General features: G+C 43.6%; 2 protein-coding genes across 2 annotated transcripts; one reads left to right on the top strand and one right to left on the bottom strand.

Annotated features, from left to right (window-relative positions):
* Window positions 1-9,312: 9,312 nt before the first annotated feature.
* On the bottom strand, window positions 9,313-120,490 carry arap2 (ArfGAP with RhoGAP domain, ankyrin repeat and PH domain 2). The gene is made up of 32 exons (XM_070993119.1): window positions 119,592-120,490; window positions 118,351-118,433; window positions 114,535-114,611; window positions 114,148-114,212; window positions 113,235-113,597; window positions 112,369-112,438; window positions 104,147-104,267; window positions 95,282-95,475; window positions 86,247-86,353; window positions 78,522-78,721; window positions 72,390-72,475; window positions 71,983-72,165; window positions 65,941-66,115; window positions 55,436-55,561; window positions 47,079-47,223; window positions 40,702-40,804; window positions 39,856-40,054; window positions 32,765-32,828; window positions 32,080-32,243; window positions 31,169-31,381; window positions 30,777-30,882; window positions 28,681-28,828; window positions 26,144-26,221; window positions 22,252-22,326; window positions 21,380-21,497; window positions 18,642-18,770; window positions 17,725-17,861; window positions 16,659-16,741; window positions 13,985-14,020; window positions 12,787-12,850; window positions 10,799-10,912; window positions 9,313-10,029 (listed from the first exon to the last, which is right to left on the bottom strand). The coding sequence occupies exons 1-32, from the start codon at window positions 120,428-120,430 to the stop codon at window positions 9,670-9,672; spliced, it is 5,025 nt and encodes a 1,674-aa protein (XP_070849220.1). The 5' UTR covers window positions 120,431-120,490; the 3' UTR covers window positions 9,313-9,669.
* A 5,056-nt stretch (window positions 120,491-125,546) lies between these two features.
* Window positions 125,547-135,645, top strand: dthd1 (death domain containing 1). Its single transcript, XM_070993626.1, has 10 exons — window positions 125,547-126,003; window positions 126,283-126,766; window positions 127,427-127,757; window positions 128,681-128,860; window positions 129,386-129,648; window positions 129,883-130,038; window positions 133,273-133,562; window positions 134,679-134,920; window positions 135,016-135,073; window positions 135,302-135,645. The coding sequence occupies exons 1-10, from the start codon at window positions 125,547-125,549 to the stop codon at window positions 135,643-135,645; spliced, it is 2,805 nt and encodes a 934-aa protein (XP_070849727.1).
* Window positions 135,646-144,179: the final 8,534 nt, after the last annotated feature.

The following is a 144,179-nucleotide window of genomic DNA, read 5'->3' on the forward strand; positions in this document are numbered from 1 at the left end:
ATTTTTGATGCGGCCGCGTTGTGCTTCATTATGCATGCCATATTGAACCAAACCGATAGGTAATCAAGCTGAATCAAATATTTATTGGGACCCATTTTGCTGGAGGCCACAGATTGACCCCAGTCAAAGCAACAGGGACATATCAAAGCTAACAAATCTGGTGAGCGTAAAGATTTAGTGCAGCCTGGAAACATGCATTCAGAGCTAAGGGCTTAGTCGGTGCCCACAGTCATGAGACAATGCAGTGCAAATGGCGGTGATTTAATAATGTTTACAACTGTTCTCGAGTCTGAAAAGGTGGTTCTGTCACTACCTTTTCCGCCTGAGAAAGTCATTCCCCTTTTAGCAACTCTTTGCATCTCCTAGCAACAGTGTAAATATCACTGTGTGGATTTCTCTTCTGCGGTGCTGCATTTTCTAACAATGGTGCCGTTGTGAAATCCAACAGGCTTTCTCTCTTACTTTTGCCCAAGATCTGTAATACAGATGTTCTCAGGTCGGACGAGTCAAGGAAGGTGTCTTTCTGCCAAATGAGTCTGTGGTGGGTTGAAAAAGAGAAGAAGAACAGTTGATGTGTGTGAGCTGGAACGACTCTATCATCACTACCTTTCTTTTCATCCGTCCCTTCTGTCTCTTTCCTCCTCTAACTATGTCTCGCTAGGGCACTTGCCCCTCACACTTGGTGTATCTGGATCTTTTTTATATCCTCTAGTCGACCACATGCACATAAAATAAGCCACGCACACACACCATTTTGCAGCACCATGGGGCTGAAAGAGGCTGAAAGCGGTTTCTATCAGAGCAGCTTCGTCTTTCAGGTGCTAATTAGCAGTCACTGTTGTTCTTCTGCTAATCAGAAATCTCACAAACCAATGACGGTCATTATCTCGCCATCAGGAAAAACGGCCAGCCTGGCTCGGGGAAGATGCAGAGAGATGTGTGTGTGTGTGCGTGTGTGTACTTGCATGTTATGTGATATGTGTTATGATAGAGTTCACAGCCTTATCAAATAAAGTGTCAAGATTGGATCTTTTTCAATCATTTGCATATAGAGGAGCTTAATATCAATTATAAGATGGGATTGTATGATTGTTTCTTCCTCTGGCTAATTACACCTTCAGACTTTCCGTCACGTTGTGCTGAAAAAAAGCTTTGAGGCGAGCTACACCGTGCGCAAAGAAGTGCTGAAAACGATGAGGTTCAAAGGGTTAAACAACGCTGAATGCAGTTTGAAATTAAAAAACGGCATTTAAATGATCCAGTGGCCTCCGACAGCCAAAAAGAACAAGCTTGCATTGAATGAAATGTAAATTGAGTCACTCAGGCCACGAGCTTGAAGAAGGAATTCTAAAAATAAAGCAAGAACAATATGTCTAAGTAATAAATCTGTTCTTGGGTGTTTTTTATGCTTTTATGTAAGATGAACAGACTGATAAGTGCACATACACTGCACCAATTTTAACGCTCAATAGCCATTAAATAGTGGGGAAATAGAGAATGCTCGAATAAATAAACGCTAACACCACGGCAGATGAGTCATTAAATGTCATTAATCTAAGCTAAACTGCAATATATACCCAAAGTTCGCTAACATTAGCTAACATAAGCAAGGATTTAGCAGTAAAACCACCAAAAACATATTTCATGTGAGTTCAACTTCTCATTTCTGAGAAAAAAATCAGTTGTTTCTGAAAAGTTACAGGGCGGCACTCTAAAGAAATAAGACGACGAAACCATTTCTGAGAAGTGGCTGCTGTGCCCACAACTGTCATTTAAGGAAACATGGTGAATGTTAAAATGTTGTGTAACAGTAGCTCAACTAGAGGAAGGTCTTAAAGTCAGGGAACATTGTCATTTATGTCACTTTCGCAGCAATGCCTGTCTGATAAGTCTGTTTGTCATTAGTCTGTCAAAAGTCCCACTTTAAGTCAGCAACCCAAGAAATTCACTTACTCCAACGCTACATATGTAATTACCTATTGTGCATTCATGTGCCTGTCCTGACAATTTGACACATCAAAGACTGAAAAGCGACTGAGAAGATTACAAAAGAAAGTGAACGCATACAATCTCCGTATAGACTGTTTGTTACTGATGCTGTGCTGTTGCAATGATTTTCTGAATAAGCCAAATAATCAGGGCCAGTGTTCATATTGACTCGCTAATACCACCAAATTAGTCTTATGCAATAATGATGAGATATCAGAACTCTTTGACTGCTGGCTTGGAGCGTGTATATAGACAGTATGTCAGATATTAAGTGGACCAAACACCAGCCAAGGACACCTAAACTTCAAAGGACAGCTCCTCCGCCACTCTATAGAAACTCTATGCATCTTTAACAAGCAAATGTTTAAATCTCTTCCAGTTTGCCACTTCTGCACCCCCCCCTCCTAAAAGACCAAACAATCTAGGGATGAAGGTTACTGTGGATGGACTGGATTCTAGATTAGAAGGGGATAAATAAATAATGGACTCAGAATGAGGCAACAAATTATGCTTGTCTGCCCAATTCAAATCAATGGCGTCCAATCTATATTTGTGTCCTTGGGATGGTGTGGTTTGGAGAGCTGGGGGGCATGATGGTGCACAACAAATCGCTGACTGTCTTATGTGGTGTGCTGCTGGTCACTCCAGGGAACTGGCTGCCTGCTTTAATAGGGTGGTCAAGGTCCCACACACGAGCAGAAAGCCAATACATGGACTCTGGATGCAGGGGTCAGGAGATCATATGGCATTATCCCTCTCTGGCTAATACCCTTTCTTTTCTGCTATGTTAAATGCTCAGGTATACATTCTTGCCATTTCCATTAGTCACATTTTTCTCCCTTATTTCCCCTCACCTTGTTCCTCTTCCGCTGCTTACGCCGGCCCATTCTTTGACTTGCTTCCTGGATAGTGAAGTAAGGCATCCCATTGGACGCCGGTATGCAGAGGTCGGCTCGGCCTCGCTTCTCATTCCACCTCTGGAGTGGATTACTAAATGGAAATGACCGCAGGGCTCGCAGGTCCACCCTGATCAACTCACAGCTCCTTCCCTTTCGCTCTGGTTGTCTCAGACCTGCTCTGCTTCTGAAAGTGAAGCCTCACCAAGTCCCAAAGACCCTCATACACAGCTTGCCAGCCTCTGGTTGTTTGAATCCACCAGCTGTGGTTGCATCAATATTAGAAACTCCTCCACTGCAGTGCACCATGTTCACAGTGAAGAGGCAGCATTTCTATGTGCGGAGACGAAACCTCAGGATTTATTTTTCATTTTAAAGGGTTGCTCCAGAGATTTATTATTGCATGTCAAAAAAGCACAACAGCCAAGCTCTGCGAAAGACCGGATCTGAAATTCCCCAGGATGCAACTTGATTGAACTGTTTCTGCTTAACAAACGCCCACATCTTTCAAACTCCACGCCAACAGTTTGTAACACGGCCTTTATGTTCAAAATTCAATGTTCAAGTCTCCCAAGCCAAGATAACCCTGATGACACCACAAGGCTAATTTTCCCGGAGTTTCCCTCCAGAGCCGCAGATGATTTTATACATCGGTTTTCACAGGCTGCGCAGTCCTCCTCCGTGATGAGTAAACTTATCTTGCATGCTTCATGCTTGAAATTGGTAGTCTGGCTCCAGACACATTTCACATCTTGATTCATTGGGATTTTTCAGACATTCAAATAGGTCTGGTGGTGACAGAAAAACAATCAGGCAAGTCAGAGCATTGGCGGGAGGATTAAGAGGGGGGCAGCTACAGCATAAACTGACACAAACATTGCAAAAAAACCAAAAAAAACATTGCGAACAAAGCAGGTGGAAATGAACGCATTTCTACTTTTTTATTCCAATTGTCACAAACTTGAGTAAAACTTCACTTCAGGAGGACAGAGAAGCTAACACGGCCATGAATAACAACAAAATGTGGTTGAGGACTCTCAGCATAGTTTTTTGTTTCTTCTCTCTGTTGTTGGTTCATGGTTACCATGGTGACAAGTCCCACCCCATCTAAAACATGACTGGTCGCCTGAAAAGGAGCGATGACACCAGAAACCCCAACTCTTAAAAGGGGGAAGCTACTGCAAATGTGAAAAAAAGTTACATAAAGCTTTTTGTGTCTCAAAAGGGGGCTGCATGAAATGTGTTAAGTTGCCTCAAGTGATGTCACAAGAGTCAGGGTTAGCTGGGGCTGAAGACTTAAAGTTTGCAAATCAAAGGAATGTGGAGTTAGAAAGAAGTGAGTTTACCAGACCTCTGCAGCCCCTTCCTCGTCTCTGCTTCAGGCTAGCAGCTACTAGCATAACACACCTAAATCTCCAACTGAACTGTCAGCGTCGGGCTACACTGCGGGACAACAGGTTGTTTGAAGTCACGTGACATTAAATATTTGGTACTCGATATAAGCTCCTCATGGTTTCTCGGTTTGATGGATTCGAGCAGTAAACAATGCAAAACAAAGGCATTTTGAGTGTGTGTTATCCTGCTTCCTATGCAGAAAATTACTTCCTGCCCTCCATCTGCAGTTTGCGGCACAAAAAAAGAGTGTCAGTGCAAACAACCAACTGGGGAAAGGGAATGAGCTTCAGTGGAAGGACAGCGAGATTACCACCCAAACAAATGCAGCGCTATCACCAGGGTGACCTCGTCCATCTGGCACCATTCCCACAATCGCAGTAATGTAAAAATATGAAAATGATCTACAGCCTTTTTCTCCCACAATGTTTAATTGGAATGTTTAACATTCCCTTCTTTATTAGCTCTGTGGCGACTCGCTCCCTCCCTCAACCGAGGGGAGAAAAAAAACTGATTGAGGTTTTAAAGACTCAATCCCAGTTGAATTGCAATTGCAGAGGCTTTTAATTAGATAAAGCTTGGCTGGTTTGAACATATACTTTACAGCCGTGTCAGGCTAAAAGGGTCCATGTGTCGTAAATATCACCCCAGACATTAATAGAATTGAGATTAGAGGGCAGAATGTGTGGATCAGCGTAAAACAGCAGCCAGCAGTGGGACAACTTCATGCAGTGAGCTATTTATAGCTGTTAAAATGGACGGCTCCATTAATATAAGGCTTACCCTTTCTGGAAATGTAAATCACCGGGGCCATGGCTCGACGTGCATGTTATACAGCTGCAGTATGTCAGAGTTAACAGTACCGTCTCTCTGATTTACAGTGGCCTGGGATAAAGCAAAGAAGATTACTTCAGTTTGGTGTGCTATCCTCACGGACATCTGGTGTGTTTTAAGTCAATATGCTATCGTAGCAATCATTCCTCTCTATCTCTAAAAATGACTAATCAGATAAGGCATATGGCTTAAAAGGATAGAGATTTTAATTGCACACTTGTTTCACAAACTCAGTGCTTCTCAGCAGACTGAAATATAGATGTCTAAAGTGGAATTAGTGCCATGTTGAGACCTGTCACTCATCCACCCTCTTTCTTTTCTGCCCTTGACGTTCATATTATTCACAGATGGAGACAAAGGCAGCCAACACCAAAGATGGGGGGAGACGGGGGGAGATCAGATCACAGCCTCAGTGGACACTTCCACAAGGCTAAGGGCTGATCAATAACCTCCACATTTCAAAACTGCATCGGATTAAGTCCAACATGTCTTGTTTTTAAAAGCCACAGGCTCCGGGTTTAATTGAGAAGCATCTCACGTCGAATCAGAGGGCTCATGTCTGTTCTTTTGAAATAACTTGTCATTTTCTCTCTCTTTCTCGAGCACATCGGCTCACTCCTTTCCTCTCTAATCCCCCTCCCCTCCCTCTTGCTGTCATCACCGTCTGTGTGAACACTGCACACAGCTCAGGTACTCCTGCTACTGTACACCTCTGCACGCATGTACTGTATGACTCAGAGCACACAGCGAGCCAGCGGCGGAAGGAACCTTCAGACGAGTACATCAGTATTATCACCATGAAGTGAAGGACCGCACTGTACCTGAGTGTTTAGCTTCATGCAGCCTTTATATTTCTGTTCAAATACCTGCTGCTCCAAATGGATTTTTTTTTTTTTGCACAATTACAGGCATTCATCCCTCTACAATACGCAGATCAATTAGCGGTCTCTTCAGCAAGTCTGCATTGAATGTATTCACATTATTGCTGTCGTATAAACTAATGCAGATGATATAAATATATAAATACAGTATTTAAATATGTGTGTGTGTGTGTGTGTGTGTGTGTATGGCTCATCAAGTACAAAAAGTACATGCTAATTCTTCAAAATGGCCTTTTTTCAGAGTTAGATTATTGTGATATGTATATTAGTGGATTATGACTAAAGCAAATGCATTAACATGTAAGCACTTTGTTTACTGGTCATTAGTGACGAGTTAATCTAATCCCCGGTGAACACATTAAGGACGTACACCTGCACAGTACAATCTACTGCGATTCAATACAACTATGGCATAAAATCTACTTTTATGAGGTTCATAGTGTTGAGTCATTTGAACTTTACTGTATTGCAAACCATGGGATTGCACAGGTGTACCTAATGAAGTGGCCAATGGGTGCAGTGGAAGATACTTCAGGTAGGTACTTCAAATATCGTAAGTAAAAAGACTTGTTCTTGTTATTTGCAACATGATTCGACTGACAATACTGAGCTACCGTATGAAGCATTTTACTGTTTCCACTGGCCAAGGTGAAGCTGGTTTTAAGTACTTAATGTAAGGTTTGGTATGTTAGTCCAGTGGTTCCCAACCCAGGGGTCAGACCCCTCCAAAGGGCCACAAGCTAAATCTGAGCGGTCGTAAGATGATGGAGTAGGACAGAAGGAAAACACTAAACTAACTTGACAATGCTTTTCTGAGGTTAGAGGGCACTGGTTTAACCTTCAACAATGTTTTGTATCTTACACGCTTATATTTTTAAGGTACTGTACAAAGCAACTCTTCGTGTCAAGGTGGAGTAAAAAGTACAGTATTTCTCTCTGATGTGTAGTGAAGTCAAAGGAAAGCATAAAATGCACTTGAATAAATGAACTTAGTTATTTTCCGCCAGTGTCGCCACGCAAGCTGCTGCTTGCTCAACAAAGTGATGTGTTCAAAGTCGGCACATATAATGACTTTGCAGAGCTTTTCACTGACCTCTCTTCCGCCATATGGTGACCTTCGAACACTATAGGCCTCGGAGGGATGGCAAAAATGCTGGGTTACACAGACGCAGAGGACAGCAGAGGTAAATGTACATGCAGACGACAGTCCAACGAAGGACGCAGATGATCGAGAGACGCCGTCAGTGCAGGTGCATCCAGGAGACGTGAAACGACAGCTTTGTGCAGGATTTTAAAGGGATTATTATCTTCACTGCTCTCAAGTGAGCTATAACATGACTTAAAATGAAACAGGCTTTTAATGCTTAGCAATATATACATAGTATATTATCACACATCAGAACAAAGAAGTTACAGAAAGGCTGCATGGAATGAAAACAACTCTCAACAGGCCAATTAAGTAGGAATGTATTCGTTTCTAGTCGTAATAAAGCTAATACAGGCGAGGGAAGAACACACATATTTGCACAGGTAGGTAAAGCCCTAATAAGAAATGCTCAGACCACAAATGTAGTAGCTTTATGATTAGAATATAAGGACATGAAACAAAGGACAAGCAGCTGGTGGATGAGGCATAATGAAAATAAAATGTTAATATGAATTTTTCATGGAGAGAACCTGTGTGACAATTGCAGACGTGTGCATTTTCCGACCGCTATACATTATTCAGCAAGCACGCGCGGCGACTTGAGACGGGGAGTTTATTCTAACATTTCACTTGAGTAAAAGCAGAATTTGATGAAATCTATGAATAAAATGATGATATAATTATACATGAATAAGCCAAAGATGGAAGACCTTCATGTTGAAATCCGCAACTGGGCTCGAGCTGCTCGAGCTCTTGAATCTTGCAGATATGTTCACAGAACACAACCGAGTGTACAGAAGGAAATCTATCCGATGAGATATAAAATCCCTGCGCAGATTTACCCGGTGCAAAAAAGCCCAAAAGACTGCATTATATAAACCTGCAGAGAGCAGATGCAATATTAAAATAGAAATAAAAGACAGAAAAAGAGCTCTTAGCAAATGAACAGAGAGAAAATCCAATCACGATGCATAATAAACCTGGAAGCAATAACGGCAATTATCATTAAACAACACTGATGTTTATCACTTTTTGGTTAACCACATTTCTATCACCATATAAGGTTGCTTCAATTCTCATATTATGTTAATGGCTGCGCTTCATGCATTATTTTATTTTCACCCAACGGTAATTATCTGATGGGTTTGTCTGTGTCTGTAGTTCCTTTGCTTTTAAAAGTATAAAACTGATTTTGTGTGTTTCTGTTACACACTCCACACCTCGACCGTCTCGACTGTTCCCACCATCTGCATACCTGTGGAAACACATTAAAGGTCATTTTTAGCCGGAGCGCTCGGCAAAAATAGACATTTTTCAGTTGCACTGCTCGAGACACGCTTCAAATTATTCTGCAATTGATCGGTTTTGTGTTGACAGTGAAAGTCAAAAATAAGCATTGAAGCATGCGTGCCCACGAGTCTTAATGGCACATTACATCTAATATATTCACTTAAATGCAGTTTGTGCTAAACTGCATTCAAAGCGGACATCTTCATCTTTCTGGGGGCCTGTCGACACCTGTGACAACTCGCTGTTCATTTTGAAATCTAAAGTCTCGCAGAACTTTGTGAGTCGTCTGCAAAAGAACAACAAAAACAAGCTAATATGCAACGTTTTTAGCTAATTCTGGTTAATGTCGAGCATACGTTATTTTGTTTTTGCTCATTGAAGATTAAACTCTTAATAGTGTAGTTAAAGTTCTTGCATTCTTTATTCATATATTTAAACTGTACATTAAAAAGACATTTGGTGGCAGCCAGTGCAAAGTTTAAAGTGGTGCGCCACAGAATTATATGCTTAAAAAGATGCGAATAAGCTAAACAGCTAACGGTTACAGTTAAAAAAATAATGGTGGATAACTGTTTAAAAAAAAGTATATAAAAATATATACTATAAATATATTGCATCTCGTGTATGAAAACATCTTTTAGCAGTTAATAGCAAAAACCTGCTCTTCTATTCTGAATTTGTGTATGTTGAATTCTGCGAAATGGCGGACCCCGCCACTAATAATTCATAATATAAGGGATGCCAAACTAAAGATTAACTTTACCATAATCTCAAAAGCCTCATATTATGAGGCTTAAAATGATCCCAGTACTTTCCAGGTGTCGTCTAAACAGCCTTTCCAAAGTACCCAGAAACTTAATGCATGAAGCAAGCACTTCTGGAAACTTCTGAGGGTTTGACAGCTGAACACATTTTCGTAACTCTGGGTTTGGAAGAGCGGCATATAAATCACGTTCTGTAGTGCTTGGGTCAGCGCCGTGTCCAGCTGAGGTCTGCATGACCTCCAGTGTCTCCTTGCACCTGTTTTCCACATCCCCTTGTGCGTCGGCATTCCTTTATACATACATGCAGGTTCAAAAGCAGTCGTCGGGCTGTGATCCCCTCATGAAAGCAACTTACTTTGGCTCCATCTGCATTGTGTGGTCTTTCTCAGTCAGTCTCCACATCTGTCTGTCTCTGCTCAGCCCTGCAGAGTGTGTCCTCCTGTTCAACGTACCTGCCTTCCTCCTGACCTCTCCTCTTACCCATCATCGCTCTTGGCAATGCGACCGGTCTTGCTCAGCACCGAGTTAAGTTCACTCAGCAGATTAGACGGCATAATACCCTCCCCACCTAGCGCAGGTCTCCTGCTGATGGTCTTACAGCCACTCTGATTGGGAACGGGTGAAGCCATGGGCTGCGAGTGTCTGGATGGTGACGGGGAAGGGAGGCGTTGAGGCTGGCAAGCATCCACAGAGGATCTTCTGTGTGGGACTTCTGGGGCCTTGAGCATGTCGATCGGCTTCAGGCAGTTGGCTGCTGTGGTCGTCTTGTGGTGGAGAGCGGCGTCCTTGGTGGGCCTTGGGTTGCCATCATCAAGAGAAATCCTCTTGTCTGTCAGCTGTGGGCAAATATTGCAGATTAAGATGAATTGCAATCGACTGAATTCATTTTTCATGTCAGGAGAGATCTTTGCACTAAAAAACGAAATTAAATCATTTACGAGCAGCGCTGGGTAATGACACATGACTGAACAAGCAATTTACTTAGTAATTAAAAATAGTAAATATTTTTTCAGTGATTACACTTTGAAACAAACATGTCAAACTCTACTTGTAAATGAACACAACTACACCTTATAAAGTCACTTCAACCTGAGTTCTAACATCACGACAACTGACTGAAATCAGAACGTCATCTCCGACTTGACTGTAGAAGTGCACACTTTGTCATTTCTCCCAGAGAACAAAAACATCCGAATCCAAAGAGGGATTCAAATACGTCCCTGTAATTCAAGTCTCCCCATGAATATTGTCAGCTCAGACTTATGTTGTTGTTCTGAGCGAACCATTTAAAGACAAGATGAGGCTGCACAGCGGCGCTTTGAGCCAAATGCTAACATCAGCATGCTAAAATGCTCACAGAGACAATGCTAAAACGCTGACGCTCAGCAAGCATAATGTTTACAAAATGTGTTAGCATTCTAACATTTGCTAATTATGACTAAACATGAGTGCAGCCGAGGTTGATGGGAAGGAAAGAATCGACCTATAATGATGGCTTAAACGCAGATATTCCCCTGGTACTAAATATAGCATCTTATGTTCGCTTTAGACACTTCACAGCCGAACAGAAACATCATAATTTGAATTTTGTCATCGATTTCTCACCTGTTTGTGGGCAGTGTGGATCTTACGGACATCAGTCACAGCTCCCCCTCTGGAGGATTTGTGATCTGCAGCTTCTTTTGAGTTCACGCTCTTTGAAAAGAGGTCTGAACCGTACTGAAAACACACAGCCAACAGCAGAAATTAGCAGAATGGAAAGAAAAAAAAAAAACATAGAAGATGCTTTAATGAGGATTATTATGTGGACAAAGGTAGTTCATGTCGTCTTTATTGTCTCTCTGAACCATGTGTGCTTTGGACGGGCACTGTTTGTACATGTCACAGTGACTTGAGGCGCAGCAGATGAGAAGGAACATGAAGCATCCAGGACTATTTCTTCATTTTTATTAACAATCTTTCATCACAAGGAAAAAGTAAATCACACAAGAAAAGGCAGAGCTGGTGTCAGAGTGCAGGATGTAGAGATATAAAGTGCTATTTTTGGCCGGACTAACACAAGCTTCTTTAAAAATGAGGAGAAGTCAGGAGGTGCTGCTCCTCTGTCCGACTGTGTTCTGATCCCCGGCTAAACTTTCTCTTTAACAATGTCACCTTTTGCATCACTGTGACCCCTGGACCTAAAGAACTGTCTCTCTTTAACAAATCCTCATTTCATCACTGCTAGGACCTGTCCTTGGACCTTTACGCACACCCCCAACCCTCCAACACTCACCGCCGCCATCCATTCCACCTCGCTTCAAAATTAGGTCCTCCATCCGTAGTTGCTATGGAAACTGTCGGAGCACAATGCTCGCTAACAGGTAAGAGAAAGGAAATCAAGAACACTGAAGTGCTCTCTGTCTACTTTCTCATCTACACTTTCTCTCTGCCCTTCCCACAAGTCCTGTGTCCTTCCCACAAGCCCCTGCGCTGGAAGCCGACAATCCTGATATTTAGCGGATTTGGGAGGAGAATCCTAATATTTTTAGCCGGCTCCAGTCTGCTATAGATTTAGTTGTTGCAGACCTAAGAGCTTCTGCAAAGAGCAGGGAAAAGTCACTGAGCCCGCTGAAATAAACACCTTGAAACAACAGACAAAAATTGGCTTCCCCTTTAGATCAATCTCTCCCTGACAGTGTTGCCCTTTTTGCTTGCGAACCCAAACTAAGACACTAAAAGGCTTTTACAGTAAGCACCTGTGATAAACAACACTGTGCTGCAGACGGGTTCCCATAAAGGAAGCCGAGCTGAGGGCTAATACTGATTAAATGCGTGGAGCATACAATAACAGAGCTGTGAAATTTCAAGCTATGGGTTAGATATTTCAGTTTAGGATGAGTGTGATGCTCAAGTTATTTTCATTTACTTGGAAATGAGCAGAAAATAGACACACGTGTTTAGTCTAATGAGGCTATTTCGCTAAGCAGTTAGGAATGAATGTGAGAGTGAAAAATAATGCAAAAATATGACACATCCGGAGCTGCTCTCCCTGTGTTTGCTTTGCCTTGCATTATTTATGTCATATGTGCTGTGTCAGCGACTGACAGCGACAACACTTAGCTGTATCTCGGGGCTAAGTACCACAATGTGATTGTTATGGTCGCCTTGACCTTATTCTCACAGCTTTTCCACATAAAATGATTTATGTTATTGCTGAGTGACCTCGAAAACTTTACAGTTCTTTCCCTGTTTATGTATTTCATCTGCCTAACAGCACAATGGAAATGGATGATTGGGGGAAATATGATTTATCATATCTCCTCGTTCTAAGATATGGATTGTAAAAGATGATTTATTCCAGGCCTGTAACCGAGTGTATTTTTCATCCGAATAAGGAAGGGAAAAGGCGGATGTGTCCGCAATGTGTATGTCACATTCACTGATATTTTTAGGCTGCAGCACAGCAGCTAAGAGTTGGAGAAAGGATGCGCATACTTCCTCCTGCACTCCCGAAGTCACTGAATGTTCTGCTCATTAAATTGGTTCATCAAGCTTTTGCATGGGTGCATTCCTCACTCTTGTTCGAATGTTCCCGTTGCATGTCATCTTACCTTCATCCTGATGATGTCTGTCACCCAGCTGACCTGCGCCTCCCTCTTCTCGCAGCAGAAATGCCTGAGGAGGGAAAGCTTGGTTACATCAGTTATTTTCACACTAATCTGAACCAGGTGACTGGATGCGGTGAGTCACAACCCTGGACACAGTGTTATTTCAGGCGACAGTTCATTGATCACTCTGAACAGACTTCAAGACATCTGTGCCACATGATAAACACGAAAAAACAAGTTAAAAAAACACTAAGAGTCTACAGCCATGCTAGGAGTTCGCTAGTTAGCTTGCTAACATTTGCTAATTTGCACTAAACACACATGCTAATACCTCACATAAATTAGATATTTTAGTCTGGACATAAGCAGTGGACTGACCAACCAACATAACCATCCTTAGAGACTTGTTGCTAGCATGTCTATTTGGTACAAATATGAGTAAGGCTGCATTCAGGCTAACAACAGTCTACAGATAGTAGTGCACTAAGGTGAGACTTAGCCACAGTGGTGCTTTGAGCTAAAGTCAGCATGCTAACATGCTCAAGATGACAATGAGATGTTTAACATTTACCATGCTCACTATCTGTTTTCTTTAGCTGGTAAGCATGGCAACATGTCCTAATTAGCACTAAAAACACATCAACACAAAGAACCAAAGTGGTGGACTGACCAAACTTCCTCATAGCTTAGTTGCTAACATGGCTAAAAAATAAAGCCCAGCATCCTCTTGTTCACTAAATTTCTTTTGACTGGTGTTGTTTCCTCAACAATTTTTGTCAGAAATATCCCCATCCTGCTCAAAAATGTCTTGTTCAAGTAACAATAAATTCACACTGATGTCAGAAATGCTATGAGAGTAGTTAGCTTTCATGTCAACTTAGAAGGCAGCTCTTTATGTGTGACAGCAGATAATGGTTTAGAAGGAAGCTACAAACAGAAATGACATAAAAAAGAGAAAATCAGTGAGTATTATTTCACTTCCTATGAGTGAACCAGGCAGCAGCCTCTCAGCATCACTAATACATTTTAACTGCACTGATGGCCTCATTGCTAATCCACTTCGATCATTACCGAGTGCTTAAACTTCAACTTTTTAACTCTGCGCCACTTGATTCTTTCCATTTTAGAGATATTCTAAGTTTAAAGGGTAAAAGTCAAGCTCATCAATTATTGAACCGGAGAATGTCTGCACGGCACTCACCATTGTTGTTTATCAGTGTAGACTGTGAAGCCCCAGCTGTTAAGACAAGGACACAGGTCACATTTTGAGATTTTGCTTCTGCAAAATGAAACTTGCAAGGTCCCAGACATCAACTTCATTTGAAGACAGAGGTTATAAACATGTTTTTGCCAAAGAACATGCAGAATTTTAAAGAATCCAAACCCGGACGCGATCAGCAATTCAAAAAACATACACATCTTGTTGAGACAGTTATTGTTAAAGATAGCAGGAAAACCTTTTCGTTCGAATTCAAAGAAGACAAATAAGTTCAGCATAAATGCTCGGTGCTGTGGAATTAATGTGGAATAATTAGATTAATCAGCGCAGCTCCAGCCCATATGTTTATGCATGGGCAGACCTCAGCATGCTCTTGGCCAAAGTGTATAATACACAGAGCATATGCGGCTCACCTATGTGCCTTAAAGCACATTTTGCCTGCAGATGCATCAGATATTGAATCTCTAAAATGTAGTCTGTGTCGAGTGGGAGAATTCTTGCATTGCAACATAAACAGAGTCTGCTATGTTAAGTGATCACATACGAATACGGTTAATTGTATGATGCTGCAAGCTGAATCAAGAGACTCTCCCACACAGCAAGCTTTCTGTATGCTTAATGGTGTCTACACACGCATGTATATATGTATGTTTCAGTGCGAATTAACCTGCACGGAGGCAGCAGAGGGTTAAAAGACCACCTTCCTGGAGAATACACCTTCCCTGAAACCCTTCACAGCTGTGGCTGAACAGGAGCATGGAAGAGGGGGAAGAACAAAGCGAAAGAGGGGGCAGAGATAGAGAGCCCGCAGCCTGGAGCACCACTCCTGTGAGTTAAGGCAGCCGATCCAACCCCACAGTAGGCCGCTCACAGACAGACCTCTGCCTAATGAGGTACTGGAGCGCTGCCTCTCCTAACCCTCTCACTATGACTCTCTCCGTTCTCCTCAGCACTTGGTCTTTATTTCTTTATTCACCGTATCGCTTCTCCCACAGCCCACTCAACAGTATATCTATGATAGCACGCTGTATCATTCTTTCCTTCTGTCCCTCTTTCCCCGTCTCTCTTCATCTCCCACTCCCTCTCTCTTATCCAGTTTTTCTCCCCTGAAGGACGGCGTAATGCAGACAATCGCTCGCCGGGCTCATTTTTCACGCTTCCCCGGACTCGAAATTCCGACATGGGGAAAATTATGAGGAATTATAATCGGGTAATGTGAAATATAGTGTTTGGCTCCTAAAAAAAAATCTCCTCTTTGTTTGACCAACAAGAACTGCTGAGGGTTTGGCATGTGTCATAAATTATAATAACGGCAGATCATTAAAATAAAACAGCGGCAGCAATGTTTTCTATCTGTGGAGGCAGAGTTTGATAATTTGTATTTGTTAAAACGCAATTACATTTAATCAATTTCGCTACAGTGAAAAATAAGATGGGGTCAGGAGTGGCTTGGCTATCTCCCGGTTTGGCGCAACTTTGAGGGAAGAGAAAGGGCGATATATCTTCCAGGGCAAACACACAAACTGTTGCTCGTGTGTACACGATTGAGGAAGAGTACACTTGAAAAGACAATAGCAGAGTGAAATAATCACTAGTTCATCTTAATAACACAGAAGGGTGGATTTGTTAAGAATGTGCAGCAGCTGTTTTGGCACTAATGAGTCACATTTGACCACATTCATTATGCAGCCACATCAAATTTTTGCCCTGGAAAAATTACAGTTTGGCTTAATGCATTATTTATTGCACCAGAAAATATGCAAGGAGGGAATAGAAATTTATACAAATGACCACTAAAACTGGGCCGTAAGTGTTGATTGACCGCTGTGGCAGAGGCAACCGTGTCTGTGATTTAGCGTCTGGGCGAAGCAGGTGTAGAATTTGTAGCGCTGTTGTTTTATTGGCGGAGGGAGAGGTACCCGGCGACTTCTTATCATCAACATTTCAATAATATCTGCATGACAATGAAAACCGCTGATGGAAACAAAGAATATTGCAGGAAATGAATAAATGCATATAAATGCCACTTTTACAGGAGCTTGAAATACAAACCCACGAGCTACAAGGCTGAATTTATACTGTTCCAGGTATTTTGCAGCTTATACCAGAGGCTCTCCTTTGTGCGTCTGAAGCAGCCAATCATATACTTACATCACATTGTTTTCATCCATTTACAGCAGTAATCTTGTCAAACAACAGACACAATCATGTTTTTTTTCCACAACTTTTTTTTTTAACATTTTTTGCTACATTTGAGCGTGAAAGCTTGACGCTGACCTTGGAAACAGCAGAAATATAAAAGCCACACACCGTGGTCTTCTTCAGTGGATGGAGGAATATGACAAAAGCTAATTTAGAGTAATGATTGCTTCTGTCAAAATGCTGCTTCCGTGCACGAGTTTTAAGCATTAAAATGTAAAAGAAACAACACAAATCTCCCTGATGACCTTCACGTTCAGCTGACAGCATATTATTTACCACATTTTTGTGGTAAGATGTTTGCAACTACATCATGTGCCCTGGTTTCTTTTTTTTCACTGACATGCAACTGAACGGTCATCTGGCCAGTTTTAGTACATCTGAGAATCCCTCTCTCATTCACATACATTGATATTTAGGATGGATTTAGGGTGTACAGTATGTGAGTGCAGTTTACCTGGTTGGAGGTTTGAGCTTTTTCTTCAGGCCCAGGTAGCATTTAACAGAGGAGAGCTGGATGGCTTTCTCTGCTTTAGTGCCCTGCAAGAGAGAGAGCCGCAAATATATGAATAATTTGAATGAATAAATGAATGAAAGGAAGGAAGGACGCCGATTAAACTCAGGCTAACTACATAAACCACCAAATAAAATGCCAACAAGCTGTCTGTGCAGCACCGCGACTCGACAATCAATCCTGATCATTACCAGCAAACCGCTTCTTCCAAGCAACAGAGAACAGAGTAGATGAGAACAAAGCGAGCAAAATCAAAGTTATAGCTTGTTCCCGACACCTACACACCACAACCCACCACTCATTCCCAGTTTCATGTGACACAATTTGTGCTAAATAAAGACCCGGCAATAATTGCAGAGGCCAAAGACTATCAATTAAATTGCAGGAATACTTTTAATTTCCTTTGCATTTACGCAGTAATTAGGCACATTCTTTGCAACCTGATATTTAGAAAAGCTTTCAGTGAAAGCACCCCTCCCCACACGCACCACCTCTCAGCATTTTCCCTCCCCCTGCACTCCTACCCCTGCTGCCAGAGCTACTGCACCTCCATCAATTATTAACACTTCTTCACACTCCTTTACGAATCCCATGTTTCAGACTGCAGAAATGTGCTGAGAAGAAAAGCCCTCCAGGGAACTCGGTCCTGCTGGTCCTTTCTGCAGCACACACTGTATTCTTCCTGTTTCCAAAGACAGTTGGAAGCCCGCTGCCATCGGTGGGTTTTATTTTCCCCCTTAATTCCGAGATGCGGATCCGAGAGACGGACATGTCGCCAGGGAGAGGCAGAGAGAGCTTGGGTGGAGTTCAGTCTCTTCGGCCGCAGTTATGCAAGCACCACTCACACGTTTTGGTTGTCTTGAGCAGTTCGATAACCTTTGAAAGTCCCTTGTGACACGAGGGCACTCTCCTGGCCTGATACTTTGTGTTTGCATGCAAAAACCCATGGGGGTAAGTGTTTACAGGAGATGTGAGAGCAGATTAAGCTGAAAATAAAAAGTGTACTTACTTTGATATCTCTGTAGAGCAGCAGCTTCTCTGCACGTAGGACAACGTATTTGTCCTGGAATTTGTGCCCCGACAGCAGTTTGGAGGATCCATCGTTGAACTTGAGATAGTCGCCTGTTGTAAACTGCTTCAGGTCTGCTGTAAAACACAACGAAATCTATTAAGGAAGCATCAACTAGTCCGTTTAATTATCATTTAGCTCGACAATGAGCTGTTTCCAGCTCTGTCTGTCTTCTGTTTGATATCATCGCACATTGAAATCGAGTATTTGCGATGGGATGAGCAACCTTCCCAACCTCCTTTATTCGATGTACCCACAGCCTGACAGATGATCTGAAGTGAACCTTCATCGACACCGCAGGTTATGTTCTAAATGTGATCATTCAAATTGATGTACTGAAGGTCATTTTACTCTGGTGCTGTAATCACATAAAAATGGACAGCTAAATAAACTTTCAGCTGTTTCTGTATGACTCTTGGCCAACTGTTTCACCCCGTTAGCCATTATCTTTAGCTAGCTAACGGTTACCAATTGAAACTGTTTAACCATCACTTTTAGCTAATTACTGCATCACTTTTACTGGTCTATTTCAACCATTTATCCTTTACTTTTAAGGTATTGTTTCAACGTCTCAGCTCTCTTGCTCAGTAATTTTCATGCAGTTTCAATCACACCACTTGACAGGTGCAGAGGTACTCCATGGGGTACACGTTGGTTGGAAATTACTGGTATAAACTAAACAATTCATTTTCAGATCTAGTTTTAATCAACAGATTAAAATGTAATGAAACAAACTGCTGAAGCACTGCAGTGAACAATAACGTAACCAGAACACATGCTAGCAAACAGCTGATGCAGACTGATTCAAGCTTATCTTTTCAACGGTTTTGTGCCGTCATTTTCATACAGTAGCCTACCTTTCCCATAAGTCACTGTTCTGGCCTCTGAAAACTTCTTTAGAACAAGAAAAGCAGAGCGAGGACAGTCCAAGCTACTCCACTCCAGCACCTGCTCAAGAATTTTCTCACTGTGGTGCAACGGCCGCTCTGTTGAAAAGAAACAGAGGATCAGAGGGAGACGCGTGATTGGCAGGTACTGCAAATCTGCTCGGAAACAGCAAGGGTCAAACAAAAACGGTCAGAAAAGTCAAACGCCAACAACGAAGAGGTTCTGTCTTCTGGTCTTAGGTGAACTGAAAATGTATGAAACAAAATCAAAAAACACATAACTCACATAAAATCCATGACTAATTCCAGTTAACCAAATCACAAAATTATGTTGTTGTTCTCCCCATTTTCATCACAGCGAAGTTTAAATTATCTCCTGCATATCAGGACCTGATTATAAAAACACACTCATGTGCAAAATAGGCCTATTATCGCTTCCTAATTGGTGAACAGGGTACATGCTATCAGCCAAAAAAAGTAGATAATTTGTGTACCACCGCCCCTGCTCTGATGCCTCCATCTCTTCACTCCCCTGTTTTTCATAACCAAAGGAGGTAAAAAGAGCCACAATAGCATAACTTATTCATAACAGTGGGCTTATCTCCTCTCTGGAATCTCTGCAGACCCAGGCCATGGAATTAGTTCCTCATTTCCCAACAAATATTAGCTCCCCTTTTCTGCCTATTGTCCTCGATAACAGTGTTTATCTGTAGCTATCCTCCAAAATGGCTAATTAACGCACTTTCCCTCCCTTCTTTATGGTTTTATGAGCAAAACCTGTCACGCTAACGCCTTCAAAATAGCTTGACTGTTTACTCTTCCACAGACATATTGTCTTGCCATGGAAAATATGCTGAACCGTCAGCAAATAAACTCAGTATTCAACACACCTTCATTTTTTAGAAGAGGACGCTGTGTCCTCTGTAACTTTGTGAGGAGGAAAACAAACATAAGAGCACGGTGTAAACTCTTAGTGAACTGATGAGAAGTGCACAGAGAACGCAAGCTAAGCAACTTTGCGACAAAGCTCAACTTTGACTCCCCCGCGCTCGCCGCTTCCCGGGGTATGATCAAATGCGGCTGTGCGAGGCCCGGCGCGCCATCAATGCATATTAATGCAAGATGAGGTGGGTCAGCTCCCTAGGTCAATCATGCAAGGAAGATGCAGGTAATTTACGACATATGACAGTAAAGATGATTAATTAATGTGCATATCATCAAATTGACGATGCTTAGCTAATTTCTCAGTGTGCTTCTGTGTTCACGGACACCGGTTCATTAGAGAAACAGCATAATCTTCTAATCATGAGGTCGTTGGATGAGAGGAAGTGTGATCTTTGTATATGCTCTGGATGAAAATAGCCTTTTAAATGGTGATGTGACGCATCAATCTCTAACTGGATATACTGTAGATGATAGTGGAGAGGTTAGAGCAAAGACTTTTATTACTAAGAGATGTGGGAGTTGACAGCACAGTAACCCTTATCAGATTTATGAATTAAAGCTCATATTTCACTCCAAAACTGTTCAAACTGCTCTATGGAAAACAGCTTCTTTCAGTTCTTATCATGCAACAGGTCCAACAGGGAACTGCAGCAACTAATGAAAAGAAATGTAGAAAGAAGAAATGTAGTTAAAATGAGCTGGGGTCTCTCAGAAGTGCATGTGTAATCGCAACTTACCTGTTGGAATAAAGGCCACAGTTGATCGTAAGTCAGATATATAGTCAATATAAATCAGAAAAACAATATATGTATGAAATTATGAAGATATCATAAACAGTGATGTGAAGAAAAAAACGACAGGATATAATGGCAAAGGCAATCATTTTCAGAGAAATCAGCATATAGAAACACAATCACATTTGTCAGGCCTTAATTCATCTTGCACTTCAATTAAAGAACAAATGACTTCTTGACCTTTGTGTCTAACAAAAACGAAAAATGCAGCATTCATCACCGAACCTCTGGTTGATTAAAATTAAATGCTTGTCTAATTTCTTAAAATTAATTCAAAGAAGTAGTAATTGGTGAAGGAGCTCGAGCGGTGCGAGCTAAAGGAAAACATGCTTCGGCTGCATCGTTGATTAGGCTGCCTCGCAGCGCAGAGAAGTTCTCTTCGTTAAAGTTAACTGAGGAGGCCCCTGACCGCATGTGAACCAGGCATGGTTCATGTCCAGCACCTTAACCCCAGGGCCTCCAGGCGTTGCAAAATAACCATGCTAAATAGGTGCCATGGTCGCCTAAAGGTGAGAGCCCCGGTTCGACAACCTTTGTTGCCGAACAACCTTTGTTGTCTTACCCTCCTTTTTTCCCCGACATTTCCTGTCTGCATCTCCACTACCACCACTGAATAAAGGCGAGAATAGGAAAAAATTGGCACCAGCAATGGAAGCAAACAGGAAATCCATTCGCCTGAAGTGGTGTTTCAAATGTTTTTGGCTTGTGATATTTCAAAATGAAGTACTTTATAGTACTGAACCTTAGCCGTTGATGATAACCTGCAAGCAGTACAACCAAAAAATGTCGGTGTGCTGAAGACTGACCCCTCAGATTCATCTTGTGACCCCATCATGTGTCAACATGTCTCTATTGAAATCTATCTGTATTTGTACTGTAGAGTACTGTAAAAATAACTAAAATAAAAGCTTGTGAACCACTGAGGTGAATTTTGACTGGTGATTGGAGGAGAACTTCAATCCTACGTACCTAATTCTCCATTCTCAATGACTTCAAAGGTGGTCCAGAGGTCTTCGCTGTTAAAGGTGACGTTTCTCATACTTAGAGCAGTTTCCGCGAGCTCCGGGGAACGCATGCAGGGAGAGACCTACCGCACATAACGAAGAGATAAATGCAAACCACGACAGATAAAAGAGAAACAATGGACACAAAGTGAGCACATTCTGCACATGAAAAGCTCAGATCACAAGCTCTCTGGATCGATATCACTGCCTTCAACCATCTCTCCCTATGAGGAGCAAATTCGATACTTAGCATGTAGCACTGCCTGTGCAGATGTCTGACTTGCAGCCATGCACTGATTAAATACTTGCTTCTTTTTCAAGTTATTAGGTGCACCTGAACAGAACCGAACAAAGCAAATGTGCTACTTTACTCAACAGAGAGAAAGTGGAGTATTGAAGCCAAAGCTGGTGCTGAGCAGTCCTCCTTAACCCCGTCCCCATTCTACCACCAACCTGTGACAGGAGTCCATAACCTACAGCAGCCGGCACGCCTTGTAAAATGCAATTACTCACACAATTAAATCAGACATTTCTTTGATTAGTTCGCTTTTGATTTATTTCAGTGGCGGTAATCCCATCAGGTTAAACCACAAATGTCTCAGCCCTATTCTATCAACCTCTCCACCTCTCATTCTCCCCACCCACAGCCCTCATTCCCTCTCCTGCTTCACCTGCCTTCATCCCACACTCCCCCCCCGGCCCCCTCCCGCTTTCTTATTTTACCTTAACACCTAAGGGAAAGCATGCATACACACAGACTCACATGCCCAACATGTCTGCTGGAAGCACAAATGCTCACATTTACACACACACATGCACACACACACACTCTTATACCTTGATTAAACAGCAGTTCTCCGGCTCTCTCTTTTCCAGGTACACCTCGAAGATCAAGTCCCCAGCTGGAGAGAACTGGGGAGGGAGAAAGAAAGGAAGAAAAAAAAAAAGTGAGACAGAGAGATCAGTTGAATTACAAAAACAATGCGGCTGGATTAATTGGCTTTTCTTCGGAATTCGTACTCCAGTGTGGCATGAATCTAAATGGAGAAAAGTGAGAGAAACGGTTAGAGGATTTGTGGAAACCAAAGGTCGTTTTCTGAGCTGGCGGCAAACTAAATCCTGGTAGCATTAAAACCTGGCTAAATAAAGAGAACAGGCGTGAGACAAACTTGTAAAGGTGGAAGCGTAGGGTGCATGTTTCACCTACACTAAAACTGAAACGCTCTCCGAAGGTGTTAACTTTAAGTGTGCTGTCGGTTTTAAAATGTTTTGAAGATGCACCAAGAAAAATATTCAGGGGTTATTACGGGAAAGGAAAAAACTTCAAAGCAAATGAACCCAGCAGAGATGCCAGGAGAGACGGATAGGTTCACTGTAACAGCCTTCTCTCTGTGTTTTATTAATAAAAGACGTGCCACGCTGCAGAAAAGGAAATATTTTAATCCGGTGTAAAACCTTCACAAATGGATGCTTTTCTGTCAATCAAATCTCAAATTTCTAGTTTCTATGAATTAGATAACTTATACTAAACGGACGAAATACACCATGAGTGCTTGAGTCTTTGTGGCAGCACTTTAAGTGAAACTGTCAATACATTTATTTGTTTTCTTGCTGAGAGAGAGGGTCTGTTAGTTAAGAAGCTATAGCCGGGAGGCGGTTGGCTTAGCCTAGCATCAAGACTGTCAGCAGTGGGAAACAGCTAGCTAACAGCTAATCTCTCCAAAGATAGTGATGCTTTATCATAACTGAGATAATCTTGCTGTTTGCCTGCTTCCAATCTTTACGTTAAGATAAGATAAATTAAGCTAAACTTGAGCTAATCACGCTGTTGGCCTGCTTCCAGTCTTTACGTTAAGATAAGCTAAATCAAGCTAAACTTAAGCTAATCACGTGTTTGCCTGCTTCTAGTCTTTATGTTAAGGTTAGCAAATTAAGCTAAACTCGAGCTAATCATGCTGTTTGCCTGCTTCCAGTCTTTACGTTAATGTTAGCTAACTTAAGACAAACATGAGCAAATCACTCTGTTCGCTCTCGCTTCGAGGCTTAACGTTATGGTAAGCGAAATTAAGCTAAGGCTAGGTTAATCACATCCTTGCTACAGCTCAGTGCGTAATGCAAAGACACCAGTGGTATCAATCCTCTTGTTAGAAAGCGAAACAACTAGCTATAGACAAAACTCATCCTTAGAAGAGACATTGAGAACAAAAGTAGTGCTATTGAAAAAGACAACTCAAAATAAATAAAGTTTGAAATTTTCACAAACAGCTCAATCAATAAAAGATGAAAGAGAAGATATTTCTTTTGACGAAACGCAGCCTATGTGAAATTAAAAGGAAGATTTTTAAGTGACCTTTCTGCCTGACATTCAGGAGGTCAAATTCCCAGTAATTGCTCTTGTCAGTACGAATCACGGCACCTTTCTCCATGTCTCTGAGCTGTAATCCTCTCTGCATCCAATTAAAAATGATTTTTTTGTTGGTGGTAAAAACCAGAAAAGTCAAGAAAGAGAGTGAAAATGTAGCTCTTTGAAGAGACGGGGTCATAGCTGAGGCACCAAATCCGGATTTCTGGCCAAGTGGAGTGATAATCCATCTCCAGAAAATGAACAACTAAGTGAGCAGGAAAAGGTTTCTTTTCCCTCGGCTATCTGGAAATTACAATTACTTTTCTTTTGTCATTTTAATGTGCAGGTGTACTGAGGTCCATTATTGGCTTGAACCGGTAGAACTATGGCACGATAAGAGGGAGGAACCCACTTCTGACTCCTGTGGCCCTAAAATAACATAGAAATACAGTCATTGGAACCAGTGGAGTGAAAGCTGTAATTGTATAAATGTCACACATGGATATGGGGCCATCGTGGTTTGCCAAGTACTCTTTTCCTCCATCCCCATCATTCTTGTGTGATGGGAAACAGACCAGGCACACTGTACAAACAAAGCACTTGTCAGGTGAAAAACAGGAAATAAAGATGATGACGACTTGCTGGAGCAGAAGCAGCTAAAGTACAACACAAAGAAGTGTTAGTTTCACAGCTGACGGGGAGATTTTTCAGCAACAAGTAAGAAAAACAGTAATGTTCTGTCTGAAATTAAGGCATTTCTAATCTTTACCAAAGTCACACTGTCTCTGCACTTGCCCTGGCTCTAAATGCAAGTATTGATTTTAAAGTGCCACTTCCAACTTACAAGCCGTGACACTGCCTTACAACTCATTATATCACTGATTTACTTACTCCCTCAGTCTAGCCATGCTATCCACTTGCACGGCGCGGGCCTCCTCGTCATTCTCTGACTTTAAATGGAAACAGATGAGGTCAGAACCTTCACCTGCAGGGCCCGAGCCCTCTGAGACGAGCTTCCTGTAAATGTCAAAAGCGCACATTGTCTGGGTATTGAAGTGCAAACCCAAGAGCCATTTGCTCAGCAACATCCTGTACCTTAACTCCTACCAGCACTTTGCTCTCGTGTCCATACTGTAGGCTGAGGAGTTCAATCTTAATCCTCATCTTGAACAAACCAGTGTCTGAAATGTGTGTTTTTAACCAATGGCAGTCTGTTGGTCCACCATTTCATCACCTTCTTCATGCCTGGTAACCTAAACCTAAAAAGCTACATTTACATCCAATAGCACTGAATAAAAAGCCACTTGTTTTTAAAGATAAGCTATATGAGCCTCAGCCACACAACACTATAAATAAACTGCATGCATACATAATCACTGTAAATGCAGCCTTTGGAAGTCTGTGGGTGGGAAATTACATTTTTACTAACTTTTTTAGAGCTCGAGTACGACAATTCAATGCGGTATTACCATTCTGCACAGCACGGATGAGCAAAATGGACATTTGAAGTCACAACTTTTCACCTTCACATCCCTTGAACTGCTCTGGAGGTTGTGTTCCCCTGCAGTCATCACTGTAAAAGCCATGTCCAATGATGAAGCCAGGGAGTGAAATGTTATCAGAACTGATGGAAATGATGGTCCATACAATGAAAACAAGATGAAAGGAAGCAAGTGCGTGAAAGGAGAAGATTAATGCAACGTTTCAACGACTGTAAGCAATGTTTAACTTTGCTAAAACGTTAAATCATCCATAAAATAAGCACATCCATTATCTCAACAGAGACATTTTCGCCATGCTGACTTGCAATTACGCTAAACGATTGTTTTTAATGAAGAGACTAGTAACTTTCCAGTTTCTCCACCAGCTCCAACCCTAACACCCTCACATTCGTGTCCATAACCAAAATGCTGCTCCACGTTTCACCTCAGACAGCTTTATAATAGCACTGGCTTTCCACTGAGTAACCCCCCTGCCCCACAGCAGCAGACATGTTCTGAAAGCCTATGGACAAGGCGCAGAGCAGAGAGGAGCGAGCATAAACAACTTATTTCAGATTTCGACAACAGCGGCGGCATGTGATTTAATTTTTTTCCCCAGTTATCTGAACCAAATGTTTTTCTCGGCTGAGGCATCCAGGCATAAAGTACCTGCCGTAAAGGTTAACAGGAACAAAGCCCCTTTTTCCTCACCCGCCTGCTCCCGCCTCCTCCGCCTTCCCCTTCCCGACCCCCCATCCCCTTCATTTTTTCCAGAAAAACAGGAAACTGGTTCAAATGAATCCCTGATTTGAGAGGCCCTGACGCACGCGGGCGAATTAATACACACACAAATAAACAGAACACCCGTCGGTGACTTCCATTTGGGTGCTGCAGGTCGGCTTACCGTGGTGTCCTTCTTGTCGTTCCAGCGTGTGATGAAACTATTCTCTCTCTCCATCTGTTGCACCCGGTCTTCATTGACCTGTTGGAAACATCACAAACACACGCACGCACATTCAAAGTCAGCCAACGAGAAACTTTCTGATCGCATAAGCCGCACTCGAGAAACGTTAAATTGGCTGATAGAATCATAAAGCCATTTTCGAAGGTAATATTAATTTCAGCACTCAAATACAATACATGGAAGACTAGATTAAACCAGAAAAAAGGTATTATGCGCTAAGTGTAGAATTGGGTCATTCAGTAACACTTCTAAAACTAATTTTGAAGAAAGAAGTTGGCTGTGAGTGTTTGACACAGCTCGGCGCCAAGTGAATACTCGTTCCTTTCACAAAGCTCTGTGTGGGAAATGATATTTTTTATTCCAACTTTTTTCTTTTTTAACATCATTATCATTTCCAGAGAACAATTTGCTTTGTTGGAGTTTTACGAATGGCAGAGAAGATTGGGGGGTGGGGGGGGGGGAAAAAAAAAACAAACTCACAAACTCATCGTGTGTGTGTTTAGGCCTGATAATGGGCCCCGTCGACGACATCCAGCACAGAACTGGCGCTTTAATTAGCGGGATGTCTCACTCCTTTTTTTTTTTTTTTCATGTCGCAGTGTGTGTATTCACTGCTATTGGGCTCATGATTGGTTGAGCTTAATGGCTATTTGTCATGCGAATGATGGCGTCCCGAACCGATTTGGAGTGAATGCTCCTCCTTTAACGTCAGAACAAGAGGGATCCAGGCGTTCTGCTGGGAATTAGCAGTCGCTCTCTGTTGCGTATCCCATAAACCAGGCAGCTCTCCAAGGGTAACATTGATCCCACACCCCCGCCCATCCGCACATCAGCGGAGTCAAGCCTATTGTGGAGATTTGGCAACAACAGTGCTGCTCCCCAGATGGTTGAAGTCAGAGAGTGTAAATAAAGTCATGCCTGCAGCTTGGTTTCGACATGCAATATGGTAATGTATGAATGCTTCAAATGTTGGGATTTTTTTTGCCATTGATCGGAGAGTCATCCTAAATCCAGCAGGCCAACGTCATTACGCTGCATGCACTACACCTTTCCTAAAGCTGCTGTAAGCAGAAATATCGAATGGATGGCCAGCAGGTCGCACTTGCTGTTTATAAAATAAAGCACATTTTCAGTTGCGGATGGTGGAGATACAATGTACTTCTAAAAAGATCACCTGATTTTTATTCAGGTGAGGGGTGGGGAATCCATCCATCCATCCATTGTCTATACTCGACTATCCCTTCTTGGGGTTGTAGCGGGGCTGGAGCCTATCCCAGCTGTCAACAGGCGAGAGGCGTGGTACACCCTGATCCAGTCGCCAGCCAATTGCAGACAGACAACCATTCACGCTCACACTCACACCTAAGGACAATTTTAGAGTCACCAATTAACCTAATGAGCATGTTTTTGGTCTGTGGGAGGAAGACCATGCAAACGTCACACAGAAAGGCCCCGCCCGACCCGGCGATCGAACCGGCGACCTTCTTGCTGTGAGGCACGCGCACTACCCGCTGCTCCACCGTGCCGCCCCAGGGGTGGGGAATGATTAGCAATAACAAAATAATATTTAATCAATCAGTTCGTCCACATTACTTCTCTTTTACACTCGTGTGCTGGAGAAAAGGAGACGCTTCTGTTTCTGCTCTTCAGGAGCTGATGGCAAATTCTCCGGTGTGGTTAACGTGTGAACTCAGCAGCAGCAACACACAGCACACAGCTAACGTCGCCATGACAACAGTGTCAACCGTAGGGAAATAAGCCACATTAAAACCACATTCATCCGGGGACGGGATCACAGCGAGCGATCTCCAGCAACACTGAATATTCAACTTCACTGGCAAATTATTGATCAATAGAAATGATTTTTCTTCAAAATAGCAAATGTTACACTTCATAATGTTTTGTGTGAAGTGCGGCAGGGGTCCTCAACTGCATTTGTCCAAGGGCCAGACTCTAAGTGGGCCGGAATTTAATACTAAATAATATTATTTTCATGAGTCTACATCAGTGTGAACTCCTCTTCAGCTGGCCACGTGATGCCTCTTCCATTGAATAGACGATCTTTGTGATTCTCCATGCGTTTCTGTTTCTGTAGAGCTGGTGAACTATTAATGAGGAGCTTTTTTTCAACACAAAACTCACAGTTCAACCACCGATGATTGATTCCTTACCTCAACAAGAAACTCCTCTTCAGGATCCAAGGAAGCAAACAAAAATACGCTGCGTGTGTGTATACATTATTAACTTTGAAGTTTTTGGTTTTAACTGATCTCTCACAAGGCGCCAACGTTTTTTTCTTCTTACCTTTAATAGAAATCGCTGTAGCGCACTTTGAACAGAGCTGTCGCAACTACTTGTTACTTGTTTGTCCTCTCTTATTTAAAAGAATTGCATATCAGGATCAATTTTTCATGTCGTATCGCTGAGCCAACAGTCAAATGGCAAAAAATAAATTCATTAGGACATTTTTGACTCACGCTGAAGAGTGTGACGTAGTTGTTGATGAGGTCATGGGCGACGCTGGTTTCCTGCGGCGTCTGTCCCCGAGTCTGGAACAAGCAGGAGGAGAAGACGGAGGCCAGTCTTTCACTCGGCATCTGGTTGAGGTGGGAACACTGCTGAATCCTGAATCACAGGAGGAGGCATGGTTAGAAATGTACCTGCACACACACATAGTTTAACGAAATCTTAAGTCTTCTCCAAACAAATCTGTATCGTTAACATAATGCGGTTAAATCTCAAGCATCCACGGCAGGTTTCGAGGGAACGACGTGCAGAGTGAGCAATGCTGAATGAGTGTATGAAATGCATCTCGAGCTAACAGGTTTGCAGCTTGTAATGCTGACACTGTGGATTGCACGCAGCGCTTAGTATTTCGTAGTTCGGCAGGTTAAAGGATTTCTACTAGCATCCTGTAATTTATTACTGCAAGCGTCCACACATAAAGCTGTGTCCACAGTATCCAACAGTGAACTCATCGACGTTATAAGTAAAACACTGAAAATGTACTCAAAATATAATATTCTGCAGCAAAAGAGGCTCTGAAAGCCACCACCAGCTCCACTCATGGACTTCAACTGCTGATTTAAGAATGAGCCGATCGATCTGTCTTTATTTGCAAAAATGCCAACGAATGGCGACAATATGGAATTGATTCATCAGTTTCATCACAAGGACACTGTTGCTTCAGTGACAAAAGCCTGCCACCACATCCCCTCCACATACTGTATCTCTGAAATCAGATGAGAAAGCATCGTTGGTCAGAAGACAAAAAACTACACACACACAACAAAAGGCCATTAGCAGAGCAGAGGGCTAATTAGCAGTTGACATATCGCCACCCGAGGCGACGCGGTGCAGGACCTTTGAGTCTAAGGACTTGTTACGTCTGTGATGCCGGGTGGGATCTGTGGAGCTACACCTGTTCTATCAGGACGGCAAAGACGCTACTTAAGAACGGATAAGTGCTTCTACAAAGTGTCAGATCAGGCTGACGAAGCACTGAATCACATTTAAGCAACAAGCAGAGGGAGGGATGAGATGAGTCTGACTCATTTAATGGATGTACAGGTGGTGGAAGATGTACTCAGATCCTTTTCAATGTAAATGTATAGAAGTATCATCAGCTAAATGTGCTTAATGTATCAACGTTTGTGTGGTTAAATGTCCCCGATGGTTATTATATATGACATTATTGGAGTTTCAGTACTGCCACACCAACACAAAAGCAGAATTTCTTTTAACTGCACCAATATAAATCACATTCGAGGTTTCTTTTTATCCAATCCAACGAACTTCTTTTCGGAGCATGGCGAACAATCCGCGGACATATCATCCTTTTTTGACAATGTGGAATTAGATTCCAGTGGAGGCTGTGCGGGATTGAAAAATGAAAAATGTATTGAAAGAAAATAAATGAAATCACTTCCAAAATTCCAAACATGTTTTGGTCAAATGAAAAATCCTGCTCGAAGCCATGTTCGTCAGTGCAGGAACTTTCAAAACAAACAGCACTCGCCTTCGCGTGGCTCGACCGACCCTCAGCTCCACGCCATTCAATTGAAAACGTAACAAAATAAATGATAATAATTCATCCCATGTCATGTCTCCGCATCCCAACAATATTTTTAATTACATATTTACATAAGCACGACGACAAAAAATGTAGCTTGAAATGTTAGACATCCAGTTAGGTTTCAAACAGTTATTTCAATGAGACCTTGTGAGAAGTTTAGAGGGAATTTCTCTTTTTGAATGAACTGCTGTGGCGGAGTTGTGGTATAACGTAGCAGAATACTCCATTAAAGTACCTCAAAAACTGCAGTTAAGTACAGTGCACGAGTACATGTGCCTGTGAGTTAGCTCATACTTGTCAGGTGAACTCGTTTTTTAGCTTGACCACCTGAAACCTCCTCCTGACAGTGACCTTCACCTTGAAATGGCCTCAATGGTACAAGCTTTAAATCTGTCTGCAGTTTGAGGCGTACGTGTGTGTGTGTGTGTGTGTGTGTGTGTGTGTGTGTGTGTGTGTGTGTGTGTGTGTGTGTGTGTGTGTGTGTGAGCTTGTGTATACCTGTACAGATGCTGCAGCAGAGCATCGAGGGTTGACCTGTTTATTTTTGGCAAACTCTCGATGAAAGCGGAGTACTTCTTTACTCTCTGCCTCTCGTCCTTCTCATCTACAAAGACCACACAGATGAGACGTGCTGTAAAAAATGCCAAATATAACAAAGAACAAACTGAGACGTGACCGTGGACACATAAAGGAAATGAGGGTTGTGCTCTTGGAATTATTATTTTCCTTCATGTGTGACAATGAAATCATTTCTCTCCTGTCCAAAGATCTTGAAAAATATGACATCACAGAGCACAGATGGAGCATATTACTAGAACCATGCCCCGTGTTGTGTGTATGTAGCACCGATAGCTTTAACTTTGGCAGATTTTTGCTAACACCTCACATACCCAGAGCTGACACCCAGTATGGATACAGCTCCTTGGACAGCAGTGCATCCTCTGCTTGGGATAAGAAGCTCTTCAGGGTGTCTGTGACGTCCTCCAGCTGGTGCTCCTTCTCCCTCAGCTTCACATTACGGGCATCCCGGGTGAACTCCTGCAGGAGCAGGGCCACTCTGCCAGGGTCCCCCGGCCTCTGGTACACCCCCTCCTGGCACAAACCTGGTGAGGGAGAGGTAGATGGGGGTTTGAAGTCTTAGACTTCAAGTTTGGCTCTTTACTTTCTGACTTCTGCATTTTATTTTGTCATATAGTCACTGTCTGGTGATAAATACCCTCTGATGTGTCGTTTCTGCAACAGTAATGAGAGGACATAGATTTCTATATAATGAAATACAATTATAGGGTAATAACCTGCCATATGCATGCTCAGTTGTGGGATTTAAAAATGTTACATAAGCACATTTGAATGTAAATTGCAGGTAGAATAAAACTGTCGCTGCAAGGTGTGTTAACCTTTCGTACCACTTTACAGCTTCAGTCAGAGTTAACTTTATGCCAATCCCTCATTACAGTGCACATCACTGACAGTGGCACTGTATAGGTCCCCTTTTTGCATTCATCACGCACTGATAAAACAACAGGCGCTGTGTAATATAGTTTTGTGCATCTACACTTTGCAAATGACTTTGGATCCCGGAGTCACACTGCAGAGAAAAGTCGGACTACATTTTCTACATTTCTAAAAGTGCGATGGGAAAATGTCACAGCATTCTCCGAGACAACATTAGAAAGCATGAAATTCTCCTCACGACGCAGCACACTGGATGAATCAGCTCCTCCAGGGGAAACCATAATAATACTCATGCAGAACCAATTTTTTAAAAACTTTTCTCCCCCGTAAATATGATGGAACTCACCATACTGAGTGACAAAGGCAATGCAACTGTCCACTATAATAGGGACGCCGTTTTTTGTCAGCTGTTGGTCGCTCAGCGCCTTTCCATCAGTGCCAGCAGCCAGCGTGATGGCAGAGTGCCACAGTGCAAAGTCCATCTTGTTGAAGCCATGGATGTAAACTGTTCTATTAAAGACAGAGCAGGGAAAAAGGAGTGAGGGCACAAAGATATAATTTCCAGTCACAATGTGGTGTTTCATATTTTAAGAGCAAAGATGTTCATGTACTTGGGAAAGAAAAAAAAAAAAAAAGCAGAGCTCAGTCATTAAATAAACAACCGGCAAGATTAAAGGAATCCAGAAGTGCTTTTACAGAACACACATCTACAAACAACCACCGGTTTCCCACGAGGTTTGATCAAAAACACACAAACGAAGAGCAATTAACGCGGTAAACACAAAGTGTTGCTGCATTGCTCGCAGAAGGAGCCTAAAACCGTTGGCTCGTGCTGCGCGGCATCTCACCTCGTGTGTGTAACTGACGCGGGCAGTCTTGCGAGGCTTTAATTACACAGTTACAGTTGGAAAAGTGCATTCGGACTAACAAGACAAATGCAAAATCAAAGCTAACGGCGTTGCATAATGCATGGTGTTGTATCACAAAAACGCTGCCAATTAGCAAACCTTTTTTTCCAAAGACTGACATACCTTCTGCCCTCCACCATCAGCAGGACTTGGATCTTTTCATCACCCTCCGTATGTGTGGAGACAGCTGGGGGGGGGACAAGGGCAACAAGTTAGAGGAAGTGCAGGCTCCAAAACTGCACACATTCAAAGAGCGACATGTTCTGCGCTTCTGCAAAGCGAACTGCTGGAAAAAGTTAAGGTTTGACATTTGCAGGTGTTCAACCTCTGTTCAAAGCACTTAGACGCTGTAGCCGTGAAACGTTGAAGTCGATGCATTCATTAGCCGTCGCTAAAAGGTGTCGGTTTTCTTAAGCAATCATTTCTATTGTGTCAAATAAAGCAGTGCACAATGTGTCTAGACGTATCTGACTAGTCTTTTCAAATGTACATACAGTGGAAAGAGGAATGAGGGAACAGCACATCCGGTTGGAGGTAATTGCTTTTCCTCGTTGATGTGGATATAATTTTTGTGTCACACATGCACTCAAGGTAGTTTAAAGACTCGTCAGTGGTCATCTAGCTTTACATAAGGTTAGTCTAAATGCAACCAAATGAGACTGCACCGAGGGGAGTATTTAGTGTTCAGGTAGCATTTCCTGCCGTTCTTCATCTGCACAATCAATCCTAAAACTAACAGCGCAAGGACACAGAGCGACAGGGCTAAGGGACACAGAAGCTCTGTCGTAATCTTTTCTGTGGGTTCAAACAGCTGCTTGGATCAAGGCAACAATCACACACACAACACAAAAAAGATATGAGGCTCTGCCGCTGAGTCACAAATCTCCTAGCAACAACATTTGGCACTTTCATCACACTCAAGTTCCCACTGGTTGTGCTCAAATAATGGATGTCTAAAAAAAATAGGAGAAAAGAGAAGAATATGGACTTTATCTAATTAAAACACTGACTTTTGGAAAGCTCTCTAACCAGCTGTCTGTACAAGTAATTTCTTAATAATGCAGTATTTTCTCACGGTGCACACAAACATCACGCTCTTCTTTAAAGGTTATTTACTGAGGATTCATGGGAACACTTTGACGTTTTGGGAAATACACTTAAGAGTTAAATGAGAAGACTGACAGGATGTCTGGATGGTAAAAAAGCTACAACCAACAGCCAGTTAGCTTAGTTTAAACTACAAAGTGCTGTTTTACGCTTCAGTTTTATAGTTAAAAGACCTTTTATTCCAGATTATGCTAAGCTAACGCAGCTTCGTATCTACCATACAGACACAGGAATAGTGTCGGTGCTCTTCCACAATGTGGAGCTATTCTTTTAATCCTGGACTCCCAGTGGTATGAAAATGGAAGAAATGCTATCTGTGGACAGTCTGAAACGGGTAATTTCACAATCGTGACATCACCAAGAAAAGGACCAACTTTCCATTTCCTCTCTCAAATACCACAATCTTACTGAGCAAACACATCGATTATCAGCAGCAACCGGAAATCTAATTTAATTGTTGGCACAGGAAAGAGGATTGGTGAAAAATATTGCATACAGCAGTCTTATTTTGGCGAACACATCCTTTGTTCAGGCCTTTGTATGTTCAGCAAAACAACAAAAACAATTAATCCCCAAAAGTCTCTCTTCACAAACAATTTGCTTTTTATTTTCTTTGGCAGATTTTCAAGGGCACAGTATTTCATTCAGATCCCAACAACACGAGAAGAAAGGAGAGAACTTCAGAGATTGATATTGACTTGAGAGAGGTTTATTAACAGCGTTATCAGGTAAATGCAAAACACTTGTCATCGTCGTCGGAACAAACACACAGCAATCCTCTTTTATCCATCTTACAGCTCAGTGGGAAACTATTTATTACTTAATATGTTTGTGTGATAAGGAACTAAGTCTGCGGCCTTGTTCTCTCCATTAATTTACACTGGCTGCCCTGTAAGAGATTTTCATGCTGTTTTTCCTCTAAACATCAAGGTGATTTAAGTTGCCGGAGAACATTTTCAGCAGGAGTATTAACTGCTGTTTATTTTTACAGGTATTGTACAATAACCTCGTAATATTACAAGCCCTGCTGTCCACGTTTGCAAAGATACTTCAGCACCAGCTCCTCTGGATTAAACCAAGTCTACAGTGAACCCAAGTGGCTGTTAGTATGGATGGGAAGAAGAAGAAGAAGAAGAAGAAGAAGAAGAAGAAGAAGAAGAAGAAGAAGAAGAAGAAGAAGAAGAAGCTGACCGTGGTGCTCCAGGACCCAGTTCCTTGTTGTCACCATTGGTCAAGTGGTGATCTTCTTGCATGTTTTTAATGGGGGTATATTTTATGGAGGATACCCCAGGTGAGCACGGGGAGAACATGCAAACTCCACACAGAAAGGCCCTTTTTCCTCGAGCAGCAGGCACCAAAGGCATGGTGGAGGACACGCCCCCCAGCGCCCACAGCGCCCGAGGTGGGAATCGAACCCGGGACCCTCTAGCTGTGAGGCGACAGTGTCACCACTGTCCACCGTGCCACCAGTTGAAGCAGTTGAGGGATCCCATGTTTCTTGCTGCGATAGAACTCCGCCTGCGATAAATTTGTTGATGTTCATTTTTTACCAAAAACGCAAAGATTTATGAAATGGATCCCTTTTTTGTTCTGACAAACCATTGAACGTCTGACAAACACCTTTTCTGTGTTCTCCTTTGTACAACCTTGGAGAAACTTTCTGAAATAACTGCTGACTTAAGCTAGTGATATATCTGACACTACATAGTATCAGCTGGTACAGTGAAAACTTTTTCAACCCACAAAAGAATCCTTAAAGCTGCCTTTTGGAGTTCTGTGTTAACAAACACAAACAAAAATTACGTTTACACTCAGTGTTACAGACCAAAATGCATTGAGGTTTATCTCTGAGCTGGTTTCAAAATCCTACACGCTCTTAGCTGCACCGGCCTGGTTTTATTAACTTTACTGTGCAGCTGCAGGCTGTTTCAATAGGTATTGTCATCTGATCAGAACTGGGTGGCGATCAGTTAACTTCCAATTGAACGCCGATCATCACGAGCAGTTCTTGCTCTTTCTGAACATGTTAGCTGTGATGGCTGCTGCATATCTTAAGACTTAAACGGACACACTGAAATCTGACTACTGAATATGCTGGACTGCAGTCGTGTGCTGATGCCAATCTTAATTTTTCTATGATTGAGCGGAGCAGTGGGATTAACTTTTTTTTTCTCTATTTAGCCACTGCCTTAAGAGAAATCCACTGAGAAAATTGCACCGAACGAGTTTAAAGTTAATGTGCTTATCTTGTTTGAAAGCCGTTCATTTCAGAAAGTTCTGGGTGGGAAGGCTGATTTTTGCACTGTGACAGGTTAATGATTATCCAACTGTATCTGTCATTTTCCCCTCTTTTTACTTTGGTTCTACTTATTTGTGCGGCAGAAATCTTGACACCAGACATCACAAAAAGATCAATCCTCTCTCATGCGCACAGCTGAGCCTCCAGGAAGCCTTTCTGAGAGGTAGTGCACTCTTGTTCTTTGGAGAAGAAACTTGTGAATTTATTTATTTATAAAGCACTTTCGGAAAACAAAGTCCTTAATAGCCAAGACAAATGAATACTGAACCCTTGAAAAGGATCAATAAAATAATTTGAACGATAACCTAAAGACAGAAAAAAACGTCCTAGCCGTCGGGTTGAGACAAACAGAAGAAAAGACAAACAAGGCAATTAAGGATAAAATTAATAACAGCTCTTTAATAGGTTTTAAGAAAAGATTTAAGGCACGAAATGATCAGAACTCTGCCAGCCTGGAGTCAGAAAAACCAGGATCGAGCTCGCAAGGATTTCTTGATGCACTTTAAAGGGCTGCAGGTTGGAAACATGTCGTGATTTTAATTGAAAAGTGTGTTTATTAAATCCCCTCGCTGCTACACAGGGGCACCTTTCATGTGGCGGTGTCACTGCAGAGAAAATAACAGTTAATCCCATGTCACAGACGGTGATTCCTAAAGGGATCCTTTCAGTGCTCCAGAACCTACCATCCCCTCACAAAACACAGTCCCTCCTGGCGCTGGCGGCTCCCCGGCTGTGACAAATATGGTTTGAGAAAGCCGGGAATAAAAATGAACACCGCCACAGTTCCTTACCCCGCCCAAGGTGAGAAGATGGGGCGGCACTTTGCGCGATTTGATCCACGTCGAGGGGTAAATGGATTAAAAAGATCCATTGATTCTCCCCCTCCTTCTGTTCGCACATCACACTGGTGCAATCGATCAATCTGCCAAAGTGTGTGTGAACTTCCACCGTGACTGGCTGCTTACCTCCACTGAGTATCCTTTAAATAACCGGCGTTCGCCAGGAATGTGGAGATATTGGCAACAATTCAGGTTAGAGGAGGGTGGAAAGACTGCGACATGCATGACACCATCACACTGTGAATGTTCTGGATTCTTATTCCACGCAAGGCTTTCTAAAATCATGTTTTCATGCTACATTTTCTGACAACAGCGGGCTATTTTATCTGATGCTCGCTTGACATTATGTAATATCGACCTTCACTGACCTCATATTAACATCTTCTCATAAACAGGTCTTCTCACTCTCCTCCAAAGCGGGAGTTTATAATGGAAGACGAAGCCAGCCAATTAGATCTGATGTCCGGGTAATGGTGTGAGAAGCTGATATGTCTTCTGATACCAGTTGCTAGCACGCATCCTCCAACATCCTTAAGTAGATATAAATGCAAGTGGTGGGAGGGCGTCATGGATTGGTAGCTTTATGGAGATTAGACAGTATATCAAAAGGGTTAGAGGGAATTTTAAACAGCCAGAAATCTCAGCAAATGCATCACTGAATTACTGCAGCTGACCACAAACGCCATCACCCATAAAGATGTATCGTCACTTTGGATTACTGTGTATTAAATAGCTCCATTGTTGAACCAGGGACTGTCCAATAGGGGTGCTGGAAGGTGATTTCTCTCTTTACAGACAGAAAGTTTGTCTTTTGAAGAGCCAAGTATGGGTGGTTTACATGACGGCTTATGAAAGGTGGTAACACTTTAGATGAACACCACATCTAAAGTGTATCATAGAGCAGTGGTTTTCAAAGTGGGGGCCGCCAGGGGGCGCTAGGGGGGGCTCAGAAAATTGAAGGAAGTTAAGAAAAAAAAGCAAAACATGTTAATAGTTAATAATATTCTTATGCTAAACAAATGTAATAATTATTGAATAGTGAACACACACAATTGAGAGAGGTTGGATTTCTTTTGTTCTGTTCTTGTCTGCCAACAGTTTGTTGAAAAGTTCATTATTCAGTGGGAATACAGTGTTGAAAACATGTTTGTTAATATTCTCATGCTAAACAAATGTAATACTTACTGAAAAGTGAATAAAAGTAAGAAAATCATTCTAAAAGTTGATGTTTCCCGACATATTTTGTAGCATTGTCGGTGGGTTTGCAAAGGGGGTCCCCGACCAGAAGCTAATGCTGTTTGGGGGGCCGTGGCATGGAAAAGTTTGGAACCCCTGTCATAGAGAATTATATATAATTCATACTAAGGACTCATGCAGTGTCATAAGTTATCATTGTACATGTGCAGTAGAGTCAAGTCTGTACTGATGCATCTATACGAACGCATGCTTCATCATAATGTTTCACTGGTGGTGGAAAGTGAAGCGTGATGCATTTTCATGCATTTAAAAAAAATATTTGCTTCATCGTAAGTGATTATTATGTAAGATGCCAAAATGCATAATTACAAGTTAAATTTGTCTGCTTTGGAAACGGAACCATTGTTTCCCCAATCACCGCCTCGGGGGTGGATTAGTCTCGCTAAGCCGTAAGCTAACTGGTGAGCCTAGTTAGCTTGCCTTGTGTTACTGTACAGATGTGCATGCGTTTGTTTATTTGGGTTTTTTTTTATTTCAGAAATTAGAGAATCAGACACCTCTATGCAGTTTGTAACACTTGTGCTATTTCCATCCTGGAGTAAAAGAGCTAAAATCCACCCGATGACTCTGACCCACACTGGTCAATTTCAGGGGTCCGACATGTTATTTTCCGGGGTGTCAACGCACCCATAACACACTATAAATGTTCTTCATAGAACATGTTGCTAGAACTCCTGGCAGACATACAGCTGTGGAGACTGGAATACTGCGACCTCAGGCTGAGGGCAGCGTATGAGTGATGTTTGTCCAGACTGTTTGAAGAGGTGGGCAGAGCCAGGTGGCATGAAGGCAATCATCTGTAGTGTTTATTGTGCAGTGAGTACAGGTGTCATTGTCTGTCAGTCTTTGTGTAGTTTTGTACTGAATGAATTGCAGTTTGGAGTTAGTGGACATTGACAGGATGTTGCTGCAGATGTGCGTCAAGGAGTTGACGTACATGGCAGCCATGGAGTAAGTGTTCCTTCTTTTTTCCACGAATGGGCTGATAGTGGTTTATTCTTTTATGTATATGTTCATGCAAGACTCGGCCACACCATTTTAGTTTCCCGAGCAGAATAACTGAGCTTCAGTGGAGCTGCCTTGATCACTCACACAGCACCGCGTTGGCCTGAATACAGATATTTCTGTCACACATTACATCTGAAAAAGTGGGGACCATAGGACGTACATTCGAGGACATTTAATTTGTCATAACAGCAGAGTGTTGCATTATGGGTTATTTACAGCCTGAATGTTCCGTCTTCACATCTGTTTATCGTATGGTTTTTAGAGTCATTTCGCTCTAAAGGGAGCCTCTTTACCTACAGGAGTTTCAGATGACTCATGTAATGCATGTTGCTGCCATGGAGAGTTAAAAAGGGTATAAAAAGCATCTCTCAAGAATCACGCGTCGAGCAGCCAAAAAAATTACCTCTGTCACAGGTTGCCAAGATGAAGAGAAAAAGACGTAAACAAGTCAGAGAAGAGCATTTTTGACTACGGCATCTGCACATTCAAATACGTGCAAAAGTAGCTTAAAATGCATTAAAAAGATAAAAACAGGGCCAATCCAGTCAATGATCAGTGCTGACCTTTGAGGGGTGAGAGTGATTTCAAAATGGAGGAACCGTGTCACACTGATTCTACAGGGGATGTAACTTAAGTGTAAGGACACATTACCTGGTTAACAGGCACCGCCACACACAGCGAGAAAGAATACAAATTCTGCTTACTGAGCTCCTGCAGCTGTTTGAGTTGAAGGACTTCCTCCTCTCCCTCCTGGTCTCCCGGGCTGAAGTGCAGGGCTGAGCCGTCCAGCACGAACCAGCCCGTCCTCCAGTGGTACAGGTCATGGCCCTCTTTGTAGTGCAGTCTGCCAATCAGCTCGCCGTCCCTCTGCACCAGTCCCTCGACTTTCGGCGGGACAAAGCACTGCGAGTCGCGCAGACGAACAGAGAGAGAGAGAGAGAGCAGGCTCACGAATGGAGAACTTTGACGTTTTAAAGTTTTTGCTGCGTCGCCTCAAAACAAAGAACGACACGAAAACAGAGCAGGCGCAGGCTGCTTCCTGCAGGGATAAACCTTTGCTCAGTTGCTGCTCCCTGCTCCTGAATTACTTTCCAACAACACATCCCTCCCTAGCGCTCGCTCGGCTCTCTCTGGCCATTGTTCTGTGAGTCAAATTGAAATATGGAGGAGGTGTGGAAGGCCTTTGGTGCAGATGGAGAGACATATGGACTGATGCAGCTATACCTCCCACTATCTGTGACTGGGTTGCCTGGGATTAAAGAGATAAAAAAGGGAATATGGGACATATTTATGGAGGGTGTTATTACAAGATCCTGTCAGCATGTGGGGGAAAAGATAGTAAGACCACTTGTCTTATTGAAAGGAGTACAGGCAGCATGGGGCGCTCTGAGGACAATGTGTGTGCTGCAAAGAAAATGAAAAAACCAGTGGATGGATGTGCTGCAGTTCCGCGGCACATTCGCAGTTTCTCCTTTAAGTGAAAAACAAACTTATAAAGAAGGTGTGTGTGTGTGTGTGTGAGAGTGAGTGCCATATGCAAAGTGTGTCACCTTTGTTAGCGCCTGGATCCAGTCATGCTGTGTTTCCTGTGTTTCAGCTCCGACAATCAGCACTCGCTCCGTCTGCAGGTACAGCTCCACGGTAAACACAGCCCTGCCGCAGACGCACAGCTCGCTGTTAGATATGTGGGGCGGGAAAATGTCCTCACAGCCACGCACACGCACAGGAAACAGGCAAAGAAACATCCAATTCTGCGTACATTTGCATTTTTCATTTCCAGTTAAAAACAAACATTTCTCACACACTCCCTGTCGAGTGGAAATCACATATCTCCAAATCTGGTGATTTTTGAATTTGAATTTTTCAGATAAACTGCAGGATGAAGTGCTCCTTTGTGCCTTGAGAAAATTCTCCAACTTTTTAAGCTCAATAAACTACTTAAAAACCCTCTTGGATTAGCTGGAATACGCATCGTCCCAAAGCTGAAAGCAGGCTGTTTCTCATAAAAAGCCCATCATTGAGAGATACGTGGTCCTCACAGGACAGCAACACTGCAAACACGCCGTGGTCTTACAGAATATGATGCATTGCTGCAGATTAACAGTAAATAAAGGAGCTAAAATTAGCTCAACCTTAATCATCTACAGCAGCAAAATGCAGCATGCACATGAAGGCAGCAGCAACATTAATCCAACAACATCACATTTATATAAAAGACTGAAAGGGACTATTTTACGGCACAATTAGCTGCTGATAACTCTGGCTTCGAATGCAGGACGCAAAGAACAGCAACCTTGCTGAAGGACATTAGAGGCCACCAGTCACTAGCTCATTTTTCTAACCTTCACGTGTTGTTTGTTGCCATATTATCTGAAACACCCAAACCGGGGTTAGTCGTATTTACTTCTTCTCTTCGAGTATTAAAAGCAATCTGTGTCCGCTTGAGCATCAGGCTGAGCTTTGATTTGCCTCAGCTGTCGATGAAGCACACGACTTCCCGCAACATAGATGAAACCAAGTGATGAAAATATGCATGTTGGTGCTGTTTGCTACTCATTTGCTTACCATTAAAAGTGAATTATGGTGATTAAGCTGTTGACAAGACACAGCCACAACAACCAAAAACAGTTTTAATAGATTTCCAGACTGCTGACTGCACTCAATCACACAATCACAATCTTTTTTTATCAGGTTTCAAACTGTCTTGTGTTGCGCCACATTTTGGGGACAAGTTTCCTCGTACACACATTTTTAACTTTAAAGCCACTACAAGGAACTTTCATTTTGTGTTGATTTTGGCGACCCCTGTGGACAAACGCGGTAGTGTTTCCACTGTTTTGGAACAGTGAACAGTGAGTGAGAGAATGACCTGACTGAATTTGAAGAGGGGTCGGGAGTACTTCTTGATTGTCGGGGTGTGATGCAGTCGACCTACATCTCAGCATTTCATGAATTCCTGGGAAGAAAACTCTCTGAAATTCTTATTTCTAAAGTTTAGACGATTATTTAAGACAGAAAAAACTCTCAGAGGATATCCACAGAGCCTTCACTCTCTCCTAAACAGCCTCGTCTTGAAAAATATGCAGTTTAAACAACCAAAGAGCCAATAGAACAAGGGCCCAAAGTCAGGAAGAAGACAACACCGAATTTGTCAAATTCATCAGTCGCTCATTTTACTCAAACTTCCTGCAGGTGCTGCTCTATTTTGGTTAATTGTACAGTTTATCAGTCAGTCTGTGCTGTTGTTGTTGTTATGCATTAATGCTGTATGAATTATCCACATGCCATCAGTTTACTCAGTGATGAAAGGGGCCAATTAAGGAATAAGGTCAGGAACCAGTGAGCTAATGCATCTATTAATAACTGTAATATGACGATGCTGACTTTGTTTTAAGCTTGTTTGTACAACTAAATTACAACTAAAGGATCTGGTGGCTGGGTGAAGCTAAAGTCATCTCTGTATGACATGCTAGTGAAGGTCTCATTTGTTTATGTGTTGAACTGTAAGCAGTTTAAGTCTCCTTGTAGTTGAAAGGAAAGGTCGTCACACCCATGAATGATCTCCCATCTGCTTGTAAATAAATATCTTTTTTTCTATTTTCATTAATTGTATTAACATCATTATGACTGAACCATGTATGTAGTTTATTCATTTGCAAAGAAAGTCCCTTTTTCTTAATGAACAGCAGCTTTGCCGACTGCCCGTTATATTGTAACGTAGTTCAGATATTCAGATTTGGCCTCGACACCGTTATGAATGTGCTTTCGCACAATGTGTGTCAGTCAGTCAGTGAGGAACAGTCACTCTGCTGGTATATGAATAAAAACGCCAAATATATAATCCTTCCTGCGCTCACACACTCATTCATCCACACACACTTGCAGGCAAAACCCTTGCTGTCGGAAGCAAAAAGGCAGCTATTAATCTTTGTTGGTCTTTCTCCTCCTGTCTCTCTCTCCCGCTCTCTGTCTGGGTCCAGAGGTTAGACTATCACTCTCTTAATGGTTTCAACACGCACTGCCAAGCGGTAGCTCCTTTCCCATCGCGGGCTCTAAATGCTGCGGCGATGGGTGTTTAAGGTGGCGTGTCGCGGGGGGTCACGGCAGCGCTGAGTCGCTCTCTTCTCACACGTGTCAGGGGAGCAGGCGAGACATGGGTGTTTGTGCGCCCTCGCCTGACCCCGCCACCTCCCCCTCCTCCTACTCTTCGCCGCCAGGTGTGCAGGCGCTTGTTAGAGGGGGTCCCAGGGGGAGAGCGAGGGAGGGGGTGGCGGAGGGGTGCGCCAATACGCTGGGCAAATGGTATCATGAAGAAAGGACAGAGGGAGAAGAGGGATAAGAGATGAACACTTGCATTATGAGCGTCCCAGAGGGAGGAAGTGGCTGGGGAGAGGAAACTATGTGTGCGTGCCATTTTAAATGGTTTGTGCCTCTCATGGATGAGATGCTTCACGCCTTCCTCCTGCTCCTCTTTCTTGTTTATTTTACACTCCTGCTCTCTCTTTTTGCATGATTACATGCACACAAGAACCCAGGTTATGACACTACTACTACTGTATCGTGCGTGCGTGCGTTTGTTTTGAATTCTACGATCTGATAACTTTATTAATCCACGGGGTGGAAGCCAGTTTGGTCAGCAATGCACAGGGACAAATAACGAAAGAGGCAAAAGTAACACTGACAAACAATTTAAGAAATATTCCAAGAGCACATCGGTGTAGCTCAGGAGCCGTCATTAAATAAAGTGACGCACCTAAAAACAAACGCAGGCAGTGTTCATGAAATAAAGCATAACCCAGACGAGAGCCACACAGCTGAAGTCTGATGTCTGAAGTGAAGACTCTTGGAAACACACTGCATGGGACATTTTGAAGCATTAAACCAGATTTCCTTTAATCTTTCCCTCCACTTTATGTATAATGATTACTGCAGAATACTGACAGCGCCCCGGTTGTTGCTTAAGTTGGTGTAAACACACTGTCTTTTAGCGATCACCCTCAGAAGGATGGATCTGATCACAGGCCGCACGCTGACAGAGGAAATGCAGTGAGGCGAATGTTTGCTTGCAGCGTGTGTCGGGCTGCAGCTAGCTAGTATTATTTTGCAGTCATTATAGATGAACCTGTCCGTTATTTGTCCACCAATCACGAAACCCAAGGCGATCATTTCTTTGTATTATTTCAGTTCACTCTCATGCAAGACAAAGAAAAGCAGATCTTCTTTTGCTTGAAAAACGACTTTAAATGATCAAAACATTATTTTCTGTGAAGTGACTAATTGATTAACTGACTAATTATTTCTGCCCTACTTGTGTGTGTATGTCGAGGAGTCGATTGTGCGAGTGTTGTTCCTTGTGCAACATGCTACAGTCTGCTGTTCATTTACTGTTATTACATAAAAAGGAACAAATAAGAGGTTTGCATCATTTACAACCGTGCAGACTTCTACAGTATAGACTCTCATTGTTGACAAGAGCACAATACAATCTCTGTGGATTTAATCCAGGCAAAGACAAATTATTGGGTCTGGAAAATTACAAGATTAAAGTGTTCAATTTAATTACAATACAGACGCTCGTGTGCTTATTGGAGTGTGCTGCCGTGAAAAAGTTCTGCCTGTGGTTGAGCGAAGTTTCCACTTTTCCTTGTGGAGGAGTCTATTGCACAAGATTCACCTGTACTTTAAACATGTGTAAAGTCTATATGCATTTCCGCAGCCTTTTATTTCTCCTTAAGGCTTTTGTGCGCTCTGAGAAAGCCTTAATTCCCCAGCCCTCATATATATATAACCCCACAAAGTTAGCGACAAAGCCCTTCTAAAAGACTTTAAAAACTTGAAGACGGTGTAGAAAGCAACTGACAGAGAGTGAAATGCTGCAAAAAAGACTGCAGAGCAAAACAGGGGAAGAGCAGGAGGGTTTGTTTCCAAGGTTTTCGGTTGAATTTGAAGGTCAGGATCGACTCTTGTCGAAACAGGAGGATGAGTCAAAAAAGTCCCTGGAAAACCTCAACTTATCACCAGCCAACACACTCCCTTTGCATTAATTCCTGAGGAGTGGGTTTGTAATATTCATACAACTCCAGCAGACGTATGTGTCGGGGCCGCGCTGTAATTCACGGTGTCCTCTGCCACGGTGAAATTACCCAAATGCTGTGTTTAATGGAAGCGACACCTACGGCCTCCTGTAGCGCGGCGATAGGCTGCTGGTGGGAGTGTGTCATCTGCATACGTTAATATTCATGAGCGCCAGACAGTCAAGAGGTGAGGCGTCCCTCGCTCCCTCCGCCGCGCAGGCATGCTGGGAACGCTGGAAGTTGCAGGAGCAAGAGGGAGCGAGGCAGGGTTTAATCTAGTGAAACGCACAGCCATTACGAGCGTTAGCGACGGAGAAATAATAGCCTTTCTGCGGGCGAAGCCGTGACCTGTAACTGGGATGTATGCGCGGAGCTAAAACCGGCGAAAGTTGCTTTGTGGCGCTCTTAGCGCCGCAACCTGTCGTGACGGCTTGTATGTGTCCAGCTCATTACAGAGGTCATAGTTTCAGCTGGCCAGATGTGTTTCTAACGGCTGTATAAATAACATTTACAAATAAAAGCATTCTTCCCTCTTCATAACATCTGCTGCTGTCATTAAGGACCTGGCTTATGCTTTAATCATAAGCCATTATCAGACTCCTCGCTCGGGAACTGCGGCGCACACACACACACACACACACACACACACACACACACACACACACACACACACACACACACACACACACACACACACACACGAACGCACGCCCAGCTCGACCCAATCGGAGCCGGGAGAGAGAGAGAGAGGGCGAGCAAGAAAGGATCGAGACATCTGTTTCTTCTTTGTGCTTCTGCAACACTTCCAGAGGAAATAAAGAAAAGTTTGTTGTCGGAGCAACTTTTTTTTTTACTGAATCATAATCTGAGAGAAGTGATGGGGGGAGGCGGCGCGGCGAAGGCAGTTAAAGCGGCGCCGCTCTCCCACATCTCCGCCAAAGTAAACAGCAAAATATAGCACTCATAAAGCCCTGATGGGTTCTGTTAAATTGAATAATGCTCAAGTTAAGATTATGCTAATGAGCCATATGACGAGGGAGAGAAACTATGCATGAGTCTGCGTTTACATGTGTGTGTGTGTGTTTACGTTCGACCAGGCTGAAGCGCCGTAATATATGAATTACATGTGCAGTAAATTGAAATTTAGCCAAACAGAAAATAAATCATTTAAAAGGTGTTTGGAGTGCGTGTGTGGCACGCGTGTCCTTAAAACAGGCTGAACAATCACATATAAATTATGATTTAGTGGAGGGGATGCAAATTAAGCCCTCAACATGGGTTTGACTGTATGTGTGTTTGTGTGTGTGTGTGTGTGTGTGTGTGTGTGTGTGTGTGTGTGTGTGTGTGTGTGTGTGAATGGGTTCTGCTTGAGTGTGTATGAGCGAATGTGAATGTGGGTGCAAATGAAGGCACTATAGCCCACCTGAAGTGCCGTGAATTATGTGTAAATTAGCCCTTAATGCACAGGATTTAATTTAGGATTTTTCCTATTTAGATTACCAATAATGTTATTTATTCATATTAATACTGAAACAAGCCGATTTCAGCGATTTTCAAGGTTTAGCCTCAGTTGTGGAAATCTATATCGAACCATTTGATCCTTTAAACGAGGGCTGTTCAAGCACATTTGCCCAAAGGCCAGAATGTTTTGAAGCAGATACTGTGGATGCTGGACTTTAAAATTAGCCCATTATTTTTTCATATTTTCACTTTCTTACAAAATTAATATCATTTATATTAGCCTATAACAGACTCCTAAAAACATGGAAAATCCATAATGATAACTAGATGCTGAACTCGAAAGTTGCCTCAAAAGTGTGTGTCTGAGAGTGTGTGCGTGCGTGCATTCATACCCGGCTCCAGTCATGGTCTCTGTGTTGCTGGCAGCCAGGCTAACCGCCTCGGTGATGTCCACCCTGCCGATGGCCGTCAGGCTTCGCTCGCTCTCATAGTAACTCAGGAAGCCGCCCTCCAGCGTGCACCAACGGCGCACCATGTCTGAAACGTGCACATGTAACAATGAACGTACAAAAATACACAGATACACGTGAGATCGACTACGTACAGTATTTACACATGCTGCATACAATTAACACACCTCTGCTGATCTTTGATTGACTGATTGAAGTTCAGTTGATTAAATTCAGCCATTCACAGTGAACCTCCTGGTGAATGTTTGTTTTTGATTTGATTGAGCAAGGCTGTGTAACTTTACTGAACAGCACACCTTGTGGCCACAAGTGGCAATTACAGTATAACAACACATGACATTTAGTTTTTCTCTTGATGACATCATTATAACGCAAACTAAATCAGAGCAAGAGGAAAGGGACTGAACCAGAAATGCATTACCTTGTCTATATCACGACACCAAGACTTAAATATTTGTATTTACCACCGGCATGATGCAAGGGCAAAGTACCTGAATGTGTCACTTATACAGCAGTATTCATTCGCTAACATTATCCACCAAAGGCTACTGGCTATACCAGACCAAAGATGACTGTAGCGGTAAAGCCAAAGCGCTTTAAGTCAACTTTTTACATTTCTGTCTCCCTTTAAGCTGCATGTAGTTAAGTTTCAGAGATTTGCAGCCTCCTTTAAAAAATGCAATATTGGGGAAACCTTTTGTAAACTGATCTGATGTTCATTTAAGACCATTTACAGCTCCTTTCCTGAGGCGCCCAGAATCCTCCTGTGCGTCTGCTGCCTCTATTGGATTACTGCTGTAGACTCATGCTTTTGCATACTGATAAAATTTAACAAATTGGCTATTGTTTGTAGAGTCAAAAAAAGAAATTAATTCGAGCCTGCAATGTTAGCAATTGGTTTGTGAACAATTAGCGCCACTCCAACCCTATTTAACACAGCTAAAGACTCTCCATAAGCTAAGACAGCGCCACCACGAAATCACTGAAAGGTTCGGAGATAAGACGCATTCAGCTTTCACACATGGATGAGTGCACGCTGTCACAGCCTCCATTTTTTATTCATCTTTTTGGTGCAGTTAACTCAAAAAACACCTTTTATTTGGAGTCAAACCAGGCAGACGTAAAGAGGTCAAACCGCCGGAAGATCCTTCCAGACGCTGGAGAACGTCCTTACTGTAATTAGCAAAATCAAACAACTCAACCAAGAAGTCTCAGCACAGAGCGACAAATACAAACACTGAACATCACCACTGCGCTCGGGTGACTTACGCAAGGAGAAAGTTCCTAATTTTTCCGTCCATTAGAGGACAAATACGTCGAGCGTGCAGCATGTGCGAGGGCACAGAATCACAGAGTTAAGAGACTCCGAGAGCCGAGCAGATTTCAATCAGCCGACATGATCTCAGTGGAAAAGCTGGAAAACACACAACATTGTCTTTCATGATTGTCTGACTGTGCGATTTACATAGCCAATGAGCATGAAGTTCATAAAAACATACCTAATTTTGGATTTTCAAAGTCACCGTGCCATCTGCTTTTTTGTTCCGCAACAAACACACACACACACACAAACAGCCCCCCGCCGCCGCCCCACTCCGCACCCTGTCGCTTGCGACTCCAAAGTTTCCACTGTATTCATCTCATGAATATGCTAATTATGCATTCCTCTGCCAACTGTGTGTGATGTTTCTGAAGGAACAGATATAGTTCCAATAAAAAAAGGAAGTGTCTACAACTGGCTGTTAAAAGAAAAAGGATGTGATAAGCATAGGAAAGGAGGATGTCAGTTTTGCTCTGTTCACCCTTGCGCCGCCTCTCTGTATGGCTCTTTCCGACTTTTTCTTTGTCTTTTCAGTCTCAAAAAAACAATTTGGACACGATTCTGCACGCGGCTTTAAAACTGCAAAACGACTAATGTCTTGTTGCCTGCTGTGGCATTTAAAAAATACCGTTCCTCTGACCCCACTCTGCTTCAAAAATGATTCCAGCAGCTGAAGAATCATCATCTCCATCTGAAGCCAACCGTTTTGTGCGTACGTGTGTGTGTGTGGGAGAGAGAGAGACTGACTCTGGTATTTAAAGTCATTACCAATCCGATCTATGTGACGGGACGCGCTGTTGTCTTGGTGACGGAAAAGATCGTAATGCACTTCACTCCCGTTGCAAATGTGTCCCTGTATTGCTCAGGTTTTTGCAGAAAATGTCATGTCCATCATTTCCCACCGGAGAGTAGTTAGGTTCTTGTTTGCGCTTTATTTCCCTGTAAATTTGCCTTCCCTCCCTCTCTTCCTTCCTCTAATAGGGCAATAACTGAATGGTTTCATTGGTGCCATCTGAAACACTCACACAATCATCTTCTTAAGGGCCACACTTGAATTCCTAACAAGTCAACCGCTATCATAAGCTGCTTGAAAGCTGTAATGTCACTGATTAGCCAGACATTTTGCTTTGAAAAGGTCCCTGTGGCTGCAGAGGTAATGAGGGGGGCTCAGGTTAAGTATGAGCTGATATTGATATGCTTTTTTTTAACATGTTGTTTTAATTGTTGTCTTAGTAAGCTGCTTATTAGTGTGCATGTTAGTCGGGTTAGCATTGGCTATTAAGATCATAATTCATGTACGGCTTCCGTACTTCGGAGCAATTAGCAGTAATTAAGCTGTTATTGAGGGAAAACTCTTTGTTAATGGTGGTGGTGGTCAATTATGGTCACAAAGGGCAGCTTCACAGCGTGCCTGCAGAGTCGCAGTCTTCCACTTTTCCAGTTGACAAGGTCACCGGCCATTAACAGACGCAATCGGCGATAGGGGATCACAAGGGGTCTTCAGCCATAAACGAGGAAAACCACTGCTCAAGACCAGTTGTTCCTATCTGGGGTCAAAATCTAAGACCCGAGATGATTGACATGATATGAAATGACAAAAACTAGATTCTTTGCAGTGACGAGGGCTCCCAGGAGCTTCGTTTTGAGGGTTCACGAGCCAGAACGTTTGGGACCCTCTGGTGAAGGGCATGTAAAATCCCAAAGGGTGTAAAAGTTGAAATATGCAAATGAGGGGACTCAAACGTCCTAATACATCAGAAATATTAATAGATCTCATTTTGATGTTGGCACGTGGCATCCGGATCTCTTCTCCTTGAGCGGACAACGGCTGAAAAAACCTTTTATCTAAGCTGTGCGAAAGGGGGAGAAAAAATGTTTTTAATTTCCTCTCAAGTCCAAGGAGAGAGACATTAAAAATCCCACTGCGAATCCGGGAAGCAAATTGCTACGGGATCCTGGGTCCAGACAGTGTGGACACATGAATGAGCTCACCACTCCACCAAGCAGTTTCTGAAGAATTATCCTAATAACAGCCAGCAGAGCCACAGGAGCAGATACCCACATGAGGCCTGAGCATGCTGTGGAAATAGAGGGTGTGTAAAGGATAGGGATTAAAAGGGAGGGGGGAGGCAAAGGGTGCTGGGAGACTATAAATGTTTGACAAAATGTAATTTCACATATAGTTATCTCTTCTGGGTTTGCATATAAGGGATTCAGTGGACTGAGGAGAAAACAGAAGAGGCTGTGATGACGGGAATTAGACATTTTCATGGAGGCCTGGAAGAATAGATCAAAGCGGGCAGACAGTTGTTCCGATACGAGCCAAGAAAAAACACTTACCGCTGGTGTGGCTGCCATTTCAGCGCCACGATGACTGCAGTGTACATGTGCAATCGCTGCAATGCTTTTTAATATATTTGTGTTGGAATTTGTGGCACGTGTTACGTCCTAACACAGCAGCCAATGTCTCTGGATCCCTTCAAGACATTCCACCAGGAAGCCGGCTCTCTAAGAAACCTGCACATCGCCGAATCACAAGCATCCCTCTTTGTTTGTAGTTCAGCGTCTCCTTAGCGGGTGGGGATACCACGAGCCTCTGCACAAGCACCAGCGCAATGGGGGGAACAATAGTGCTTGATTCACAATCAAGCAGCTGCGTCCGTTGCCAGCTGTTCTCCGCACACAGCAATGGCCCCCGCGGCCCAGCCGTTCTCCGCGGGAGTCCGCCAACCAGCCGCCAGAGACAACGCGAGCGGAAGCCAACCGTGGTACATGCCTCCACCAGCTAAATCGAGCCAATTAGCTCGTACGCCAAGACCGCTCCACGCGCGGCATTTTCCAGGCTAGAAGTGGAATTTCTTTTTTTTTTTCAGCTCCTCTCTCTCTCACTTCGGCGATTTGTAAAGTTTGCAAGTAGTATGCAAGATGAGCAAGATGAGACGGGCTGATGAGACTAATCCAGCCATCAATGTGGCAACTGAGCTGTCTTATTGTTCACTGACTCCAGAATAACATATTTACCCCAAAAAGTCTGACTGTGTCTCGAGCTTTATTTTCTGCGATCCTGCAGATTCACCCAATGTCCCCCTTAAACTTTTTATCGACACTGCACAGACACCCATTTCAGTATGCATGGAAAAAGCAGGCCGTGCCCCCTTCCTCTAAATCACCCTCTTCCCTCCCTCGCTCTCCCGCCTCTCCCCCCACCTCCCGCCAATCTTCTGCCTATCTCACCATCAGACTAAAATATCTGTGATGAAGACATCTGCTGGACAGCTTGTCAGGGGGCTGGAAATGGAAATCGAGAAACTGAAGGGATCTGAACGATCTGTCTGTGCCAGAATTACAGCCCACTTCATTACAGGGAGGAACGGACAGATATGGCATGAGATAAAGGAAAAAAAAACACTATCTGCCTTGTATTTCTGGTGTAAGCAACAGCAGTGCTCACTCATTTAGGGAAGCAGAGGCACAGTAATATGAGCAAAGATATTCTGAAAGCATATTAGATGAAGACAAACAGTTTAAATAGGCTTTGTGTGTTTCTCGGAAAATACAAACAGAAGAACATAAATGTGACTGCTTAGAAATCCCGGACATTTAACATCCGTTTAAAGCGACTTTCCTAACATGAGCCATAAAGAAAGGCTGGTTTATTATGAAAAACTTGACTCCAGCTTTGTAGACGCAAGTAGCCGAACGTTCATATGGGCTCAGATTTGTGTCCTCAATAAAACTGTTAACATAACTCTCCCTCCCTCCCCCTCCCTCCCCATACGCCACCTCCTCCCTCTCCTCTCTCTGGCAGTTGTGAGTTACTGGTAGAAAAAAAAAAGGGAGCGCAGCTGATGAGGAAAAGACAAAACTAATCAGAAATTAGGGGTGCCATTTTCCTGCTGCCACTCACCGGTTCAGACAGTAACTGCCTCTCCCTTTTCCTCCCAAGACCCTCGCAAGCACGCAGACGACTGCAGATGCACACGCAGCATGTACACACTCAGTAGCATGAGTCACTCTTCGGCCCGTGTAGGCGGAAGGGGGGCTTCATTTACGCTCGAATCAGCTGCGTAAACCTGATGTGGAGCAGCAAACGGCTAATAAAGTGGTGCCATGCTGCAGGATCAACCACCTAAACCATGATTTTGGCACAAATAAAACAAGGAATATTGTTTTTGCCGTCCTAATCTATATTCCCAGCAGCATCTTGACTGACTTTTTTTCTTGTCAAATGCTAAGTAGCGCAATATCTTATTTCATTACGGCGAACTGGCACAATGATCCCCCACGCCACCTCTGTCAAGGCCATTACCAGAATTGCTTGCCAAATTAATTTATGTCGTAGTCTGAATTTAGCTCAGTCGAAGCATGAAAGCCTATTGGAGTCGTCTCCAGACAAAAAAAAGAAAGAAAGAAAGAAAGAAAGAAAGAAAGAAAGAAAGAAAGAAAGAAAGAAAGAAAGAAAGAGGTGAAGTTTAAGATGCTGTGGCAGAGTGCTTTTATTAAGCCCTGAGCACAACCTATGAATTATTAAGAGCTTGGGTGTATCTATAGACCATCAAACCATTAGCCTGGGAGCGAAAGGCATCCTGGAGTACATTCAAAAATACCTCATCCCTCCATGCTCACAAAGTCCTGACAGCGCTTCCTCGTGATTGAAGAAGTTGGAACGCGTCGAGCTTTAAACCCAGCCCCCCTTGAATTTTTCAACAGCTGCAGTTAAAGCGCCATTAAGGCACAAAAGCCAAACTTGTACAGCCCTCCATAATAGATGAAATAACAAGGTGTTTATCAGGCCAAAATATTACGAGCACTTATCTGAGGGGAGACGACTCTGGAGCAGTGCAGCAGCTCTAAGTAGTGCAGGCTGCACAACAGTGACTAAAATGGACCTGGACAAAATGGACACCTGTAGCACCGGGACATCTCCAGCAGGAGCTCAGTGTACTATAGACGAAACAACAAACCGCACACCGTCAGGCCAAAGGGTTTTTATGAGCACAGCCAATCGTGCTCTTTCTCTCTGATTACTTCTGTAATCACACTGAAAAGACAAACGCTTACTAAAAGCTGCATGTAGCGCCTTTTTCAGCTCATTCTGGTTTTACTGCCCACAGCTCGACATTAAACAGGGTTATTTCTGTATGGAGAAAGCTGTTTTCAGCAAAAAAGGCTCTGCAGAACCCACTGACCACTACCTGACCAGCACCTGACAGACAAAGTTAGCAACGAGCTGTGGAAAACAAGTGAGCATTTAGCAACGAAACAGTCAGATATTTCACCAAAAAGCATAAACAAAACAGGCAGAATGACTCCAAATGAATGCCAACGTTGCTCTGTGTCGACGGTTTGCCGACACGACAGACACAACAACAAAAGATGTTAATATGTCAATGCTGTGCTTGAAGCTGATCCTGCTGCCCCCAAGTGGCCAAAAATTTGAATGCAGCTTTAAACTCCAGACAAGTGTTTCAGTGTTTGTTTTAAAGGTAACATTTGTTTAGATTTTTTTCCCAGCTGCTATCATGTCCCATTTTCACATTTTTTTCATCATTTCATCATGATTTGTTACTTTTTTGTTACTTTTTTAAACAGTTGTTGTATACACTCTGTGTTTGTCTCTATGTTTAATTGCAAATGCATCAAAATAATTTCCCAAATTGGGATCAATAAAGAAGCACTCTAAAGTCTATAAAAGGTTCAGCAATCTTTATAATACACGATTAAGTCTTTCTTCAAAATTAACAACTTCATGAGGTAGTAATATATTTATGATTATGTTTACAGCTCGTTTCTGCTGCCCCCAAGAGGCCAAGTAAGCAAATCCATCCAGGTTTAAAGGTTTTTTTAATTAGTTTGTGCGCTCAGATCTGGGAAGATGGTAACTGGTGGAAAAATATGAATATGAGAGATGGAGAAGATGGTAAGAAACCCAAGCTGGAAATCTTATTTTAAAAAAGGCTTATCTGATCGTCTGACCACTCATGTTTCTTGACTCATCAGATGATGTTGTGGAATATTATCACAACCACCAGAGATGACGGCCAACACCTATGAAATTAAGACCATCCATCCATCCATTTGTTTGAATAGGGAGAATTTCTATAGACACTGGTAGGAATTTCCCCCAACTCCACTAAGGGGCAATTTCCCAGACCTCAGCCCTGTTCATTAGCCAGCGTGTGCACCCACCAATGAGAGCAGAGCGTGTGTGAGGTGATGGAAATGGAGATGGATGTCTCGCCCAAGACGAAGTAGATTCAGCTCATTCAAGTGGCAGGTACCTGCAAGCTGTCGTCCCCCCCCCCCCCCCCCCCCCACCAGGACACCTTCTCCCCCTCCTATTTCTCCTCCATCCCCCACATTCTCCATCACACTCCTCCACCTTCCCAATAACCTCCTTCCCCAGGGGCAACATCCAAAGCTGGCTCCTTCTCCTAATTACCCATGGGCCCAAGAAACGCTCCAGCTGTTTGGAGAAGTGGGACCACTGCAGAGCAGGAGGTGCAGCAGCAGCTGAGGAGTCTGGGTGTGAAATGCGGCCTGATTAAAAGTTTTAAACTGCCTTGGAAGACAAAAGAAGGAGAATTCAGAAGTTTTTGGAGGTAGCATCTCTCAGGTGGATTCAGAAATTTTTTTTTAACCTGGCCCTAATTTACGTTGTGCTTCCGTGGAGCGTTCACGGCGGGGTCGTCCAAGAACATACTTCTGTCTGACAAGTATTCCCGGAGGGCCGACGCAGAACGCATTTGAAAGACAGATTCATTGATCGTTTTGACTGGACTGTTTGGTGTACGGATTAAACGATTGGCAGTTTGACAGCTGACAGACTGACACTGATTGATCGATCAGCGCTTAAGTGGAGTAGACCTCTGACAAACACGCAGTTTAAATTGCTTACAAATGGATTGATGGATTGATTGGCCTTGCCGGGGGTTTGCAAAGCGGCATTTAAGCTCACCGTCTCTTCCGCGGCGGTCCAGCGTCGCCTTGGAGGGGCCGGAGGAGATGTACAGGAAGCCATCCATGAAGAGGGAGGCGTCGGAGAGGGAGGTGTTCTCCGACCACTGCTCCAGTCTGGGGAAATCTGCAAGGGAGGGAGATGCAGCAGATGAGCAAGGAAATGGCTCTCTGCAGTGAATGTAATGGTGGTGTGTCACCATTTCACCTCCACCCGCAGCGACAATAGTTAAGTGCTAATTTAAAATACCATTTTTACCGTACTTGACCCCCAGTGAATCCCAGGATAGAATGAAAACCACATGTGACATTTTGATAGAATTTCTGAGCGATTCAGCGCTCCTCTTACACTTCCACATCTAAATAAGCCATTTAAAAATCCATTGGATAATCTGCAAAACGCTTTGTCAGACATCTGAAAACAGATCATTAACTCGTTAAAAATTGATGTTTTGGACGCACACGGTTTTCACAGGACAGCCACTAAAACACAGATCTATCTGTCTTTAACAGCTGTTTGCGTCCTCGTTAATTATTGTTGTGTGTATTTATTCTGTTTTAATTGTGCTCTCGACATCAGTGGAAATGGGGGCATGCCCTCAGTGATTGCCTGAGATTTAAATAAAGGTTGATTGAATGAATATGGAGATTCAAAATTAACTTTATTGCCACTCAGACTGTGCACAGGACAAACACACGGAATAATGGAATTATGCTGCATCCGGCTCATGAATGTCATAAAACAAGTAAATAATATAAATATACTATAAACAAACATGACAGGCGATGTTGTCACAGGATCACAATATTGATTAGTTATTTATGCCACAGTACGGCAATGTTCAGCAGAATGAAATGACAAAATAATCAGTTTGATGTCTTCCACTGTTTTGTTTTCACAGACAAAAACGTCTTTTGTTGGTTTGTAATGGAAAACAGCTCAGAGTCATTCATTTGGAAAACAAGTCTATGTAAAATTATAATGCAGTATCTTCATATCATCATGGTAAGATTCAACTGAGAGTATCTGATCATCACTCAAGGCAGGAAATTCATTGGGGGGGGCACACCGTTACGTCTGTGTGACTGCAGAAACATATCTCCATATTATCTGTCAGGCTTCTGTCGCGTGTCAATCATCTCACACTCGTGTCGCAAAACACTAAACAACAGGTTCAGATCTGGAACGTGGGAATGTTTCTCCTCGTCGCATAAAATATCCCAAAATTTGAAAAGATGGATCACGGCATGCTTCCCCATCGCTGAAGCGCCCTTAAGCAAGACACCGAATCCCCTCCGGCTTCTCGACTGCCGCGGTTGAACCTGATCTCTGACCTCCCCGTGCAGAGTATATCCCTGTGGGCATCAATGAAGCTGCACAGTATTATCTGTTTTCCCCACAAGCAGCATAAAACATGATTATACAAACTGCTGTTTATTTGGTCCTGACTTTGTCACATGGTTATTCTCTCCCAAAGTCAAAGATAAGGTGCTCTGAGAGCGTTTCAAACCTCCGCATACTGTATCTGTTAAAAATGAGTTTAACGCCCTGTCCTCTCCATCTTTGTCCATTTAAATTAGAAGCCTTCCTCCCTCATTTTTCCCCTTTTCTTCCATCCTCCCTCTCCTCGTCCTTTCTTGCGAGCTTTAAGAGCTCCCCACATCCAACCTTATCGTTCTCAAATTCAATTAGCTTCAATTCTGAGGTTCAATTTTCTGCCGGGGCCTTGGCAATATCTCACAGATTTTATCTTCAGTACCTCCAGCTCTCTCATCAAGCAAGGTAAAATAACTTTAATTGAAACCACTTTTAATTGAAGCGACATTTCCACCCTTTACTGACACCACCGGCGCTTCATCTCAGGGCCACAGAGAAAAAACAATCAGTTAATTTAAAAAGACGGCTTCTTCTGAATGTGTGGATTGTGTCAAAATAATTCATTGTGTTTGCATGCGCGTTATTAATCTTTGAACGACAGTGAAATACGACCAGTACAGTAACATTCCTCTAAAAAAAAATGAAGTGAAATGGATGTCGTACATCACATGTAAGCACCTAAATGAAACGCTGTTTGAAGCCTAATCTCGCCGATGATGACATGAAAGTAAAGCCCATTATGTTTAAAACGTCTGAGGACGTGCTTTTAAATCTTAAGTACATCTCTATAAATTGAAATATCTGTGAGTTCTTTGCTCACAGATCACAGGAGGCGTTACTTGACACACACTGTTGCACTCTGTGGTGCAGTGTTCATACTGTGGCAGCTATGCCTTTAATGTTGTGTTGTTGGGGCCATCGTGCACCATGCTGCCAACTGATGAACCACACTGCTTTATGGTCAAACTGTACTTTGAATAATACTGCTTTTATTTACATTTCCACAGCGTTCCAGTTGAGGTTATCATTTAAATTATGACATTTCTTCTTTGTCTCACACTCTCTGTACTTAATTAAATCAGGACTGTTAAAAGTTCCTCGTCCTAACAGTGAATTTGACTGATTTTCAGTGTAATGCACCTTATTACTGGAACAAACTGCTAAATTAATTGAAGTTAGAAACACTCCATCCTCGAAGCTGCTTAGAAATATCTTTGGAAGTACTTGTGAATGTTTTAATTTGCATCACTGTGTGTGGCGACTGCTCGGTGTGACTGAACTGTCGTGTTGTGATGCTGTAACTGTAATTGGTTCTCAGGTCTCTCTGATAAAATAGATCTTGAACAATTAAGACTTCCTGATTAAACAACTAAATAGACAATGGAGCTCCAACACGGTTGTTATCAGAGAATGGACTCCATTTGCAGCTCGGACTTGGGGTCGTACTGAAATCGCACACGCGGTGACTTGAGACTTGCCCTCGAAAGGCCTTGTAAAGAATGACTTGTGGGCATCTCTCGTTATTATAAGTAAGGGCTGCGAATGAAAAAACACCCAACAACCATCATCCACCATCAGTCTTGCTTGTAGCAAGTACAAATCAAGCTGACAACGACATCATATCTGGCATGATACAGTGGTTTTTTATGCACTGTAGCCATTTCTAACAAGTGCAACATATTTTTGAAGCGATGCCAAGGCTGCACAGCCAATCAGGGGCCGGGTGACAGAAAGCCTGGTCCGGTTTAGTTCACAACATCTGTAATCTAGCTTTGAATCTAACATGGAGAACGTGTCTGCCAATAGCAGTGTCGTAAATACATGGAATCTGACAGAATTTAATCAGCAAACTGCAGGGAAGTGGGCTTCGCGTGCACGCATCACGCGCACGCACGCACACAATTTCAACCACTCAGGTTGAAAGAATGTAAATAAGCCAGTGGCTTGATGCGATATCAGTTGTAACAAGGCTTTCTCTGTGAGCCTTCAAAACAGTCCCTCTGGGCCCCTAAAGCTGGACTCTGTTAAGATGGGACTGTGATGTCTTGTGGGGGCGGCAGTTGAGAAGTCTGGCCTGTGCTGATTGGCTCAGTCCCCAGTGAAGGGAGGTGACATGACAGAGTGCTCAATTAGCCATCTGGTCGCCCACGGCAACGGTCACAAAGTGGTCCCCGACAAGCAGTGGACAGTGGGGTAATCAGAGGCGGTCGCGCGCACACACATACACACAAAGACAATGAAGCCACACACAGCAAATGATAACACAAATGGCAACATATGCAAGTCAGCGAAAGATAAAACAAACAGGCCTGAAGACTGAATCTCCAAATATAAGAACAGTGTTTCTTCACATGATTTTAGGAATGAAACTTATTTATTTAGAGACATTTAGCCAGAGGACGCGCGCAAACAAACACTTTGTAGCCAAAAGCACTTCTCTTCAAAATTAAAACCATCCACAAACAGACACTCCGCCGGGAAAAAAACGCCTTAATTTAAGAAAAAAAAAACCCTCCAGCTGCTCGTGACCTCCTGACCCTCTAACAGTCGAGCCTACAGTTCGTGCATTGGTAAAAAATATATAAACAACATCAACAAGCACAGAAGAAGCTGGCAGAGCTCTGCAATGCCACGAACAACAGGGTGGAATGGAGACCCGAGATGAAACAGGGCCTCTGATTTAGTGTTTGTGCGTGTGTGCGTGTGTGCGTGTGTGTGTGTGTGTGTGTGTGTGTGTGTGTGTGCATCTTTTTATTATCCACACAGAGAGCCTGCTGGATAAATTTTTAATGTGCCGCGAGATTCAGAGATTCGAGGCGTCGGGGATGCTCGGGTGGCAACAATAAAACTTCTTTGCCTCCAAATCCGCGGTGTGTCATTTAAGAAGAAGCGAAATGATGTCAACAGTAAGAGGCATCGCTGTTAAGCTCGGTTTTACAGTACAATGGCCTCCAGGGTGGAGAGCCGCCATAAAACACAATTTACATGTTTACATTGCTCTGTTTACAGTTTAGGCATTAGCTGATGCTATTATCCACAGATTTACAGCGAGAGACCCGGCAGGGTTCACCGTCTTGCTGCAAGACAAACAAAGTTGTTCAGGGCAGAAATCAAAATCGCATCCTTAAAGTTTCTGTGTGTAGTTTTTTTATGAGTTCAGCATCTCACAGAGTTGTGATGGAGTAAGTTTTTGTTTGTAGTAAACAATCCCAGGGAAAAACGCCACTGGAATCACAAGCAGAGCCGCTTTAAAGCTGCACCGTTCAATATTTTGATATGAACAATGAGTTAAATGACAATGTTTAAAGTGACAAACCTCAGCTGCACTGGGCTTTTTAGCATCTTTTAGCTCATTGTTTTGATTTTCAGGCTCGCAACTTCACTTTTTTGTTTCATTGCTCCCATTAGCCTCGTTTTTTAGCATTGGAATCGGAGCTATTTTTAGCTTCAAAAGTCTGATAAACTCACTGTCTGCAACAGCAGATAAAGTTAGCATGTAGCTCGCAAACTCGCTAAATTGCCAGATATTTCCTTGAGGGGCAGGTGAAACAAAGCAGGGCTGGAAGGAGAGTGAGCTGGAAGGAGAGTGATCAAACTTTGTGGATTCAAAAAGCAAAAATGAATGCTGATGTTGCTCACCATAAAAAACCTTATAAGGCAATAATATGTCTGATATGATCTGTTTACAGCCTGCTGAAGTGACTCATCACTAAAATGATCTCTGACATTGGTTGGCGCATAGATGGTTGAGCATCTTTGCAATTACAAGCCACCGCTGAAGGTCAAACTAAAGCACATCTTCCAGTAACATGCATTTAACTACAGGTCACATGCTGCAACCAGCACAAGAGAGCTGACTTCTGAACATTAACCATTAAAAGACGGAACTAAACACAAAGCATTACTGATTAAATAGTAACTGCAGAGCTACTACTCTCATGCAGCAGATGCCAAATTAACTTCTCCAGCAAAGCACTGATGGGAACCACTGATCTAATATATTTTGTCATCAACTGAAATTTTCTGAAGGCTCTCAATGCATCACAGTGACTTGAAAAAGGAACTGGTAGGTTTAGTTTGTAAAAGCGGATGTATTCGTCTGTGTCAGCGTCCTGGTCGTGAGGATAAGTGGCAGGTGGAGCTCAGTTGATAATGTTGCGCACCTGCAGCATTTAGGAACCAATTACCAGCTTGTCTTTCCAGTCACACAGAGACCACTGGCACCAGCACAGAGAGTGACAAGTCCAAGGACTGAAACTTCTTTTTTGTGTTAATAAACTGCGCTCGTTGGCCAAACCGCTCCTCTGTGCGCTCCATTTAAGCCACAGATGTTGCAGCAACACTGGCAACGGCATCATTGCTCCATACCTGCTAAATTAGCCAGCAAGAGGTGCGAAATTGACACATATGGGGATTTATAACGCTCATTTTGGTGTTGGGAGAATTTACATTTACAGTTTTAGTCCGTCAGCAGATGCTTTCATCAAGAATGACTTCCAGTTTAGGGTAGAGGCTTTGAGTGGACGCTGATTACTGAGGGAATTTCAAACCCGCAACTGTCCACTTACAGATTTTGTTTCCTTAACCACCAAGGCAGCAATTTAACATTCAGTGATATCAGCACAGATCAAAGCACAGTATCCAGTGTCAGGACAGACACTGGTGACAGCCTGGTTCGACACGAGTTGTGCCAAACTAGATTATCTTGACTTTGGCAGTGAAATGTATCTTAAATTTGCCAAAAAAAAATGTTTTCTTCGACACTGTCTCTTTGCCACAGCGTGACAGCAAATGGAAAATCACTGATTCAAAAGATTCGAAACCTTTCTGGGCCTGCTGATAAAACCAAAACCTAGAAGGAGGACAATATACAACATACAGATTGCTCATGCTTTAATTTTCATTCATGTGGCCTGTGGAGCCTCTTGAGTGCAAGACATGGGAATATGCTGGACATAACAAATGATAAAGGAACCTAAAAATACACAAGAAACCTCCACAGTGGAAGCCTTTGACTACAAGGGATAGATCCATCATTGAAGCTGCCCTCTGGGGTGCCTAAAAAGCGAAGAGACACCACCTCCGAGAGCTGCCACCGGCTTTTTTTAAATGGAATCTGGAATGGAGATATGTAAATGAACATGCTCCTGCGGTATCCCAGGGTGCTTCGGGGCGAGCAGGTGTGGGCGGGAGAACGAGGTCCGTCGAGGCCCGCGTACACGAAGAGAGAAGGAGCTAATGAAGTGGCAATGCTCCGCCATGAGTGGATGTCCTGACGCCGGGGCTACAAATGAGCCACTGTGGAGGGAAGGGACGGTGGAGAGGTTCTGGGTACAGCAGGATGACAACTTTGTTTTGATGCGCCACATCCAGGGGAAATGGAGGGTTTTCCTAGATTCATTTTCACAAACCGGGAGCACGTTTCACGCCGTGAAGAGACGCAGCAGCTCTGTTTTCTTCACACTAAGAGATACTCCAATTTAGGCTTTAGTTGTTACGAGCGAGGATTGTTCCGGGTGTCTGACGATTGTTTATCGCTGGCTTATCCCAGCCTCTCACCAGGGGGATAATGAGTTTGGTGAAGAACCACGTTTGTCGTCATTTCATTCCGTATAGTGTCTGGTTTGCAGCGTCATGCATGCGGTGGTCGAAAGGCCTGCAGAGCAGCCTTGTTGTGGTGCTTTATGAGATATAATAAAGGGGAAAACACTGAGCATATAACGCCACGCCAGCAGACACAGCTGCAAGCAAATGAAAAACCTATATCTGCCCTTGTTGCATTGCATGTGTGCAGCCGCTGTCATGTTGTCAACTGTAACCACAGTTAGTTTTTAAAACTCCAAAACCACTCTGAACTCTGTCTCATCCTCCATATTGGCTGCTGTAAGGCCTCTTTTTATTCTCCTCTCTATCTTCCCTCTGTCAACACCATGCTACACAGTGGGGACGGTGTCATATGGGTATTGAATTGTTCCTGGTTTCTGCCAGACATAACGCTGCGCACAGCGGCTGAGAAAAAGTTCAATTTTTGTTTAATCAAATTTTTCACAAGTCTTTTTCTGCAAAACTCTGGGGGCTGCATGCAACAAAGACAATGCAGACGCGATGCTTTCCACAGCTTTGTGTGATGTGACAAAGTGTCCGGCAGCAGGAAAATGTCAAAGAGGGAGTTTGGACAGTGTTGTGTGCGGAGCTTTAATCTCTTCAGCCACCATAATGGTTTGTTTCTTCACTGTGCTTTGGCAAAATATATTTTTGGAGATATGTACTTTTATATTGTTTTAGGACCAGCTTTTGAAGCCCTGCTAAAAAGGCTGCCAGTGTTTCTAGGATCTAAGGACCTGCAGCGTCTGATCTTGGCCTTTTATCTTTAATCCTTGAGTCAAGGTGAACGTCGCGTCGCCTGTACGATCGTGTTGAAAGCACGCGTTTGACTGTGCTGTGACAGGTACTCTGCATTACCTTCAATAATATAATTATTTATTCACGTATGAGCACAGTATGGTCAAGGTAAGGAGGAGGTCACAATTATAATTTAAGAACAAGTGCATTAGTCCAACCCTTAACACTGTCTGTTCCTACTGATGAGATAAATCCTCAAAAATATCCTGTTCCCAAGATACCTGGTCACTATAGTTTCAGAAAACAGTACTACAGTACAGAGTATTGTTCATTACAGGTATAAGACAGGACTTATTGATCCCACACCAGCAAAATTTAGTAGAGTTGCACCCAATATCAGGCTTAAACCCACAACCCTTATATATGTTATAGGGTATATAACATTTGTGCAATACTTTTTGTGTTTGTCCTCTGACTTCTTGCACTCTTGTTGCTGCTGTAACATGTGAATTTCCCCCAGTGTGGGATAAAAAAAAGTCTATCTTATCTTAACCCTGAGATTAAGAGTCTCATGCTCTACCGACTGAGCTAGCCAGGCTATATAGAGCTAGAGGACTGAGACAAACCTCTGATTATGTTCAATGATAACATAAAAGACTTCTACAATACTCATACATGGAAATTGCAGTTTCAAGCTGCTAAAAAAAAACCCATCAATTATGGCAAACAAACAATGGTTAAAGAACGGCAGCTTAAACTCGAAAAAAATGAAAGTCAGCATTGATCGCTGCTGCTTCCTGCATTGGTATTAAACACAACTCAAATGTCAAACATGGAAGTGATTCCTGAGTATTTCCGGATCTGATAAAAGACTGCGGTTTTCAGTTTCACACATGTAACGATCTTCAGTATTTCACATGAACCAGACGCCATCGTTTGATGTGGCATGTGACCGTTATTAGGAGTAGCTTCCTTGTGGCCGTGTAGGGCCGACTTGCAAAGCTCTGCACTGACTCTTGTCCCCGAGGCGACATCTCCACTGCAGCCAAGGAACACTGTAAATCTGCCAGAGTGGCATCCGGCTTCCCGCTAACCTCCCTGACCTCGGTCCTCCTCGCCTGCAGTCGCTGGTCAGTTTAGTTGGACATCCATCTCCACAGGAAGAGTTTGGTTTGCTCCATATTTGTCTGTTTGTTAATGAAGCCCTACGACTTCCAGACACATAATGAGCACACAGGAACTGCCTGTTTGCTACACTTTTCAAATGGACAATACCATACGCGTGAATGTGTGTCTTCTCCCGCACCTCCAAGTAATGGCCATCACCATGGCGACCAGGTGACCCACGCTAGCAATTAGGAGTCCCTAACAGGCTCAGTGCCGGCGAGTGTGCACAGATGCAGTGCATACATTATGTAAAATACAGTCCCTGAGAAAGTCTCCCCGCGGCCCCGGCCGACGGCCCCTCTCGCTCCTTTAATCTAATACATTCCCATCATCAGCCCTGTGTGGAACCACACAAACAAAACACACCCGTCATGAGGAAGCCACAGAACACAGCACATCTGCGCCGTGCCTCCGACGCCAGTAACATGAGGTGGGTAATACAAAGGAGAGTTGGGCGAAAGTAGGAGAGAGAGAGACATAAAGAGAATAAGAGAGAGAGAGTTTTTTTTATTAAAACACTGGCTTCAAATTTGTGGGGTTTTCTGCCTTCGTTTCCTATTCATGGCAGTAAAAAAAAAAAAAAACAACCTCCCACTGTGCTTTTATAAACACGGAGGAACAGCGGTGAGTGAGAGTTTTAAACATGATTGGCCTGTTAAAGTATAAAGACAATGGGCTGAATATATGTGGCGCCGTCGGTTGTAAAAGTCCAACTCGCACGCCTCGTTTAAAGGCCTTCTCGCAGATTTATGCGAGTGTGTCAGCTCTTTTTTTATGCCTGACTCAGAGAATATATGAGTTATTCTGTTTCATAACTACTTTCTCTGGTCCAGCACCTCACCTGGGTTGAACACTGGCCATGGAAAAGTTTCTGGTATTCGAGCTTTTTCCCTTTGTTGTTAAATGAAAGAGTCTGGACAGTAATGGTGAAAGTCTGATTCTTTTTTGATCAGCTTTCCAAAACCATAAACATAAGAGCCAAGCTTGAATAAGCTGATTAAACAGAGAGTTTGTCCGCTCTAACTGCTAATGCTAGCATACCTGACTAACCTAGCTTACATTAGCAAGAGAGCATTACTTCCAAAGAGCATAGCTAACGACGTTCAAGCCTCAAATCCTTTTCCTTTTGTTAGACACTGTTTGAAAATATAAACTTTAAAGCATACCTCTGTGTGGCTGCTCCAAGTTCATCTTTAGGCATGTTAGAAGGAAATAACATGTTAATTGCATTGCATAGTCTTCTACATGGAGGGCTGAGGGTGCTACATCAGTCTTTTATATCACTGTGCAGCCGTCAAGTGCATATTTCAGAAGAGTTTTGGAGAATTATTATTTTAATATGAGTCAGCTGGAGGGATTAAAAAGCCAACTCATTGAGCTAGCTAGCTCAGCCAGCTAGCTACAGCTGATAAAATATGATGGCAACATTTGTCATTTCAGGCAACAAAAACTGGCGGTCACTGACCACAAAAGAAAACTTCTGTTTACTTCAGCGTGAAATCAGAGACCAACAGCTTTACATGAATCTCAAGTGGCAGATGTGCCAGATGATTGTAAACTGCAGGCGTGTTGTGCAGGAAGGGAAACAGTAACTGAAGGGGGCACCCGTGGTTGCTTACCAGAGAGCTTGTTCTGGTGCAGGAACTCCATCTGTAGCCTCTGTCCGGCGCGTTGGGCCAAGAGATACGGGGTGGAGACGGTCGGGTCCCCAGTGGCGCACATAACATCTGCCCCACTGAACACCAGCGCCATGGTCTGCAGCACATCAGGCAGCACCACAGCTGCACACAGCGCCTGTAAACACATAAAACAGGATGAAAGAGCGCATGAGGAGCTCCTCTGTAGTGAACACTCGCTCCGTCTGCTGCGGGTCTCACGAGGGCTCAACACCATTTATAAAGTTCTTCAATAATATACGTCCAGGATGATGCCTGATTTGTAATTTCAACATTTTTGGAGTCTTAAGGGTGATTTTTAGCAGTTGCTAACCTTATTCATGCAAGTCCATCTGTCACTTAACATTTCCTGGTGTGATAGGCTAATAAAGGCTGAATAACCGCAGTCACTGCTCATTACATTTCTAAGCAGCTGTCTACAGCTGGATTAATACCTTTAAAAATTTCACATAACCGACAATGAACCAGTGAAAATTCCTGGGAAAGCCAGTGTGGTCTCACTTCCTCGAGCATGAGCAGCAGCTTTGTGCTGCTCTGCGTGCGTCTGTGTGCATGGCAGGTTGATAGAGGACAAAGAGTCTATAAAGCGGCGTCAGAAAACCACATAAAGTTTAGAATTGAGTTTCGCCCGCTGATCTCAAAAGAGAAGTTAAAATAAGATCAAACTTTAATACTCCCTGTGGGAATCATTAAATCTCTAATCCCTGGGAAAAAAAGGAATATAGCAAATAAGAACAGGACAAATGGGCTATATTAAATATAATGAAACCAACAATTTCGGAGAAGAGAATTGTGGGAATCAAGGCATGAATAACAATGAGCTGAGCAAATAACAACAGCAGAGCATGCCGCTGCCGCTGCAAAGGGAAATACATGGAGCGAACATGCTGTATGAAAATACACCTAAAACATGCCGTGCAAAAAAATAAAAGCCGACATGCTAATTTAAAGAGACAAAGGGCGAACAGAGAAGGATCAGTTTGCCGTTTTTCCTGAGATTGAACTTAAACAATGTTAAGATTGGTTTGTATTGTGAAAAAGACAATTACATATTTAGTGTAAGGACACACACTTGTTTGTCTTAAGTGCTTTCAAGCAATGCTATAATTTGCATTTCACTCAACATGCAAGGTGTATTGAACTGCCAGATATAAAACATATAATGTATGTAATCTACATTAAAGTGCCCATAATCACACAATATGTTAGCACACACAACTTTGTGTTCACATACAGCATGATTACATTCTGCAGGAAGTACAAACAAGGTGCATGTATATAACCATTACCGCTGGATCAGTGTCAAGAGGAACCAAGAAGGTTTTGGTGAGTTTCATTTACTTGCTGTCGAGCTTGAATGAAGTGTGTTTCATAATGATAAATTCACAGTTTCTATAAATGGAGTCTGGTTAATTTGGCAAACGCACATTTCAGAGAAGAAGCATGTGATTAACGGCTTAAAATGGCTCTTACTTGTGCACAATATTTATCTGGACGATGTTTCACCTTATAGGTTGAACTGAGAGTTTTCTTACTTTTAGACTAGCTCAAAGTAAGTCGTAGTCTCAGTCGCAAATAAAATGAGCTTTTTGTGTAAAACAGGTAGGAGATAAAGATTAAAAAAGGGGAACTGAACCTGATTCTGGGTTTAACATTTTCTGCCATCTCACCCCGAATCCAACAAAAATTGAGTCAAAGAGGAGAAAGCCTGGGAGAGCTGAACAATCAAACTGACACCGAGAGATAAGAAGAAGAAAGAAATTCAATAGAGAGCCAAAGTTCTCTTCTCGAGAAATCTCTGTTTATATTTTTCTTACATTCCTATATTTTCTGTCTGTCTGTGCCTTAGCAGTGATCATTAGAAGAACTGCTGCTTAAGGCGCCTCTGCACTGGCTGCAGCAATCACCCGAGGACGCTGCCACGTAATCCTTAAACAAACCTTTGCTACTATAAATACATAACGCTGCATCCTTCTTTGAACAGCAACGGAAAGCCGTGCCTATGTACGAAATGTCTAGCCATGCAGACGCACTTTGTTAAAAGTATTCACCTGTTTCACGCGGTGAGCCGGCAAAGAGGAGCAAGATAAAAGACACAGAAGAATACAGTCTGACTGAGGAAAATATTTTCTCTCTCTGGCTGTCTCTTCCTATCAGTCCAGTCAATTGATGTGACATTGGGCACGATGACCCGCAACAAAGTGGATCAACAGAGGAGTCGAGTGGCAAATAGCGGAATTTCAACGAGCAACCTCTCCTTTCATCGGACTTGGACCGAGTCAGTAAGCTGCATCGATCTGCCACAAACAAGCAAGATCCGTCTGAAAGTGAGGCATGCCGAGGCTGCGCATATACACACAGACAAAGTACACACACACACACACATACACACACACACTAAGTACCTGTCAATATAACCTGCCCACCCACACAAAGGACCTGCACGGAGATAAGGATATTTAAGCATGTGCGTGTTCCAGGCACACATTCATTTATTTCTATCCGTGCAGCATCTCTGCAAAAACCGATTCATCTTTATCAACAGAAAACATGAAAAAAAAATGTATCATTAGTTTCTTCGCTCGCTGTCTTTGCCTTTCACACTCGCACACAAGGCGGGGTCAGATTATTGCAAAACAGTCCCATGCAACCTGGCCTTATTCTGTATCGTCTCTGGAAATGACCTTCCGTGTCATAGCAATTACCGCAGCCACTAGAGGGTTTATGTGATTCTGCGTGTGAGTGTGTGCGTAATGATATAAGAAGGTCCTCTGACACCCACCCCTCTCTAGGTCATGTGGCCTGCGGAGACTCCGTGGAGGTCACTGGGATATGAGCTTCTAATGGGGACCATGGGACTGGGAAACAGAGAGAGCGGGATAGAAAGAGGGCGTGAAATGACGACGCCGGACGAGGAGCGGAAACATCCGAGCAGAATGAGCGTGAATGGTTCAGATTATGTAAGAGACATATTGACGCGCTAAGGTATAAATCACCTGGCTGCCTTTTTCTTCTCATTTCATTACTCAAATTGACACTTTAAACGGTAATTTACTGCGTGTGTTGGGTGAGCTTCATGACCGCTGGGCCCATAAAACTTGTTAAAATGCCATCACATGATTTCAAAATTGCATGAATGTCAATGAGGAAAATTGCCAGTATTATTGTCTTTGTTCCAGAGAAGACTCCCAAAGGGACGGGTTTTATATAGTTTTTATTTTTTTGTATTCATACTTGTGTTACAGTAAGTAAGTGTGACACAGAACTGGAACAAGGCGTCCAATGAGATTAGACTCAGTGTCCTTGTTTATGTTAAAAATACTTTTTTTGTATTTTTTAAGGGGTTGCTTTTGATTTATTACTTTATGTTAAGATAAGTGGAACTGCTTTAAAGAGTTGTTTATTATTTAAACACACGTACACACATATATTGAGTCACGGCGTGTATAATTGCTCTACGACACACTGATCCCTATCAAATCTGTTGAGTCCATTTATAAAGGCAGACTAGACAGAGTGAACACAACCACCCACCTCCACCGTTCTCCTCTCTTCTTTCTCACTCTCTTTCTATCACGCGCACACGCACACACACACACACACACACACACACACACACACACACACACACACACACACACTTCTCCACTGGCCAAACCCCTGAAGGCAGCCACACACTCTGCGTCTGTCACACTTCCTCTCCTGCACCACCCTGTAAAATAGTCCCACCATAACAACAAATTCACACATCCTCAGTGGAGCGGCGCACATGTTCACACGCATGTACACACTCCCACACGCACACGCAAAAGAGAGCAAAGCCGCAATAAAACCAACCCAAGCGTTTCTGTTGTGGATCCTAATCCACTTTTCCACTTAGCTAGCTGGTGTATCTCTTCCTTACTATCCCCCCATCATTCCCTCTTTCTCTCTACATCTCCATCCTTCTCGTTCTACTCAGGAAAACAATACAAGGGGGCTGATCTGCGTAAATGCTGACGCAGGTGGAAACTTAGCCGTGTGGAGGCTCAGTGCTTTGTGCTTTTAAGACCCTAAAGAGGAAGCCAAGAAACAGGCCCTTTTTTCACTGGAGCAATAAACCCCAAACCACAAACTGGCAGAGATGGCCTTAGCCCCAACCTTAGGCCTGCGCTTGCGATCGATCCCCTTTGGCATTTTTAGGCCCATAGTGCTGCTTTACTGATGGTCAAAAGGTGAGGAAAATATGGTCTTTTCCAGGTTCACTGGATTTAGCAAATGGAGTATGCCACGTGTGATGTTTCTCAGAAGTACGAATCAAGCGATCATAGGTGCCCACCTATCATTGCATGGTCAGTGAGCTGCTGCGGCACTTTGCTCCAACCTTGACAGATAAATAAACATGGAACTAGAAACAGAAAGTCTTAGTTTCATGTATTGATGTTTTACTTACTGTACAGCAGCTAACCAGACCTGTAAACCCCCCATTATGACTGGGACTGTATTTTACCCTCACTTGCTGTCCTTCTGTTTACATATTTTCCTGTAAATCTCCCATATTTTCAATCTTTGGCTGTAAAGCTAACGGTAGGCATAACCTCCTATTCTGTTTTCCTCATTCCCCTCCAGTACAGCAGGGGGCAGTATGTAGAACATTAGCTGAAAGATCTATTTATAAGGAATCACTGACTGAAACAGCACCCAGCAAAATCTGTCAAAGTTAGGGTTAGACACCAGAAAATTTCCTGTATTTTCAAATTCCAGTAATCAGACATATGCAGCTAACTCACTAAGCAGCTAGCACGTTGTTTGTTGCTTGCCAATTTTATGCAAGCTACTAAAACTAGCAGGACATAACAGCTGAAGTACAGGATATCATAGCTTTAAGGCTAAAAGTACGGCTAGGAACAATATGACAGCAAAGTACAGCAAATCCAACTAAAGAAAGGCTGGTTGTTTATTGCTAGCTAATCGTATGCTAGCTAACACAGCTAGCTGGACACAACATTGCTAAACCAAAAATCACTGTCTCAAAATTTCATTGTCCGAATCACACCATACAGCTGAAGTACAGTATATCATAGCTTTTACAATTGACAGCTAATACATCTACAGATGTGTTGACTATTTGTTGCTAGTCAATGTTATGCTAGCTAACATAGCTAATCGAACACAGCACTTCTAACTTTGGATTACAGCTGAAGAACTTTAAAGCTAAAGTAGCCAATAGCATGCGAACAATGTTACAGCAATGGATTGCTTGTACATCTACAGATATGCTGGCTATTTGTAGCTAGCCAATTTTAAGAGAGGTAGTTGTATTTTTGGATACCTAAAAAACAAAACCCAACATGCTTTTCTAATGGTTCCCATGACAGCAGATCCTCTGACATTTCCAGTCAGGCCTGCACATTGAATGTTAAGCACTTACTGGATAAATCTAATGTATTCCACATATGAGATGCAGATGAACTTCCAGGCGGAGAGTTCAGCACTCAGAAAGAAAAAGAACTTCTGGCACAAGTTGACAGACTGATGTTGTCAGTGTGTACGAGACAACATCTAAAGACACAGTCAATGAAACACTAACCCTAACTTTAATGTCGAGGATAACTTGACAAAGCAGCGAGGGAGTTGGCGAGTTGTACATCTAATGTGCTTGAACCACATCTGCTCTGCTTGTTTACAGAGAAAAGCAGAGAAGACCCGCACCAGCACATACAGTATAATGTTGTAGGAAACAAGCAAACAAGTTCAGCATGTGGTTAGAAAAGTGCTTAGAGTGGGTTTAGAATCAAAGGCAAAGTATTTTTCTCCTCCCTACACAAATACTGGTCCAGAAGTGATACTCAGTGGCCTGTAAATAAAGAGATGAAGCTGGTGTGAGAATAAAAACAAACTAAAAAGCACCACCATGCTACCAGAAGAGAGGCTGAATACCTCAAATCATAGCTTCTATACCACCCGTTTTGAGGGTTTGAATTTCTGCTCTGCGGAAAGCTGTACCCTGTTGAGCTGCTCCAGGTCATCGATGCCCTCCAGGACCCTCCGGTACTTCCTCTCCCTGTACTTCCTGCGGATGAAGGTGGCACGCTGCTCTGCTGAAGCCCCACTGTAGAGTTCCTCCTCCAAGGGAAGATTAGCAGCCCAGAAGCTGTTAGCATCCTTGTTCCCCACCTCCAGGAAGAGCTGAGGGGTTAAGAAACATGGACAGGGGGACAAATACAGCTGAGAATCATTTCTATTAGTGGGATTTGACAGCTGCCAAGCCTCAAATCAGTGTATGGTTTGTCTTGTTGATTAGTCTTTCAGATGAAAGTGTCACGTTAAACCCTTTTGACAATACACTGGATGATTTCCAGTCAGAATTTATGTCAGTCTCACTCACAAGGAAAACATCACACAGTCCATACCTCCACCAGCGCATTACTCCAGATGCTGCTATCCAACTTCAAGCTCCGCACTTTGGAAATACTTGGGCCGAGGGAGCGGTGCTGGCCTGGTACAAGGACAGACAGTCGACAACACGAGTTCACAAACACACATACGCTCAGAAATTCATACAACCCTTGGGTTTGTACGACTCTCTCAATTAGATTTATTCAAAAGCACACGGCTACGCTTTCAGTTCCTGAAAAGTTCACATGAAAAACTAAAATTAAAAGCTGCACACTGTATATGCACAGAAATCTCCACAGTGTCTGAGCAAACACACACACCACATGTCAGCAATGGAGTAAACAATAAACAGGCAGTTACAAGACGGAGAAACGGAGCATGACTGGAAGCTCATTCTCTCACTCACAACAGACATATTTAGTCCCCTCAGCACTCCTAATTGGAAATGAAAGCACAGAACGAGGGCCATTAATTGCTAATGAATCATGAGTAATTCATTGTGTTTGTGGGTCGGCCTGTTTATTTGGGTGAACGAGAGGCTTCTGGGGTTGCTTATGGCCAAAGACAGAGCATACATGCATAATACATCTGGCAGAAGAGCGCTGTATGTGTGAATTATTGTCCTGTGTGTAAAGGCGGATAATTTTAGACTTAAAGTGATCTCATTACTGTCTTCTTTGCACAAGCAGAGCAGCTGTGAATGGAAATGTGTGGCCATGAGCTGTGAAAAGGCCGTCTTGACACAGATCTAGAAAGCACAGACACCAGAAAAAGAAAACTAACAAGGAATTTTGGACAACTAATAATAATACTCTTCCAATGTTACACACCCCACATAACTGATACAAAAGCACAGATTGGCTGCACCACCTTTCCGCAGTATGAAACACTTTCTTCAGATTATTTTAAAACTGTGAGCTCTTGAGTTGTAGTGCCTTTAATATGCAACACCAGGCCACTTTAATTGACTGGTCTAATTGCTCCCATATAGGATTGTGAATTTGATATGCCAGGCCATGTCCCATTGTGGTCAGGCTTGATGTGATGAAATGGTGAATGCATTAAGTACAAAGGACAGTCCCAGCTTTCCTGCCACAACAGTTCTGAACTCATATTCTTTTGTACATGATACAACAGCATTACACTGCTATACTACCTACATATTGTTTTCTATTTTTCAAGTTTTAAGTCCACGGCCACTTTTGTGTTATTTAGAATGAGCACCAATTACTCTAACTTTAGGTTTAATACAATTCAATTGAAAACATCCAAATATTTAATGTGATAATTTAAGTCAGTCTGTAGGTGCCATAAAGTCTGCATAGCTATGACAACATATACTGTGCAGTCTTATAATGTAGCTGAGTGGAAGCATGTATTGTATAAGATCAAGAGGACCAAGCAGTCAACCTTGTGGAACACCATACGGGACAAGCTGGAAATTTGAAACATGGAGAAAAGTAAGGAGGCATCACCAGTCTGGATGTTATGTACGATTGAACTCTTCATTTCTCAAATGAGTTGAACAAAAAACACGAAGTAAAAGAACCTGTTGGTTTAAAGTGATTCAGTAAAAAAAATCTGGGGGTTATTATCTTCCAACTCACCAACAATAACAATTTAATGCTTTTGTCCTTGCCGATCTGTTGTCAGTGACACTTTGTGTGTTTCAGCTGAGCCCTGTGATTACACATTGAAGGGTTTGCCTTCATCCACAAGGTTACTTCAAATATTTTGTGGAAAAAGTTCATGTTAAAATGTCAAGTGTGGATGCCTTAGTGTGGTCAGGCCCGTCTTAAAATCTGGTTTGTCCAAAGTCACACTGAAAAAAGAGGAAAAATCACCGTCTTTGAGACCAAATCCATCTTGACAAATAAATGCCAGAGAGCAAGATTTCACTTTTGCCTGTGAGTGCAAATACTTCACTCCGGGCGTCCGCTGAATAACTACGGCCACGCTTCATCCACTGAGCCACAAAGCACCACAGGACCATTTTCACTTATGTAAGGGTAATGAACCTGAAGAAAGTGTGCAATCGCACGTGCCACCGGGTGCACGGTGAGAGCCTCCAGTATAAATCGCCTGTTGTAAATGTCTTCAGCGTTCTGATGGAACCACAACAGCACACAAAAGGGCATTCCCATCACAGGGGCTCTCACAAAAAAAGTGCCCGACCCGCAAAGGATTTCAAGCCCAATTAAAAACTTTCCCTGCGACAGTTCACGGAGCACTTTTCCAGCCCCATGTACTCGTGTGCCATTTTCCCCTCACTCAGTGATGAGTCAGAGGGAAACAAAGAAAAGCAATGAGCGCTGCGTTTGTGGGTTGCCATGGCAACTGTTGCCAGCAGACGTGTCTGCGAGTTGCATCCTGGTTGAAAGGAGTTTACTGCAATTACATGTGTGGAGAGGGGCCTCTTGATCTTTGGAGTAATGTCATTTCCTCTGCTTGGTTGGATTGCATAGTGGGAGAAAGGGCAAAGAGAGGGAATGAAAGGAACAGAGTAGAAAGTGGGACAGCTTCGGCTCCTGGGAGGTAAAGTTACAGGTGAATGTGGGCTGGACCAGGGTCAGAATGAGGGTTTATGTCTTGGGTTAACTATTGAAGACAAACACCAACAGGAGTGGGACGAGGCTATCGTTAAAACTGCACGAGCATTCATATTCTTGCATGAACAATGGATCAAATATCAAAGGTGTCACTTGCAGTGTTGGGAAGCTATTTGGAAATTACATGAAGCTTCACAGCACTGAGGCTACTTCCAGAGGAATGTCGGAAGCTAAGCTACAGCGACATGGCAAAAGCACTTCACTACATCTAAGCTACTTCTTTAATCCTTCAATCCAAGTCAGAGCGATCTCAGCAATCAATAAAACAGTCAGTCAAACAGATCAGTTGCTAATTAAACAATGCGCTGTGCTCCCTGCTCCAAAACCAACATGGCAACACAAACAAACAAACAAAAAAAAAAACATGTGCTCCACATACTAACAAAAAGCAGGTGTTGACAGTGTGTGTATGTTCATCTATGTTTGTGTGTGTGTGCGTGGAACCTTTGCTTGCATGAGTATAATCAATTCAGACTCAAGCTCAGTTTGCAGGACAAACTGTTAACTCAAAATTTAATAACTCCACTCCACTGCAGATAAAGAATAACAATCCCAACTCCCTTTGGATCCATCCCTCGCCGTCTGCCATATTTCCATCAATTACACTCGAAGCAGAGACGGTGCAGCCCAAGGATTGGTTCATGATGTCCAGGTCACAGGGAAGTACTTATGTCGGCTACGTGTACGTCGATTGTGTGTCCAGAAACAGGACTCAAATTTAATGCTAATGTTGCTATAAGCCTGCCGAATGTGAAAATAGTTGTTCCAACAACTTTATGAAGTGACAACATATCAAGTTTAAACCTTGTTGCGTTGCCCCCAAGTGGCCAAAAAACCTAAACCTAAATTTTCACCAGAAAGTATCCAGATTATTTTAGAAAGCAGCTGATTATCCACAGTGCTGCTTCCTGCTGCAAGAAGACACCATAGTTTCAGCAAACAAGGTCCTCTTTTGACAAGAACGACTCACGTAATGAAAACTTTCTATTTGCGTTCCCACTTTCTAATAGAAAGGGAAGAGAAAAGCGGGAGAAAACACAAAGAAGCGGCTGATTAGGAATTAAAGTGACAAACGCACATGGTTATAGTGAAGAACGCCTGTGCTGCGAATAGTTTTTCTCACCCCGGTTTTTGGATGATTCTGTTTTTGATCAGATTCACAATAAACACAGATCATCTTGTTTTCATAAAACAGAAAATAATGGACCTTAACAGTCCTTCAAGTTTCCTCCGCAAACAAAGACAAAATATTAACAGTCTGCAGCTTCGCACTTTGATGTGCAGCTACAGACTATTAAAATTCATTCCGTCTTGGCACAAAAAGAGGAAAGCCAATGTGGGATCATTTTCACCATTAGCCTTCTCATTACTTCTTTCCTCTTTCTCTTGTTCAGCATTTCTCTTTATTGTCCATGACATGAGAGCGCTAATTAAAAGCGTGAACAGTCATTGGTATTCCAAATGGATCGTCACCTAATTTAAGGAGAGCACAGTGTGAGGACAGCTTCCTCGTTGCAGATATTCAACCTCTCTCTCCCAGCGTGTCGACAAAATGTAATATTAAACACCCCTGCAAATGAAATCATTTAAGGGTGTTTGAAAAGGGATGTTGGATATCTGATGCGTACCAATTACACGGGCTTTGCAGAGGTGAGGTGAAGAATCGCATTAAAACTTATGGCTCTGGGAGAAATCTCGGGGCCGGAGAAGATCTGGAGGGGGAAGGATGAGTGGATAGGAGCATGCAAGAGAGAGAGGGACAAAAAAAAAAGGACTACACACCAACCAGATATCCCTCTAGATCGAGCATGGCCGCTGCTTCTCTCTAATCATGTTTAGAGGGTCAAGAAGCAGTTTGGGATCCCCCAAGTTCTCGCCTGTGGCTTAATCTTTGTTGTCATTTCATCTGAGCCATCCAGCATTGCCAAATAGATTAGAGAGTCCAGAGGCCAGACGCCAACTCCCATAAGCGGCTTATCACCTGAGAACTTATTCCAAAAGAGCCTCTGGGTCAGAGTACACACTCACACGGACACAAACACCGGGCCACACATACAGATTAGGAATTTAACAGGCCTTTTACTTTAGCATGTTTTTCACTTCATATGAGAACATGTCTTCATCACCGGTTCCCAACTATTTTGGTCTGTGACAGGTTGAATAAGCACGTCTGTGAGCTGTGACTAAGCAACGGATGAAGAACAAGCAAAACTCTCCAAGTTAGATGGAAAGATTGTGAGAAAAGCTTAATAAACAACATGATTAGGGAGGTAAAATAGTAACGACGCGTGGTTCAATTGGAAAACGTAGAATCATTCATAGTCTGGAGGGTTCGACACAGCAGGTCAGCTGAACACTCATGCGGCTCAAACTCCCTATTAAACATACATGACAGATAACGTTTCAAGGAACAATCAAGTAATCAATAAATAATGAATGAGTGTTTACTCAGGTTTAATTCCCTCATAAACTACAGTAAATACTGAATATAAACCTCACACAATTAACTAAATCTTGACCTGAATATGAGAACTTTGTCTAATTTTTCCTGCAGTTGGTACCAAATTACGTCATCTTTTTCCAGGATACTTCCTGTAAAGACATGATGTAATAACTTCCACTGTGCGTCCCCGTCATTCTTTAATTTCTGATTATGGATACCTTAACGGGCGTCATCCCGTTCATACCATGGGCACTTGCCATAGGAAAAAAAAAAGGGGCCATTAATTTGTATTTTCTTGCGTTTTCCACAAACCATAACTCAGCTTCTCCGGTAACACCTGAGGGTTTGACTAACACCTGGATCAATCATTCCCACACCATAAGGTTCTTATGCAGTGTTTCCATGCTCGTAGGCACACAGAATATATTGCAACGTCGCATGGACATCGATTTGATTTAATTCTCCTGGTGTACTTTCTCCCTTTTCTTCTCAGCTTCTCAGTCATCACAGTTTTCACAATGTCAAAACAGGTTAAAAGAAACGCTCATTGTCACTCATTGTTGTAATTAGCTCGTTAGCATGTTGCAATTAACTGTAAACAGAAGCTTTGACTGCGTCCGTGTTGCTGTTACTCGTTTAGACACAGGCTGTGCAGCCTGTGCGTTCATTGAGAAAGGTGAACGTTTTCACTGGAACTGCTCAGTAGGTGTCCATTACCAGGAATTAATGGACACCCTGCAGCCACTCAGAATTCGCCCAGACCATGGTATGATGGGAAATTATAGACCCATAAGGTGTTTCAGCTTTTTCCTGTTTTTTCCTTTACATTTATTTTGAGACAACTTAGGGGTCCCTGCTCACAGATGTGGAACCAGCACTTTCAAAACTATCTTATAAAAGGTGTTTTGACAGACTGCTTGCTTCCATTCACGCCTCGCTGTGTGCGGGCAGGTAGAGTATAAGTACACGCGGGGGGTTGTTTACAGTGCGCTGCATGTACAGTATTGTTGTTTATCGGTGTGTGAGCCTGCATCCAGCGTGAGTTCGCATCAGAGAGTTGATGAAAGCCAAGACTAAAGAGGTTTATTTCTTACCTGCGCACTTCTTACAGATGACCACACCCAGGTTGACGGACGCCCACTCCGGCTGGGGGGCGCGACAGTCGGCGCAGCTCCTGTTGGCCTCGTTGAACCAGATCTTCTCTGCCACTTCATAGTCGGAGAGTGTCTCAGCGATCGATTCTTGGACTGCTTCAATCCACTCCTCCTTCTCCCGTTCTGACTCGGCCGTGAAGCTGCAACAATTGATTTTTTGCCCCCACCCCAACACATGCCTCACTGTTATTGATTTGATTTGAGAGAGCAATTAAACAGCATAGTGTAGCTTGGCAGGGTTACTGGGGTGTGCAGTATCTGGAGTAGTTTTGGGGGGTTGCTGAGTGTGTATGCCTATGTGTGATTGCAATAGATTTGGTGAAATTGATAGGGGAGTGGGAAGAGGGGGTGACTGGGCAGATAAATCAATCCGTCTCACCTTGCACCACTAAAATCTATGAAGTGCTAATGCAGGATATTTTTCAGGATATTATTTCTATATTAGACTCAAGAAAGTCGAGAAATGGTGATGGAAAAGAGTGAAAACATTACACATTTGCAGCTTGAATGTACATTTTCAAAAGTTACATTTAACACTCTTGTGCAGGTGCAGACTTAAAGGACCAGTGTGTATAATTTAGGGAGATCAACTGGCAGATAAGTATGTTTTCATTAGTTTATATTCACCTGAATGTAAGAACTTTTGTGTTTTGACTATCTCATAAAAAGCTCTTTATATCTACAGAGAGAGTGGGTCCTCGTCTAGAGAGTCCACCATGTTGCACCGCCATGTTTCTACAGAACGGACAAACCAAACACTGCCTCTGGAGACGCCTTTCACCTTGATGAAACCCAGTGATGCTATACATACAAGAAATCAGCTTTATCCAGGAGTTTGGCTGTACTGTATTCTTATTTTCCTTTTCTTTTTTTCTTCTTTCTGTTTTAACTTTTTTCAAAGCCTCCTGTGGACAGGTGTTGGAAATTAGCACTCTGCAACAAAACACTAAACAATGCTTCTGGTGGTTTTGAGTAATTGTACGTTGCAGTCCCAATGCTATTGTTGTCCATGTCAAATAAAATGAAAAATAACTCTAGCAAGCAGTTTCTCTAATCCCTCACTATAATTAAGTAAACAAAGTTTCTCACGTACATGAAATTTTAGAAATCAGGTTGCTGCAGAAAGTCAACAATAACCGAGTTAACCACAAGTGGACACACTTAATGGTATTTCAGACACCTGTTTGGTGTTGAGGAAGTGGCCTGCACAGAACCCTGACTTCACCCCATCCATAACCTTTGGGATGAAGCGGAACACCGACTGTGGGCCAAGCATTACTGCCCAACATCAGTGCCTGGACTCACTTTTCAAAAAGCTGTCCCAGAAATGGAGGCAGCAGTGGTGTCCACAAACTTCTGGCCATATAGTGTAAATTGTGTCACTCTCTGTCTGTCACTCCATCTGTGTCTTACTAGTTTTCCTTTTAGACAGCGCGCGCGCACACACACACACACACACACACACACACACACACACAGGATTGATGGAATATGTCAATTACTGTCTAACAAGACACCCCGCAGGGACAGACAGCACAGGTTTCTAGTGGGGAGGATGTATTTGGAGGAAGTTGCTGACTGTATTGAGCATCTCAAATTTAGCTGAATGTATGTGTGTGTGTGTGTGTGTGTGTGTGTGTGTGTGTGTGTGTGTGTGTGTGTGTGTGTGTGTGTGAGAGCTGAAGCCAGAGCGAAGATAAGAGAGGGAAGCAGACAGCAAGAGCGACAAAGATCAACAGGAAAAAGAAAGGAAGAGAGTCGTAGCTTGACTGAAGGAAGCATTAAGACAGGAGAAATGGGACCACTGGTCTCCATGGCAACATGGCGACCAGTGTAAAGTCAGACGGAGGACGAGGTGGGTGGGGGCGATGGGGAGGAAAGTTCCGCCCGGAGCAGAGGATGCGCACCGGGCCGACCTCGCCCAAGTAACCCAGCAGAGATCAATAGGTTGATTGAGTTCAGCCGGTCTGTGCCAACCGGTCTCTGCCTGGAGCCCGTCGACAGAGGCAACTGCTCACATCGTCTGCTGAACTCCAACATGGCCCCCGAAAAACACAAGGGAGCGAAGAGAGGCAGGAGGCGGCGGCGGGGTACGATGAGGGTTAGGTGTGCTGTGAAGGCCGGTCTCCGCAAAATAAAGTAGAGCTTTAAGGGCAACAGGTGGCGGAGGGAGAAATGTGAAATGAGGAGCCACCAAAGAATCAATTCAAAGATCTCAATCAATTCCTCCAAGCCACTCAGAAATTAACATAAATGTAAGAGGTGGAGCAGGAGTAAAATTACTGTTTTACAAGCTGGCAATAATAAAATTGGTGGCTTTGCTCTGATTATAAATTTAGATAGAACTCCAAAGCTGTTCGCAAGCACCGGTTTTTCACGAAAATTACAACTTCGAAGGAATCCCTCATATTGTGGAAATATGTCAATCACCCTCACAATCGCAGGCTTCAGGCTCCTTCCCGCCCACAAACTATAAGTGCAGAGCTCTCATGTTACGCTGGCCCCACGCTGGAGGATAACCGGATAGATTTTGGGTCTGATCCCGCAGTGTGAGGGGTTTACAGACGGGCCTCAATCATACCAAGTGGATCAGATTCTCCCTGATTTCAAATCTGAAATATCAAACGTCAGTTCCTGCGAGATCAGAAATCCCTGGAATCACCCTGAAATCTTTCACTATAACGGCCATTTGTGTGCGGTTCTGCCTCACGACTGAATCATCTGGTGTGTTCCTTCTTTTGATTAAAACATGGAAAATCTGTTCTGGATCGTTATGTCTGTGGTTTTGACAGATTTGAAAATCCTTTGAGCACCAGGCACAATTCCACGGTGCTCCCTTGTAATTATGTGGATAGTTATGAAAGCTGGAAGTGAATTAAGAAAGCAATTAAAGACTCAGAAAGACTCAGAAAGTCCAGAGCAAGCCCCCAATCTCTGTCAGTTATTACCATGGACGACAGAGCAGAAGAAGATCGATGTCAATCTCATGGCCAGAAGATGGTTAGCTTAGCTTAGCATAAAGAAACGAGGGGAGACAGCCCGTCTGGTCCTGCCTGCAGGTCCGTTCACACTGAATGCGTTAGGACGAGATGCTGTCGTGGTGCTGTGAACGTCATGCTATAAAGTTTAGCTACAGCAGTGCTTCTCAACTCCGAAAACACTGGAGCTTCTTTTCCATTTGCCATCAATTTACATAAAACTTCATTTTAAAAAATAAATAAATAAACTACAGTGCCAAGCTAGAACCGTCTGTCCGTCCACTCTTGGGCAGTTTGAAAAGACGCAGTGCGTCCAGTGGGCTTGCGCCGCATACTCTCACGACTCCTGGATACATCTGGGCATTTCACAGAAATCCACATACTTATGCAGTTCGCACTCACGAGATGCTCATTCAACTCGATTTCAGCCGGCCTACATGACCTTCATGGTCCGGACTTGGAAATACTGCTCCTTACAGCCGGCTTCAAGGTTCCCTGCTCACCCGAGGACCTAGTACCAGTCCCCACTCATGAAAATGTATTCTGGATAATGACAATTAAATTGGGAAATCCAATTTTCATGTGCGCTGGCTTGACAGACTTTCTTAAATTCTCGGTTAAAGTCGGCATTAAATCTTAAGTTTGAAAGTTTACTTGCACTGGTGTCCTTTATCCTGACTGCTGTTTAAGGCGTTCATGCTCTGCTGCCCGCCAAGGTTCACATAAGAGAGGAGATACCGTTCTTCTTCATGAAGTATGAATAGCTATACGGTTCCTTTGTATGCATGCATAACGTACATAATGGCGAGAGAGTCAAGTGGTTTGTGGAAGTGTTTGTTCAACAACACTTGCATATCAAATATTAGCGCAGGCAATTAGTACAAGCTGAGGAGGTGACATGGCAACTTGTCATTTCCTTTGCATTTATCACCGAGAGAACTGATTGCTTTGATATGTGGGTGATCAATACAGCCTCTATAACGACCTTGCTGTGAAACGAACAGATCACAGTGCACTTCTAAAATCCACCACCCACCACCATTCAAAGACGGCCCTATGCAGCTGCTTTCTTGGATCAAATCAATCTGAAAACGGGACTCCAATTTTGACACCTCTGAATAAAATTTGGCTTCACAGCTACAGCCAAAAAAAAAAAAAAAAAGAGTTATCCGATCCAAAGTTAAAAGGATGTTACATCAATCATTACGGCCAAAAATATACAAGAGGGATGTTAACATAAGGTGAAAACACTGGCAGATATTCAGGAGAGATAAATCAGTCAAACAAAGTTGGATTAAGCTTCACTAAAGTGGTGTTCAGGAAGGTATTACAAGGTAAGAAAGAAGAGCTGGATTCAGAGAGTGAGGTGATTTTAGACTTGACTCGAAGAAGTTTTCAACAGTTCAAACGCTCAAATCATCAGATTTGCTTGATAATTAGATGTTAACGCAGCTCCTGTGATCAGAGCTCTCTCTCAAAGAAGCGCCTGATTGAAGGATCGGAAGCAACTCAGGGACAAACTTTTTAAAAAGAGTTTAAACAATCCTGAATCTGACCTCAGATCAGTGTCAATGAAGCGACTTCACACAACTGACCTCAGAGTGATTTGGAGCTCATCTTAACATTGCAATCAGGTCATATTTGCAGTATCATTGTAAATATAAATGAGGTCAATTAAGGTGCAAATATGACACCAATATCCAACAGTGAACCACACATGCTCACCAACACCGACGCTTTTTCTTTGAAGGAGGTCAGTTTATTATCTATTAATCTGTGAAAACAGCTGTTTTCTGTGGCTCTGAGGGAACTTTATACACTCTGGGAAATGACCCTGCAGATGATGAATTCAGACTAATGTATTTGCAAGACTGAGACTGCTGAAGCCTGGTATTAACAGACAGGGGCAGCCAGTCATCCTTTCAATGAGCACAAGGACATATGAGCAGTGTTTTAAGATGGGTTTGAAAAATGCAAACTATCCCTCAAAGGGTAATTTTCTCCAGATTACAAACACTGTGATATCTACCAATGCGGTGCACAGTAGTCTTTCTTCCTAATGCCGCCTTGATACAGTGGAGTTGTATGAACCAGACAGAAACAAAACAAACCAGACAAAAATGGCTTTTCTTCAACATGCCCTTGAGCTAAGCATTTATCTGCAGCTTTACTTTCGCAGACCAGCTTTCTGATCGAGAGCACAAAGTTTGTCTTCTCTTCAAAGTTTCGTGTCTTTGTCTGGTAACATCTCCTCTCCTCCCGGCCTCATTGTCATTCCCCCTACTCATAAAAGTCCACTATTGCATCTACCGCAGCGGGCCGAACGCTCTGTCCGTTTAATGGCAGCAAAACAATGGAAAAGCCAAAGTGAGTCTGCACAGCTTAAAGTGATTAGATGAGTTTCTCACTAATCCCCACCTTGAGCAGGTAGGAGAACGCTCCCAGGGCTACCAATCGATTTGACACGCACGCACGCGCACGAGCACACGCACACACAAACTCATGCACACAATAAAACCTTTTCAGCAATCACCTCATCAAAACAATTCAGGAGACCTGAGCTCATTTTAATTCCACCTCTTTTTTTTTTTTTTTTTTGTTTCACACAAAATGGCAATTACGTCCAACGTATTAACGAAGCTGCCAAACGATGGGACCATTAAGGGAGCTGACACAAACACATCGATCGGACATACAACAGACAGGTAGAGGAATGAGCGGGGGGAAAAAAATCTTTACACAAGGCAACGAGCAAAAAAGACAGGGGTAAAAAAAGAAGCGAAAATAGTGAACAAGCGCACACAAACAAACAAGCCGTGCTTTGTCCAGGCAGCTGTGACGGTTGTATTCTAAATGGGCCATTACGGCACAAACAAGCAGCTCGCTCATTGATTGCAGGCCCTCAGGGACTGGAGTCACCTGAAAGGCTTTGTGCCCTACAGAGGCAGAGATACCTGCACGAAGCTCCCAGGGGACACTTCATAAAGAAAAAAAAAAATCCTAATCGATATTTACTGATTTTTGTACAGGACCCTGTTCTCATGTACCGTGTTTATTGCAACGACTAATAAGTCTGCGATGTGTGTGGTGGGCGCTGTTTGTGAAAGGGATTTGACAGAGAACACAGAGTGCTACTAAAATGCAGTCAAAAGAAACTTATGAGCCGACGGCAGCTGAGGGCTCAGGCTGGAGCCGGACCCGGGCCGCTGCAGCAGCTTTAGTGCGCAAACCACAATGTAGCATCAATTTTAAGAGAGAAAATACTGCAAAAGGAAATGCAAATAAAAGCATGTGTGCGCTCACAACCACTATGTAAATATTAGCTGTTGGTTCGGTAAAAAACTTCACAACAAAATGCAGATCAACAGTGTTTTTGAGTTGTTTTCAAACCTGTGCTGTTCAGTCCTGTTCAGCTGAATCATCTCTGAGCTCACTAATATGAACCAAGATGTAAACCAGACCGGCGTCTACCTTCTCACTCCGGCCCCAGACACTAATCAATGAGCGGAGCGAACACATGGCTTTCAGTGATGCAATCTGGTTTGCTTGATTTCTCCCAGAGTGAAGAGAAACTGAATCAAAACACGTTCACAGCTTCAAACCAGAGCAAACAAAGGGAGAGAGAGGCTGCAGACTGATCTCACACGCCACAAATCCACAGAACCAAACAGCTGTGAAAGGACCCTGAGGATGCTGACGAGGCTCAGGTCAAGTCACAGACTGAATTAATAACAACTGTCCAACGAATGACATTCAGACTGGGACAGATGAAGCAAACCGCAGCTATGAAAACAATCTAAATCTCAGCAATTTGTTCCAAATAGGCTCAAAATAATAAACAAGAACTGTCATTCTTCTGTTCTGAATTAGCAACACAGCTGCTTTTAACTTTGAAATACATAATGGGTTCGCTTCGGCACATTTCTCTGAAAAGAAGAAAAATAGAAGACGGATAAGTTCAAAGCCTTGAAAACATTCTGGCTTGAATTAATCCCATCAAATCTCCAGGTATGAACCAAAGACACGCTTCTGAAAAAAATAAAACAAAATAAAAAAGGCCAATCTGATAAGACTGCGTGAATATTCATTCAGCACGAGTACACTAAACTCTTATCACTCTGTGAGACTCTTAATACCTTACATGTATAAGAGCAGATTAACCAAAATGCTCGTCCTTGCCTTTCAGCGGTGAATATGGATGCTTTATGAGATGCGATTATTGAGATTAAAATACAGTGAAGCAAGAGCCTGAGTGTACGTGAAGGCCATTTTCTTAACTATATGGTCGAAATGGGACAATAATGCAGCGAGATTTGCTTAAGAGAGGAACGTGAATGAAGTTTTGACACCTGCTGCCTTCTCCGGGAAGATTTTAGACAAATGAGGAAGCGTGCTGCAACGTCAGCCTGTTTAAGTGCATCGCTCTGAAGGCTGCGTGCGAGAGATTCCCTCGCTTAACACTCCTCTTTTAGACGATGGAAAAAGCAACGAGGAGCGGTGGCTGTTGAGCCGAGATCAAACGGAAAGAGAGCACTTTTCTCTCTCGCGCAAACACACATGAAAAGGCACATCATGAATAGCTCTTTGTTGTGGGAGAAGGGGACAGAGAACTCAGACAAAGACGTGCACGAGCGTGCAAATATATGCACTTAAATGCACGCACATACACAGACGGGTCCAGACGTACCAGAAGTTCTTGAAGGGCGTGTTGATATCAAAGCCCCTTCGGTCCGAGTCTCTGATATTTGCAGCAGTCAGTTCCACCTCGGCAATGGCCAGACCTGCTTTATAGTCCTGGAAACACACAAAGAGGGAGACAGAAACTCATGAACTGTGAGGTTAGATTAGGAGTTTGATGAGAAGATTCACACCGCTCTCATGTCTGTGCGTTCAGTATGGAGCGAGAGGAAACAGCTAGCCTGGCAGCTCTCCATGTAAAACTCAAAAACTCGCATCTTAAATGTCTATTTGTGTGTGGAATAACCTTGCTAATTGGCAAGCTTTAGCGGCGCTGGTAGCCAGGCTAGCGCAGACATGAGAGCGGTATCAAGCTACTTTTGGCAAGGAAACAAACAAAGTGCATTTCTCCCAAAATGTCAAAGTAAAATAAAACATGAGCTGCTGCACTGTGCTGAAAGAGACTCACACTAAAGCACTTTTTCCACTTTTATTTTTATTCACCACAGGCAGTAAGAAAATCCACTAACAAGAGCCTCTAAAGCTAACTAACAAGTGAAATCTCGTTTGTTGAATCGGTACAAAAACTGAAGCATATTTACTGTTTTATGGGGGGTTAAGAGTCAGTTTTTCTTGGAGCATTACATTTTGATTTCTGTACAGATTTAACAAAGGATAGAAAATGTGTGAATGGTCGAGTCTCCCGTCTCCAGTTTTTATTCCAACCTAACCTGACCAGCTATTTGCTCCAGCTTCATATTTCCCACACCAGACATAAAAGTGGTCTCAATCGTCTCATTTAACTCAAGAATTCAAAGATGCCGATTGAGGTGGCCCGGGACTCCAAGCAACTGGAAGCAGACTCCAGGGTCGACCCAGAACTGGGATTATGCATTCCAACTGGCCTGGGAAAACCCTGGGAGCCCCCAGGAGGAGCTCTGGGAGCAAGAAGCAGGAAGCAAAAGAGGGGGTGGACGGCAAAGAAACACATCAACTGAGCACTCGTTTCTGCCTTTAATCACTTTCTCATTTTCAGAGCCAGGTGGCACGGTGGAACAATGGTAACACTGTCGCCTCACAGCTAGAAGGTCCCGGTTCGAATCCTGCTGTGGGCGCTGGGGGCATGTCCTCCACCATGCCCTCGGTGCCTGCTGCTCGAGGAAAAGGGGCCTTTCTGTGTGGAGTTTGCATGTTCTCCCCGTGTTCACCTGGGGTATCCTCCATAAAAATACCCCCACTAAAAACACGCACGAAGATCACCACCTGACCAACGGTGACGACAATGGAACTGGTCCCTGGGCGCCGCTGGCAGCCCACCGCTCCTGGCCTGCCGCGGAGGAAGGATCCTCCCAAGGATGGGTCAAAAGCGGAGAAAGAATTTCACAAATGCATGGCGAGCGTGCAGTTTCCCCCCCTAACTCTGCATGTTGTGTGTAAAAATTTGTGATGAATAAAGGAAATCTTAATCTTAATTAACAAGATTCCCAAAAGGCCCTGCAAATGTTAGGGTCCTTCACTGTTTTTGTCCAAATTATAGACCCTCCCTCATAAGGTGAGATCAACAGGTGGCATCACAACTTCTTCCAAACACGTGGCTTGAATGTCATTTGGTTTAAAGAAAACAAGCAAATGCACAGCTTCCTGTGGTCTGTTTCGGACTTTTTTAGGAAATGGACCTGGACAGAAAGTAAGACGTGTGAGAGGCCCGCTGAAAATAGTCTGTGACAGACCAATAACGCGCAGAGCAGTCGGTGGCGTTTTCTCCTTCTCGACGGTGATCCACAAACCAAGTCTGAGTGAGACATGTGTGTGTGTGTGTGTGTGTGTGTGTGTGTGTGTGTGTTAAGAAAGAAAGACAGGCTATAGTGTGTGCTGCTGCATTGAGTGTGTGTGTGTGTGTGTGCGTGTGTGTGTGTGTGTGTGTGTGTGTGTGTGTACAGTACCTGTGTGAAACAGCAAAGCTCTGCGAAAGGCAAAGGTGCATCTGGGGAATCCAAACCAACCCAAGCTTTCAGCCTCAATGTTTTCTGAGGCCCATTTCAGAAATAGGGGTTAGATGCAGAGGCACCGTTTTCATAAGCTCCACTATAACTCTGCATCACCCGCTCCCTTCTCCACCTCACCCTCAACACTCACAGCAGTTTAGACCATTTTCTATAGCCTTGAGCTCTGAGCTGAGACACAAAAAAAAACAGACAGGAAGACAAAAGAAGCGCGCCTACACCCACACACATATAGGCACAACATCAAAACAGAGCACAAAAACACAGGCAGGCAAACTTACAGTAGAGAGAAGTACAACACACTCACACACACACACAAAACCAAAAACGTGAGTCACAAGAAGGGGGAGAGAAAGACAGCGAGAACACAAACAAAGGGGAAGTGGGGAGAAGGCACAAGTGAAAGGAGGTCTTGGTAATCCTTACAGAGAGTGGGTGAGACGGGTGAGGTGTCAGCGGAGCAGTCGACAGAAAGAAAAGTGCGTTTGTGTAAGAAGATCCAGAACAAAAACAGGATCTACGCCAATACTCCTCAACAGCAAATTACAAAACGCGGCCTCAGCGAGAAGCGCTAAACGCCGCCATGCTGTGCCAGCTATAAAGCATGTGTGTTTTCTGTGCTAACTGTTCTTCACCAGCAAAACAATTTACACTAATTACACCAAACAAAGAGAAGAAAATGAATCGACACCATCTTTGTTGATTGGGCACTTTTTTGGGGGAATGCATGGCCTAGCAGAGCAAAGACGTGTGTGTGTTTGTGTGTGCGGGGGAGAGCGCTGCCACGTCTCCTGCAGAATTCTTCAACTAATTAGCGACAAACTTCTCAGCGCAGCCAAATTTCGCAGACTGCAACACACGGAGGAAGTCACTTAAATATTTGCCTGCTGCAGGATTTCCAGCCTCTTCCAGCGTTGTGTGGGTTGGTTCAATTGGGGCTAATGTTGTCAAAATCTTCATTTGACCATCATTAGCCCCAATTAGACCACTTCAAACAAATTTAGAGGACTGTTCGGAAAGACTGAAGCAATTATTCTCCTTTCCGTTGTGCAGTTCTGCACAATGAAATCGAGACGGAGCGACAGGCCTGCGTGGAGATCAGATCCTGTGAAGCATTTTGCGTAATTAAGACACTCTGAGGTTGGAGGGAGATGACATAAGAGACAGACAGAGAACGATAAAGACTAGAGAAGGAGCAAAGAGAGCGTAAGTGAGACAAGTGAACTCACCGTATGGCCTGGTCCTAATTGAGCTAAAAGTTTTGATGTGAGGGCTCTGAAGCAGCAGAAACTTGCCCCTCTATCCTATCAATTATAACCACGTACAGTCATCGCTCTTTTAAAGTCAGACTGTTCGGAGGTTTGAAGACGCGTGACGCGATAATGAGAGTGCGGGGATGAGCCAACCTCATTCAAAGCTCATTCTCACCAACCCATTCGGCTCAGCTGAGGATCTTAAAGGCGGCAGCAGGCGGCTGTAGCTCAAACACAGTTTGAAGAAGCGGTTTACATGAATTACTGCGAAATTGCCCTGTTTTCCTGGCTATATGGAGGAGGAAGAACTGTACTGCATGTGCACATACATGCTGTCTGAATGCGCGTGTGTGTCTCTGCTGAGAGGGCAAAGCAGTCACCTATACCTAATGACCCTCATCCCTCTCAGGCAGCCAATTAGAGCGCTGGGTGTTAGCGGCCGTCCAGCCCTCGCCACTCGTTACCTACCCAATATGTGCTGTGGCCTTCTGCCCTCTCCAATTAATTCACCAAGGATGGAGGGAAGGAGGGATGGGGAGAGGAAGGAAAGGCATTAGAGGTAAAAATAACTCACCCAATTACAACAGTCAAGGGGCAGGTGGCAATAATGGTGCTTATGGGGGTAGAAGGGAAATGCCCTGAGGCAAAAGTTGGGGAGCATGAGTGATTTCATGCATTTCTGTCCCTGCATTATATTACATAAAGACTGTCAAAGATCTTCATCAACTCAAATCAAGAAAATACATCATATTACCGCTAAGTGTGAGACAAAATGGAAATTCACTCGCACCTGAATCGAATAACCTTAACCTGGTAAGTGCTGAGCAAAGGCCCACGCTGAATATGCAAGCCATGCATCCAATTATAATTTCTTTCAAAGCTTTCCAACCTTGCATTGTGTGAGTCACTCACTCTGAAGCGCCGAGCAGCTCTAAAAGGAGCCAGACAAGCAAAGGTGGCCTCTACTATCTGCCGTTCCATGTCCACTCAACAGCTCAAGACGCTCTAAAAGCATGCACGCAAGGCAGGTTTAAAAGAGCACACAGTCAATGGAGGAAAAAAGCTTTTATTTTAAGCATCAGGCGGTGAGACAGGGAGGCCAAGGACAGCGAGGATCGACGGACAATGATTGGGGGTAAAAAGGCAAATCAATCTGTCGAAGACAAAAGAGGCAAATCGCGACTTCATGCCAATTTCTGTTGAATATTTTAGGTGAAAACTAAAAGCTATACTCTGACAGGATTTCTGAAAGTCATGTCTTTAAGTGAGGAGAGGTTTTAAACTGCAACCAGCAGCCAGCAGGAGTCAATGAGTTGGTCTGACTGCTGCTTCAGTGTGAGTTTAGCCGGGTCGGTAAAGAGCAAATTTGGCAAAATAAAAGCTGCAGAGGAGAGTTTCTAATTACAAATGAGTCAATTTCACGCCAACCTGGCAGGATCCGGCATGAATTATACATTCGTACAGATCAAACTTTGTAAATCAGATTTAATATTTAAAGATGAACTAATCAATAATTTTTAAGCCATGCTAGCAACATGGCTTAAGCCTTGGCAGCATGGGTCAGTCCATGCACCACTTTGGTCCAGACTGAAACTTCTCAGAAATTGAAATTTTGACCTCGACAGTCACCAGAGGACAAATCCTGCAGAGTTTAGTGGTGATTCTCTGACTTTTCTTCCAGCTACAACAACAGTCAATATTAGATTTTATCCAATACTTTGGTTAATGTACAAACACTTGTACTTTGAGATAATTACCAAATGTTAGCATGCTAACTTTATGCCTAAACTTTTGCATAAGATTGCCTTGTGAGCTTGTTAGCGCAAAGCTCCACTTTGCCAAAGCCTCGTCAGTTTTACTCACAATTAATCAAAAGACTACGTGTTACATGAAAGGTACCACTTTACTGCTTTGGTTCACTGTTAATGCTCTATTCAGTGTGGTTTACAGCTGATGTTTTGGCAAAAAACTGAGTGGCTAGCACCAAATGGAAAACAGGCAAAGTTAGTGGCACATTTAGCAGCTAAAGAGCCACATGCTTTTCTCAAGAGTTGTCGGAGACTGAAACAGAGCTAAAGGAAGCCTGAATATTGCACTTTCAGTCATAGATACTAATCAAAACAGCAACTGTTTGCTAACAAATCAACTTTTATGTCAGTGTCAAAACTTGCTGCAGCATCAATGTGGGTGTGCACTGCACTCACCACATACAGTAGCACAGCAAGAGTATTTTAGATTTGCTGATTATCTTTTAGCTGCATCAGGTATGCATAAAGGCACAAACTCATTACGAGGGGGGGGGGCCCTCGGTGAAACGAGACTCACTCTTGTGTCACAAATTCAACATAACGGCCTTGCAGTCTTGGGATGATGCTAATTGTTACAAAGAAGATCTTGAGAGGAGCAAATGAGAAAGAGATTTAATTAAAGTCGAGATTAATTAAAGCCGCAGTCTTGCTGTTATTGTATACTCAGAGTACCTTTCCCACCAGAGGAGCCTCTACTGTATGTGGATGTTTTGCTAAGTAGGATTTAAAGCAAGAGCAAAAGGAATTTCTGCTTCAGCCGAGATTTCACTGGCAAAACTGGGTTCAGGTGAGCTAGCAGGAAGCTAAATTACAAATAAGGTGACAGCAAGAAATATCATCATCCCACGATCAATCAATCCTTCAGCTAGCGGAGCGAACACAAACCAGCGAGCGCTCGTGATGTATGAGACGATAAGACATGAAACAAGTTACCCTGGTCGTACCGATCTGCCTACAGGACGCAGCCCGTGGCAGCAGATCATTCTCAGAGTAAACGTGTGTGTGTGACACACTTTGCACACTCTCTGACTTTCTTTACCTTGGTGTTTAAATGACCTTAAACACAGCTTCATCACAGGGCCTACGGTCCGTGAGAAATGGGGTAGGGGTGGTGAAGGAGGAGCTGGGAGGATGATGTTTCCAATAGCTCGTTCATCATGTTAGATTAAATACTCCACTCCACTGAACTTGAACGGGGCAACGGTCTACCTCCCTCCCTGCACTCTGGCTCTCCATCACTCTCTCCTTTTTCTCACAAACCGCCAACGCTCGTTTCTCACCCATGCGACCTCTGCACCCGAGCTCTCCCTCCATCCCTTTCACTTCATCTTTCTACTTCTGTCTCTCTGTGTCTGTCTCTCATTCCCTTGTCTCTCGCTCGCCGTCTCCCTTCCTCCCTGCAAAAATGCACCGCGGCTGCTGCTGCATTTATGCCGGGGATTTAGCTTGTAAGCTGAAATAATACAATTAATTTGTTCTCTCTCCGATTCTCTCTTTCCCTCTCGTTTCTCCTGCAGTCTCAGATCAAGGAAGTGGAAATGTGCTGACATGGAGCGATACCCAAAAGAGAATTCTAACAAAGATGTTTGTTCACGCTAATGAAGAAAATAATGAAAGGCAAACAGCAAAACTAAAAGAGCGTGCGAAACAAAATGAGAGCCAAGGAGGGATGGAAGTGAGTTGAATGCGTGTAGCATTATCAAATATGCACACAAATGCATGCGAGGCACTTGAAGAAATAGTATCACTGCATATGAGGTATCTTTCCATCTCAGATAGGATATCTCGCAGGCGGGACAGGAGTCTCTGTACGTGAGCAGGGACTATCAGAGCTTAATTGGACTCACATCAAATGAGGAAGACTCAAGAGAAACTATGACTCAAAGAAAACTTATCTCTTCTTTAGTCTGCAGTTAGGCGGAGGTGTAAGTTCTCCAAAAGAGCGGATTAGTCAGTATGAACAATATGAAGTCGGCTTTTTAAAGGACTTCACTGACTTTTGGGGCCTTTCTGTCAAGCGTCAACAAGAGGGAAATACAAAGCCCTGTAAGGAGGCATGCTAATAATGTCACTGATTTTACTGAAGTTAAGCCAAAAATTACACAAGATCAATATCACTCTCGTGTTTGCATGTGAAGTATGGCATTTGAGCTACGAGGCCGTTAGCTTGGCTAGTCTAGCTCTGTCCAAAGTTAAAAAATAAGCCCGCCCGCACCTCCAAAGCTACTTGTCTCTTGGCTCTTGCCATCTACAGCAGGGGCATTCACTAAAAGTTTCAGGAGGTACAGTCAGACAAATGTGCTGCACAGCAAAAACTAGCTCAGAATATCAATCAGAATCCAAAAAGTCCAAAAAACTACGGCATAAATATCCACATGAACCACTGGGTGTACTCAGACAAATAGCGCTGTGTGTGTCTGTGCATATTTAACTGGTTATTTGAATCAGTGGTGAAGTGCAGATTTGACAGAAGTTAAAATGGGCTAAAGTTTAATTAAATCAAAAAAAAAAAAAACTAAGTGAAACTCCAACGAAATTAGCGTAAAACAAAATGTTCCAGAGAACAGGAAGATGAATTACATGATTGCTTATGTTCTTTACAATCTGTCCCTTAGTGACCGTACACATCAATCCTCAAAGCTGCTGTCACTGTGTCAATTATGTGAGGGATCCTACAAATAAACCAGCACATCATGCTGTCAATAAAAACAATACATAGAAGAGATGCATTCACCAAACAGCAAGACAAGGTCATCTGCCTTTCCACAATGAATAACAACCCAAGAATAACACTGCAAGTCCAAAACACAAAGTGAATGGATGAAAAATAGAAAGACTGCTTTGCTGAAGGCTTTGTCGCAGTCAAATGAAGAGACGCTCTGGAGTTGCATTATGGGAAGCGTAGGATTCAGGGTTTTTCGAGACTGCCCCAAACTAGGAGCTAAAAAGCACAAGCTTGATCTCTGCTGTTTCAAATTTGGCTTTTCAAAAACAGGAAGTGGCAAAATGGGCCTGAAGGTGGAGCCAGAGGAGAGATTATATCCTAAAGGGTTCTTCCTCTGGTGGATATGTTCAAAGATTTGAGAGGCATTATCCAGCAGTGGCGTGCAAAGACTCTCAAAGTGAAAAAGGGGCACTACCACAGCACAAAGGATACTGATAGGGGTCATGTTTGCCCAATAGGTCGCAGCAGAGCAGTAACGATCTAACCAGAGGGCCAGCAAAAGAGCAATGGGCGAACCAAAGGGGCACTTGACACATCAGAGGATCACTTGTGGTCACTTGGGCCGACCGGGTGGTGCTTTCTGTGTGAAATTTGGACAACAACAATGCTCGGAAGAGTCTCTTCAGAGCACAACAAATTCTGGGTGGACTAAATGCAATCTGAGAGCAAAAAGGTTTGAGGCAATCGTTGCCACTTGCAGTGCTGCTGCGTGACGAGCCTGGAGTAAAACCACCGCTTTTAAAGCTGTCGCAGGATCCCAAACCCTCAAGACCACCACTACGACACAGAATCAAGGCAAAGATAAGGGTCTAACGATGCGCCCATGTGGGTTCACCCCGTCATGGAAAGGGGCTGATTTGTTTGGTAGTGAAGATTATTCCACTACATCTGCTAATAACTACACAAACTGATTGTACATAAATTTCTTCCCAGTGTCTTTTCCAGATTTTTATGCACTGGTCATCCTTGTACTTGCATGTCTGGTCAACAAAGATCCATAAATAAGTTGGTTATACCCAGCAGCATGAGCTCCTACCAACCAAAAATAGAGCAGAATATATCTCAGTGAACCCTGAAGGATTTTCACACATATATATTTACTTTTTCCATTACACATTCATGAACGCCTCTATATCTTTCATGAATATCTCCATCTCTGCTTCATCTGCTTCAAATAGGCTGTGATTATTATCTTCCTTTCTCAAACAGGAAGCTGTCATCCTGTAGAGAGGAAGTCCCGGTGGTGCTGGAAGTACCTGTTCTGTTTTGCAGAGCCTGACTTTACTTCCCGCCAGGGACACCAGCACTCTGCCTTTGTAACCGCGGAGCTCCAGCAAGCCTCGCTTGTTTGTGGAGGAGGGGCGCGGGAGGCTGTCGGAGCGCTTCTGGGAGCCGCAGGCGGGGGGGCGCGTGGCCGTCTGAAGAGTTTCCATCCACTCCTGGCGCTCCCCTGTGGACACGTGCACGAGTCAGACACAGAGAAAAGGAGACGTAGATGGTGCATGTGGATACAAGTGTGAAAGAGAGCGAAAGCAAGAGAGAACGAAATCAAGAGAGGCCAGAAAGAACTCCACAAAGAGAGATCGGGAAATCTTAAAAGTCTTTGAATCATATTGTTAATTCATCATTTTTGCATCCCTTCAGTGAGTTTCAGTAGCTGTCGGCTGCCAAACCTCCATTGCATACTGATACAGAAAATTCCAGTTGAGAAGAAAAGCAATTGAAGTGCAGTATGAGCTACGATTGGTGAAAATTAACTCAGCCCCTGGAAAAAGAAAATCCTGCAAAGCTGAAAAGTGCAAAGTCTAGCACCAGAGATACAGATAGCTGCTACTCTGAGATTTGCGAGCCTCGAGCAAGATGTGGCCGGGGTAATTTGAGTCAAACACACCACCTCATTAAAATATATAATTAAAAAATGTAGCTTCAAATGAGATGCAGCCAGTTCTGTGAATCCATAAATTTCTCTCAACCTGGAAAACAACAGGGCAAAGTCACAGAAAGGTGTGAATAGATTTCACTGAGCAATTTATTACACCTGTAAAGGAGTATCATTTTAAATTAATGTGATAAAACTGTGCAGCTGTCTTCTTTTATGGTTAGAGCAACTGTTCACTAAGTCCTGCCAAGGTTTACAACCTGAAAAATGGATCCTTGATTTCAGGCAGACAGACAGACAGACAAACACAGCGTTCTTTGTAGCCTTTGACCATCGATGTGCAGGCTGAAGCTACAACTGTTAGCAGATCTTATCAACTGCAGCTAGCTCGGTAATTAAGCTAATGTTAGCTCCATGAATTGGTTCAAAACACTGCGTCGAAGTAACTTTTTAATATTTCCAGCTGACTTGAACTCTTTAAAGGGGTCTTAAATAAGTGTTAGATAGCATGATGTCATGGCTGAGACTGAAGCGCTTCACCATTGTGACAGGCAATGCAGTGGAGAGCTGTTGTAAGTATGATAGGGAAAAATGCTAGCTCAAACTGTTACTTCGCTCTCACACGAGCATGTCTGGCTGCTCAGCGAGGATATTCATTTTCAAAGTGTGTGTTTTCACTGCTAATATTACAAGAAAAAAGGCTCTCACGTGTTCGGGAAAACGAAACGTTACCAAGGGTAACAAATTGGCTGGGGTGGCTGAAATTGAAACATCAAGCGCAGGAAAGATGCTAACATTAGCCTGAACTCTGACAGTGTCCAGGACCAGCTTCTACACAGTGGAGAAATAGTATACAGTACATTGTATACTGCTGATTGTGAACCAGATATTTGATGATATGATATGCTAACTTTTTCGTCTTAATTGCTGCTAGTTTACTACTTTAGGTAGTTAGCTACAACAGCTAGGTAGACATGCTAACGTTACAAGTGGACAAACACAAAGTTTAATCCATTCTTACACTTCTGCCCTGTGATTTGTGTTTCTCGAAAAGCTGAGAAAAAAAAGACCGCCAATCAAAGAAGTATTGTTTGGAGTACTGCTACTACAGCTCCATGTACGTACATGGAGAAAGCCAAAGCTTGACAGGCCTGCGGCACCTTGTTATGGTTATTAAAATATGACTGGACAATCTCTGTTCAAAGACGTGTCCTATAACTGGCACGTCAGATGTTCGGCATCCTCAGAACTGCTTTGTCCTTGAACAGAACACTGAATCACTCAGTGTAAATCACCCCGGATTTACCACACAACTAAATGGCTCAAGCATAGCGCAATGCATCATGTTCCATCCAGGGTTTCCATTCAAACGACGTACACTCAAAAGGCCTCTCAGATATCTCTCTCTACAACTTTTCAAATGGACATAAAAGAAGACATGAAACCGGCGCTGTAAAGCCCATTCCCCTACCGCCCAACACACTGCGCTATCAAAGCCAGCAAAGTGGAAACACAAGAGATACCAGAGGATTGTAAACACAAGCGCACACACACACACACACACACACACACACACACACACATCACAGGTCTAAAGCAACACCCAGTGTGGTAAGTGTTCAATACCAGACAGAAAAATACCAAGAAGGGGATAAATTCTGTAAACTGATATGAAAACTAAGCAATCCGTCGGGACGGACCAGCAAATTTGAGAGTATGCAACAAGACACCCTTTTCTCTAAAAAACAAAACCAGAGAGGAACAAAGTTTTTGAAAAGTAAACGTACTTCAATTCAAACATGTGCGGAAATCAAGTCTTCCTCTGACAGGATGACTGACACTTTTCTGATGCTCTCAGAACAACAGTGAGCATTAGTGTGGTCGGACAGGAAGTGTATTTTTGGATACCCACGAATTTGAACGAGGAGGATCTCATGAATGTTCCTCAAGATGAGGATTCAGCGGCTGTATTTCCAAATGGTTCTCGTGTGCTCTATTACGATTTTCAGAGTACAAAGTAGAAGCCTCGACTCGGTGTAATAGTTTCATTCTATTAGCCGCTATCATGCTCATTATGGGCGAGCCAAAAGAGGAACGACACAAATCATGTCGGCAAAATCAATTGTACTATCAGCTGTGTAGGCTAGAAACACGGGAGGAAATGTTTGTGGGAGGTGAACAAATTACACCGTTGAAGCATGCCAATTTAAAAATAGAGAGAATAATTGTTTTATGATACTTTATTGATCTCAAAAATGGAAAAACGTTTTTGTTTTTTTTTTCACATTATTCCCACAGCTCATCTGAAGGACAAAAAGGCCTGAATCTGACGTCTTGCTCAAAGCACCTCAGAGGAAAGCAATGAAGAACTCCATGTCCCAGACTGGCGAAAAACGGATTCATTGGACGTCTCATTACCGAGATAAGATGAATTTACACATATTTAGCTTAAAGCCTATCACGGTAATAGCAGACATATTTTGTACTCTTCTCTTGGTGATAGCTGATCACCTGGGTCCATCTTCCCCAATTGCTGGGAGTAAATGTGACATCCGTCCCCTTCCTCCGACAACTCTCCACTCTTTGTAGCCTTTAAAATCAGCATCAGTCACGACTCTGATCGAGTTAAAAGTGCATGTGCAAGTCTGGCCAACTGTCAATCAAACATTTTTAACTCGGTCTTCACGGGTCCAGTTCCTTACACAGTTTGGCAAAATCCAAATTATATTCAGTGTAATAAAGTCTTGAGTCTTGAGCTGCGACCATTAGCTGATTAATCGATCGTCAAACCGTTTCGCCAACAAATAATTGTTAGAAAGTAATTTTTTAAGCAACACTGTTCCAGCGACTCAAATGTGAAATTGTGAGCTTGTGTTAGCCTCAAAGTGACCTCCTGGTGCGTCCTCAAACCACCCTGCAGAGCGGCAGAGGAGCGGGAGCACGCTCTCGCTGACATGTCAATCATTTCGTGACCGCTGTCGGCCCAACATCGTCCTAAATTGACCTTAATTAGCTTCTCGGTTGTGACCTTCTGACCTCCTGCAGCCTTTGAGTGCGCGTTCCCGTCTTTGACCTTGAATGCAACCCCACCCACCAAACATCTGCACTTCTGAAGAGTTCTGAAAAGTTTCTCATCTCTAAGTATCCTACTCCTACACTCACTAATCCCCCCTGAACTCCCAAATACTGTATCCACAGCCTGGTCCCAAACTCAGCTCTGGTCTGGCTACCCCCCAGATTCTTATGAATTTACAAAGAGCTGCTATCAATTATGAATAGCCTACTCAATTATTGACTGCTCTTTACATCACTAGACTTTACTGTTCCGTTCCCACCCTGCTTTCTGAGTTCCATTACCTGTCCTGCGCTCACTTATTTGCCTGTTCATTTATTCAGACCCTTCCCCACTCCCTCCACTCTCCTCTTCGCCCAAGCTGTCAATCTGAGCGTGGGAGGGTGGGCAGGAGCGAGGAAGGAGGTGGGAGGATTGAGAGAAACTTGAGAGAAACAGTGGCAGCGCCTATACGCCTGCATGTTAGCATATGTGCATCTGACTTGTGCGCCTGAATGTGTCTCGCATATACGTTTTTGTTTGTTTGTGCACACAGTCTCGCACATGAACCTCCGGCGCGCTTGCCAAAATTATTTTCGCTCAGTGTGCAAACATGCCCTCACCTCTGCATGCATATAAAAAGAATGCATAGCTACTCTCCTCCACTCAAACCCGACAGCCACGTCTAGCTTCATTGCTTGTTAAGGGATATGTGCGTAGCCATGTGTTTGAAAGACTATTCCACTTTGCACGAAGAGAGACGAGGAGAGAGGCAGATAATCCTCAGTGAAAGTGGATGAGATGAGAGCCAGGTCCACTCAGCGCTCAACAGAGATCTTAGAAGCCGCCCACACAGTCTCCATCAACAGGAATATAAAAAAAGAAAAAGAGGGGGAAAAAATGTGTACATAAAGCAAAGGGACTGTGGTCATTTGCTTTGTTTTCTCTCAAGCTGACATGTATGAACACAGAATTACACGTTTTCCACGGACAGAAATCCCAAAAAATCTGTATCTTTGAGGTCATTTCTATAGTTTGTTCAACTTAGAACATGTTTAGCTATGTTTATAATGAAAAATTCTGATTCAAAATTCTTCAAACTTTCTAAAAAATGTGCATTACCTCTATTTTGAGGGCTCAAAAATACAGCGTTCTTACTAAGAACCTATTCAAATCTGAATTGAAATACAAACCCCACTCCTAAAAAAGTTGTCAAACATTAATACAAACAGATTGCAGTCATTTATGAGGTAGTGAACCTCGCTCCATCCTTGCTCGCGCATGAAGAAAAGGTGTAAAATCAGCCACGTGGCATTACAAAGTGAAATAACGCAGAGTGAATCTGAACTACAGTTGACGCTCTACGTCCTCATGGCTCTGTATTTCTGCCATGATTCCCTCTCTGGCTTGTTCCCAACCATTCTGTTGTTCTCTCAACTTATTCTCTGCATAGGAGCGGGCTTGTCGAAAGGCAATCGCCAACACATCAGAATACAAATCATCAACATTTCTTTACACCATAAATCCCATCTTCTCCCTGGTAGCGCATTTGTCTGCATCCCCCCCACACCTCTCCTCCCTGTCCTGACCGTTTTCCATCACCCTCCGCCGAGTCTCCTCCTGCCAAACTCTCCTTTCCTCTCGCTTTCTTCTCCCCCATCGCTCCCTCCCTCTCTCCCTCTTCCCTCCTTCTCTCCCCCCCGCCTGCCTTCCTTCCTCCTTCCATCTCTCCTCTCTCAGACTGACAGTACCTGAGGGAAGAGGCCACCTGCGGACCAAGTGGAGAATCAGCCGACAGCTGTGTGCACACTCTCTCCGGTGGCCTTCAATTATTCACTCACTTCTCCCTCCTCCTTTTCCGTCTCTCCATCTTCACTCTGCCCTTTTCATCTCTGCCTGCCGTCTCCGCCTTTACCTCTCTGTTGCTTTTTCACACCGAGATTGCGTGTCTGCCTCTCTCCATCCCTGTTAGTCCCTCGTTTAAGCCCTTCCTTCCCCTTGTTTCTCCTATCTGCTTCTTCTAATAATCCCTCCTGGATGCCTTTAACGCTCTCGCCCACTCATCTGACCATCACTCCACCATTTTCTCCCCCCTCTCACCCCTACTGCATCAGCCCAGCAGCTCCTTACCTCCACTTCACTAACCTACTCCTTCTCTTTGCCTCTGTCTCCTCATGTCTCCCTCTTTCTCATGTGTTTCCCCCAAGATTGATGACTCTCCGCCACAAGGCGAGTGGGCCTGTTTAAAGATGCATGAGGTGATGAGGCCAAGTTTTCTCCTCCTTCTCTCTCTCTCTCTCCTCCCAGCCCTTTCTTTTCTGATGGCAGCAGCCACCTCTAGAAGAGGCTTCCCACCGATCCCAGGTGGTCAGAGGCCACCTCCAAATCAGACAGCCTTCTCCCCTCCCAGCTCTTGTCAGGATGGCTGAGCGTGACATATGACGATCAGCTGGCAGACAGTGTGATAAATGACACTGCTGAGGACCCGCAACTCATAAACGGACCAAAAAAAAAAAGATGGTCATCATCGAAATGATGATGCACCAAATCGACTGGGAGAAGAGTTAGGATTGCTGGAGTGATGAAAATAGATGGAAAAAAGTTGAGACTTTGTCTGGAAAGGAGATCAAATTCAGTCATTTGTTCGTATGGTAACAAATGTGGTTGATAACCAACACACACACAAGAAATAAGGCCGTCAATCAGTGTATCAGCTGTTTAGAGATTATAGATTTTCCACTGATTACTGTGTAATAGTAGTATCAAGCAGCTCAACATGTAGTTACACAGCGAATCAGTGGCAGTACCAGAGTATAGAAATACAAGTAAAAGTACTGTTTTCAATACTTTTGTATTGTACTCAAAATTTTACTTCAGTAAAACACACTTTAAGTACCAAAAGTAAACATACTCATTTTGCTGCATGTCCCATATCAGAATAATGTTCATTATATTATTTAATTATAATTTTAGATTCATTACTATGTACATTACTGTAGCGATGCAGGCAGTGTGGCTTATTTTTCACCTTATGTACAGCCAGGTAGCATTTGAGTTTCACTACAGGATCAATAAATTCTCATATTTACCCCAAAATAACACATCATATTGTATTTGTTGATTATATTTTGTGTTACAAAGCCATCAAATCAATGTCATAGACGAACAAGTACTTTGTTTCCTCCAAATATGGTGCAGTAGAAGTACAAAGTATGCAAATACAAGCACTTCAATGCTGTACTTAAGTACAGTACATGAGTTAATGTACTGTAAATGTTATTTACCCAGTTATTGAAAGTGCATGAACTGTGTTCGCAGTGTCAATACTATGCAGCACACATTATTTTTACTCTTGCATTTTCCAAAATCAGCTCAACAAAACCAAAACTCATCCCTCACTCTGGTGCATTTTAGGTTTTTAGATGTTTCACGACCAAGCTTGAATGAAACACTTCCACTGCTGTCTGGAATGGCTGCGTTCAAACGTTCAATACTTGTGTTCATAAAATCAAAACGCAGTGAGGGTTAATGATGTAAATCTTTGAGCTGTAATTGATTTATTTCAACGCTAACGTACACCTGATAATGTTTTCTCATGAATTCCTCCCTCAGCATTGACTAACAAATGACAAGTTGAACTTATCAAGAAGCAGCTGCTCAACACCAATGATGAGCTCAAGTATTGATCGATCTTTCCCGAGCTCAACAGATGTCAATATGTCGATGAGCGGCATTGAGGTCTCGATGATCTGTTGGTTAATACCCGTCGAGTTCGACCACGTTCTCAGATATTCCCACTGCGCCACACAATGGGCCGCGACCGAGCACAACTCTCGATCTCACCCATCCACGTGAATCAAAGGGCAGCCGGCATCTGACCCCAGAAACAGACCCTCGATTAGTGAATGAGAAGTTTGACCTGAGCTGCCTAATAGACGGCCATCAAGCAGGCAGGAGGTAAGGAGCGGAAAGTGTCTCTTTCCCCTCTCATTAAGGCGGACACGGACAAAGCTTCCAGCCGAAAGACGATAAGAAGGGACGAGTCTTACTTTGTTTTGTCTGACAGAACGATGAAGAGAGGAAGGAGGAACGAGACTATTAAAGGACAGTCCCTGGGAGATTTGAGAAATTGTTCTTTCTTTACACTTTCTGCCCCTTTAGATTGACTTCATTGCATAAGTTCAGACAGGGACATGAAGTCATTACTGCCACCGAGATCTCCCTAAGCACCACCGTACACACCAACTCCCATGAGCCTGCACGGTCCAAAGTTAGAGAAAAGGACTTCAAACTCTGAATGAGGAATTTGAGGTTTTATTATTCATGCCACACAAACATGTTGTAGATGCCTGTTGGGGCATTTTTTAACAAATCTCAAGAAAAAATTAAGATATAGTGAGTTAGGCTAACTGTTTCCTCATTTCCAGCCTTGATGCTAAGCTAAGCTAACCAGTTGCTTCATGTTTACCATACAAGCATGAGAGTAGGATCAGTGCTCTCACCTCAAACCGATGCTCACTTAAAGAAAGGAAATAAGTACTTTCCAAAACATCAGAGTTTGTTTGTTTGTTAGCTAATGCTTTCGCATGCAACTTCCTCCAAAAAAACCACAAACTTTCAAAACACAACATGTTAATTCGTCATATTTTCAGTTGTTGGAAGCTGTATTTTATTTAAATCTGGACAGATTCAGGAAACAGTTTCAGCTTACCTTCAGTTTTTACGCTAAGCTAGGCTAAACACCCCAACTCTGGACATAATGCAGAGATGAGACTGATCTTATTAGGCTCTGAAAGAGAGCAAACTCCCCCAAACTTTTTCTTACACTTGGGTATCTTGCCAAAATGATTTGGAATGATGCAGAGCCTCCAATCAGACTGAATCACTCTTCAGAGCAGGTGGAGAGAAAACCGCATATGAAGAAAGACAGGCGAAAAGAGAGAGAGGTGAGATGTGAGATTACCACCGAGGCACTGAGAGAGCGAGGGAAGAATGAGAAAGATGAGGAGGAGACACACAGAGACGCAGGGAGGGAGGGCTAGAAAACAGGGGAGAGAAAAACAAGGCCAGACAGGGAATCAGACGGTCAGAGCGACAGAGGCCGACTGACAAGCAGAGAGAAGAGACTAAGTAGCTGATAGATGACTGCAAAATGCACGGGGAGAAAAGTTGAGGATGTGCTTGTTGTACCTTCTCTTTCAGCCCGGAACGTGAAGGTCCGAAGGGAGGTGACGACCTCAAACTTGTTGTCGCCCAGTCCTCGCACCTGTCTGATAGCGCTGGCCAGGATCATGCCTTTGGAGTACATCTCCTGAACACAGAGACATATAAACAGATAAGAGCTCGCGCTAAATTAAGTGTATAAACACAAGCTCACCCACGCAGCTCCGTACATGCTAATAATGTTATTGAATTGGTGCTTATTACTCTTATCTGCATCTGTAGAGCCACAATTGCTGTTTTCCAGCGCATTGTTTGCATCAATAGATGTGTAATTCTGCGCTGTGTTACCGCCGGCTAGGATCGCATTCAATTTGAAACGCCACTGACAGACATCCTCATCAAACTGGAGGCATAACCCATCAATACAGAATCAAATTTATTTGCAGAAATAGCTTCCCTGTTCTCTTTCAAGCAGTTACTTTGATAAATGGGACAGGGCTCTTGGACAAGAACCATTTCAATCAAAAAGCTGCTGCAGGAATACAAACAGGAGAAGTCAGACTATATGTTTTCACACGAGCTGTTAAGCAACCAGGACACATTTGCATTGATGCGATCTCTGACATCCACACAAATAACGCAAATCATAGACTTGAAATGTGTGTCATTTTGAAATGGAGGTGCAGGAAACGGCCCAAAAAGTGAATTATGTTGCATTAAAGCAGCCCAGACACAAGAATAACACACAAAGCGCTGTCATTTGGGTGTTGGGAGCCGTCATAAAACAGATCTACAAGCGGAAAACAAACTTCTCAAGTATTTAAAAAGAGACAGCCGCGCCGCGCTGGGGATTCGGGTAAAGCATAGGAAGTGCTTGCTGGGTAAAGAGGGATTGGGCTATGTGTGTATTGTTTCATTACCCCCTTGTTTTCCCCCAGCAGCTCGGATGGAGGCATCCAAATAAGGAGGATGATGCACTGGAGGCTTCATGACCCTCTTTACAATCTCCCCTGACAATGGCAATTAAAGTACTGGGTCACTGTCAATATGAAAAGGAGACAGAAGGGGCAAAAAAAAGAAGAAATTACGAAGAAGAGAGGACAGAATGGTACTGCCGTCGAATCAGTATTCAAACCGTGATGTGACGAGTGCAGCAGAGAAACGCCTTTAAAGTAGCTGGAAAAAGCTAAGAACATCTCGGATTGTAATGTTCCTGCGATGGAGTGAACTGGAGGACAGTACATTACACTTCTGTAGCGGCGTGAAAATCACTGGGTTATATAAAAAAAAAAGGAGAAAAAAAAGGGGTCGTTGCAGACATTGCATTATTCATGTCGATAATGTCATTATCATTGCAAAGTATGAAAAAAAAAACAGACGTGTCTCTTTTTTCTCTCTCTGTCGCTCTTCATCGGGCTTGACCTGAATTTTGATTCTCTGCAGTCCTGTGCGCGGTATAATGGCTCGTGGCGGCTGCCGCGCGCAACCGCCGCGCGTCCGTCACATCCTGCGAAGGCGCCGAGCGCGAAGGAAGCACAGGACGGATGAACAGAGGAAGAAAAGGAAGCGAACTTCTGACTCCCTCTCGCCATTCTTAATTAAGCCGAGTGACCTTGCCATCCACAAAAGCCTATTTCGAGAGACCACGCAGCCAAAAATATACCAGCCAGCACAGTCGGTTAGGGAGGGCGGAGGGAGGGATGGATGGATGGAGGGGGCATGAAGTTCTAAAAAAAAAAAAAAAAAGAGGGAGAGAAATTAGGTTTGTGTGAAAGGCCAAGGAGAGGACAGAGAGGAAGAGAGTGGATGAAAAGAAGAAGAAGAAGAAGTGATGTGGAACTCCATAATCAAGAAGAAAAAGGAGAAAAGGGAGACGAGCGGGAAAAGATAGACATCGTGTCGAAATGAAGACGCCTAAGAGGGTCAGGGAGGGGTCCTTCTCATATTAAAGCAGGATGTTAACAATGGCAAGAAGTGGCTCAACCTAATTACCGACAGCCAGCCTCGTGCATTTCTCTCCCCGGGAGTTTCACGCCAATATCTCCCTCTTTCTCTCTCTAAATTTAGCCCGGCGCTAAAGGAAGGTGAGGAGAGGAGAGAGCGCGGATGTGTGTGGATGAATTAGCTCGCCGGCTGCGTGCGGATAATTATATCCTCAGTATGGGTTAACGGTAATTAATTGTTTTAATTCTAGTTTTGGGGTCATGAAGGAGAGGGTTGTTTAATTGCGAGTTGTGTATCTGTAAATACTCTGACAGCGGAGTCAGCGGAGAGATGATGGAGAGAAGAAGGGGTCAGCCGCAAAAGACGATGGATTCAGACAGGACGCCATGCGCCGCAGCCGCCCACACACGCACGCATATAATGTTTATAGACTAATCTCAGGTGGGACTGCCAAGGATGCAATGAGGCCTAACTATCTCTCTTTCTCCAATAACAGAAGCACCTGACTCGCCTCCCTCTGCCAAACATCTCCTCCACACTCATCTCCCCTCGCTCTTCAACTCCCAAACTCCCCTCACGCCCCCGCCTCTCATTCTACCTTCCTGACGTGTCATTTTCCAGGGCGGCGTCGCTCTCTTTTTCGCGGAGATGCCCGTCCTGCGTGGATAACTATGTGTCTTGTGTCGAAAAACAAACCCGGAAAACTTCGGGAAACAATTAAGGCAGAGCAATGGAGCTAAAGCCCACAATAATGGAGGCGCCGTGTGGAGAAAGCAGGGAGGAGGGCAGAGAGGGTGGAAAGAGTTTTACCACCAGCACCGAGTTAAGGCTCTGGCGTCTCCACAGCGGTGGATTTTCAGTGGAGGCACGAGGACACCAGCTGGCCAGAGCGGAAAACTGCACCTTGTGGACAACAATGCATCCTCTACTCACCGAGCTGCCTGCTGCTTCCAGCCTGAGCTCTTCTGAGGCAAGTAGCAAGCCTTTTTAAAGTTCAATCAATTCAAACCTGTGGCAGTGTGGTTTTTCACGTAATTTAGGTCTAAAAATTAAATACTGAAGGTGCGTGTCAATGCAAGGCCAGGTATCTTTTTACTGTTCAAGGATTTTGTAAAGTCAAGCATTTCAGACTTTTGCTTTTTGAGATTTTGAACTGAAGTGTGTCTCAAGTCCAAGCATCAGGTTTATGCTTAAAGCTGGAAACATTTGATTTTTGGGGCCTGTGTTGTAAACACAACAATAACATAATAAAGGAGATGCATTCATTTGAAGCCACCTTTAAAATTAATTCAGATATTCCCTCTGCTTGTAGCTCTGTTTTTGGTCTCTGCCAACTCTTTGCCTTTACACAGTCAATTCATCCTTTGTGATCATAAAAACACAGATTAGTGCAGCTTTAAGGGAAAAGCATAACCATTTGTTGACTGTATTTTTATTACTTATCTTTAAATTTAAAGTGGTAAATCTAGCTGAGGGGCGGCACCATGCTGAGATGTTTCTCCGTTTGAATAATAAGTATTGGCGATCAAAATGAGGCCAGGCTGAAACGTACCGAAACCATGAAAAATTCAAGATAAATGTCACATATTTTGGGCATGGTTCTGATCAAAATGAAACCACGCACAGCTAAAAAGAAACACAGAAACACTGGGGGTGTTACAGTCAGCGTCAGCTCTGGCATCTTGGGAAGACACAGGAGGGAGTAAGCAGAGGAGCTTTCAGGCTCGGCGAGGGAGAGCTTTGCAGCGTCAGACAGACAGACAGACGGACAGACAATCGGGCTGATACACTCAAAGACTGATCCGCGATCCTAAAACCTCATCTCCCCTTTGGCCTTCTATTCAGCCTCACCCCCTCCCCCTCCATCCTCTCATCCCTTCATCCCTCCCAGCCACCCTCCTCACTTCCTCCCCTCACTACCCTGAAGCCAGGCTTTGGACTGTTTTCACAAACACACACACTCGCACGTGCACACACACACAAGACACCACTCCGGGACCCTGAAGACTACATCTCAGGACCAAAGCGTTCTCCCAAGTCAATCCCGGTGTTGACGAAATCAGGCGAAAGGGGTGATTGATGAGACGGATTTGGATACAGCGCTGCAGAGAGGGAGAAGTGAGACCGAGGATCTCGCTACTCTCCCACGCCACCTCCGCTACCCCGATGATGACATCACCGCGGCCAGAGACCTTCAAGCTGCGACTGCGATTAAGTGTGATTAGTTCTGTCTGGGGCTGACAGATCCCACAGGATTTTATACTACAAAAGAGTTTTTGGGTTGCTGAAAGTTTGAGAAAGAGAACAAGCATGGGAATGTTCCAGCGCAGAGGCATTTTCATTTTTGTGCACAGGTGGTAAAAATGGCACCTGCTTTGAAGACATCATCATTAGGCAACCTGAATTATCTACGTAAAGCTAGCTAGCATTAGCCACCATAAGCTACTGGTCATACCAGACCTAGGAAGGTTGCAGCAGCAAAATCCATGTGTGTATTGAATAGAGCAAGGTTGCATTTCATTACTAATGACCACAACTCTTTATTTATAAGACAAAGGATGTGTTATAATCTCACTTTAATGGGTTCAATACTTGACAAAAATCTGCAAAAGTGACACTCTAATCCTCCTCAGCTGCATGTAAATGTTAGCAGTGCTAACAGGGTAAATGTCAGCATGTTAGCAGTGCCAGCCTCACATGTTTATGAGACGATAGCAGCTTTGGTTTATAATAATAACTGCTGATGAAGGAAGTTAGAGTCAGCTGAGTTTAAGTTCAGTTTCTTTTATCTTGATATATATGTGGCATAAATATGCATTCATGATACTATCTAGCAACATTTAGCAACCGTTGGTCCAGGTTTTAGCCAGTGAGAGCACCTGGAAGATGGAGACAACAAGATGCTGCTCGGCTACTTTTGTTGTAGTTGTTTACGCCAGTCCTATCAACCCCATAATCAACAGACCTCGTCTGAGATCAGTTGTGCAGCACGCCTGCATCAACATGACAGCAATATGAGCAGTACAGCAATTTGTAGTCTGCACTCGGTATAGCAGCACACAAATGCATGTGAGGGAAAGAAAAACCACCAGCTCATACTTCAATTTCTGACACAGAGCAGTGCTGAGAGACTTTCTGTCTGTCCATGCAATCTTCCTCTACCCCCGCGCTCATCGTGTGGAGGTGGCACCGGGCGGCACGCAGGGTGGTACGGGGCCTCAGCTGGCCACACAAAGCGGGGATGACAGAGAGATTGCACTCGACCTCTCCGCTCACCCGAAACATGATGAAGCCCTCTGCTTTCTCGGAGGGGAGAGTCACATTGGCAGGATGACTTTAAAAAGTCCAAACAACAATCCCCGTTTTCTCTCTCTCTCTCTCTCACATGCACACACACACAGAGACACACAAAGGCAAACTTTCATCTTTTTCAAAAACTGTCGCGCCTTCGCCGAGAGTGACACAGAGTACAAAGTGCTGACTCGCCGGCCTCCCTGCCGATTCCCACTCTGCCGGCGACGGAGCGTGTCCTGACAAATAAAGCAACAAATGCAATGGAAAGAGAAAACGAGGCGAAAGAGAGAAAGGCAGAGGGAGCGAGAGAGCACGGAGGGCTATAATTAGTAAGTGATTAACGAGCCGGCATCAGACAGGTCCCACATCATTGATTGTGATGTTGTGCAATGCTGCTGCAGCGAAAACGAGCTGGCCCTGGGAAGGGCCGCTGAGGTCACCGCTCTCACACAAACACAAACACACACACACACACACACACACACACAAGTGTGTTTGTTCTCAGTCCAAGATACATCCAGTGGTCATTAGCGAGAACATGAAGGTAAAGCACATGGAGTCAGATAGGTTATGGCCGCTTGAGGCTCACTTCAGGACACAGGATTCATATATTAAGTTAAAGCTTAACAAGACAAATGGCGTTCTCTTCATTACTCTGTCTGCTTTCAACAGTTTAGGAGATTTCACTGTACTGCATTCATGCCAATGGAAACTATTCATTTCTGTGCACAACCTCGTCTCCTCATTTTCATTAGTCAGCGTTTGTGTCACTGTTGACTGACAGTGCAGTTTCAGTGCAGATTGATTTGCAAAGTCTGCACAGCATCACCTCTTCAGTGCTGGAGTATCATGCTCCAAACTAACACTTTTGAGTACTCAGATTACTTTTGTTTTAACAAGTAACATAGCGCACTAGTTTTTTCAAACGAGTAATAAATTACTGTTAACATTTTACCAGATTTCCCTGTTCCCTTTGTTGCCACAAAAAGAGAAAATCCTGATGGATTCTCACTGTTTCTGTTTCTTTCCTGTGTACTAGCAGAAGGTGTCTGATCCTTTGGTCGTGTCAGTGCACTCGTGGAGCTCAGCTAGCGAGATGCTGGAGAGAGCAGCCTTTGTGTCGTGGAACTATTTGCATTATTTTGACTTTGTGAGTGAAACAGACATGAAATGCAAAGCGTGCCTGGATGATAAATGTCAGCTGAGACGAGCTCAATTTCAAATCTGAAGAAGCGCCTGCAAGTTCAGCACGGCTCCACAACACTCAGGCACCCTCAGTTTCTATTTACTTTCATTTACTTCAAATACCTCCAACTTTTGCAGACATTGCAGTTGAACTGCCAAAAATATTCCAAAATACTTTGTAAGAACTTGTTAGGCTATACGAGCCCTGGTACCCTCTTATTTGCTTGTAATCAAACGTAATCATTAATAAATAGCCGTAAAGGGGAGACAGCATCTGGTATCCCTGTTATTAACCTGCAGAGTTACAGATTATGGGATGTAGATGAGGCTGTGCAATGATGGTGGAGTCAATACATCCAAAAGGTGTCAGACGTACAGTCGACGATGCGCCCGCTGAGCAATATAACCAACATGTGCAAGGAATTGCAAATTAATATTTATTTCTGGTAATTCAGAAGTACTCTAATAAGTTACTTTACTCAGTAGGTAATGCTGTAATGTAACCAGTTACTTTTTAATGGCAGTAATCTTTGCTGTTACCCTGCAATGTTGAGTGCTGACTAAACCATATCTGTAACACTGAGTCCTGAAAACTCAGGTATAAAAAGTTGTACTTGTGACTAAATCATATTTTGGAAGTTCTTTATTTGATGAAGCTGAATTGAGCAGCTTTGCATATTTTGCTGCTTTAAAATGAACGGTTAAAACACTGGAGTGCCATAGATGCCACGTAGAGATATTACCGAAAGATGATTTTAAACATTTTAGACTTTAAAAAAACATTGGCAGTCATAATTAGTGTTTTGTGATCGGGTTGTAGAATCGCAGGTACAGCATCTGAAACATTACTCGGCCCTAATTACCTCACCACAACAATATAATGTTGGCAAAGCATCACTGCAGACTTGATATATACTGGATTGGATTACACATCTCAAATTAACTGCAAACACACACACACAAACACACACACTGGTTTGCAATAAGGTTACATGTGGTGTTAAGTGTTGTGGTTTGGAGCAAATGGGTGAAATGTGAAAAATTAGAGGAGAAATGAAACAATTCAAAAAGGAAGCACATATGGTCACTGAAAGAAAGGCCAGGACGGGTCAAAAAGGACACGTCTTAGCTGATTCAGGGACTGCGATGCACGCCGACTGCTGCCTTTCATTCAAAGGTGAGGCCAAAAAGGCTGTGACACATGAAAAACAGCGTCCAGACTGAACACGTGGTGGTTAAACCGCCGTCTCGCCCACATCTTTGCCTGCATCCTCTCCAGTTCCTGCTTTCTCAACCCCCGCACTCTCACCCCGCTCTTACCCTTTCTCCCCCTCCGTCCTTCCCTCACTTTGATGATAAGGCAGGCAGCGCTAAGCGAAATTTCAAACTCGACTGTCAGACAGAAGGAGAATGAAGAGAGGTACAGGGAGGGAGGAATGCTGAGGGAGGCAAAAAGAAAGGAGAGTCTCTCCCTCTCCTTCTTTCTTTCTGGGGGAACTGGTCAGGTGCCAACATCAATGTACTTTACTGTATGGCTGGGCGGGCACAGAGAGTGCTGGCCTGTCATGCATGGCAAAATGTCGCGCTGTCCTTGCCACCATTTTTTACCCTGCCAAGCTAATGATGATAATGATGACAATGAGAAAGAGGAGGAGGAGAAAGAGAAAGGAACACTTAGAACTTGGCTCGGCTGCTCGCGGTATAGATTTCTGCGACGGAGGGGTGAAATTGCTTTTGCCAGCGTGCGTGCGGAGGATGAAGGTGTGTCAGCAGGAAGCGGGAGGAGGGAGGGGATGCATGGACATGTGCCTTTTTCTCACGCTTACCTTGTCATTGTTGTAGTAGGCCAGACTGTCGCCGTCAAACCTCACCCACCTCCTTTGAAAAACACAATTTCTGCAAAGAGAAGAAGAGGCGCAAAACTCAGCTCGGGTCATTCGAGCAAACTAAGTCGAGTTTGAGTGAAATAAGAGCACAGGAACAAAAAAAAACTGTCAAGCCAGCAAGGCAGTAACTAAATCCGCCCTGAACAGGTACTCATATTTCATCAAGAGTGCCACTGATTCATTAATGTCAAGAGTTGTATCAACAGCTGTCAATTAGGATAATCAAAACAAATGGCCACTTTCAATTTGAATATTCAACAGCCCAAGGGCAGGGTGCCAAACTTATGCATATCAGGTGGCGAAGGAGAATGTAAAAAGGAAGTAATTGATTGATCACTCCGGTTTTGAGCGACGGTGGCACCAAGAGACAAAGAAAAAGCAGCGTTTGCCAGAAAATGCCTCATTGAGCTTCAAGGTTCTCTCTAATTTCCTCTGCTTTCCTGATGATGGCGCCAAGTGTTGCAGATAAATCTGCTTCAGGCTTGTGCATCTTCGACCATTTATCAGTTTACAATGGTCATCAAAGACAGAAGACACACAGGGAAGCAGAAAAAGGTGCAAAATGGAAAAGGTCTGCAAAGAAACAGGAAGCAGCGGTGGAATGACTGCGGTGACTTTCTTTGCCAATGACGGGAAGTGGCAGGGTGAAGTGTTGTGAAACTGGATGAGAACACACGCTGATCTTAATAAATACTCAGAACAATGCAATGCAGTAAAACTGGTCTCAGTGAGGTGGGTCATTACGTCAGATGAGGAATTTTAATTGTCTGATAATGTCATAATAATGTAAAAGTAATGCAACCTACCCTTGAGGCGACAGTTTGTCCAGCCAGCCCACTTTGAGCACCTGGTGTTTGGGGGCTCCATAGAAGCACGCATATGGAGAAATATCAGGCAGTGCATCTCTGGTCACACCCCCCACAGCGTCTGCAGACTGTGAGTAGAGGTCACACTCCACCATGATTAAAGACCCATCCTTAGAGCCAGAGGCTGCTGATCCAACAGCAAGACTCTCAGGGGTCACTGCGAAACTTTGGTCCAAACCAGCTTGCGGCAAGATGCTGGCACACTCGTCCACCGTTGAGTATTCGTCTTTGTAGGGGTCTGGGATAGTTGGAGCAGGAGGAGACGCTGTGTCCTTTGACTCCTTCTGTTTAGGCGTCTTTTTTCTGCAGGAGCGTGGATGAAGTTAAGGGAACAGTTGGACTTTTTGGGAAGTACGGTGCATTGTTTCTGAGAGTGCTTTACATACTCATACATACAAACACACACATATATATTCTGTGTGGGAGTGAACATTTATCTGTGTGCTTTTTGCTCTCCTGTCAAGAGTCAGACGGGAGGATTGATACCACTCACTTGTCTGTACATGAATTATGGAGCTAGAGGTGATTAGCCTAACTTAGCATAAAGACTGTGGCTCAGTGTGGCTTAATCCAAAGGGGTCAAAACCCGCATCTCTAAAGCTCACTGATTAACATGTTGGATCATTGTCAGCGGTAAGTATTTCTTGGTGAACGGTGGCCGGACAAAGCGTCTTTGTGGAGCCTGGAAACCTCACGATGAAGATGAGACTCTTCACTTTTACATATCTGTTTGTGTATGATTTGAGTAAACAAGATACGACATGTTAGTTAATGAGCATTAAAGGTGCTGGCAGGTGTTTTGGACTCTGGACAGAGTCAAACTATCGTGTAGTCTCACATTAGCATACCATACCTCTGTTTCTTCTGTTTTATCTTGTCCTTAAAACCCTTCTGCGACCCTTCTTTAGTGTCTTGGTCCTACAGAGGAGAGAGGAGATTAGCATCGGATGGAAAGAAGGCGTCCATCTTTCAGTCAGACACTGTTATCGTGTTGGTGCACTAAGCTGCATTAACTTTAGTGGCTAGGTGACATTTCTATTAACCTCAGGGGGCAAACTGAAACAAGCACATTTTCCACTCTGCTATGTGTCCATGGTGACAACATTAACACGAAGAGGGAAGTTTGGTGAGCGGGCTGTGGCTGAAACACCGCTGATAGTGTTGAAGATCCGAGAAATGTCTGTTCCTCTTTGGTTTGCCGCTATTCACTGTCCACCAGTGGGAGCGTTCGCCGTCTTACCGGAGCACTCTCGGGGTTGTTGTACAGGAACATTTCTCCGTAAGGAGCGATAGGCGTCAAGGTTCTTTGAAGTGGAGCTAAAAAGGACACAGAGACAACACAATGGTAGTTTTGTTGTGGCATTAAAACTTGCAGAACACAGTGTGAAGGCCTAAACGTGGTGCATGAAAGTAAGCAGCTTAACAGGATTGTTCCACTTAAATTTTAAATCACTCAGATGTTATAGTGCCCTTTGATTAAAGCAACTCATTGATCTGAATAAATGTGTGAACCCTTGATCCATGTAAGCAGTAAACTAATTAAATTTTGTTTAAGCATGCCTATCTCTCCGCCTCGGCCCTTTCCTCGCCCAACTGGGAGTACGATCCTCCTCAGTCTGCCTCAAACAGGCTGAGTCCCTGCCAAGGCCATTTCTCTGTCTTGGCTCCTGCAGGGACCGTGGTCGGTGGTCGGTGGAAGCGAAGACGAAGAAGAAGAGTGACTCTGGCCAGACACTATTAGTCTGGAGACCCGGGGGCCACCCTGCGTGGGCCACAGCCTGTCACTGTGAAAAATGACACCACCCTCTCCTGAGGATTGTGAGGGCCAGAAGACGCCGCCACGGGGGCTAGACACATACACACACACATACAGACGTTGGTGCAGAAGCAAATATGCACGCGGACAGCGGCGCACGAAGACTGAAACACCCTCAGACGCATAAAGATGCCTCGAGACGAACACGGACATAAAAGGACGGACAGCTAAATGAGAGCCGGTGCAGATGTGAATGTGCTGCTCCTTAAAGCTTTACAGAGCTACACTTCCAAACAATGCAGGCCATTACGGACGGACACAAAGGGCATGTACTGGGCTTTATGAAGGGGTCAGTTTACTTGATGATAGAATCCACTCCAACACAGCCGCCCTCTCCACGGACAGGCTTGGTGGGCAGATAGCAAGCATCAATCATCATCTATCAGCCGACCTTCAGGCCACTCGCAATTCTCTCTGAGGGGCCGCAGGAAGCTACTGTACTCAATTCCTGTCCGATTCCCTCTATTCTTCCCTCACTGGATCCGTCTGTGGCTTCTGCCTTTGTTTCTCTCATCCGACAGCGCGGCGTCTTTATCTGCTCCCGACCAGACGCCCTCTCAAGTCGCAGTCTGGGAAACGGCCGAGATGCCGCCATCAGCTTGGAGTTAGTGAGGAGATTGATTTTGTTTGGAACGAAGCCTCCGTTCTTTAAAGGCAGGGGGTTCCAGGTCGGCTGGTTATTATTGCTCCGCTGTGTCTTTCCCACGCCGAACATGGAGGACACACAACCGCCGCCACCTGAATTCAAATTAGTCACCAAACAATTTAGTTTTTCTGTCGCAGGTTCTCTGAATGCACCAGTGAGTCGTAAAACAAGTTGAGAGTGCTTTTCTTTTTTCATAGCTGTTTTGTTCTTCTAAATGATGACAATGGGGATGATAATACCATAATTGATCATCATAAATTACCGAATGTCCCTGCTGAGGGACAATGAAGGTTTATCTCGTCTTACAATAAGGATTATTATGTTTATATTATTTTCATCCTGCTATTGTTGTCAGGTTACTTAAGAAAGCTCCTACAGATTCTATATATTTCAACTTGAGCAAAAAAGCAAACTACAGTCAAATAAAATCCTCAGCTGTACAAATCTTAGCATGCTAACAAACTAAACAAAGACAGTAAACATGGTTAACACACTGCTAAGACCTGCTAAACAGCAGCATTTGGCCTTTCAGCGCTAAGCTTATGCTAGCATGCTAATCTTAGCATCCAGCTAAAGTCTCCCAGAGCCATCATAATCGATTCATCTAGCAATTATTTTGCTTGATTGCTCGTTTAATCTACAAAATGAGATTTTTATTACGGAAAATGGCCATGATAATATCTGAGAGCCCGAGGCAATGTCTTCAAACTGTTTGTTTTGTCTGACCAACAGTCCCAAATCCAAGAACACTCCATTAATAATAATAATATTAAACAGGAAAAGAGAGTAAAGTCCCACATCAGAGCAGCTGAAACCAGCTAAAGTTTGATAGTTCTACTTGACAAATTGTTTTAGGAGTAAATATTCTGTCCAGGGCAGAAATGGACAAAACTATGGCCCTGGATCATATGTTTTACCTTCCAGCTCCAAAAATCCCCACCTGCATCGAGGAGAAGTGGTTTTCTTCCTGCGGCTATTCAGGTGTGTGGATTCAACAATATTCAGGAGGAAGATTGTTTATGTGAGCTGTGTGGTTAGGGAAGAATGGAGAAGGGGGTCTCACTTTGCTTTGCTGTGTACATACTATGATGATTCATGAGAGTTAATTTAAAAAACAAAAATCTGGTGTATGGATGATGATTTTCACTTGCCTGAAAAATAACGCAGAATTTATTCTGATATATTTAGCATTTCTTCTGATGTAGTATTACACAGAACGAGCCTTGCCAGCGATTTATGAATTTTGCTGTGTGAAGGTGTGAAAGTCTTCCCCCAAGGTCACACCTGTCAGCAGCACAGCAGAGTCACACAAATAAATACCCGACACATTCATAGTGCTTAGAAAAGGAAGTGCGTTGAACTGAGAGGTGTGTGTGCGCCAATGAACAATCAAAGGACTTCAAAAGCAGACATACGAGTGTATTTACTACTGCTTTTTTAATCACTGAATAATTTGCCAAGTCCGCTGTGTTACTGAACAAGCACAAGACAGACAAGTGTTTTCTCAATTAGATTTGTCTCGTGAAAGAAACTTATTTTAAAGGGGAGGTGTCGGGGTGTTAATTAAAATTCTGTCAGCCTGCAATCGCAAGTTTTGATCGAATGCAACAACTGTTCCGGGGGACTGCACTGCACATTTTATTCAAGTTTTGGATCTCATCTCGGAATAAACTCTTCAAATATGCTTGGGTAAAATAATATGTCAAATAACGCCTTGCTAGGCCTCGCTGTAAAGGGAGATTTAGCTCCCCGTTTCCCTGCTCTGGGACCGCCTTGACTCCCTCTCTTCCTCCGTCTCTCAGCCTGTTTTGCATCCGTCTCCTCTTCCTTCTTCCCAGCCCGCTTCACTGGCTTGCCTTTCTCTCTAGTCTCACTCGCTGTCTTGTTCCATACAGAGAAAAAGTTGGAAAAACAAGGCCTACCAAGAGACTGCTGCAGCAAAGGTAAACGGAACAAGCGAGGAAGGGGAAGCCAAAAAAGGAAGGTGAGAGGGGATAAAGTGTAGAAAACGGACAGAAAACTGTTGATATGCTGCGCATGGCTGCAAGAGACGTGGTCAGATACAGCCCCCGAAAAGACTGCTGTGTTCACAGGTGTTTCACACGCATTCATCCAGGCTGTCATCACAGAAAAGTGCCACATAATCCTCGGAGAACACGTCTACCTCAGCACAGAAAGCCGCTCACGTAGCATCTCATCAGACGAGACACGAGGGTCGACGAAGCCCAATACATCCAGCGAGGGAGGAGGAAAAATTCAAAACATATTTGTACTGGTTGTACTACAAGCCTGTGTGTTGTTAGCAAAGTTAAACAACTTCTAAAAAACTTTGGCGAGCCGGGCGACAGCGATGCACACTCGGGTCTCGCTGAGGGACAAGATGTGAGAGAGCATATTCCCTATGAGATGTGCGCTTGAAACGGGGGCGACGGCGTTTCCCACGACACAGCTGCCGAACACCCCCACCCCACCCACGCGCTACCCTCATCTCCTCTCCCCTCTTTCATCCGGGCAAACAACAGCACCGCTGACTCTGCTGCCGAATGAAATATTCATGGCAGAGATGAAGCAGATGCAGCTGAAAGACTGTGTACCTTTCTGTATGCTGTTTCCACCGGTGGGACCCTCTGAGCCGGTTAGGTGTTCAGGGCTGGTTGTTTGCGCCGGTGGTGCGCTCCTGAGGAGAAAGAGAAATCAGTGGGTTAGAACCACCAGTGCAGCACGTGGGGAAAATAGGTAACACCGTTTAGACGTAAAGGCGTTCAGAATAGAGATGTGGAACTCTTAAAGTTAGTTTCGCAGCTCAAAAGTTCAAGGATGTACAGTTCGAAGGCCATCAGACGTAAACGGGACGTGGAATGCAGAATTGAATATGAAATTGGAGGCCTCAGGTTCTCCATCAGCATAAACCCGAACAGAGAAAGTTTCCATATTTTTTCACATTGGAAGTCTTGTTTTCATATTCATTCACGCCGTGGCGGTGTGCAAATTTATTTCACCGTGTGCTCCTCACCTTCTAGCTTGTTTGATGACTTCTCAGAAACTGCACATAAACTTTCATAAAGTCAAACTTTATGCCTAAAGGAACAGTTCAACACTTAGGAAAACACTTATGTGCTTTCTTGCAAAGAGTTCGGTGAGAAATGTTATGACCACTTTCATGTATGTATTTTTTATATGAAGATACTGCCAGCAGTCAGTTAGCTTAGCGCAAAGCTTTAGACAGCTACTTAAACAGTCTTACTCCTTTAAAGAGGAAAGTTTGAGAATCTGAGACACTCGCTTTCTTCCCAAAAGTTAGATGAAAAGATTGAGTCTCACGCTGGCTAAGTTACCGACAGCAGCCGGTTAGCTTAGCTTAACAAAAGATATCCTATTGAAGCTCACAAATCATATGGATCATTATATCTTGATTGCTTATTTCATGCAAGTCTCTCGTGTCTATAGAATAAATATGAAGCTACTGCCAAACACCGGTTAGCTTAGCTTAGCACAAAGACTGGAAAAAGGGGGAAACAGCTAGCTTTTGGCTTTTTGGCTAAATCTGACACATTTACATTATACTGATGTTAATTAATATGTGTTGTTTGTGACAAATTAATCAATTAAGTCACTTCAGATCATTTGTGGTGATTAAATAAATTAATGTATGAATATAGTGTGTTAATAATGAGCTTTAGAGGTTTTGTTGCCTTTGGACAAAGCTAGGCTAGCTGTTTCCAGTCTTCGTGCTACAGTAAGCTAAGCCAATCAGGCATTTTTCTCTAACGCTCTGCAACAAAGTGAGTGAGAGCATTTCCCAAAATGCTGAACTGAAGTTTCTCTGGGAGTGTACCTGCCCTGTAGTGCCGGTATGGCTGGAGTGGGGATTTCAGGGACGGGCCGGTGCCTCAGCCGGTAGGAGCGAGTGAGCCGTGGACCTTTAACAGCATTAAAACTTGGCTGTGCCTCATAGATGGAGTTTTCCACCATTTCACCACGAAAACCCCCAGTGTCGTCAGCGAGCCCTGGGTGGGAGCCTTCAGCGGGACAGGGGATGGAGTCGGTGCCAGACATCGAGGGGTCCTCTGAGGAAATCTCCCAGTCTGAGGGCATATCAGAAATGGAGAGGGACTCACTGCTGCTGCTGCTGCTGCTGCTGCTGCTGCTGCTGCTGGAGGGCACAGCGGCATGTTCACGTATGGATGTCTGAATGTTCTGCGGATTGCGGGGGGCCGGCTGAGGCGGACGCATGTACCGGCTCTCTGGGACATCCTCAGTTTCAGGTCCCAGTCCTGCTCCTGCAGGCAAAGTCTGACTCCCCTCCAAATCACACTCTCTCCTCTCCTTTGGCTGCTGGTGCTGACATGAAGTCCCCCTCTTTCTATCCGTCAGGAAGATGTGTCTCGGGTGTGGCACGGGCTTCCTTCGGCGCCCCCCGTTCTCCATCCCTCCCTCTTCATCTTCCTCACCGCCGCTCTGCTGCTTCACCCCTAGCGCTTCCAAACTCCTGAGGATGCGCCTACGATGGCCTGTTGGAAACACTCTAAGCTCCAGCAGGCGCTCATCCGTGAGGTCCTTGCACTCAACCAGAGATTGATAGCCTCCTTGCTGGAAACATGAGGTATACTGGGACAGGCGGAGGGTGACGAGCCACTCCACGATCTCTTGGCTAGGCTTTGGAGCCTCTGACATGATGCTCTCGTCTCACCTCTGCCACATCAGGAAGAACTTCAGAAGTAGTCCAGCTTTAAACTGCAGACACAAAAACAGAAACAAATAAGTGATGGGCAAAATACTGTAAAGTGGCTGTGAGTCCACTCTTTTCAAGGGTTGAATTTTACCTTTAAAAATCACTTTGATGGCATCATTCTCGCTCTCATTTCTGGGAATACCTTACCAAGAGTCAGCTGACAGGATCGCCACCACTCTCATATCCGCACGGTGCATGTGAAGCTACAGCCTGAGGACAGTTAGCCCATCTTAGCATGAAGCAGGGAGCGCTACAAGCTTAATTGGCTCTGTACTGCATACAAAAACTGAAGTGTAAAAATAAGTTGTGGTTTCAGAATCCAGGAAGTCTCCGCGACAGGCCAAGAAATAGTTGAGTGCATAACCACCTGTGAAACCATCATTTTTTTTTTTTTTACATGTTGGTCTTTGTACAGATTAAGCAAACAAAATATCCTGTATTAACTGCTAAATCTAACTGTGCTAGGAGGCAGATTTTTCTTTTCATTTTTGACATATCCAGAAAAGCTTTCACCCCTTAATTCAAGCCTTTAAACAAAGCTAAGGTAATCGTCTCCTGGCTGTAGTTTCACATTAACCTCCCTGACATGAGCATACTTTTGATCTTCTCTCAGCAATAAAGCAAACAAGCCTTCATTTAACTGTCTATTCTTTTGAGCTTTCTCTGAAAACATGCCAGGCAACAAAACCAAACCTGAATGTGCAACATTTGGGGATGAAGCAGCAGGAAACAGCAATAGCTCTGATGAAACAGCACGCCTCCCTCACAGCGTGGCTCTCTGGTCGGGTTTTGGTACGCTTAAGGTCTGACATGTGATTCAAATAACAGACTGAACTCCCACAGAAAGTCTTTGTTAATCTGCAGCACTCACCAGAGCAGAGTTTAAAAATCCAAGCTTCACCTCACAGCTCACCACCCAGCAACATCCACTGGTGATAAACCAGCTAACGCTGCTGTCAAAGTTTCCTGACTTCTTTCACACCATCTCTTCTAAGTCAAGCACTGACGGCTCTAAACTCTCAGACACAAGCTTTAAACTCACAGGATAGATCGTCATCACTGTCTTGTCATGTCCACTTGTCTTTTCAGTTGCAAACCTACGGTACCCAGGGGACCTGAAGTGTTACTTCTGCTTTCAGGTTAACACAATGCTGCAGCTCATGTGTGCACATACTGTACATTCAAGTGCTCAAGTGAACATGAGCACTTAAATGATCATCAGTCAGCTCAGAGAAGAGGTCTTTTGAAGCTTTCATCTGATCAGCACACACCTTAGCTCGCACACACAGGGACAAAATTAAAGTCCCAGCTCCGCACATGACTTTATTAAGTCCAACAGAGGCCGACGCAGCCTCTCAGACCTGCCCAGCTGTGTATTGCAGTGTTAACATGCAGGGACCCGTATTGGCTGACAGCCAGCGCAGGCACACGCCAAAGCTTGCAAGCACATTTGACCTGGCCTGCTCCTCCATCTCTGCCTTTTAGCGCACATACACCCACTCACACAGTGTGCACACACATGCGAAACTACACTCCACAGAGCCCACACATTCAGCAAACACTATTAAGGGCTGGATATAGGAGTTTTCATCCACAGCTACTGCCCAGTGTCAAAGCCCACAGAGTGTGCACATCAAAAGCAGGGAAGAAGAAGAAGAAGAAGAAGAGGAAGAAGAGAAATTCACAAGATAAACAGCCTGCACGTCACCTGGGTTATAAAGCAGTGTGCATAAACACACACATCACAAAGGCGTACAACAGCACAGCAATTTATTAAAGCGAGATATTGTTTCGTCCACAAAACAAAACTTGGTGTGACAGCACAGGAGAGCTGTGTGTCTCCGCTGTGTCTTCTGTAACACCACAGGTATGGTTATACAGCAGAGGGGGGGTGAGTCACAGCGTGCACGCCCATGCACGCACACCAACACACACTCCTCAGACATCCCTCAGCCAACCTACTCTGAACAAAGTCCAACGTGTGCCACCTTCCTGGTTTGAGAAAACATACCCGTGGTTGCTTACCAATTCTGTATTTGAAATACTCATTACGAGTCATGTTTGGAGGATAACCGTGGCGCACACTAAATTAAAAATGTCACTTAAACTCGCATTAAAACCACTTTTGTAAAGCTGTCACTCCACACTGTTATAAGCTGTAGGACATGTTTTCACTGACATCTTGGAAAAGAGGTTCGCACGTGAGATTTGCTCGTGTGTGTTTACTGGAAAAGGACATTACACCACTGTGAATATAATGTTAAAAGATACCAATTAAAGTCTGAGTGACGCAGTTTCACCTCACCTTCGCATTACACTTGCTCTAAAGTGCCTAAACTACCGGCAAGTGGCACAAACCGCTGCTAACACCTCCAGCTCTGACGCAAAGAAAAAAAATGCTAATTTAATTTAAGCTAGTTTATTGGAGTCTCATGCGCACTTTTGTCGGCTTTTGAGGAGTAAACACCTGGAGTTACGGTGTTGACGTAACACGCCGCCGTACGTGCGTCCCCGTGGCTGGCAAAGCTTACCTGCCGGTTACAAACAGGAGGACGCCTCAGGCATCACCAGCACAGCTTCGCGCACTCGCCGTGTCCGGTTTCTGTCATCTAACGGCGCTGTGACTCTCCGGTGATTGTCGCGAGTCCTCACATCGTGCGTTTAGACGCTCGGCTGTTTCCGTAACGTTCGTTCAGGCGCCGAGAGCAGCCACGCCCATTCCAGCGCGAGGCCGGGAGTTCAGGGGCAGCACAGAAAACTCGTAACCGTCAGAGGCGGAGAGGAACTGAGCGCATTGACTGCAATACTGTGTGGTACTGTGTGGCACTACATTTGTCTGGCAGCTTTAGTTACTTTGGCTCTTTTCAGATTACAGTTTTTGTTACTCTCAACCCGAATTTAAAGATTTTTTTTAATGTGAATGTATCTGATAAACTTAAATTATCCTACTTCCTACAGAGCTGAAAACAGGGCTGTTTTTCCTCATGAAAAGTTGACTTTTTACAGATTCACAGGGCAGCGATACCACAAACATACAATGATCTTACAGAATATGATGTATTGCTGTAGATTAAACTTCAAAGTATCCCATCACTAAACATCCACAGCAGTAAAATACAACATACACATGAATGCAGCAGTAATATTAATCCAAAAACGTCATATTTAATAGTAAAACACTGACAGGGACCATTGTACTGCACAATGAGTACTGTCATTTGCTGATTATACTTACATACTTTTACTCGACTGAGGTATTGAATGCAGGACTTTTACCTGTATTCGAGTAGTTTCACAGCGTGGTATTAGTACTTTTACTTAAGTAAAGGATCTGAATACTTCTTCCACCTCTGACAGAGAAGTCAGTCTCTTTGAGCTCACACTGTTCTCAGTAAACCTTACTCAACAACACAAATGCGTGCTGGCATGTGATAAACATGCAAGCACAAAGTGGAGGCACTTGCGATGGTTGCTGGGAATACGTGCATGTCCCAGCTTGATTGTGAGGCCTGAGGCTACACATTCAACACAGACAGGAATGCAGCAGGCTGCCTGGCACCCTTAATGAAGCAAGTCCTGTGGGAAAAAAGAACACTTTTCGTTTCATTATTGTCATTATTTGTTGTATTAGATTACTCGAATGAGGCAGTAGAATGCAGTTTAGCATTGAAGGTATACTGCATGTTCTGTTGCTGTATTGTTGTATTTGTGCTTCAAACCTGTCACACAAAAACAGAAATACTGTAAGATTATATGTGTGAGGCAGAAAGAGAATTAACAGATTAAACACTGCTGGCATATAAAGATATGTATACATTAAGTGTGCTCTATGAAAGCTACTACTGGCAATTATAATATGAAAATGACAGTTCAGACCCATTTTCATTAATAGGACATTGTAATTATTTGAACATATTTTTATACCATATTTTCAGTACTTTCATGTTTATTTCTTCCTCCATTTATGGAACTTCTTACCGCTATTAACATTTTAAAAGTGATAAAAGACGGAGGTGCAGTAAGCAGAATCAGCCACACGATGGTGACAGAGAGCAATGTCAGAGTAGAGCAGGCCTCTCTCACTGAGGACATCCTCACGTGTGACAGGAGGGAAAAACAAAAATAATTCAGTGTCAGGGTGTTGGTGGTGGTTGATGCTGGCTCAGCAACACATTTTTCTTCAAATTTACAAGGATTTTCAACTAAAGTGGTTGTTCTCTGTTAAATATCACTTTGTGCTACAAGGTTTTTACATTGTGTTGACGTGACCAGATGTGATAATCCAAATTCAAACCTGACAACGAGAGCTGTTACATATCACAGGGAAAAATTACGCTACTGCATTTATTTGACACTCATGGTTACTAATCACTTTTCTGAGTAATGGAGTATTTATAGACTCTGCCATTACTATGCTACGGCTTAAGTGAAGGGTCTGAATACTTCTCCCACCGTGGACAACTTGGCATTACAAAGCCAGAAATTCCACAGGAAACCCATAAACTGACACCCCACGCAGTGTTTGTGTTGTTGTCCACTACATGTTTCAGAAAAAATGCTGTGAGATGACGACCTTCTCCTCAGCATGCCTTCAAAACAAGTCTGTGACGTTTCAGAGCTTTTACTGTCCGGACATACAAGCACTAAAATGAGTGACAGAAGAATAGAGGACAGGGACGAGATGTCTGCAGGACAGCACTCTATCTTCCTCTGAGTCTTTTGCACTGTGGCTCCTCTTTTGTCCCTCCTTGCCACGCCTCCAGGGGTCGCCTTGGCAATGTGTTTTACTGCTGGCAGCCATGTAAATACAGCATTGGCTCCTAAACAAGGAACACAGCAACATCCAATGCCAAGGACACAGTGAACAAGGGGGCTTCAGCTTCAAATATAAAAGGAGCTACACGAGGGAATGCTGTGTATTTTTAGTGAGTATTTGATATCATTCACTAAAATGTTGTTAAAGGAGTGAATTGCTTTTGGCATGTGCAAGTAAAAGGGGACAGAAAACAGGTCAGATTAGATACTTGTGGCTCTTATCTGTTGTTTTTTCAGCTCAGCATGGATGCAGATCTGCACCTGAACAAACAGATGGATGAAGCTGAGTCTCCTCATGACAGGAGGAAGGAGGACGGTCTCCTCAACATGTTGACCGAAACTATTCGGGAGCTTGAAGCTGTCAGACGCTGCACAGATCATCACAATGGGGCAGGGGGAGGGAGGGGACGCACAGGAGACGAACCAGGTCGAGACAGAGGAGAGGAAACGCGGAGAGGGGGTGAGGAAAGGATGCTCAGTTTGGGAGAAGGTGAGAAGGAGGATGAAGAGAGAGGTGGACATGCTGACGAAGAGCGGGGGGAGAAGGAGAGCGAGAGGAGAGCTCTGGAAGTGCTGAGGGAGCTGAGTGTTTTTCATTCACGCAGAGTGACAGCATGGAGAGAAGTCCTCAGAGGATGTGCCCGCATGGTGGCCAAGTCTCCACCAGGGGGCAGTGATCAGCAACATCCATCTGCAACAGGTGTGTGAGTCGAAAGGGAAGAGAGTTGAAGTTTTTGTTGAAGCTGAAATATTAAAGCAGTTCAAGCGTCAGTGGAGGTTGAGACACAAGCATGAAAAGGGATTTACGTGTCAGCTGAAGGACTGGAAGAAGTTCAGGTTTAAGTGAAAGGACTAAGGAAATATTCCCTTCTGAAAGCAAAGCAAATTATCTCTGAAAAGTGCAGTTTGTTCAGAAAAAGTTAATTGTTGTAAAATATAAAAACAGCTCCCCTTGTTCTATATGTCTGTGCTGTTTCAGATGCAAAATGTGAAGCCACACCTTCCTCAGACTCCTTCAGTGAAACCTTTCTGAGCGTCGAGGAGGACGTACAGAACATGGTGGACCACTTGAACACAATCACAGCGAAGCTGGACAGAGAAATCCTCAAATTATGTGCAGAGGTCTCAACTGTGGATGCAGCACTTCAGGTGACCAGAGATCAACTTGAAGATGACCCCAATCACCTGAACTCCCATGATCCCCCTGGATTTGACCCTGGGCATAAACAGGATGTCATTGATGGAGATGATCAAAACCATATGACAGCATCATCGGACAGTGAGCAAACAGAGTCCAGAGTCGACAACTGTGACTGCAACGACAAGGAAGATGCAGGGAAAGAATTGGTCCTCAAAAGTGGAGGGAGTGATAACGAGGACCGTGTTTCTCCAGAAAATATGACAGATTTCCTGGAGGAGACAAATGAAAATGACAAGGCGAACAAACAGTGGATCACAGTCGGGTAAGCTGACAAAATCATCATCGTTTTGTCCCCATTTGGCCCTCAGCAAAGAGCAGGTTTTCCTCGAATATTCAGCCAGACATGTTTGGTCTGTTTGAAAACTTTGGGAACTCCACGGCAGTTTTTTGTCAGCTTGAACAATGTGGCATTCTGCTTGTTACAGAGAGTAAAGCAGTTAATTTTGCGACCACCTCTGCTGAAAGATGCCAGCCCGCGTGGCTCCAGCTTGTGAGTCCGGACATGATTTGATTCCTTCACCTCATTTCTCCTGCTCACTGATTCAGAAGCAAACTCTCTGCGGTGGTTTATCACTAAGTTTGTGCGTCTGACCGCCCGGCCTCCCCGTGGCCTGCTATTTCGTACAGTTCGCTGTCAGGCCAATGCACACGTTTTCCCAAAAGCCAAACAAATCAGAAAAAATCAGATCAGAGCGAGAAGCCAATCTGGGAGAAGCTGATATGGAAATGCGTGTGCTTCAGCACATCAGAAATCCTTAAAATGGTGACACTTTTTGCTGGAAATGCATCTTATATGCTTCAACTTGCCTTGACTACGAACACTAACAGCAAACATTGTCACATCAGCGATGCAGTTTTTCAATTTGTGCTTCAGAATAATGACTCCTGTGTGCACACGTGTCTGTTTTAAAATGATTTCCAGGCTCGCTGGCCAGCAGGGCGACAGCCATCCAGGTGAAGCGGACACATGCTGTCTCATAGCGCCTGCAGGTGTGGCTGAAGCCCTGCGGTGTGAGGTGGCCGACGGCCTGAGCTGCCTGATGGCGACCGGCTCGGAGGAGCTGGTCAGCAGAGTGATCAGGGTCCAGGTTCAGGACGGGGCTCACCTCCACTTCCCTGTGACTGTGGTCGTGCCTTTCTGCGCACGTTACCGCGGCAGCTACAGGGACGTCGCTGTGAAGATAGTCGATGGGGAGAGGAGGGCGAGCTACGTCACTCCTGTGACAACAGAGGGCACGTATGGCGGGCAGAGGGTAAAGGTCCTTTTACCTACTAAAGGCACTACCTTTTATTTTATGATCAGAAATGCAATTAGCCAAAAAAATGTATTTTTCAGTATCATTTTTTTGTATTGTATATTTTGTAAGCACCAAAACTTCTTGGTTAGATTTCGGAAACCATTATATTTCGGGTTAATAGCAACTTCCTCAAAGCATGCCTCCGTATCCTGATATAATGTTCATCCTTGTGAGTTTGAAAGTCATGCTGAGCGTCCACGTACACAAATCTAATAAATTAAGACTAACAAGCTGCCCTGTTACTGGGCTGTTACAGCACAATAAAACAGGACCAGAGAGGGATAAAGGAGAAAGCTTGACTTCTTAAACCAGTGACGTTCTTCATAAAACATGAATGTGGTGTTTGAATGCACAATATGAAGGCTGTTTTTTAAGTCTGTTCTCTAAATAATTCCAAGCCCGGAGTGTGTAGAACAAAAAACAGACAGCACGGATGACACCAAGAATGGATAGAAAATAAGGATTTTCTCAACTTAAAGGGAAAGCAATGAGTTTTTTTCTCTAACAAAGCTATCACTGTGAATAATGAGGTTTAATTTGTCATCCAGCCATGATTCAAGATATTTGTGTGGTGAGACCTTTTCCAGTTGTTTCACATTTTGTGCAGAGTGGGCGTTATTTCTGGAGAAAGCTGCACATTTCTCTTTGTTCTGTTTCTTTTTGTGCATTCAGGGTTAATTGTTATCGGTGAGATGTTACAGGTGAGTAACAGTCTGTCGATGGAAGCAAAAACAGCCAACACTGCTGTAACCGGACTGTGTTCTCATCTAAAGTCAGTCTGATGATTGTTTTCTTTCATAAACAGTTTGATTGGTGAGTTTTATTCAAACACTTCGGCCAAAACAGATGATTCTTTGTTGTCTTTGTGTGTCTGTCAGGGCTCATTAGCAGAGGTGAGGGTGTACTCCCTGGGCCTGTTCGCAGTAGTTTCCTGTCTAAAAAGAGAAAACTACACAGTTCCCACAAAGGGTTTGTCACTCAAGCTTCCCATGGACCCCCGAATCTGTCTGAACTACCTCCCAGGATCCTTCACCGGTCCGTTGATGGCACAAACTATGGTATGGAGATGACAACTTGACTACTGTCAGTCTTTCTCCCACATAACAGCACAACCGTTTTGTTCTGCATTCTGGGCTGTTTGGGACTGAGAAATGGGTGCTCTGAATTCAAGCTCTTAATAATTCAAACAAATGCTGCAAAAATAAGATAAAAACAGAGAAATGCTGAGGGAAAGAGGGGTGTAAAAGGCAAGTGAGAGAAGGACAAACGGATCGACTGCTTGGAATTCACAGGCTTGACTGACTTGAACAGATGTTTGCTGTAGGAGAATGAACAGCTGTGGCCGATGTTTGAATCGACTTCTGAGTCCAGTCGTCTGTTAACTAACTTCACCCCAGCAGTTTGTCGCTTCATCTCACGTCAAACACCAACATCTCCCCCTCTGCATGTCCCTCTTTGATAAAACAACAAGCTGTCGGCAAAACAAAAGTGGGGGGGAAACATTTTCACATCACAGAGCGTCTCTGGTTCTCTCAAACTGCTGCCTAAATAATTCAGAGAAGCTGCTTCCTCTTCTGCCTCAGCTCCAGCCCGTAGATGCCGTCCTTCTGGCTGCTGTCAAATCCAGAAGTGACGCCTATCACTCGGTGGTGTCTACAAGCCCGCTCCTCTACCTCACCCACCCGTCCTCCCAGCCCCTGAGAAGACCCGTCACTCTCACCCTTCCCTGTCCCCCAAACCCTGATAAGAAGAGGCACACGAGGGGTCAAGGCGGGGAGGAAGATCACCAAACTCGGCCTGTTCGAGCTTCTCCGCCGTGGGATCAACCTGCCTCCCACAGAAGGAGGTGAGTCACATGTGGCCTCTTCATGTTTGTTCACATTTCCTCAATTTAGCATGCTAACATGCTAAATTGAGGTGAACATGGTAAACATCACACATGTTTAGCATTAGCATGTTAGCATTGTCTTTGTGAGCATGTTAGTCTGTTAACATTAGCATTTAGCCTCAAAGCATTGCTGTGCTTACAAACTGCATCCTGCTTTCTCTGGACTCTCTGTTTTCCTAATGTGTCCGTCAGGATCGTGGGTGTCTCTGTGAAGTCTAAGGTGACGTCCAATGAGCTGCTGGTCGTCCTGGGTTCAAGAGACAAACAGTGGAGCGTCCTGGATAAAGTCACCGTCAGGAACCAGCAAAACGGACTGGTGTCCTTTGAGCTGATGGAGAACTTTGACAGGTTTGCAACACAATGTCTTTTAAAATCATTATTCACGCAAATTTCATGCAAATATATGTATGATTATCAAGAGTTCAAGTTTATTTAAATAATCCCTAACACATTAGATCCAAGAGGATTGACAGGAAATGGAATATAATTGAAATACATAATTAAAGAGAGATGAATACACACCGTACAGAACTACACACAGAATCAAAATAAGACATTATAGGAAAAATGTTTAAGGAAATATACACCACAGTGGACTATGGGGGGTTGGCTCTACAATATTTGATTATGTCTTTGATCAAAGACAGGTCAGATAAATGTTTTGCAGCCTGTCTGGACTACGTCAGGTGTTCACTAAGTTTTATGGCCACAGGAGCTCAGATGTACAGTTTACAGTCGAGTCCATGACAACGTAGAGCTTTGTAGAAAAGTATTACACTGCACACTCAGCTCTAAAGCTGACAAGGAGCCACTGCAGGGAGGCAAGAGAAGGGGAATATGATTTTCTGATCTTGTTAGAGGCCTTGCTGCAGTGTTCTGGGCCAGTGTGAAGGCTGCAGAAAGAGGCTTGGGCGAAAAGTACTAAAAGTTCCAGTAAATTCGATGTGAAAGCTTGAATGATTCTCTCCAGGTCAGATAGAGACAAAGAGGTCCTCGTTTTAGCAATTATTCATCTTTTCTCTTTTATTTCTGTGCTTGCAGCACTCTGCAGATGTGCTGTTGTACCTTCCAACCTAAACAGATCACAGCACAAACTGCAATGTAAGGCAGAAACATCCAAAGAAAGGCCACAGACAGTACCGACAAGCCCAGGGTCAGACTCCCGGGCTCGTGTGTGTCAGATCCAGTGTTGGCTTGTCCAGTTTGTCCACACAGTAGAAGAAAAACCTGAAAAACATCCAGTATTTTATGGAAAGAAGACCCTTAACAGTACCCAACAAGCACATGAGTCATGCTGTGATGCCAAACTACTAATCTCCAGCCCCTCACCACATCTCCTCGTGCCTGCGCTTTGCTGCTGAAGCTGATCAACCACTGCAGTCGATCTGACGGCTTGCAGGCGTTCAGCTTGCTGCTCTTGCTTCCTATGCGCAGCGTCAGAATGGGCAGGCTGCTCACACCACAGATGAGGATGTAATAGATCCTGCGTCTGACCACAGAAGACAGAACGCTTTCAGGCGACACAGAGGATGTGAAAACAAAACCGTCATTTGATCGTGTACCTTCTTGCCGCCATGCAGTTAGCGGAGGTCGACCCAGGAAACCAGCACAAAACCTTCAAATCACACGTTCCCCTCAGTGTCGGTCTTGTCATATCAAGGAGGCTGCTGAAACTAGAACACATATAGAGGACAGTAAACAACATCTGATGAAGACAGGACAAATTTTATTCATTTATGAGAGTAACTAGGTAAACTCAACACCTGTTGGAGAAATGCAGCCTTTTTAGTTTTCTTTTTGCCGTAGAGTTAGCCTGCAACACACAGAAGGCAACTTTAGCAAATTAATGCAATAATTAGATTAAGTCTTTAATGTAAAACAAGTGATTTCATGTTCAGGTTTCTCACATGCGTTTGGTATCGGAGGCCGAGGAGCTGGATGAGCGTGTTTGACAGGCGCAGCAGGTTAGCAGGGTTCACATCCACACACTGACTCCCAGCAGTGACCGCCATCATGAGCCCTCCCACCACATACAGGAGGGAGAGGATGTTGCCCCTGGCCACAGACACAGACTGAAAATTAGGGAATGTGGATTTGCATATTTGATGGCAGCAGTTCATACCTGAAGTGCTCTGAAAATGAGTCCTCCTACTTGTGGACAATGAGCTCTGGCGGACACTTCAGCATGAAGGGCTTTGCTGCGTGAGGCCCCACAGGAACAAGTCTGGCTCTGGTGATGCTAGAACTGGAAACGTTTACACAGAATAATACGACTTTAGAATATTTATATGATATATTTACACTTGGTTTTAGTCCTCTCGCGCATTTGTCTGTTGTCAGTGGAACTACAGACATTAATTTCTTATATTTTTCAGTAAAAATAACCAAAATTCTATGAAGAAAATCTCCTTTTTTTAAGTATTCAAATCCTTTACTGAAGTATAAGTACTAATAACACACTGAAAATACTGCCCAACCAGTAAAAGTCCTGCATTCAAAACCTTACTGAAGTAATAGTATGTATTATGAGCTAAATGTATGAAAAGTAGAAGCACTTATTCTGCAGTAAAATGATCCCTGTCAGTGTTTTACTATGATACAATGATGTTTATGGATTAATATTACTGCTGCCTTAATGTGTATGTTTACTGGTGTAGATGTTTCAAGCTGAGCTACTTTTAACTGTTTTATATACTGTTGTGTAGCTTAATCTGCAGCAATGCTTCATATTATATAAGATCATTGTGTGTTATTTTGCTGTCCTGTGAGGACCGCATATCTCTAAAAAGCCAGATAAACAGCCTGTTTTCAGCTTTGTGATAACGCATTTTACACATAATCCAAGAGGGCTTTTAAAGAGTTTATTGAGCTTAATAAGTCGAAAGAAGATACATGATTTTCACTGGACAAGAAGGACATGAAAACTTCCAATCTAAAAAGTAACTGGTAACTAAAGCTTGTTACATCTAGAGTCAAATACATCGAAGAGACATCGCGTGGAAGTACTCACCACTCCTCCCGCCTGGGTTTTTGATGTTAAGAGAGCATCCCTTTCAGGCAGACATGTTCAGTCTGAAACACAGCATGATAAGAAATGTGTTACACAAACACTAACCACACATAGAGCAAGCTTTTCCTTACAGAAGGGGTTTAAGAGAGGCAGTGCGGATAAAGGGGGGCTGAAATGCTTTGAATTCCTGGCTTTATCATTTCTGTCAGAGCGTAAGCACATGGTAAAAATGTTCAGTAATTTCTAAAGAAAAGTTATCTTGTTTCTGTGTTTCGTCTAAAAAAGCTTTAATTATGAATATTAGACCTGATGGTACCCAGCTGCTCCTTTAATGAGGATGGAGTCTCATTATTTCTCTCCTGTGCTGTAATTCTCTTCGTCTGTCTTATCTAAAACAGCTTCCAGGGAATAATACACGTACAGTCAGGAATATGAATTCTTCGCTGTCTTTAAGTGTATTAAGTCTGCATTCAGGCCCACAATAACAGACTCATCTCTTCTTTCTGTTCAGCGACAATCTAATCTCTGCGCTGAGCTCAACTTCACTCTTCCTCCTCCATCCCTCCCCTCAGACTGCTGGTGGTGCGTCTCCTCTCTCCGCTCCTGCCTTGCCATCTCACCTCCTTGGCGGAGGAGCTGGAGGAGTCGGTCTGCCGCCACGCGGTCACCGTTGTCCTCCAGCGCAGACAAGCCGAGCCCCATGCCGTCCTGGTGGCCGCTCTGCCCAGCAGAGACCTCGGCTGGGAAATGTCCAAACTGCGAGCCCGGGGCTACGGCGGCCTCCCGGAGACCTCTTCTGAGATCTCCATGTGCGAAGGAGACCAGCTTCTCCTCCGGTTCAGTGGCAACATCACCTGCACAGGTAGAGGCTGACTTAATGACTGATTACAAATGTTCCACATCATAGGGGCCTGCACACTGACAAAAAAGATTGATTTGATTGATTACATGTACAAAAAGTGAGAAAAAGCAACCAAATGTCAAGACAGCTAACTATTCGGTGAAATACTGTGTAGCTATCAACCTGGACTGGCACACAAAAAATCTACAGACAGATATTTGTCATTCCCAGAGGATAAATCCTAATAACTTTAGCGATTTGTCATCGAGAAGCATCATCAGGTCAACATTTAAACATGTCCAACAATTTAAGAGCAAATACCTGCAAAACTGTCATTCCTGTAGCCCTAATTTTAGCATGCTAGCATAAATAGATCCTCTCTCAGAGGAGAGCTGTACAAAGTAAAATATTCAAATTGGAATATAAACACATATAATATATATATAATGACTCATACTAAAGCAGAACCTCCTTGTTAACAATAGTATCAGCATGTTAGCATTGTGATTTGTTAGCTGACATTAGCTTTTAGCTAGCTAGAAGCACACACTCACAGAGCAGCTAGCATGGCTGTAGCTTCACCTTTTTCACCTTTTGCAATTTTTTTCTATGATTATGGGTCAGCTTTGGCTACACACACCTGATGCCACTTCCTGAAAAGCCTGGGTCCAAGCCACTTTAAATTTCCTTATTTTAAAAAGCCAGATTGATGGTTAAAGATATAACATGCAAAGTTGGGGTTTGGTATTCTAACAACACAGCGTCGTCAATGCAAAAACTTCTCTGAACACTTCTGGTCTCTGATCTTCCTATGGAGGGAAAGAGGCAAAAAGAACGTTGGAAACAGTAAAACACATTAATAAGTAGCCTTAAATGTAGCTACAGCAACAAAATGCAGTACTAATTAAACAGTTGGTGCTGTTGTTGAGGAAGTTAGGAGGTCAGGTGAAAACAGGTTTGTCTTCCTGCTGAGTGTTGCCACATAACTGGATGTAACAAACCATATAATAAAGCAAATGAATGATGTGTTTGCACAGGCAGAAAGCAGAATGCGTGCATGTTTACAATCTCTTTGTGCTGACGTCCTCCATCAAGCTATAGGTTACTAATCACAAGATTTTTTGTGTTGTACTAAAGGAAGTCAAAACGACCAACATGATGAGCGAATCACCTTCCACAGTCAGCAGAGGAAACACCTCTTGGTGCATCTGACAGAAGTGGATCCGTTTGGGAACTACAGCTCCCCCCACTACAAGGGCACAGCCATGTTTTATAAGGTCGCCAGAGGCCAGCTGGAGTGGCGAGGCGACAAACTATTCCCAATGGACACCAAGCTCCTGGGAGATCCCGTCTGTAAGATGTCTCTGACTCTACCCAAGGTGCAGAAGCTTTCACAAGGAATTCCACATCATGCTTGGTGTTAAAACGTTGACCATAAAAGATCATTCAAACATTTTACTCTGTTTCCTTTCAGAAAGTGAGGACCATCAATCGGCCCATTGTAGCCAGGGTGAAGTTATGTGAGGAGACAGGTGGGTGACATGTTCTGCATTTTACTCTAATCTGGCTATTGGCATATTTTGCAGATTATTCTTCATTCAAAAACATACATCTTCATTCTCCACTGAAGAAAATTTGATATATATCAGTATCAGGGAATATTTGATTGTGATATTGTGAAAAAAAGTGTTGAAAATATAAATGCATCACCACCAGAAAGCAAGTAAACTCTCTGCTTCCATCTCTTACCCAATCATCAGACTCACTGCCAGACTCTCTTCTTCTCTGGCTGTCCGGAGAGCTTTCAGAGGAGGAAGTAGCCCTTCTGGTCCTCGCCCTGCGTCTCCGCCGCAGCGCCGCTCAGCTGGTGAAGCTCCGGGCCGGAGACAGCCTACCCACCCAGGCCTTCCTCGTCCTGGCCATGTGGAGGAGGGGGCTGCCCGCTGCCACACACCAACCCAAGGCCTCTCAGCTGGCTCACTGCTTAGCCAAGAGCGGTAGGCCGGACCTGGCCAGAGAGCTGCTGCTGCGACAGGCTGCGGCCACCCGGCAAGGCTCAATGAGACCAGGAAGCTTAAAAAGTAGAAATCACACTGCTTTTTAATGCTGCATTCAGCATGTGTGCCTGTCATATGAGTTGGTGGTAGTGTTTGGTTTGATCCACAAGGGGTCAGCATTGGACTGTGAGATGCTCTCCTCCAGCAGACTACGTCTACAAGTCTTGAATAAGTCAACTGAGGAGAGGTCTGAAGACTTAATATTATCCAGTAAAAAAAAAAAAGAAAAACAGAGAGGATGACAAATATCTTCAAAAATTTGCATAGTGAATACATTTTCTCTGCTTTTCTGTCCTGTTCATTGTCTCACGACCACTTAAATTTGCCTTGGGGGTTCCCAAACCCAAGGCTGGGAGCCAGCAGTGTGGGTAATATTTCTCAGCATTTCTTGTCACATATCTGAAGCAGGAATAGCTGCAGATCACCACATAATACACTGAATGAGACAATCAAGGTCAAGTATGATAAACTTAGTTTTGCAATTTGCAATCGACACCTTACCTCATATTAGGTCTTATAAAGCAATAAATGTCCACAGTCTCACTCTGCATGCAGGCGGAGGTAATTATCTGCAACCACAGCTCCATTCAGACATGAATAGTAAAATAAAGTTAGTGATGTGTGTGTGTTGCCACACTTTAAATCTTCTCAGGTTATTTTTACATTTAAAGTGGGAAACTTCTGGAGGCATTAATCTCCGACAGCTCCATAGAGGTCCATGATTTACACGACCAGTCAGCAGTCTCTTCTCTCTGTAAACAAACGCTGACACTGTGCTGTGACCTGTTTTCAGCTCTGTGACACCAAGACATTTTTAAGACTTGACAGTGTCTCTGTGTCTGATAACTGACTGGATAATAGAGGCTTGTTTCTCAGCATAATGTTTTAGCATATTTTGATGCGTAGCTACTCTGGAGTTTCACCAGTTGTCATGGAATTAGCTTCATTCAGTTGAATTTAGACAAATTTCCTAAAACCATCCTTTGAACAGTGACTGTCAAATCAAAGCTTAGCACAAAAGCAAAAGGGAAAAGGAACGGATTAGACAGCGTGTTTGTCTGCTCCAGCCTTAGCTGCAACAGTTAGCATGCACAGGTAGCTACAGTAGCAAGCTAGTTTGAAATTAGCAAGTAGGCTAATTACTTCCTACATTAAGGCTAATATCACATCTCAGGCGAATTAAGGAACATTTTGTTTATTAACAACATCTTGTGGGGTTAAAGATTTTTTCTTTGTTTTGTTTTGAGTTTCTTTATTAGCAATGTCTTCCATGGACATGAACTTTTGACAATGCTGACTTTTTGCCTGAAACATTCACCCTAAGTCTCAGTCTATTAGCATGTAACTGTTAGCCATCAAGGGCACATTTAAGAGCTCTTTGATCAGGATCTTGTTTTGAAAAAAAAAGAAAAAAAAAAAGCTAGAAATATTCAAATATTAGCAGGAGATGGTGTTTTCTGTCAAAGTCATGGAGCTATGTTAGCTTAATTAGCTCGCTCAAGCCAGCAATAGTTGACTGACTACAAATGAGAAACCTGCTTTTACCTCAAAAAATCAAGGACCGAATGTTTCAGAAGTTACTAAGAATGACATTATCTATGTGAACTGCATGTGCCACGCAAAAAAAGAAAGTTTCACAGGCTTTAAGGTCTTTTTGTCCACGTTGGTTTAAAAGCTGAGCCTTGTGGTGAAACTGCTTTCTTAACTGCTTGCTCCTCAATAAAGAAAGCTTTTAACCCACCGCGGAAGTTGGAGGTAGTGTTTAAATGCTCTGAAAAAGCGGAAATTTGAACATCACTAATTTCATAACTGGGCCGACTCTGTCTGATGATGAAGATCGTGCGATATGATACCGGCGCTGAATGGACCCTGTGCTGTGATTGTTTCCTCAGCTATCATGTTCCATCTAAAAATCAGCCTCTCAGTTGAAGCTGGCTTATGTAGCGCGACAGTGATAACTAAATTGCGGGTAGCAGAAGTGTGCTCTGTCTTTTTAATGACATTCACCGGCGTTTTCTTTTTCATCTGTCTTCAGAGCCTCGTGCTCCAGCTGTGTGACATTCTGCAGGCCCTGAGCTGAAACGGGGGGTAATGATAGATGCCATGTGTCCAGGTGGGGGGTAGGGGACTCCCCGTGGAGACGGAGGAGACCACCAAGTGATGCAAACTGGGGTGGGGGCTTAATGAAGTATGAAATGGTAACAGGAGGAACTGATGGATTAAACAGGATGATCGCTCTGACTCCTTCTCTGTCACTTGCCAAATAAAACTCCTCTCCTTCTCCTCATTCACTGACCTTTCCTGCTCCTGTGGTTCTGTTGTTCCTTACTTCAACACTTAGATGGGAGTATTGCACTCATATTTCTCTTTCTTTACAATCCTTCTTTCCCATTATCTCCCCACTCTTCTTCTTTCCCTTTGGTGTGAGTCTAAAGGACATGCGTGGCATTACTTTCAGGATGGTTTTGTGCCTCGAGTGAGTGTGCCAGAGGGGGGTATCATTAGCCTGGCACAGGGCCATCAAATGCGCACACACACGTTGAGGGTCTTGCCAGAGGTAAATGTCACAGAGGGGGCTCCCACAGCGCCAGGAAATCGTTTCCTCTCTCATTTTGTATCCCTTCTCTCCCCCTTTTACATTATTGAAAAGGCCACGCAGCAAGGCACTCTGGGAGGTTGCCCGTCGTCCAGTGGGGGAGGATACAGAGGGCTGATGAGGTGAAGAATTCCCACGGAGTGCCAGCGTAGAGAGATTCTGATTAAAACCTCGTCTGTTTCATCATTCATTTCATCATCCTCCTCTTCTTCTTCGCTTCGCAGCGCTCCCACTTGTTTTTTTTTTTTTTTTTTCTGCAGGAATCCTCTCCGCCTTGATCAGTCACTCTTTTAGCTGTCAAGGTGAAAACAGTCTGATGTGAGTGAGATGCAGAAACAATCATGAATGAACACCGTAACAGTTTTAAGACCATCGCGGTCACATCTGGGGGAAATACGGATTTCTCTTCTCCTGCATGAAAACCTGAGATCTGCTGTCAAATCGAGTGTTTGCATAAAAATGGAGAAAGGGGAAGGCCAGATTAGCTATGCAAATCTATCCGTTAGCTTAATGTCTGATTGTTTTTGATTAAAGGCTGCTTTAATTGGCTCATGTTTACTCTTTTAGGCAATCATACACACCATACTGCCTCACAGTAATTCAGATCTCAGCACAGCCGAATCATCATAAAGATTAAGTGTTAAGATGCTGAAAAAAGCCGAAAAAGATCAAATGTGTTTACTGGCTGCAGCCTCTCAGCAACACAAAGTTATGCGTACACATAATTCTTCACATGATCTTAAGTCAACAAATACTGTCAACACCTGCAATAAAAGGAATTAACTTTAAGCTTTATTGTGAAGAAAAACTAAATAAATTAAACATTGGCACCACTCTCATGATGAAGTGGGATCAATCCTCTCATTAACTCTCATCAAAAAAGCGAACTTTTACTGCTCTTTCTTCTCAATATTAACAGCCATTTTATATGTGAAGCATTTCAGGTTTAGCATGTGCAGACGATTTGTTGCGTGTCAACAAAGCTGTTTTAAATCAGGATGGACTAACATTTTAAAATGTACCCTGGAACAAGCTGCTGTTGGAGCACGCAGTGAGCGATCCGGGTCACTGTGCGGTCTGAACCCTGTGATGAGTGAAAATGGAGCTCATGAGTGGCTGCCCATTCATTCAAAAACAAGGATGGATGAAATCTCAGGGGCGACTCTCTGACTCACACCCTGGCCCCGAGTCCAGTCCACTGTGCATGTGTGTGTGTGTGTGTGTGTGTGTGTGTGCAGGGGGAAATAGACAGAGAGAGAGAGACCTCTCAGGTATACTGTTCAGCAGCCCATGACAAACTCTTCATTTGTGCCTTATTTCAGTGGCAGGCAGGGGGGACTGCACACTGCTCCAACGGCCCATTATTCTGAAACCCCAAAAGTCCAAAAAACGTCCCACTGGACCGAAAGCCCATTTGTCCGACAGCCCGTTATCCTGAAAACAAACGTCCCCTATTCTGAAGGCCGGTGTTCCGAAAATACACTCTCCCAAGAGTTTTTAATATCTTAGTGTGTCTGAATGTGCATGAAAGGATGAAGCCAGGTGACCTCCATTGTCCTGGTACAATTGTCAGGTGACCTTTGGTGACAATAATAAACATTGTTTAAATTAGTTACGTCAGTTCAGGTAAGTAACTAAGATGGTGTGTAGATGGTGGAATAACCGCAGTTCATCGGCACAACCGAGATTTGTTTTTGGAATAACAAGCTGTTGGGCAAATGGGCTTTTTGGTCCGATGGGATATTTTTCAGACTGTTGGGGTTTTGGAATAATGGCCCGTCGTAACAATGGTTTTGGCACCACACAGAGCAGCTGGGCTGGGCATCCGTGACCTGGAAGGTCTGGAGTTCCCGTTGCAAAGAGCCGACCCAGAATCAGTTCAGGGGGCACAGGAGGTTAAGATGCTATAATCAGTGTTTCTATACTAACAACGGACCACATGATTTCCTTCATCGACAGAATATTATGTCATCTTTACTTCCCCCAGGATTGGTGGAAACCAAAACAGAGATAAAAGAGATGAGTAGATGTTCAAATTATATTCATCAGGTGGCCCGAAATTCCAAATAAATGCAAATGTTCCTGCAACTGTTTGCTAACAAGTCTGCAAGATCAACTTAAAGTGAGTGAGCGGTGTGATCGTTTCTGCTGCCCCAAAGTGGCAAGAAAGCCAAACAAGATCAGATATTGTGGTCACAGACATTTGAAAAGTGTCCGTTAACTTCCTTTTTAAGAACTGCATAGGCAGTAAATTACTGGTGAAATTAACCACACCAAGATGTTCCTTTATTTGAAACAATCTGTCATATCTGAGGAGTTTGGTAACGCTTAGCTCGCATAGTTGTTAGCAAGTTTTAAGTTTAACTTTAGTTGCTAACGAACTAATTTTGGAAACAAACTGGTCATTTCGAACACAGTGTCTGGGCAAATGGAAACTTGTGACGTAACCACAGGAGCAGATGCATCCTTTTCCCAAATCAAAACCAACTCAAACAAAACTCATGCAGCAGCAGACAGACTGGGGCTGAGCATTAGAGCTTGGGACAAAATATAAAGGACATTGTTGAGGATTTTATACAATGCCAAGCTTGTTGGATGCAGTTTTTAAAGATAAGCCAGTGCTTTTCCAAGGGATTTTGGGGTTTGTGATTGGCCAGCATGCAGACCTGTTTGAGCCAAATTCTATGTGGGTTGCTGTCCACTTTGTTTTTGTTAACATGCCGGCAAAGCTGGCAGCACCAAATATAAAATACATATTTCAGCAGTGTGCAGCTCGGTATCTGGAGTGTTGTTGTGCTCTTCCTCTGACGCATGTAAACCCACGTACATGCACACAAAGACACCATCGCACAGATGCATTTCCAGCTACGTCCACCTCCTTGCTGACCATTTTCTGATGGAATGAAATTGGTATTGTTTACTCTGAAAATCCTCCAAGACTGTGCGAGATGCGACACAGAGCAGGAGAAAAAAAGGTGAAAAAAGGCTGGGATGAGGGAGCGAGGAGCGGGGGGAGCGGCAGCAGGGGTGAGGAGTTGTGAGAGGAGTGATGGGAGAGCGAATAAGCAGGAGGGAAGGGATGAGGAAAGGAGCACAGTGGACGAGAAGGTGTGACACGACGGGAGAGGGGGAAACGTGAGGGGAGAGAAAGTGTGTCCACTGGTGTGAGAAACCAGCCTGACATCTGGAGTGTATGTGTGTGTATGATCACAAGGCAGGGAAAGACATGGAGACTAGCTGACACACAAAAAACCCACAAACACTTCTGGCTTGACTGGGAGGAGCTTTTCAGGGTTAGAAGGTCAAAAGGAGTTCGCTGCTCGGCCTCCCATGACAGTGATATTTCACACATAAAGAGCACCCACAGGAACACATAACACCTCCACCTAAACTATACAGTGCATCTTAGATTTCCTTATATTGTATCATATCGCCTTTCTTGCTCACCCTGTGACAAACCCTGCAGCTCCACACACTTTGGTTGAATCTGGGTGCAAAACCTCAATACCTCATTTGCTATAACCGTCAGACTGCCTTTACTGAAATGTGGCATTTATTGAACGGTGGGCAGAAATTCCTACATTTCGTGAGTCGCCTGCTTAAAAAGCTTCACATTTGTTTACATCGCTAAAAGCCAAGGACGGGCGCTCCAGCTGAGTATATAAACGGAGCCAAGATTTGATTTGCAACTCATTGTCTGACAAAGATTGCTAAGATACTGGAGCCGCAATGAAGAAAGGCAGATTGTAGATCCACCTGCACCATCCAACATCAGCAAATGTTATTTAAAATTATGAAAATAGTAGTGCTGTCAGGCGATTAAAAAAATTAATCTAATTAATTACAGGATTTGTAATTAATTAATCTAATTAATCGCATTTTAATCTCATATCTGCTAAAGGTCCCCAAATAAAGAATTTGAATTCTAGGACATTACAATTCACTGACATTCACATTACAGCTGGTGAATTCTTTTCATCACTGTAGTTCTCGACGGTAGCTGGAAATTAGAGTCAGATGACGCTATCTGAAACGCCTCTTTTAGGCCCTCGTCTTCCACGATTGAAATCGGCCTGCAATCAGCAGCAACCCACTTTGCGATTGAGTTTGTCATTTTTTCTGTCGTGGCTTTGCTCATTCGTTTTCCTAACTCAGCAAGTGTGGGTTGGCGGAGTGAGCTCACGGTAGCACTAGCGGCACTAGCAGCAACTACATGTTAACGTTTAAATGATAATTCAGGCTGGAGCTGCTACGGTGATAGGAAAAGTCTTTTTTACACAAGGTACAAATCACTGCGTCCTTGTTAATAGTCCCGTCTTTGTTCTTTTTATAAATAAACTTGCCGTTCAAAGGTCCAAGTAGGCTTGCCTCGCTCTCCGGTGTCGCATCCATGTCTGTTGTCACCCTGCTTTGGACTAGTGGCGCAGGTAATATGCGACCTGCCACTGCAGCCTACGGGTCACTCAAAGGGCCAAATTTAAAATGCTTGGGCATTGATTTGCCACTCATGATTAATTGCGTTAATTTTTATAGCGCGTTAATTTGCAGCGTAATTAATTAATCTAATTAATGCGTTAAACTGACAGCCCTAGAAAATAGATATCAAAAGACAAAATCTCGTGTTTCCAGCACAGGATGTCCGTTGCAACAAGTGATTTTGTCTTCTAAAAGCCAACTGAAATGGAGGAAACTGGCTTCCTTTATGAGGGAATGTTTCACAACAGCTTCACAGCTTGAGCGGATGACAGACGATGTTTTTTGCAGTTTGGAGGTCTCACACTCCCTCTTATATTTAACAACCAGCTGCCCTCTCCCCTTACTAATTCCACCCATCCTCCTTCAACGCCGCAATGCAGATGACCCTCGCAGTCAAGTGGCCTCATTTCCTTCAACACGAGGCCCCTGAAGTGTGGATGATGTAAAAGCGTTACAGTTAACTTTCCACAAGATTGGATTTGTAAAATTTCCGTTGGGATCATATTGTCCTACCTTAAAGTTGACGTATGATCTTAATCTCTACTTTTCATGTTCATTTTAGACACTTTTTTTAATCTGTTGAAACAAAGCAGATATTGCTTTGGCCGGCTGTAGATACAGTATAGACATGCACACACCCGCATTTTACATCACTTAAGTGTATTGTGTAAGCAGATACTGGAGGCAATAATGTGACTTCCTGGCCGCAGAGCAATATATCCAAGCATCAACATGGGTTTGACCATGTTTAGAAAAGCTATATTCTCATTGTGCTGCAAATGTTTGAATACACAAGCAATACTTAGGTCCATCTGAGGCTTTGGTTATTAGACTCTGCAGTACCTGTGAGCACAGATCTGATTCTGATCCCCAATGTTTTACGATCTACCTTCAGTTTCCCAAAGATTGACAGCTTGATCGCGATCAATGGGTTTGGCGTCTCCCGCTCAATGGCACAACAGAGTGTTTTGCAGCTCATAATATTTTAGCACCATGCAGCAATCCATTTAAAATCCTGGGCTCACTCTGCCTGGGGCATTGGTTTCATATAGCCATTTACATTACATGAGCGTCTTGCTAGTCTCCAGTGAAAGCCAGCCGTCTGTCTGGTTGGCTGACCTCTCTCTGGCCTCTGATCTTTACCCCTTGGCCAACACTCAGCACAGCAGTTGCAAAGAGAGATGAAACAAGAGTGCAAATATTCACAGTAAGTGTGGCTCATGGACACATGGCCCTGAAATGCTGGGATCTACTATTTTGTCTGCACTAGTTGTGTTATTGTTGTACAGAACTGCTCAGCGTGGCTTCGTGTCTGGGATTTGAAACTTTCTGACAAAATGTTTAAACCAAGAGGAATAATTTCCAGAAGTATGAAAACATGAGTCATTTTCTTTAAAGCCATGACAGTGACTAAGGGCTCAGTCACACCAGCGTTTGTCAGACTACACTCAGTTTATTGTAATGAAACTAAGATGAGTGGATTTGCCCACGAAGCTGTGTCTAAATAAG

This window comes from Chaetodon trifascialis, chromosome 23, assembly GCF_039877785.1.
Source record: "Chaetodon trifascialis isolate fChaTrf1 chromosome 23, fChaTrf1.hap1, whole genome shotgun sequence".
NCBI lineage: Eukaryota > Metazoa > Chordata > Actinopteri > Chaetodontiformes > Chaetodontidae > Chaetodon > Chaetodon trifascialis.

Bases quoted from the DNA above. Each gene is read 5' to 3' on its own strand.
- arap2 (XM_070993119.1), bottom strand. From the start codon at position 120,430: ATGTCAGAGGCTCCAAAGCCTAGCCAAGAGATCGTGGAGTGGCTCGTC. The intron at 32,829-39,855 runs GTAAGCAGAATT...TCCCCCCCCCAG, and splicing joins CAAACAGCTGCAGGAGCTCA to CTGTCTCCACACATACGGAG. The intron at 31,382-32,079 runs GTGAGTTCCATC...CTCCCTCACCAG, and splicing joins TGCCTTTGTCACTCAGTATG to GTTTGTGCCAGGAGGGGGTG.
- dthd1 (XM_070993626.1), top strand. From the start codon at position 125,547: ATGGATGCAGATCTGCACCTGAACAAACAGATGGATGAAGCTGAGTCT. The intron at 133,563-134,678 runs GTAGAGGCTGAC...GTTGTACTAAAG, and splicing joins TGGCAACATCACCTGCACAG to GAAGTCAAAACGACCAACAT. The intron at 135,074-135,301 runs GTGGGTGACATG...CCCAATCATCAG, and splicing joins GAAGTTATGTGAGGAGACAG to ACTCACTGCCAGACTCTCTT.